General features: G+C 35.7%; 1 protein-coding gene and 2 long non-coding RNA genes across 3 annotated transcripts; all 3 read left to right on the forward strand.

The window, feature by feature from the left end:
• Positions 1–7,876: 7,876 nt before the first annotated feature.
• LOC145686536 (uncharacterized) lies at positions 7,877–15,413 on the forward strand. Its single transcript, XM_081759974.1, has 3 exons — positions 7,877–7,999; positions 12,869–13,498; positions 15,250–15,413. Exons 1-2 carry the CDS (start codon positions 7,991–7,993, stop codon positions 13,481–13,483), a joined length of 624 nt encoding a protein of 207 aa, XP_081616100.1. The 5' UTR covers positions 7,877–7,990; the 3' UTR covers positions 13,484–13,498; positions 15,250–15,413.
• Positions 15,414–31,125: 15,712 nt separating this feature from the next.
• Positions 31,126–58,746, forward strand: LOC145686537 (uncharacterized). Its single transcript, XR_014131617.1, has 2 exons — positions 31,126–31,282; positions 58,378–58,746. It is a non-coding gene; the product is annotated as an uncharacterized LOC145686537 (long non-coding RNA).
• A 31,669-nt stretch (positions 58,747–90,415) lies between these two features.
• On the forward strand, positions 90,416–106,383 carry LOC145686538 (uncharacterized). Its single transcript, XR_014131618.1, has 2 exons — positions 90,416–90,572; positions 105,951–106,383. It is a non-coding gene; the product is annotated as an uncharacterized LOC145686538 (long non-coding RNA).
• The last annotated feature ends 4,631 nt before the right edge of the window (positions 106,384–111,014 follow it).

The following is a 111,014-nucleotide window of genomic DNA, read 5'->3' on the forward strand; positions in this document are numbered from 1 at the left end:
GCCGTTATGGTAGTGACCTTTCTTCATATTACAAATATTTCTAGAAAATGTTAGATAGATGGCAGGTCGAAACAAATGAAGGAAGAAACTGATCTGAAAGGTTAACAAAACAGACTTTAAATGTCTCAGTTATACATTATCTTTGAAGCATAAATCTGCGTCACAGTTGTGACTATGAGGAAGCATAACTGATCTATAGCCCCTTCCCTGTGTTCGGTGTATTACTACGCTCACAGTCTATTTTGACTTAGAGTGTATCTTCCTGAGTGAAACCCTTTCCATAGTGTGTATTTTTTTTTTTTTTAATCAGTTCTGCACATAGCGTACAACATCAGTTTTGTGTATATATATTGCTTGCTCTGCCTTTAAGGATCGCTTAGTATTGTATTTGTTATTACTACATCATCGTGACCATCACAGTCATTATCATCATCCCTATCTCATCATTCCAATGTTGCTTATTTCTTTCGTTTTTATTACTGAATGGAGAACTCTGAGCAGCAACTTGCTTAGGTTAGGTTTGGTTACAGAGTAATATATTTGGTCTTAATTCCAAATATACTTCTTTTTATGGGAATGTATTGAACCCATGACAACCGTCCTCTCCACATCAAACTTCCATAAACAGAGCGTTCTCTTTCCGGTGTATACAGAAATTTGAATTTAGGTATAAGGTCGTCTAATACAGGTTTTATTTTCCACAGTTTTCGATTGGAATCGGTACATGGTTTTAAATTATGAAGAAAATGCAGGCGTTTATTGACCAAAGCAAGTCCGTTGTATAGCATTATATGTCTAAAAGCTGGTGTCTCTAATATCATTCCTTTGCTGTAATACATAGGGAGTTCGGATTTCCACACACGTCTTTGAAGAAATAGAGTTGCTAAGAACAACCACACTTCATCTGTGTACGTATCGCTCCACGCAAAGTCGACTTCTGTTCTTCAGGAGACTTTTTTTTTTTTTTTTTTACATCACTTGATTTGCAAATCTATTACTTTCAAGCCCAATGAACTGCACAAGATCATCTGAGAAATATAACTTCAACAATTCAAGAACATTATCCTTATCATCCATATCTAGTTGCAAACCATTATTGTTACAAAACATTTCTGGTAACATGCACGTATGTAGTCTCGTCCACGAGATACCAGCAACATCTATTTTATTCCCATCGTCTCCATCAGAATCAGAGAAATTAGAAATATCAGATGAAGAAACCTCCGAGTCATTATCACAGGAACTAAGCAAGTGTTCAATGATGTCGTCGTCTTCAATAACACGTATCTTACTTGCCGTTGTATTCTGAAAATTATATACATCAAAACACAGGAATTCTCAATGCTTTAGAAACGAATAGCTACAGAAGCTGATTGATTGATTGGGGTTTAATGGAACGTCAGCAACGAGGCTATTTGTCCCCGTTACGGTCCGCGGCAGAAACAGAATCAAAATAGATGCATAAATACTTTCTATAGGCCACAGTAACAAAATATTGTATTTTCTTTTTCTTTTCGTTTTGGTAGAAATTCATGTAGGAAAAAGCTTCCTACACTTCATAAATACTGATACTAGTGAGATATTCACTAACCACGCATTAATTCGCTCAACACAGGTAAATTCACTACACAATGTACGAGAGCGTATTATTACGCCCAACACAAAATAAGCTACAACGACCAGGAGCCGAATACACTGAACAGAAGACCTCAGTCAGAACATTACACAGGAAATGGGGTAGACAAAAGCTGTGATAAAATGCTTCATAACGCCGTACGTCTGATCCCATGTGCCTACAACACATGCAAAGGATACAAGACACTCTCTGCATTTGTTTTGGATGCAATGTTACGAATCCAAAAACATTCAAGAAAAGGTAACTAGTAATAGTAGTGACAATAAAAGATAGGAACACCACTTTTATCACGAAAATGTCACCTTAAATGAAGAGAAAATAAAAGTGAATTTATGTATTTGTATAAATGGGCTCATGTTTTCTAAACACGTAAAGAAATAAACTTTCACACATGTAAGTACTATAAAATACAATGAAAAAAATTAAATGAAATTTTTGAGTTTTACGTCCCACTGTTATGCCGGTTAGGCTAAAGGAGACGGTGATGATGAGTAATGAATGAAATGGTGGAATGAAGAAAGTGGGAGGAAACTGGAGAAACCCGAGAAAAACCACGCACACGGTGTTTGTCCACCAAAAAGTTCACTTGGCGAGGGCTGGGATCGAACCCGGGACCCCAAGCACCAGAGGTGAACGCTCTACCACTGAAAAATACAATGAATGTTCACGTACTTGTTGCTGGGTACATGCTACGGTAGTGACATTTACGAATCACGAAATAATTATTTAAAAAAAAAAAAGTAAAACTGAATAATTCAAACTTACGCATGGACAGTAAATTGGTGTGACATTAACTACTTATGTATCCTAGAAGCAAATCGTATTTCTATTTAGGAAAGCAAATTCTTATAAGAGAGATAAAGTTTGACCCTAATTGTGAAACGGCCCATATGTAAGGTAGAAATCTACACGCGTCAGAAAACTATAATACATTGTACTGGTTCTTTTCTTCAAAGATATAAAGGAATTTGCTTCGAGAACGTTGATATAAAAGTAAGATTTTATTTCTAACTACTTGATAAAATTTTATTATAATGTTTGTATATTACAAGGACACGGAATCAATTTAAAATCAATTTTTATTTCTTCTAAATATTACTAAACAGTGTACGGGTAACACAATTAAGCGTGTGGGTGACAGGTGTCACCCACTCTTTAAAATGTATCTAGAATAAGTAAGATCATCTTTAAATAACGATTCTTTCACCTATTTGATTAAATGTTAATTACAGGTTATAGTTTTGATTGTACACAATTTTCTACTGAATATAACGGACTTTTGTTCCATGACTGCTAAACTGATTCCAAGCATTTTACACAAATATCTTTGAGATGTTCCCTACACATCCATCTCTTACATTTCAAGCGTCACTTCCTTGTAGTTTTGCCTCTTCCACAAGCATGACAACGTCCTCTGGAGCATGATTGCTTCTCGGGATCAACTATTCGCTCTTCATCAACACCAAGTAATAGTTGGAGTCGGCCACTGTTCCTACTTTCAACTGGAACTTGGGGATTACAGCATAGGCGTTGCATCTGATGTTTAATAATTTCTAAGGCGATATCCTTGAAAAAAACTCCTTCGTGACAATTGAGGTAAATTGGTATTAAATTTCAGGACGCAAAGTGCATTAATTGCACATATCTTTAGAAGATCAAAAAATATTACAATGGGCCATTTTGTTCCGATTCAGTTCTGTGGTCACTTGCACTCACGTGATAAATTCCATAATCACTCTCACCAGAACACACCTCAGACTCCTCCTCTTCCTCCTCAAGCCACTGCAGAACAACATTTTTATTTGTTTGTCGTCTTTGTCTTCGGCGTTTTGACATTTTACTTGTTACGTATATAGGTAATTGTTACCCAAACACGCTTCTACAGAGGTAATTTATTTCTTACAAACTGTAGACGGGAAACAGAAGTGTACCACTGCCACAATTAAGCTTCAGCTACTGAAAGGGGAACTCAGAATACCAACACACAGTGCTGCAAGTTTGAGACTGCACTGGGACACCTGCCACCCACGGGATTCTGTTTAGTAATCTTTAGAAGTATTGATGCTATGCGGATTCATACTACAATTGCATATTAAGAGCTTTCGGCTCAGAGTCCAGAAGTTAACTCTCTAGATTCCTCTTACTAAATTAAACGTTGCAGATGATGTAAATTAGTTAATTATTACATTTTGAGCAATATTTACCTTCTGTTGCTGATATTCACTCACTAATGTCATGTTTAGTATCTTTCAACATAGGAAAATAGGAAAATATATGGAATGTACGGTGGCCATTGATAAGCATACTCTATCATGGGTGTATTTCTCAGTGCAGTTAATGTTTCTAAAGTAACGTATATTAATATTAATTAAGGCAACGATATAAGTAAAATTTAATGAAGTTTCTTGTACAACATACTATTACAGTGGCAGGTCTAGGCCAGGGCGGGAGGGCCTAGCCCCCCCCCTTAGTTTTTTGAGCGAAAAAAATAATTTAAGCTATTATTTATATATTTTTTTGAAAGTTTGTAGTAAACTTATGATATACCTAATATAGTCTGGATTCTGGCTGCGGCCCCCCAGTTTTTACCTTCTAGATCCGCCACTGATAATATATGATGAAAATTAATTCATTTCGATTGAAAAACTATATACGGTATTTTAAAGTAATTCCGCACGCATGCATATTTTTGCATATTGAAACTTAATTGATAAAAATTCACTTGTCGGTATTGGATGTTGCTGAAGATTTTTTAAAGACTTTTGACGTGCCATTGCAGCAGTTATATCAAATGATTAATAAAATATTAGTTTCCCGTCGATGAAACTACTTATTTTATTTCAGAAGCTCTGTTTTTAGGCTTGCCATGCACAGAGAAAAATCCGTTCTCCGGACAGCGGTATATTGTATGTACAAATATACGGTATCCTCTTGCTTACTATAGAAATCAGTACGGAGCATACGTTATCCGAATGCTACATAGGCACTGCCCTTAGATGTTCCATCATGCCGTTGCAGGATGTCTGACATCTAACAGTTTTCCGTATATCACATGCATATACTTATGCTACCTTCGTCAGCTATATGTTATATACGTCCATTTATATGTGAGATCCTGACCGCCTACATTGTTTCATACGGAAAGTATGTATAGATGGAACACTTATACAGAAAGCATCATATAGCATGCGTTTTCAGTTATACGTTTGCTGTACGTTAAGTCCAAAAACTACAGGAATTACGCATGTGACCTATCTTTTTAAGTACGCCACCTACATTTTTTTCTCAGTGTGTCTTTTAGTAACGAAAAGAAAACCCTTAAGTGTTTCCACTGATTCATATCACGAGAGAACTAATAGGAAGATCAACAGAGCATGAATTATTGTTTGGTGCTGAGTTGATTTACTACAAGAAGCAGTGGACTCAAAATAATTGACGCATATGCTTGGGCAAAATATTTAGTCTATCTGCTTCTCCCAAAATCCATTTTTTTAAGAGCTAACCTTAAATGTGTTTGGTTAAAATTGAAAGCAACTTAAATCACCTTATGGCACTCAAAATGTGATTATAATTCCTTTCGTGGAAACTGTTACTGAAAACTTTTAACTACAAAATTGAACACTAGAAGTCAGTTCTCAATGTATTTTTCCAGTCTCAAGACAGCTAAATTGCCCTCTCATATGGGCTATTTAAATTCATCATATCCAAAAAGTGGCCTTATCAAAAATATCCCCTATATTAAAATAAATGCTCAAATTTCATGAATGTGTACCCAGCAATTTCTCATCTGATCTTAGTAGTAAAATTTCTCAAATTTTCATCTTACCTATCACCTAGAGCAGTTCTTTTGAACTGACCAACGGATGACATAGAAGTCTGCCTTTTTTTATAACAAGATAAATAGTAGAGGAACTCTAGAACAAAGGATGGGAGGAACATGAGGAAGAACATACCTAAGCGAGTGTTGGCAGTGTATATACATACAGTTTTGGATTAATCAGTACCAGAAGTTGTTTTCTGCAAATTCATTGGCAACACTTACTATGTTGTTGTTTGCCTTCACCACTGTCTTCTATGAATGTCTGGTTACCTGCAAGTTTCTACTCCTTTCTGTGTGGGAGCTCATCCGTGGCTAAGTGGTTAGCGTACGCGCCTTTGGCGTGGGAGACCCGGGTTCGATTTCCGGCGGGAGCTCATGTGGTTCGGATCCCATAGTAGGTCCACGTCTCATATAGCAACGCTGCTGAAAGGGAGGCTAAAGTAAATTCAACTCAACTCAACTCCTTCTGTGTGGTTTACAGAGCAGCAAAATATGACGTCATAGATCAGCAAACTTGAGTCATAGAATATTCACTTGGAAATGACTGGTAAGGCCGAAAAAGTTAGGAATTCTGATGAAGAGTGACAAAATATTTATCTCCTCCCCTGCTCTCTTTGAACCATTTTGCTTTCTGAGATGACGAATTAAAGAAATATATCCTTATCGGTAGTCTAGATTCTGAAGACTACGTTTCTTAACACTTCAATATCCTAAGTTCAATGATTTCAGAGACCTGGTGGAAGGCGAGGCGTTCAGCGTCCTTCGCGTTTCTCATTATCCACAGCCAAAGGATCATGGAAAATATTTGTACAACATTTCAAGCTTCTTTCCCTAATAGTTTCGAAGAGGTGATAAAGGAAGGAAAATAGTTCAACATCTTTCCCTTAAGAGCCGCACTTCGCAAAACCCTGTCTTATCCAAACCCTGTCATTTGAACGAAATTTTAAGTTTCAAAACTCAAATGCTTCGGAAATCTGCTGATAAGTGAAAAGAATGTTCAAGCCAGGAGCGTCATTTAGGGAGGGCAGGAGGGGCAATTGTCCCTCCAAGAGTTTGAGGAATACATATACTTTAATCGATTGTCTACTAATACACTAGTACAAATCGTGAATGTCTTATGTCTGTGTTGCTCTTGCCCCCCTCAAAGGAAGTCTGAAATGACGCCCCTGGTTCAAGCCTTTCCTTCCCATTCTTTCTTGGATATTGTCGTCTCAATTCACAAAATCCAATTTTGTCATCAGCCTAGGGTTCAAGCAGAAAATTTGTACAAAATTTCAAGTTGTCACTCCTACCAGTTTCGAGATTAGAGGCAACGAAAGTCCAATATTCCTACCATAATGAATCAAATTTCACAAAAGTCTTATCTTACCCACAACCTAAAGCTTAAGGAGACAATTTATTCAAAATTTCAAGTTTCTTCATTGAATAGTTTCGGCAATCAAAGATAGAGGGGAATAGGATTATTTTCTTATAGTTTCTTAATTAGTCTTAAACCCGATCCTTCAGACATGTTGCTTGGATTGATTGCAATATAGAGCTCTTAAAGGCATGATTATGGTATAATTAGTGTTCGAAATAGTCAATGAAAAATTGTCCCCTTTCCAAAAATCTCCTGGACATAAGTCGGGCCATAAAACCCTAAAACCGAAAGACGTATAAATCTCCTACAACTGCCAGTTTCGATATTGATACTCCAAAGATCAAAATCTATACGAAATACTGGAATCAGTTTTCACATTGATCTTCCGTCCTAAGAATTAGTTGTATTTTTTGATCGTATCACTCTATTGTAACAGAAAATGATACACCTTTATATTTCCGGTTTCAATATTGAATATCTGTAGTTTGTAAGTCTGCCACAATTCTTCATTGTAAAACAAAACCGAACCGAATTAATTTATGTTCTGCATGCAAACATTTCATTCCACTATTGATGTTCGACATTCTTAATTCAATTAACGTACAATTGCCTGGGAAGATTAGAATTCCCATGAACTCAAATCCCACGCAAAGTATCTACTTTGAACCAATTTTGTACAATATAATTTATTGGAAATGTGCACTAAGAAAATTATGGAAAGAAAAAAATATTTTAAAACGTTACAGGTTGCCCAGACATGTACAGCAAAGACAGTTTAAGCAATACGATGTATTAAGTACAGTCGTTAAAATTGTAAATATGTTGTGAGTACAGAAACAACTTCATCAAAATTAATTTCGCAAGAAAGTCATTAACGAATATTTCTTTACATTTTAGTACAATAAACGAAATTTTAAAAGTGAAAATAATAAGTACATTTTATTTAAACAACAAGCTATAATAATTCGTTTATGCAACATTAGCTTTAGGTGCGTAATTAAATTTCGTTTTGCATATTCAGTGTCATCAATATAAACAAAATTTTAAACAATGGAAAGCACATATAAATATAGTAATTTCAAACTTGTCTTGAGTATAGAGTAATTAGTTCACTGCTAACGATACATCTGTAGTGCATTGTTTGGTACAAGTATTAACATAGTATAACACAACTATGGCAAAGGTACGTATGTAATTTTAAGTTAAACACCTATGTGATATTTTAAATTTTGATACCAATTCTATTTTCGTAAAGTAAACATTACGCTAATTTTTAAGTAATTTGGTTTACCAACAAGAACTTTTTCATCAAATTTTTTTAATATACAGTGTACTTACTCTTTTATGTACTTTGGGTGGGGCTGCGGTGGCTCAGTGGTAGAGCGTTCACCTCTGCTGCATGGGGTCCTGGGATCAACCCCAGCTCACGCCAAGTGAACTTTGTGGTGGATAACCACCGTGCGCATGGGTTTTCTCGAGATTCTCCTGTTTCCTCGCGCTTTCTTCATACCACCAATTTCATTCATTTCTCATCATCATCGTGTCTTTAGCCTAGCCTGCATAACCGTGGGACGTAAAACTTAAAGATTTCATTTCATTTTTTAAGTACTTTGGTTTACCAACGAGAACTTTTTTTAATGCACTTACCCTTTTAAGTAGTTGAGGGGGCGCGGTGGCTCAGTGGTAGAGCGTTCACCTCCGGTGCTTGGGGTCCCTGGTTTGATCCCAGCTCGCGCCATGTGGACTTTGTGATGGACAAACACTGTGCTCGTGGGTTTTCTCGGGGTTCTCCCATTTCCTCCCACTTTGTTCATTCCACCATTTGACTCATATCTCATCATCACGGTCTACTTTAGCCTAACCGGCATAACCGTAGAAGATTTCATTTCCTTTTAAGTAGTTTGAATTACCAACAAGAACTTTTTTAACACTTACTCTTTTAAGTACTTTGGTTAATCAGTAAGAACTTTTTTATACATTTGTCCTTTTAAGTTTTTTGGTTTACCAAAAGAATTTTTTATACACTTACCCCGTCCGTCCGTCTGGAACACAAAAAATCTGAAGACCTAATGGATTATCCCGAATTTTGGCCACGATGTATAGAGTTGCAAAAATTAGTAATCGAGTTCGTTCATGATGGTATAGTCACTATATATTCCCATAGGGGGGGGGGGGTATTATCCAACCCAACTGTATCTGAAGGCCATGTTGAATGCATACCATTCAGTTACTTTGAATTCCTTAATTATTGTACACGCGACACTGTTACTTCTTGAAAACCTAGATAAACAATCTATTTTCCAGTTTTCCTATACATGTAATTTACATATTGGATTTTGAGTGTAACTGATCACATAACAAATTCTGAAGAGCGACAATTTGTTCGGATCCTTAAAAGTTCTTACTGTGTATCTGTATAAATAGTAGTATTCCTTTTGACTTTTCAATTCTTAATGCATATTGAGATATGCATTGACGTTGCTTTTAACTTCTAATAGTTTTACCTATATTTCGTATTCATCACTTGAATCCGTATCCAATTGAATATCTTCAACATACATATATCTGCTTCAGGCCCATATCCACGGGGGGGGGGGGAAGAGGGGGCCGCCCCCATAAAATTTCACGGTAGGCTTGCAAATGAACTATAATATGGAGATGAAGTGTAATATGATTGGGTCAGGCCCCCCTAACTTCTACCGGCCACCCCCTAAATTTTTGGGCTGAGTACGGGCCTGATCAGCTTTATGTAGTGTTAATTATATATAATGTTGCCAAGCCAACATAAAGCTATCTTTTTTCTTCAAATGGTAATACAAATTATTACTAATTTCAAATTTCCGTGGTAAACAAAATATTTCAGTTTAACGTCGCATCCTTCCTTTACGCCCTTTAGGCTAAAGAAGCCGGATGATTAAGGCAAGTTAATGATGGAAGCATTGGTGGAATGAGAAAGTGGGAGATAATGGTATTACCCCGACAAAAGCCACGGACACGATTATGTCTACCACGAACTCATTTGGCAGGAAATCGAATCGCGGACCCCTCACACCACAAGTAGGAGCTCTACTACTGAGCCACCGTGCCCCCTTACATGTTAAACAAATACTTAAAATAACAAATCTATTACAAAGTGTTACAGACTAAGGATGCTATACTGTCATAAACTTAAAAAAGACGCCAAACTTTGGTAGACTTTTGTAACAGTAATAACGCAAGTGAGACTGACAAGACAATGAACGTCCAAATTACCTTAATGATTAATACTATTATTATGATATAGTGTATTTCGAATAAATAAAAATAAAGTTACAAGGAATTGAAAACTTGATTTTTTTCAAATGACTTCTTTTTCCTTCACTAATCTCCTTGAATTAAGTATCTCATGCAATTACATAAATGGTTTTCAACAGAAATAAAGATCATATTTCCGTTTACAGCAATTTAGTACCTGAAACTGTTCCAGTGATACAAGGAACATTGATATAGGTTGCTATACACTGCTTACTGTGGCTTATTTGCGAAAACATTTTTAAAAGTAATTTCTTTCGCTTCTAGATCATTTTAACAATGGTTTTTGGTAGATGCAATTACAAGTTCACAGAATTACTTAATTGTAACAGTTTTAATATTTTACTAGTGTTTACAATATCTCCGGAACGATTTCAAATTCCAAATTCACGAAAACGTCAATAGTTTTCTTCTACACCTATTGAAAATCACTTACTTGATTAGATGTGTATTTATCTAAGGACGTTTTCCAAATAAAACCTTTTGTGATAATCAAATTTTCAATTGCTTGTAGCTTTCTTTCTATCTATTATATATACGCTTTATCATTATCGTAGTGTTTGACACTAAGGTACTCTGAAAATGTGCTGTTCTTTCCATCTTACTCGAGATTGATGGTTTTTCGATGTTTGTGATAATCTATTGTAGCGTCCTTGGTTTGTAACACTGAATAATGACTATGTTATTCTAAGATTCTTTTAACATGTAGATTTCAAATTAGTAACATTTGAAAAATAAACTTTATGTTGGGTTGGAAGCACTGCTAAACTTGCGGCATTCCTGGATGTGTCGAACAATACCCGTCTTTCAATACGTGGTACAATAACTCAGTGTGTTTTATCTATTAGATTAAATGTTACAAGAGCGTATCAAGATATATAGTCCACCCTATATATATTTCTGAAAATAAGAGTTGTTCCGACTGTTATACAGTAAAATATATGAAGTAGGGAGTGGCAAGAAGTTTCTTGGAGGCAACATACCATTGACTCAAAAATCGAATCCAGAATGATATGAGGAGCCTAGAACAATGAATCTCAAGTAGCATACAGCTTCTAGTACTTAGGAATTAGCATACATTATGTTTAAATATATTAGAAATGAGACTAAACTTAGAAATTTACTAATGCGCTCAAAATGACGAGAAGCATACCGTATTAACTGACAGTTTGATCATGTGTCATATTACTCGTTTCACTAATCTGTGTACTGTTTACTTTACTTTGTCCATATTTTTCTCTTCTTTCATCTTTGTGTCGGTCCAATACTTTGAGATAGGTCACATCATTCCGCAGTGTAGTGATTCCCAAACGACTTGTTAGAATTAATTTTAAGTCAAACTGTACCAGCCAAAGCTCCTAAAGGCAGAAATAATGTCATCATTTTATAGAAACTTATAGTCTTACACTACGCATTATTAGTATCATACGTAAAGGAAGTTTTTTTTAACAAGGCATTATGGAAGATACATATCAAATACACACACACACACATATATATATATATATATATATATATATATATATATATATATATATATATATATATATATATATATATATATACCAGAAACATGCATATCCCAAAAAAGATGAGAAAGATGAGATTGAATGTTTTTCCCCCTTGATGAAACTGTGCGTACGTCATTGACTGTTATAATTTACACTATTTTTTTATTTAAAAGAAAATCAAATCATGTGTCCTGATGTTTTGAATATACTGTAAAGCGTGTCATCAGTCCAAAAAGGTTGTGAACGCCTGCCATAAGGAAATGAGGAAACTTTTTTTTTTTTTTTTTTACCTTTAAAAATATTTTTATTGTATTAACTCACAGTTTCCAATATAATATTTTCTAAGAGCGAGGGAAACCAGTTGGGTAGCCATGAGGCATTGTAGAATCTTATAATTACATCAAGTTTCACGTAAAACTATTATTAATGTGAATCTAATCTGGGATCGCACAATAAGCGATAGTTTCATGAATCCGTGTGCGTGGGTTTTCTCGGGGTTCTCCCGTTTCCTCCCACTTTCTTCATTCCACCATTTCATTCATTACTCATCATCACCGTCTCCTTTAGCCTAACCGGCATAACCGTAGGACGTAAAACTTAAAGATTTCATTTCATTTTTCAGTTTCATGAATATAGTATTACTATGAGAAATCTTCAATGAAGTTTCAAACAGGAAAATGCGCTCGCGGTTATTTCATGAAGTATCCAGGGAACGACTGCACAGAACATATATATCTATTATTTGAAGAATGTGCACTGTGAAAATAAGAAACCCTACAATATATATGATATATAGCGCGTTTAATGCGTAAAGGAACCAAGTTCATTTGGGTCATTTCCTAGATATGTCACGTTTAAGATCTCAATATAAAGCTCCTTTCAGAGCCTAAAAAATTCATGTTTAGATCATGTAAATAACTATTATAATGAAAGAAATACCGTTAACTTTTCTATGTACTTAAGTGTATTGTAAGTACGAACTTTATGTCTTTTTCGCACTATTTCAGTCATTGCGCTTGATCCCTTTGTGCTCTGAGCACCCCATATTTGATGCATATGTAAAACGCATGCAGACGAACATATATATATTTAGGATATAAGAGAAAGATTTATGAATTTTAACAATGCCTGTATTCTGCCTAACACTATCAACACGTTTATACGTGTTGTACGCAATATACAATAAGATACTATCTTACATTTGGATAAACTAAGAATTATTTTAATAAACAATTATTTTTTCATTTCAGGTAACTTTGATTTTGGTGGTGGCAGCAACCCTTGCTAAATCATACTGCAAGCCATCGTCGCACTCTGCAGCAGAAATAACTACACCGGAAAACATTAAATTTAATAAGATGTCAACTGAAAATTCTGAGTCTGCAACTGGGAAAGCAAATAGTCCTTTAATCCTAAATTTGGGATTAAAAACCACATCAGATTCTTCTGTAACTCAAAATAGTGAGATATCAAATTTGGAGAAAACATCACAGATGCCGACACTTTTTGCTCCGCTGATGTCAACAACTATTGCCACTCATAGTCTTCCAGTTATACTACCAACAGAGAGAGACATTTCAACTGAATCCATAGATCAAACTACTTCTACAACGGAGGAAAATGTTCACCTTACACTGGGAGAAGAAAAGTCTGATACTGTCGTCAATCATTCCAAATCTACAAGTGTATTCCCAGTCGCAAAAGGGAAATCCCCAGTCATTTCTGCACCAGTTCAACGTGCTTCTACGAGACGTCCATCTTATTTGAGACTACCTTCTCAAAACAAGGCAATTAGAGTTCGTTATATTACGCTCACCGACAGCAGGCTGAATACTTTAGTGAGAACAGAAACGAAGGCCAGATAAGGATGATGATGTAAGGTAAGCAAGGCTTTCTATACAACATACGTAAAAAACAATGCACTTTAGACAAGAGTGACTAGAGTTATAAAAATAAAATAAATAAAAATAAAGGGACTCTCGACAAACTGGTATATATTAACAAGCTATCTAGATATAGTCCTTGTTATGTCGAAGGATACAAGTGAGGAGAAAGTAGCCTTCGATTATTATCTGCCCACGGAAAGCAGTCGAATATCGAAACACGGAGTTTACTACGGGGTAATTTGTTCAAAAAATATGAAACAATTTTACAAAACTTCAAAATTTGTCCAAATAAAACATAATTTTGAGGTTGAAGAACACATAAAAAAAAAAAAAATGGTCTCTACGTACTTAGGAGCTAGAACCGGGATGCCTTTTTCCTGTTTAAAATATGACAATTTTTGTTCCATTTGCATTTTCTCCGGAACACCGGACGATTTTCTGAACAAGAGGGAGAATCCAGTTTAAAATGAGACTGCACGCCTGGTTACTCTACTTTAGACCAAATGAAAGAACAAGAATTTTAGTAATGACCGAAAAAACTGGACCAAAAGATTGCGATCTTGGCCAATAATTAGTTTTTGGATCAGGGACCAGAAAAGTTTTGAACGGGCTCTAAATCGAGTTTTCGTGTTTTCTACGGAATAAGCACATCATACTGAGTTAAGTGATATTATTATTATTATTATTATTTCTACAAAATCATATTCCTATTTCGGTTCGGTACTACGGTTCTATTTTTCTAGGTGGTGAAGTTTTCTGTTTCTTAAGGTAGATCACCACCTGAAAGCCAGTACATATTTTAGCTCATTACCTTTACTACTGCGCAATGAAACGTTATGTATTATAAATGTTGTATTATAAGATAGAGTAATGAAATGAAATCTTTGAGTTTTACGTCCCACGGTTATGCCGGTTAGGCTAAAGGAGACGGTGATGATGAGAGATGAGTGAAATGGTGGAATGAAGAAAGTGGGAGGAAACGGGAGAACCCCGAGATAGAGCTCTACCACTGAGCCACCGCGCCCCCCAAGATAGAGTAATGTTTCAGCTGCAGCACAAGATACTAATTCATTTGGTTGTGTCTCCTGATATGGAAAAATGTAATAAATAAAAGAAAATATTTGATTCGTTTTACAATGAGCACACAAGATGGCACTTGCTGTTAGATCTTACTAGAAGTGCTCCGTTTTATGAAATGTTTATTTGTGTGTGTAAAGTATTTTAAAGTAACGATCTTATCACGAAGTAGATATATTGTTTGACTGTTTTTCATGTTATGTTTCATATTTTATTTAAATAATAATTTACATTTAAAGAAATAGATTTTGAGACGATACTTGCGCAGAACGCCATAATGCGTTGTTGCCAAATTTGTACGTTTACTGTAGTAGTCACAGTAAGAAAATTTCTGGATTCTAGCGTTGCAGTTCGAGAAACGGAATTGCGGTAAGGATCGAAAATTAATTCATCTAGTAAGTATCCAAGCAGAATTCCATGATTACTCCCTTTATTATCTGACATCAGTAAACAGTCGACACTATCTGGCAACGTCACACTATTCAAGCGCCGTTTTGCATGGCACTGGGAGCACCTAATGGTACACCTTAAAACAATACATTTGTTTAATTCGATAGATAAACATGTAATAATAACATATTGAGGAACATCATTTTTGTATTTGAAACTGTAATCTTTGTAACTTTAATCTAGTATGCAATCTTTATAATGTTTTTTTTTTCTTTCAGATTCTGAAACAATATTGAAGCTACGTTGGAAATGCTGTATTTACAAATACATAAAAAAAAACAACATAAAAACGATAAAATATGTAATACTGCTCCAGAAATCAAATGCACTCATAAGTCATAACGAAATGTTAAATATCAGCTTAAATAAATTTTTAATTATATATTATGGAATAATTTTATTTTCAACGGATTTGTTTCCCGTCTAAATACAATTGAGTCGCTAATTTGAGAAACGTCATAAGTCAATAATGTGAATAATGACATAAGCCAATGATTTGTAACATTTCTCAACTCAGGGACTGTTGTTGCAGCTCGATATTGCACGAACTATTAGCGTAACTTCTGATATATCTATAATAATCCAAAAGTGTAGCCGTCCTTCAAGAATCAACGCTGCATGTGAACTTATTTTCGGCATATGGTTAACTTATGACGTTTCTCAAATCAGCGATTAAACTTAACACCAAGGTAGCGATTAAAGTAAGCATATTAGACTTACATGTGTATTTATCTAACCACTTAACCCTTTTACCTATATGGATATACCCCTAAATCCAATTTGTTGGAATGCACTATTTTCGAGACCTTTATCTTTGCTCAATTAATTTAAATCAATTTCAGCATACAGATTCAATGACTTTCACATAAATTTACCTTAATATGTTCTGGTTGGTTAGACAATTTGACGTTTAGTCTAAACCATATGAGCTTCAACCAGGAATCAAAGCCGAATCTTCCGTTGTTTCACTGACTATAATCTAAACCTGTAAAAAAAAAAAAAAAAAAAAAAAAAAAAAAAAAAACTCCATACAGCAAATCGCACTGTGGAACACTGTGGAATGTCATTTTTGATTTCCAAACTATGATTAGCAAAAGAGTCGGAAGTCTTAGAAAACACCTTTGTCCGTCCTTCTGTCGACAGGTATAAGAGAAAAAATGGTACGAGATATCGAGATGTGTTCTTTAATCGATTCAAGGACCCAAGAATAGGTTCCATCCAGAGTTGGCGTGGGTCAATGAAAACTTGACCCACCACCCACTGACCCGCCACCCACCGTGACCCACTCTGACCCACCGTAACCCACCACCCACAATGAACCACTTTCATCCACTGTGACCTATTCTGACTCACCAAAATCCATCATCATCAACTCTGAACACGATCCACGGCCTCTTCTGTACTGACCAAAGAGTTTACACTTGTAATAAAACAAGACTGTGAAATTGTCACTAATCGGAGTTTGAACTTCTAGTCAATCGCTCAAGCACCACTCTGTTAGAATAACGGTGGATCTGACCTTTACGATATAAAATGGTAAAGTGTTTGTCAGTGAGGGAATTGAAATAGTTCGAGGTGGGGGGAAATTAGTGTGTGCCTAAAATATACTTGTACTAAGAAAGTATTCTTGTAAGTGTTACTTTCTGAACGCATTCTAAAAGAAACTTCTGCTCGGGTCCCTATGTGAGAGCATCTCCATAAAGTATGCTCATAATTGTAGTTTGTGTAATCACTAAAACACCACGTTAAATTTAAGTTACAAATATGCATAATTGCAATTATTATGCATATTTATTCAAAGTAGTTTATCTAAAGCAAAGAAGAAACTTACTAAAAAAAATAGGTACAAAGTTGAATAACACAAATAAGCCATTAGTAATACAAGTATACATTTTCTATACCTCGTAATTTTCCACCTTAAAACAAACCTGAAATCGGGTTTATTTTCTGTTGGTAACTTTTACGTGGTAAACCATCCTTAGCGGAATGATGTCCATCCTTCAGCCAAGAAATAAATAGCTCGTCTACTTTGAGCTTGTCTAGCGGTGGGCCATTAACATTGATGAACAACAAGTTAGACAATGTTTGAGCACTTAGTCTATTTCTAATATCAGTCATCTGTAAATTCATAAGGGGAAATCCCCGTTCGCACTCTGTCATGGAAATTGATAATATTTCTACCCGATTTATGCAACTTCTCATCGACAATCTGCTTGTTAGACTTAAGTCTGTTAACTATTTTTCTCGGTCAGTTTTGAAATACTCAGCAAGAAGTATCATCTCTCTATCACCATACATCTTTTCCATATCACCATGTCAGTTGGTAATGTCGAATCACGGAGAACAGAAACTTCATCTACCACGCCTTCGATAGGGAATTTTGTGATAAATTATCAATTAAAGCCTGATAAACTGATGATTTCTTATTTGTTTATAAATTTAATTTTCGTAATTACACATGAAGGTTTGATGCCATTACCAAGTTCCCTCCCCCGTCTAGAAAGCGAAAGGGAACGAGGTTCCTGGAAAGTGTTCAGAGGTGAATGGGAATTTCCCTCCTTCTTCCTCTTCAATTACCACACTGCTGTTTGCCATGTGCCAAATTACGATGAATTTCAATTAAATTATCATAGTATAATTATTTCCTTGTTGAATTATCAATACTTTTCAGTTGAAAAAAATGAAATTTGAAAGTTCCAAACCAAGGTAAGTAGACCAACGTAAACGGAAAAAAGTGTAAAATTTTCCATATAATTATGCGTACAATCCAAACTTAAAATTTCCATGTAATTAAGCTTACAGTACAAATTTTATGCCTATTTTAGTCACAAGTTTTTGGGTTGATTGCCCTGTGCTGTAAGCGCTCCATATAATAAACATAAGCTTCAGCAATTATTATAGTAGAAAGCAATGAATATATGAAGCCAAGCACTGTATTTTTTGTTTCTGATTTTTTCTTAAATAACATCTACCGTTTTCGATCATTTTTACAAACCAACTCACTACCAATTTTCCATATATAGAAAGTGCCCACCCCCAACATAAACGAGAATTTAAAAAAATGCTAGGACACATTCTGTTTATTTTCAATAAAGAGTTAATACACTGAATTTCCGCTCCGTAAGTTTAACGGCTTGCTAGATACTCATTTTTTTCGCAAGAATTCGGATCCTCACTACCTCCTTAGGATATTATGTATTATAATGAAAGCAATATAACATTCCAGTTTGGATTAAGGCCTAACTATATACTAAAAGTAATTTCATTTGACTTTGCAATTTGACCATGATGATCAGGCACACACAGTTACATTCAATTTTTTATATAATAATTTATGTATTACAGTGATTCAAAAATGTATTTTTTCCAGTAGTTAGCTTTTCTAAAAACTCACAGATCTTGAAAGCCAAGTAGTAGTATAAGTCCTATTGCTATTATTACAATTAAAAATATCAATATCCGAAAGTGCCTGAACTTCTTTTTTCACTTGGTTAGATATACTCACCTTAGGTAAGTAGAGAGAAACAAGTGGAAAAGGAAGGGGAATGGTCTTGAAAGTAAAATGAAGACAAATTTCCCAGTCTTCAGAAGATACTGTCTACCATGCAGTGAGCAAAGAGGGTCGGTAGATCATACTGAGTCGGTAGGTCGCAGTGGATCATGGTGGGTGGTGGGTCGCAGTGGATTACATGCTGTTGACCCACAACCCACTGACCCACTCAGAAAACTTGACCCACTTGACCCGCTTGACCCACTGACCCACTCCATCTCTGGTTCCATCTCCTTGATTAACTCTCTACTCAAACCGGAAATGCTTCAAATTAGTAATTTCCGGTTTCAACGTATATAGCTATAGAACGAAAACGGTAATAAATAGTGGAAGGCGGTTTCTAGCAAACAATTCAGTGTATCAAGACAACATGTTCCACAACACTCTATACACAGAAAAATCCGTTCTCCGAACAGCGGTATATTATACAAATATACGGCATCCTCTTGCTTACTACAGAAATCAGTACGGAGCATATATTATCCGTATGCTACATAGGCACTGCCCTTAGATGTTACATCATGCCGTTGCAGGATGTCTGGCATCTAACAGTTTTCCGTATATCACATGCATATACTTATGTTGCATTAGTCAGCTATAATTATGTTATATACGCCCATTTGTATGTGAGATCCTGACCGCCTACATTGTTTCATACACAAAGTACGTATAGATGGAACACTTATACAGAAAGTATTATAAAACATGCGTTTTCAGTTATACGTCTGCTGCACGTTAAGTCCAAAAACTACGGGAATTACGCATGTAACCTATCTTTTCAAGTACGCCACCTACAATTTTTTTCTCAGTGTACGAAAGCCAGAAATGGTTCAAATTTACTATTATTATTTTCTGTTTAAATACCGGTTGAAACCTTTATCGTCATAGAACGAAAATTGTACGAGAGAGGGTCTAACTAGAAGCTTTATTATTATTATTATTATTATTATTATTATTATTATTATTATTATTATTATTATTATTATTATTATTTATTTTATTTTTTTTAATAAACGATACAGTGTCTCAAGACAACATATCATGACTATCTACAACACTCTACCAAACTGTAAATGGTTCATATTTACTTTTTATTCCTGTTTCAATAATAATTTCCGTAGATCAGAAAGGTAAATGCTATCAACATGAAGTTTCTTGCAGACTATTCAATACCTCAAGGCACCATAATCACGAGTATCCACAACACTCTTTTTAAACCGAAAGTGGTTCAAATTCAATAATAATTCCTGTTTCAATGTTTATCGCTATAGAACTTAAATGGTAAGAAATAGCGAGAAGATTATCTTTTGTAAACAATTCAGCGTCTGAAGATAACATATGACTATCTACAAGACTCTACCAAGACCTGAAGAGGTTTAAGCTTACTTTTACTTTCGGTTTCAATACAAGTTTCAACGTTTATCGCCATGAGCAAAAACGGTAATAGATAGCGAAAATCTGTTTACTGTAAACGATTCCGCGTCACATAAGTATCCACAATACTCAACCGAAACCAAAATTGGTTCAAATTTACTTCCGGTTAAAATACTGATTTCCGTAGAGAAAGAAAAAAAAACGATAAATGCCATCAATATGTTTTTTTTATAATCTATTCGGTTTATCAACAAATAGTTTTCATCCCTTTCTTTAGTCCTCTATTCAAATCGAAAGTGGTTGAAATAAATAATCTTTGGTTTTATTCTTTATCGCCATTGAACAAAAACAGTAGGGGGATAGCGAGTAATGGCTTATTGATATGGATTCATTGTCCAAGAAACAAGTTCTATCTTTAATCTTATTACTCTATTGCAACCAGTACTTATAAATCCACTATTTCAAGTTTGAGTGTTGAATTTGGATAGTTGGAAGTCTTAGTTTCATACTATGAAACGATACTCACTTGTTTCTGTATAGATGTATTTTTAGATAAAACGAGTAACTGTTAACTTAACATAATAAGGTGATAAAGGATATTTGTATTGGTTATGAATAAGCCTACATTGAAATGAAAACTTGGGTTTCGAGTAGAGCACCATTTATATTTATTGTTACTTGTATATAAAGCTCCAAAAGTTGTTCTTAAATGAGTTTTCCTCAAAACTGGTGTCTAAAATAATACTTTCTCGTTTGCGTAAACACTAGAAAATATCGTTCCTAGGTGAAATTCAAGATATAATAGTATTGTCTCTTAGTAGAACCTACTAAATAAAACATATAAATCCTCTTGAAACATGATGAAACTAGCAATTCACAATAGGCCTACATATAAGAAGTGGGCAAAAACTTGAATATGCACATATGCTTCTAAAGTATACTCAGTCGGGTCAATATAACGTCAGACCTAAAACAAATTCCAAGAAAAAGTCTGTGAATGTTTTTTTTCTTTTTTTTCTTTTTTTTTGTTTCAACAAAGTATACTGATCAATAGAAAAAAAGTTTACCAAAATTTGAAAACCAGAAGTGGGTTTTACCATGATGGCCATCGCTAACCTAAAACATAAGCGAAATTCCTATGACTTCCTTTATTTATAATCTTAGAAAAATATTTTTCCATTAAACTTGATGTTTTTATCTGTACCAGGTGTCCTGATTGACAGAAGAAAAGTCTATACCATAATCTGGAAACCAGAAGTGGCATTTTTCAAGATGGCCTCCCTTAACTCGAAAACCAGTGAAATTCCTGCAGTTCCTTATCTTTAATTTTAGAACAATTACTTCTCTATTAAAATTATGGTTCTTATCTCTACCAGATGTACTGATCGGCTGAAAAAATAATGTCTATCGTAATCTGGAAACCGAAAGTGGCTTTTGCAAGATGGCACCGCTAGCCTCGAAAATCAGCGAAATTCCTACTTGTTTATTTTTAATCGAAGAGCAATTGATTTTTAAACAAACTTAGTGTTTTAATATTAAAGAAATTCTACCTATAAATGATATCTATAGAATAAAAAATGGATATCAGTAATGATCAGTGTATGTAAATACCAGTTAATAGGTCCCGTAGATTCGTCTCATAATTATTTCTGTCTACAGCGCTAAAATTATCTATTGGGGTATGGATATATCGTAGCCTTCCTTTAATGATGGATTGACAAGATGTGTATTATACTGTACCACAACAGTTGCTGTATCATAGTGTTTAATTGTAAATTCTGCATATACTGTGGCTATTTGATAATAGGCCCTTTTCCCAAGCTTGTTGATCAAGTAGCCTCCGTCAATAACATATTTATCTACACATAAATCAGAATCAATTGATGCTCGATTCTTACAATGCTCATCAATAGCATGGATTAATTGTGGTTTATCGGCCTTTCTCAGAATGTGGATGTCCTCAAAAAAGTGATGTGAGGTATCAGTAAGTTCATACCTCATCACCTCCTCTAAATCTAATTGTCCTGTCTTCGAGTCTACAAGAAATTGCTGGACGAGAAAGTCAGGATCAATGTTTTGGTCCTGTGCAACTGTGACTCCAGATGGAATACTCAGGGTTTTTACTTTGTCTGTCCTTTTAAAAGCAAAGGAAAATACATTTTGTCCAATCATACTGTGTGCACAATGCTCCTCCCCACTGACTCGTACTCATGCACATAGATGCCTTCCTTTGCCAAAATACTGTTGATATTTCTCAACGGGGAGTCAATAGAGAGAGATGAACATGACATCTTTTCGTATATGTTTGAAAGATCTGAAGCATCTTTTTCAATTCTTGAAGCATTGGGCTCTTTGTGTTGCTCACTATTGGTGTAAGAGAGATGATTAAAGTCCTACATGATTTTAATCAGATACTATGGGGACTGACATAGTCCAGAATGCTCGCTGATCCTTTGTCATCTTATTTATATGAGTTAAACAGCCCGAGGTTTTAAGTGATCTTATAAGTGTTTATTCAATGACGAGATCGCAACCTAGACCAGCGCAAAACTGATTTGTTCGAAGGATGACAAACAACCCATTTTGAAAAATCCTGTAGACCTCGGGGTTATTGTTCTCTGTTTCACTCATTTCCTGAAGGTACAAAGATGCTGATTTCAGATAGTTGTAGTATCTTGCTGCTGCAAACATCGGCAATGCATTGTAAATCGCATGCAGATGATCGATCCAAGAGTCAGCGTGATCTGCTCTTATCAGCGCTCGTACAGTATCTATTTGTTGATATGCTATTCACAACTTGCTCGTTTTAGATTGAGCAATAACTTCGGTTTTCTTCTTTTGAAGTGCCTCATTTATTCTTATTACTGAACTAGATGTTACTAAAGTTTCAAAAGCTGTTTCATCCATTAAGATACACAAATATGTAAGTTTCATCTATTAGAGAAGTGAATTCAGGATTGTCGTCCAGAATAGATTGCACAAGTAGTTGATGAAGATACCTATCTACTAGAAGATGGACTCTGAAAGCTCTTGGAACTGCTTTACCGTTTAACAGTTGCACTACAGCATTTTCACCATACACCAATTCTAAAAAATGTTTCAGACCTGTACCTATAGTTCCAAGTAAATTCGTGAAAGTGTGAAAACTGCCAAGCATAAGTACGATAAGTTGAAGTCCTGTGGTGCACCTTTGATTATTTCACTATCTTTCCGGTAGAGGGATTGATCAAAAATTATTATAGGAGGGACGTAGTGTTTGTTGGCTAATTTGTTCATAAATTCTAATGTTGATAGAGTGCACGTTTTGTCACCGGAAAAAATATCGATCACGGCCAAATATAAAATTGAGGACTTGCCAGAATGAGAATTTTTCTGGTGAACTACATGCAACATTCCCTGTCAATTTGGTACAGGCTGCTTGAAACGAAACGAAAGCTCCACAAAATATAAATATCAGCTACATCTTACAATATTGATAACGTGCAAAATCTTTAAATTATTTCTCGTAATCTATTTTTGGCAAAATTGTACTCCACTAACTGACGTCTCTGATATGAATTTTCGACAATTTTTTCCTATTTACAAGATATGTTCGCTCTACTCTGGTGTCAACTCAACGATCGTTTCCTTTCCATTAAGTTTTCCTTTACCGTCTACTGTCGTAGCAGTGTGACCTACATTCTCACAAACAAGCAACTAGGAAGAGTCAAATAACTCGTAGTCTTCAAAAAGAGAGTTTAGATTAACGGCGGCCATTTGAAAAATCTACTTCCTTTTTCCAGATCATGATAGATGTTTTCTATCAATCAGTACACCTGGTAGAGCCGAAAAACGTAAGTTTAATCAAAAAATTAATTATTCTACAATTAAAAATAAAATCATAGGAGTTTTTGTTGCAATTTTTGAGGTTGTTGGCGACCATCTTGATAAAAGCCACTGCCGGTTTCTAGATCATGATAGACATTTTTCCTATCAATCAGTGCACCTCCTAGAGACAACAAACGTAAGTTTGATAGAAAAATAATTGTTCTATGATTAAAAATAAAATTTTAAGAGTTTTTCTGTAATTTTTAAGGTTATTGGCGGCCATCTTGAAAAAAGTCACTTCCTTTTACAGATTTTGGTAAACTTATTTCTGTCAATTAGTGCAGCTGATAGACAAAAACTGTTCACAGACTTTTCGTTGGAATTTGTTTTAGGTTAACGTTTCTTTTTCGCTAAATTGACCCGACTAACTGTCTTATAGAACAGCTAAGTCTGTTCGTCTATCAACGGGTCTATATCACAAGTGCACATGACAAGCACTAGATCTCAGAAACCGGACATGAAACCACTAGATACATCCACCATCCATCACCACGCCACTGGTCAATGCACACATATTCATTTTTAAAAAAATGGTCATACAAGCCACATATGAGTTCGGTCATAGCCAGATATACCATAGCAGTCACATCAGACAAAATGTTTGATCATAGCAGCCACTGGTCATACACACCACTGGGCAGATTAGCCACGTTTGCGCGGTAGAGTCAGGCAGCTTTTCATGTGTATCATAATTAGTAGGTTATTCCTTCTAATGGTTAGGTAATACATTTTGATTGTAGATTTATTATTATTATTATAAAATGTCATAGATATTAGGCTTTGAAACAATTATTATACAACGAGTTTCAAGAGAAGAAAATAATGTTAATTAACTATTATAGACAATAAAAAGGGAAAAAAGGGACACACAATAGAATTAAAGATCTCGTCCGACAAATGTTAACCGCTATTGCCATTAACGGGAGATTGTGTAACTTCTACCACCTTTATTTCAATAATAGAAAATGGAATATGGATTGCTAACTTAACCACTACCTATGAAGATGAAGAAGATTGACTTCATTAACAAAATCGTCCCAAATAAATCGCTCTAGCTGTATATTGCAAAAAGCTCAAACATTCGCTTTCATTTAAGAGTTATCGTGTAGAGCAGTGCTATTCAACCGGGGGGACGTAGTGCTGCTTCTGGGGGTCTGCTGTTGACAGTTCACTGCAAATTAAATTCGATAACTTGTCAATTTGTGACTTTTGTATTTATGCTCGAAAAGAGTACAATGAAATTAGTGACAGTACTATTTCACTTCTTCCATTTTTTTCAACATATTTGTGTGAACACGGTTTCTCAGCATTAACATCAATAAAACGGAAACACAGAAACTACTTGAATCTAGAATCAGCTCTGATTCTCGCACTCTTGAAGATTCGACCAAGAATCGAGGAGTTGACGTTCTGGAAACAAGGTCAGTCATCTCAGTAACAGATTAGTTCTAAAGTTACTTTTAGTTTTTTGAATTTTTAACATCGTGCTCAGCGTACGAACTATCAGGGAGGATGAGGGGAAAATCCTCCTCAGTAGAACTGGATGTCTCCCATATGTTTTGAAATTTCCAATGTTAATTTTTTTTTTCGGATGTGCACTTTATCCTCCTGTAAATAGTCTTTTGATTGGCACACCGTCTGTTCTTTTATTGGGTCTCTATTTCTCCCAATTTTTAATAAACAGAACATATGTATTAAGTTTAATAAGTTCATTTCTTGCACGCGAGACGAGACAAGAAATGGAAAAGTCGTCTCGCGTCTCGTCTCGTCTTGCAAATGTGAAGTCTCGTCTCGCATGGTTTAGTCTCGTTTCGTGTCTCGCATAAAATTTTCACTCTCGTATCGTGTCTCGTCTAGCAAATGCGAGACGAGACGAGACTTCTCGTGTCTCGCGTGCATCCCTATTCATTTCGATTTAATTTCTTTGAAACAGCTTCAGAGGTACAGAATTGGATGGCGAACTGTGTCTAGGGTACATGAGAAAAAAAAAGGTTGAATAGCATTGGAGTAGATTACCGAACAAACATAAGACTCCGTTACCCGTTACGGTTTTAAGGATCGACTCTATTAATGAACTCGGTATAGATAATCGCTGTTGCAAAAACAAATCGAAAATTCGATTTCTTTAAGAGTTATCGGTAAACAGCCTGATTTAAGTCCCGTTAAGACACTTATAAACGGATTGACGCCATTAACGATCTTAGCCGACATAATCACTCTAGCTACGTATTGAAAAAAAAAAAAAACTACCACTTGGATGCCAAGTGATGTAAGTCCATAATGATTTTTTTTTTCAGGAGAAAACTGAAGTTCAATATCTAATGAGAAGTTTTTATTTATTTTATGATTGCAATCAAAAACATAATATATGAAGTTTATTTTCTAATGCTAATAGTGAATAACATTCTTTTGATGTGTGACTTACATGAGATGTTGAAGTTCAAAGTTCTCTCCTGGAAAATTTCAATTTTGGAGTTACACCGTTTAGCATCCAAGCGGCGCAATTAAAAGGATATTCACTTCCGTTTAAGAGTTATGGGTAAACTACGTAATGGCCGGATTTAACGTTAAGGTATCAACGGATAGGCACTTCCGCACGATAACTCTTGAACAGAAGCATTTTTTTTTTAAATTGCACCGTTTGGTTGCCGAGTGATGTAACTCGAAAATGAAAAATATTCAGGAGAGAACTTTAAGTTTCAATATCTTATGAAATTTTTTTTATTTATTCTATGATTGCAACCAAAAAATATAATATAGGAAGTTTATTTTTTAATGCTAATAGTAAACACCATTCTTTTGATGCGATTTAAATGAAATATCTAAGTTCAAAGTTCTCTCCTGGAAAATTTCAATTTTGGGGTTAAACCATTTGTCATCCAAGTGGTGCAATTAAAAACTTCGCTTCTGTTCAAGAGTTATCATACGGAGTAACTTACGTATGTATGGACATACTAACATCCCAAGTCCCACTTACGTTATCACAATTACAGGTATTGTAACGTTGTTAAGCGCAGGAAACGTGTAAATGTCTGTAGACCTACTTTAACAAAATAGACCTACTTTAATAAGAAATAGAAACAAATTATACTTTTAATTTATGTAAAATAGTAACAAATACAAAGATAGTAAAACATTTATTTCAGAAATGAATTACTTTCGAGAGAACTTGTAATGCATGCTATATAGCAGCTGGCGTTAACACGTCAGTACACGCCCCCCAATTGTAACATGAGGACACGCCATGACGGCAAATTGCTCACGCAAGTTTTGATAGTTAATTTCAGTATTTGTACATTTTTATTGAGAGTGAGAAATTTATTCTATAAAATTTTTGCTTCTTAGCTTATTATAGACACTCTCAGTACCTAACAAAGATTAACCTAAAGATTTTGAGAAAATTTTTGTTATGTTTTCACAGTTTTTGAATTTTCTATTACTACTCGAGAACACGCTACGTTAGCATATTGCTGCACTCTCTGATTTACAAAGTAACGCCAGAACACGCGCTGTGAGCAAATTGCCGCATTAGCTATTTGGGCTATAGGAAATTTTCTCCGTCATATTGACACATGTTTTATTATTACAAATACAAAAAAATGTACAAAAACATCATTGATGTACTAGAGCAGTGATGTTATGAAACTAGTCCAGTGAAATTTAGAACATATATTTACATGTCACCTTCTTCGTCCTTATCGTTTGCAGCTAGTCCTTGGCCACCCTCGGTGCAGTTTGTACATGATTGTCTTATGTCCCTTGCATTTCGGAGTGTTGCAGTTGATGCATAAGACAGTAATTTTCCTGTTCTTTCTACGAGGGCAGATACCGCAAACTCTATTGTGATCTCGCTGATCAGGTGCTGCTTGAGGTTCTTGTCTAGTTGGCTGAAGTTGGAATATTTCAACTAGCCGGTCCTTTATTGACCTTGCAATTGGATAGTTTGCAGCTATTCTTCTTTGCGCATGATCCAAAATAAGCTGTCGGCCAAGTGATTTCAAGAAGTCTTTTCTTGCAGGCTTGTTGAATTCATTATCTCCCATGTTGTTGGCTTTCCAAATAACAAACGAATTTATCCCACCAACATTCAATTCAAAGAAAAACATTGTTAGTGGCCAGCGATTTGATACACTCGATACGCTATACTCTTTTTTGCATGGCGTCACTGACATCTACACCACATTTGTTTTTGTTGTAGAAGGTAATTGATGGTTTGCATGCACCACCTGTACTTTCACCAAACTCATCGTCCTGGTGCCATGTGGAAAGTAATACAATATACTTGTTCTTTGCAGCTTTGTACGACACTAGTGCCACCTGTTGTTCTACTCTTCAAACAATACGTTTAAAGAATGAGCAAACGGCCCTTAAAATACAACACGTAACACTAGAACACGCCCGTTAGCAGCCTGCTCACAACAATCTTTACGTGGTCACACGCGCCGTTAGCAATTTGCTCACGGTGACCAATACACACCCTTCAACTCCCGAACCATGCGCGTGACTGGCAAAACCGGTCAGGGTCAGGTGGAGGTGGGGTGGATAGGGGATAACTCGGCCCCTCCGCCCCTATTGTCTTAGAATAAGGAAAGTGCAGGTGTTTTTGCAAAACTGCGGCAATTTGCCGCGGGTGCGTGTAACGACGTGTTAATACGCCCTCCCCCGTCAGGAGCGGTCTCGTCTTCAAATGGGGTACTGGAACAAAAAGAAGTTATTCGGGGGCAACAGACTATTTAGTATAGGAGGTGTTTGATGGAAGCTAGCGCGTACCCCAAAATTTTTTATGGAAGGGGTCCAAGCTTTGGGAGGAGATAGAATCCAATAGTACAAGCCACTACGTCTAAATATATAGTATTGAACAACGGATTTTATTCTGCACCCAAAAAGACAGTAAATAACTGTAAAATACTTCCACCTACATTTCACAAAAAATGATAGAACTAGTATGGTTTTATAAGAAAAATAATACAGATGAAGTGTAAGATTAAATTTTCATGTTACATCAATCACTTCACTGTTAAACAAATATAGTTTTATTGAGAATGAGTACAAATATATATTTTGAGTTAGGAAGTTTTTGTGGGAGGATCCGGACCCGATGGACCCCCTCCCTGTGGGTATGCTTCTGGATGGAAGGAAAAGTGAAATGAAATCTTTGAGTTTTACGTCCCACGGTTATGCCAGTTAGGCTAAAGGAGACGGTGATGATGAGTAATGCATGAAATGGTGGAATGAAGAAAGTGGGAGGAAACGGGAGAACCCCGAGAAAACCCACTAGCACGGTGTTTGTCCACCACAAAGTTCACTTGGCGAGGGCTGGGATCGAACCCGGGACCCCCAGCACCAGAGGTGAACGCTCTACCACTGAGCCACCGCGGCCCCTCCTGGATGGAAGGGAAAAGATGGCTAATGTAAAACAAATATTTAAAAAAAATCATTTCAAATAATATTATATTATCATAATTAACCTTATAATGATAATATAAAGACTAATTTAAGGAATTATAGCCTCTTTCTGCTTAAACTGCTTCACCCAAGTCTTACATTCAGCCTTAGCCATGGATGGATTGGTAAAGATGATGGGAAGTGGAAGGCAAAATTGCATTCGACCAGGGCGCTAGACTCGAAAAGTTTAAGAACCATTGCTTTATACTATGGAATTCTTTTGGTGTCTTCATATTACCACCATGAAAAACATTACAGAATTGCATATTCCTAGACATCTTGAATACAAAATATTTCCTCGTCATATTGATGATCGTTAAGGTTACATTTATAGAAATAATAGCTCAAGTTTTAAAATTCCTTCACTAATAATATCTTGACGCTATTGCAAAAGATTGACATTAAATGTTGTAATATTGCCTATTTGGTACAGTTGAGGTCGAGATCGAACGAGCAATCACTAGTATGACTATGGAGCTCCTTTTCTTAGTGAATTTTGTGTGGTGGACAAACACCATGTGCGTAGGTTTTCACAGGATTCTCCCGTTTCTTCTCACTTCCTTCATTCCACCATAGTCATCCACCACGTCACTAGTCTTCCTTAGTCTCGGTGCATAATCATGGGAGAAAAACTAAAAAAAAGAAAGGAAGAAAGAAAGAAAGAAAAAAGAAAGATAGAAAGAAAAAGAAAGTGCATTCAGCCCTCTAGTAGTTAGATAGCGAGTTTTTTTTGTACAGTGTTTGAGTTCGATCTCCGTTGAACGAGCCTTCCTATTTCATCGTATTGCGGTGGTTCGGACTCCCTTTAACCCTTATGTACTACCTTGGAGTCCTTTTGGGACCCCAAAATTCTGTTCTTGTACTTTCTCCCCAGTGTATGTTTAATATATTGAACATAAAATATCGTTTGCTGTTATTTTACTGTTATGTAAAAAGTGATGGTTTACCTCTGCGGTCGTAAAGGGACCCCAAGGTAATACTCATTAAGTAATCAATTGTCTTTTCTTGTTTCTTATCAAACTAGCAAAATTAATAGGTTCCATAATGTTCAGTAGATGGAAAAAAATACTAATATCTTGTTCCGAAAATTACTCTCCTTATCAACATAATAAAATTGAGAGTATTGTAAGATCAAAGTGTTCTTGCGTTACACTACACGCTTTGTGACCATGTTTCTTTCTTCCTTAAGTTGCAGTTTGAAGTAATATGTATCTTGGAACCTGCTTATATTTATGAATAGTTTGTGAATAACAACGTGGCTAGTTTCAAAGAGCTAAAGCCAATTACTATCGGCAATAATTACTAGAACCCCACGGTATATCATTTGCTATATTTTTCACGGTAAGTACACAAGGGTTAAACTGTATCGTGTCTCTCATATACGCATCAGTGAAGAAAATAGACCTTAAACTCAATGCAGCCAGACAAGGAAGGTACACTCGTCCATTCCACACACACTGTTATGGCATTGAAACATTTCCTTCATTTCTAGCTTCTTCACATCCTCAGTTCCATTGGTACGTTATCTATAAACATTACTTTCCCATTCTTCGTTTTACTAAGAGCTTTTCTAAAACCAATTATTGATAAAAATTCAAAAACATCAACAGAAGCCCAAAGCACACTAAAAGAGCGTCCAATAAGAAGAATCCACAGAGGAATTTCCTTGTTATTAAAATCTTTAGTAAGCAGTCTATAATGTATTCTATATTGAAACACTTACCAGAAAATTACATCATGTATCCTTTATAAAGTCCAGTTTCATTTTGGAATGACAAGAATGTGTTGTAAAGAATGCTTCATAATTGTCTACTGATTTGTCGAGACACAAACATTTCGAAGTACATTATGTTAGATATTACTAATATTATACATTTGATTAGAGATGAATGATGAAATTTGTATATTTTATACTTCCTTTTAAGTAGTTATATAAAGTCGATATTTGTTTAAATTTTTCAGTCACAGGTTGAAACTCGACGAATCACGAAAGTACTGTCGCCACAATGAGTAAGGTAAGGTGCAGAAGTAATATTATTTTCTAATATAACGTCTATGCAGTCTATATTTCTACTCAGAATGTTTAACATTTAAAAGTAGTTATATTTCATATATATCACAATGTAGAAGTACACTATATGTACTGATAGAAATGTATGTAGGGTCAAGGTGACTCAGAAGAGGAGTGATTACATCTGCAACGATGGCAGACTTTTACTGTGGAGTTCAGGAGTTTGCTGTGGACAACATTATGTTTGTGGATTTTCACGCATCAATTCTTTCATTAGCATGCAGTTTAACAGATGCGAACCAGGCCCGTAGCCAGCCTGAAAATGTAGAGGGGACCCGGTAGAAGTTAGGGGGGGCCCGATCCAAAAATATTAGTTCATCCCATATTATAGTTCATTTTCAAGCCTACCGTGAAAATTTTAGAGGGGGCCGGTAAAAATTTAGGGGAGGGCCCGGCCCCCCTACACCCCCTCTGGATACGGACCTGAAGCGAACCCAGAAATTTTTGTTTGGGCGATACCATAAATTGTGGACGATTCATTACTACAAGCCACTACGTCTATGTAGCATTGAGCAGTTGTTATTCTACGCCCAAATAAAAGATAAGTAATTTTTATCTACCGTTATCTACGTTCTTAGGAGAAAATGAAAAACGACATTTTTTTTTTACACTAAAAAGCATAAATGAAGTGTAAAATTAAATCTTTGTTAAAGGAGTACATTTTATTAGGACGGTGAACAAATGTCTGTCGAGGTTTGGGGATACTGTAATTCTAGACCTGGTAGAACACTTGCCCGTGCGTGTCTTCCTGGTTTCATAAGTTACCGTACCTGTCCTCTTTAGCCTAGTGATGAGTAAACGTGGGCTGTTAAAGATTTCATTTAGTTTCATTTAAGTACGCCTACTAGGAATTCATCGATCTCGTACATGTTGATACTCAATAAAAAGGATATTGTAGGTTGTAGATTCTCCAACATGGCGCCTGCGGAACATCCTGAACAAGTTACACAGACATAACAGAACTGACATTAATAGGGCTTGTTACCACTTCTTGTGGCCACCACTTCGGATAGACAACCGATCATATCAATGCTATATATCAATCTGGTGCACGCTTTCTCCCGTCCGCTGTAGATCTTGGCGCAGTTGAGAGATGGTCGTTGCATCAATGCTAAATGTCTGCCTGCGGTATGGTTTCCCTTGTTCTGTGTACGTCTTGTCATAACTGAACAATGGTCGTTGCCTGGAGCTGACTGACACTTAGATACTGCCCTATAACCCTTTCCAAAGATAAGAAAGAACTTTTTGAAAAACTCTCGTAGTTTTTCATCCGAAGATGGCCAAGATTGCTCATTATAATCCTATTAACTTAGTGATGTCTGATTAGTACATTGCTTCTTAACCTTATAACGCAATATTCACTCTTATAGATCCAGTAGCACTGTCTTTTAGGTACAGTAACTAGCAAGAAGGCCTCATCAATCTGAGTCAAAGCACTGAAAGTTATGTGTCTTGCAAAGAATTAAACTTACACGTTCAAGATCTGTAGGCACGCACGTTAACATCTTAACCAAAAAGGTCACCATATCAAACTTCCTTTCTTCCATTCCTCAACCCTATTCATGTCATCTTGCAGTTGTCATTAAATACCCCTTCTGGTCATTTTCAAAGAAAACGACTTATACAACATTATAAGTTTTTAGAGAAAATATTGATTTTTTTAAGTATATAAAGAAAGCTTTCTTTGCATTATTTTTATTTTGACTCTTTAGTAAAGTACTACATTTTTAGGTAGAGGAAGACAGTTCGAAATGTGGAGAATCTTATAAAAACCTTTTAAAATTGAGTTCGAATACGTTTAACCGTACGATCTCTAGGTGAGTGTTCTGTACACACATCGGGACGAATGAAAACAAAAAGTCATGTTGAGGCTATGAAACGCGTAAATCCGTTGAAATCAAGAACTTAATTATCTCCTTCACGATGACTATAATTTCCTTTTTCTTGTCATTATACGAAATTTATATTGCATTAATTTAATCCATATACTTATTAATTTTATCACTAAAAGTATACCTATCTCGTCCTCACTAACGGCTGTAAATTATGGACTTAATAATAAGAGAAGTATTATAATAATCCTGTTTGAGTGAATATCTTTAGTATCTATAATATATACATAGGGGTAAAAGTGGATCTGAAAAGGTAGAGGGACGCATGACGTCACGAAGCCCCCCGTGCCTATCTTTGCCCATTGTAATTTTTAAGAAAGGGGGGACGCCATGGATATTTTCTGAAAACAGGGGGACGGCGTCCCCCCGCGTTACCCCTCACTTTTACTCATATATATATATATATATATCGAAAGCGAGACCGGCAGTATGGAAAACCTACCTGCGAACATCAACTTTGCGTCTTAGGCCATAAACGTATACCAATCATCAAATTATGAGAATACACAAAAACACAAGTAGTCCCATATTTTGAACAACGTTTTGTTATTCAAACGATTGAATAAGTATCAGTCTCAGAACCTTACCAAATATGGTTACAGTAAATTATGTGTATACGAGGGGGACCATATACTTAGTGGTATAGCACTTACCTCTGGTGCGTAGGGTCCCTCGTTCAATCCCCAACCAAATACCGGTATATTTGTCGTGGACAACATAGTGTTCTTACATTTTCTCGAGGTACTCCCGTTTCCTTCCACATTATTATTGCACTGACTCTTCGATCATCATTTACTTGTCTTCATCATCCGTCTCCATTAACCAAGAGGGCAAATCTTGGACATTAAACTGAAAGACATACATGAGCTTATAGATGAAACAGCTATACTGAGCTATACCGTATACGTACAGTCACGAAAGAAAGTATTCTTTAATTGACAAATTTTATTTTCCTAATAACTCAACAATAAATTAACCTATTAGAGTACCGACTTTAGCAAGTTGTCAAGTTATAACTATTCTAAGGATAACAACAAAAAAGATTCAAATTAATTCATTTGTTCCTGAGTTATTGGATAAAGAAAATTTGTTAACTGTCAAATACTTTCTTTTCCGTGTGTACTTATAATAAGAGACGGTATGTAGTGTACACAAGCACTTACGTATCGTCATCCGCAAAAAAAAAAGTTCGCATATACTGTAACTTCCACATTTTCATTAATAACTCAGTTTTCTTAATATAATATCGCTTCTTTGTGCTTTCCTTAACAAAGCAGTGTAGTAATGAATAATTATTTATGATTTTTGTGAAAAAATAAAGCAAAATAAGAAAATTATAAGCAAAAAACTGTGATTGTTATGAAACTTTAGTCTGTCAGATAATTACGCGAAGAATATCCCGAGGGAAATTCACTCCATACAGTGCACAGGTATTACGAGCACTCACAAATACGTAAAATTGAAGGAACAGAAAATAATGTATTTTTGAGATGAACATACAATTCACACTTCACGTGAAGTTCCAATATGGGAAATCAATCAATATCTTCAGTTGAAATTACTGAAAAAAAAAAAAAAAAAAAACAGAAAATGGCTATTTAAAACTCCAAGTGTAAACCTGCGCTTGGAGCGAGTCTATTTCCAATATCAGAACTCGTTATTTCGTAACATGCCTGCGTGGCCAAGCGGGTTTAGCAATGCTGTTGAAATTCTAGAACCGAAGGGTGGCAGTTCGAGCCTGAGTGCGGAACGCTTTTTTTTTTCAATATAGTGAAATATTTTTTAAAATATAAATGTCTAGTTTGAAGTGCTTAAAAACACAAGACCAGATGAACAATCACTTTTCAAAGCTCAGTCACATTTATTCACTATGTTCATCAATTAGGCTATATACGAAGACACTAAAATGTGGAACGTTAACGATCCTTATTAACGTTAATACCACATCCGTTATAATGAGAACAGATTTGTGATCTGAATACCAACCTTAAACCATACGTCCAAAATGAAAATTATTCATGTTCTTGATACCTATTGCAACACTCAGTTGTAATATAGAGAGTGAGAGTACGAAAGAAAGAGATAAAATACTGTATACAGGGTGCGGAAAAATTCCCGGAACGGTCCAATATCTCGCGAAGTATAAATATCACCAAAACAAAAATAACACATGTTAAATAGTTTTAAAGAAGCTATCCAATGATAGAAAACACAATCACCTATCCCTACCTCCTTGGGAACTACGGGGGATAACTTTAAAATTTTAAATGGGAACCCCTATTTCTTATTTCATATGTGGATTCTCCAGAAAAAGTGATAGTGATTTGATCAAAAATTGAAAACAGTGTGTGCGAAGATGAAGTTACATGGAATACAATATCGATAATTGTTTTGCAAAGAAGCTTTATGAAGTAGTTCTTAGTAGTAGGGTTATTTACAACAAAAATAAGCCATTTTTGTCACCATTTGTATTTTCTTGCAAATTAATGAATATGGACAAATGCATTATTTTATGGAAGTTAAAATGTATGAATTCGTTATGTGGGTAAAAAAATCACATGAAAATTTTACTCTGCGTGGAAATCGAACTCATGACCTTTCATGCCGCAGTCCCGTACGCTAACCGCATGGCCCAGAGCTCGACACTGAGAGGCCACATTTTCATAAAGATTTGCCGCCTCCATTTTTTATGTGTCGATTCAAGTGCTATCCGTGAAGGCACTGTTTTCAATTTTGGGTCAAATCACTGTTACTTATTCTGAAGAATCCAAATGTGCAACAAAATATGGGGATTTCCATGTAAAATTTTAAAGTTACCCCCCGTGTGGGAATGGAGGGTTGCGTTTGGTATCATTGGATAGATTTTTCAAAACTGTTTAACACGTGTTATTTTTATTTTGCTGATCTGTATATTTCGCGAGATATTGGACTGTTCCGGGACTTTCCCCGCACCCTGTATAGGCTTGTATTTTTAATTAAAATAGTTAGTGTAAATCATAATCTGAATTTTTATAAAGTAAATGAAACAATCATATAGAAAATGTATACAGTTTAAAATTGAATTAAATTGCAATTCCAGAATCTGTAACATTATACATTTCTTATTTATTTACATCGAATGTTAACTTATTGTATAGTTTATAGCACGAGTATCAGCTGATATGTAACACAAAATTATCTATAAATTGAATTTAAATAGGAAATGATATAGTTGCTATAAGAACAAGTTTATGAAAATGAACTCTATAATAATGGTTGTATTTGAAACAGAGTTTGCGTAATGGAGTAAATATTTACACCGCCAGATTTGCAATACTGTGCTGTTTAAATTGTCAATCTCATCAATTTTACTTATTTCGCTTGAATGTTTATGGAATTTAGTATAGCATTATGAAACATTCAACAACTGATCTAGTAGTGAAACATATTTAATAAGATTACCGCACATTACGGTAGATTCCGAGATCGCTCCCAGCTTTGCGAGCACTTGATAATATCTTATTATTATTTCAGATAAAATATTATGTGGAAGAGCTAAATTAAATTAGAAAATGAAATGAAATATTTAACATCCCACTATTACGCCCTTTAGGCGGTAAGGTTCTAGATTGCTGGTCCTCACATAGAGGAGAATTTGGATTAGTAACCAGTTTGGTTCTTTTCTTTATCAAATCTCAATACACAATTCATATAGTAATGTCGAGCAAGCGATAGCGAGTGAAGGCAGGTTAACCAGGTTGATTGCTTTCTTCATCACCACTCATGTGGTATATGGACCAGTGTTCTAGAATCCTGCTATTTTAGGCTAAGGGAGAAGATAATTAAAGTAAGAAAATGATTTAAGAATTGGTGGAATGAGAAAGTGGAAGGAAAAGGAAATACTTTGAGAAAAGTCACGGACATAATGTTGTCCACCACAAGCTTACTTGAACGGAATAAAACCAGAGACCGCATGCACCAAAGGTAAGCGCTCTACCAGTGAACCATCGCGGCCCATAAATTAAATAAGAAAGATAAGTAGTAGGCATTTTATAATTGAATATTGTATGTAAGAAACTTATTGTCCATAAAGATTATTTCTCTTCAAGCTTTTTTAATTGATGTTGCAAATTGTCCGATGCTTTGCAATGCGGGTCAAAGGAATAAATGCAATTTTTCGGGATAGTATCGTCTGCCCCTTGCTGCTATTGATGGTATAAAAGTAGTGTTGAGTTGATTTTTAGTTTCTTGTTCCTTTTGTTATGTGAATATAGACTAGACCAAAATTTTTTACTGGTGTTCATTTCAGGATCACTCGGTAGCATGTTTTTAGTGGAGGAATGTTACGTGAATATATATTACACCAAGCCACAAATATTTTGGCAAAGATATACATTTTTATTACACAAATAGTTTCTGCTTTTCCTTTTACTGCAAATGTTTGTTTCTAATAGTGATTTTTATTCTTATTGTATCCGTTAATACACATTCAAGACTTTTTTAAAAAAATAAGTTGTTTAATAAGGCACTGAAAAGTGTTGGATTTTGTAACACTCTAACACTTAAAAACATAATACTGAGTGATCCTGAAATGGACACCAATAATTAATTTTGGTCTAGTCTATATTCACGTAACACTTTCAACAGCGAGGCTATATGAAACGTGGGCTTACTAATTAACGTGGAATAAAAATAAAAAAGTCTAGTGGCTAGCGCGAGTGTTTTTGGTTCTTGTAGTCTCGGGTTCGATTCCCGGTAAGGGTCGATTCAGGTTAAATTTTCAGGGGAGTTTATGGGAAAAACGTTAAAAATATAATTGCAAAAGTCTGATGCCAGTGTTTTGTAAGCTATTGACAAAATAATAGAAAGACAGGAAAGAAATTCTCTTGAGAACTGAAAGTGAACAATGTTTTCGTATTTATGCTTAATTTGCTACTAGCGTGACACAGTAAATTGAATATAATATAAATATTAGACACAAAATTCGCTACTTCACGGTTGATAACATGGTAAATGCTAGGTTTTGTTAAACATTAAACGTAACACCTCAATTTTATATCAATAAATAACTTAAATAAATAAATAACAAGACAGAACAATACTATTAACCTATATTTGCATAGTATATAAATTAAAAACACGTTGTTTATCATAACGAAAAATGGCTGAACCGTTTGAAATGAATTTTATTAACATAGTTAACACCTACCTCGGACTGGGTTGTTGTCACGCCATTTTTATTGAAATGCGTATCCAAACAGAAGAGAGGGGGTTAAAATGTATGCCAAAAATAGAATCTCTCACGTTTGTGAGATGAAATATGATACATAAATTCCTTATTTAAAACGAGTGTGCACGTGTCCGACCGTGTTTAGAAATTTCGGCACTAAATGGAGAAGAGGGGCAATTTGTATCGTTTTTGCTCAATATTTAAGAATGATGACATCGAGATTGTGTCTTGTCTTCACAGCAAAACGGATGAAGCACTTGAAATTATCTTTTAAATATACGGTATTTAGCATTTGGTCCAGTCGGATTCATTAACACATATGTCGTAAGAGGAACAGATGGATATAAACACCATATTTTAAAATATGTGAGCCCATCTTCCGTTGTCCTTAAAAATCCACTTTTGAGGGGGAAATGGGGCAAGTTCCAAATAAGGCGGTCAATATGTAAAAGTGACGTCGTGTTTGTCTGTCCGATCATCACGGGAAATCAAATCAGCCGTTTGAAATAAATATTTGAATACATTTAGTACGTGGAAGAAAATGGTTAGCTGACGTTCACTAGAAACTTGACAAAACTTCGATACAAATTAGAGGATAGTCAGCTATAACTAAATCTAATATTGTAGGTGGAAGTGAAAACGACGAACGAAGTAACAGCGGATTAAAATTTAGCATTAGAAGTCATTGAAAAACAGAATGTGATGCGCGAAAACGAGAAAAAAAGAAAAGGAAAAACGTAACGTTGCCGACGACAACACACTGGATGGTGCTTATTGAAGGACCCATAAACGCTATTCATTAGCTCATTCTTCACGGTTTGGATTGCAAGAAATAAAACTATTTCTTCGTGCTAATACGCCTCTCAAAACGAAATGTTATATTTCTGCAAAATTTGTTTTTCTCACATGACTGGATATTTTTTTAAAACATTCTATTGTGCTGAAGAAAACAAAACCATATGACAAGCTGTATTTGATCTGAAGACCCCATGATCTTTACTACATGTTGTTATTCATTACATCAGCGAGACGTTGTTTGCAATGACACTGATACATTGAGTGGTTTGTTCGAGAAAGTCGCTTGTCTCGATTTTGTTTACTCTTTAGGTTTTTCGTAGAATACATGAAAAAGAAATACATTTTTCGCTTAGATATCCAGGAATCCTGTTTTAAGTGATCAGAAAACAGCAATCTACTGGTGAAATGATATGGGGTAATGTGTAGCATTTTGTTTTCACGCCATCGATAGCAGCAAGGGGCACATGAATTACATAAAAAGGGAGTGTGTTGTTATGAACTACTAATATCTTTTTCAAAAAAATCTACGTGTTACTTCGTAGCTCAGGGGATAAGTGAGAGATTACAATACACAAGTTCGCACAAGATCGAGTCTTGTCCACTGCTATTATGTTTTTTTTTATTTTCATTGTTTAACGGTGAAAGTGACGTAGATATATTTTCATTGGCATTCAAAAAATAAAAGAATGGAAGGGAATACGTAGCCCTGAAAAGGGCTGTTTATATATAAGTGTCTAATAGGAGGTCCAATGACCTTCTACATCGATGACTGCCTGGAGCCTTCTGGGCATGCTTTCGGAAAGTCTGCAGAGAAAGCGTTCACTACGGGAGACTTCCTCCCAGCTGTTTTCAACGATTTCCCATAGTTGATTTTTTGTGGATGGAGGCGGGTTAGGCCAGTTCTCCTTCATCACCCTTTTGACCTCTGCCCATACTGTCTCAATTATATTCATATCGGCTCCACGCGGTGGCCAATCTAGGACCTCTAAATCAGCCTGCTGCGAGAGCCAATTCTGAACTAATTGACACATATGAACCGGAGACCTGTCGTGCTGAAACTGGATTACTCCATCGGGGTAGATAAAACGCACAGATGGAAACATAACATCCCGAAGGATATGTAAATATTGCTCACCTGTAAGACGCCCCTCTACCCTATGGACTGTGATGTCATGAAACCCCAAGCAGATACAGATACGCGTCCACAGTGACGTTTGTGGAAAACGTATCTGGGATCATGCCTGGAGCCTCTCGGACGATACACGACTACTTGGCCATTATTTGAGGAAGAAAATGTGCATTCGTCTGTGAAGACAACATGTCTCCAATCACGGTTCACATTTTCTTCCGCAAACTGAAGCCGTCGTCTTATATGCTCTTCCGAGAGGAATTCTTTCACCGCAGCACGACGGGCGTGAAGATTAGCTTCCCTAAGACGCCGTACAGCAGTATCTCGAGAGCCTGGAAAACTGATGCGTGCCGAAGTTGTCTGGCGGTCATGTTGGGATTAAGTCGCGCAGCAGCAACAAGCTGGGTATCCTGGTCAGGTGTTGTCACACGACGCCTACCACTACCTCGGCGCCGCATAGTTTCTCCAGTCTCTCGAAAACGCTTTATCCACTTCTGTGCTGTTCTTGGTAAAACTCCACACCTTTCAGCGGCTTGTGCAGCGCAATAGCCTTCTTGCACTAAAGCAAGAACACGCTCTTTTCTATTCTCAGCCATTTCTGACTTCTACCCTTTTCACGAGTTGCACATTGAATGAGCACCCCTTTTAGTTGAAGCTATTAAACGACATGCGCAGTTGGTTACTCCAAGAGCTAGTAAGATCGTAGTTTTTATTTACTAAGAGGCAGAAAACACGTTATTTCGATATACGTTGTTTGACTACAAGGGAGCACTTCACAACTGATTACTGAGTGATAAGATCTGTGGTATTCTGTTCAACTTTCCTTTAGGCAATTTTAAACGTAATAGGCAATATTTGTCTGACCTTGTCAGTGCCTGAGGCAGAAGACAAAATCAATGAAAATGTTTTCAACATAACATTTTCGATTTATGTTTATCTCCTATCCGTTTTTGTTACGATTGCCTCCTTTAGAAATATCAGCTCTCTTTTTTTGGCCCCTGTAAGGAAATGCTATTGCGGTTTTCCAACGTTCAATATTTTTGGCAAAATTAACACTTTCAAATAAAGCTAAACAAGCATATGTTTCACAGACAAAACAATATGTAAAGTTCTACTTTCCAGTTAGGCAATATTCCTTCAAAAAATTGCAACTATAGTTTGCATCTCAAGTAATAGGGTAAATGTGCCAGTAGTCGACCATTTAAGGAGATTTTCAACTTTTTTAAAGTATAAAAAAAATTATTTTTTACTAATAACTTTTACTGCATATGTAATTAGAAAGAACAGTGTTTAAATTTTACGTTTGTGTAGCTCACATAGGAAATCTTTTATACATAATTACACAGGAAAAAGAAAATACCAGAAACCCTGAAAAAAACAGTAGTCGGCCTATGAAAACCAAAGGTCAGCCATTACTTTAACCAGTACTCAGCCACACTATAGAATTGACTTTTTTAATGGAATTTTAGAGATCAATTCCTCAGTAGCAAATTAAGGGACAAATATATTGCACTCAGAGTTCCTACAAAGAAAAACTACGTGGAAAACAGGCCCGCAACTAGAGGGAGCTAGGGGGCCTGGCCCTCCTAAACTTTTCGTGGCCCCTCCAGACCTCAACACAAAAAACACAATTTAGATATGTGTAAGAGATTTTTAATGACTTGCCCCCCCTAACATATCTATGTCCCCCCAAACCTCTGTGGCTAGAAGCAGGCCTGGTGGAAAATATATTGCGATACAGGAAAAAAGACTTCTTGTATGATATTTACCATAAACTAAGAAAAATGTGCCTCGGCCTAGACTAGCCTATTTAAAACTAATATATAGGCCTATTTATATTTACATTTATATTTACATTGATATTTATATTTAGCTATGACATTAACCCTTTAATATGAAGTTCATTAAGCACATTCAGGACACATAAGCACTTGTTTAGCAGGTTCCTCGTACGATAATACACTGAGGCACGTGCATTTTAAGTGGTACCAGTGATCACAAAAGTGACACCCAATATATTTAAGTGTATCGTTCTCAATATCACTTATGAATTCTTCTTCAGGCCTTAGACGGCATTTCAACAACTTCTTGCGTCTCGTCTTTTTAACTACTAGTGCTACTTGGCTTGACAGTCCTTTTCTTTTTGTTTGACTTAAAATTTTTCCTTTCTTTTGTATTCTCTCCCTTTTTCATTTTAGACATTTCTCTTCTAGTTTTCTTTTCTTTTCATTCTTTACCATCTGATAATTTCTCCATGCTTGGGAGGATACTGCACTTTGAACTTTTTCTCTGGGCACATGTTTGGTAGTTTTGTTTTTGATTGGAGCTAGCCAGAAAAGATGCTAATCAAAGCCAGATGATATGGAAGTATTTTACGAAGGTTTTCTTTGAATTTCTCCTGAGATCATATGGAGTTATTTCTGGCTCTACTGACTGTAGAAACAGAAGCAGACCTTTCACCTTGCGTCGCTTCAGTACAAGATGCCATAACGGATATGTTGTTTTCCTGGTTTGAGTCAGATGTAACGTCTATTTCTGATATCGAAGATATATTTGTAGGCTCTAGACGGCCAATTGCTAAAATTTGGTATGTTCCAGGACTAAGATATCGAGCATTTCACTAGCAAGTATCTACTGATAGCAGATCGATCCTCTTCGGACAGAACAATAGCCTTATATGTGTTCATTAGTGTAGAATAAGAAGACTCTTTGGATAGAGTATCCTCAACGCACCTGATTGCAAAAACATCTGACACTGAGTCTATTCCAGTAGATGTCTTTGGACTGGTTGAAAGAAACGCTAAATCACGCGTTCTTAAACTGTTAGACATATTTTCCTCACGCTCATAGTGAGTTAGAATGTAAATATTTATGATTATTCTGTATTGTTTCGGCAATCAGGCAACTCTAGGAACAGAGCAGATAAGAACAGATAATAATAATAATAATAATAATAATAATAATAATAATAATAATAATAATAATAATAATAATAATAATAATAATAATAATAATAGTTGAAGAGGAATTGCAGCCTTGGAATTAAAAACGTGCAGAAACGCGACATTGTGCGGAGTAAATCAATTAGATATGGATAACCATTACTTCCTCATAGCTACCTTAGATTAAAAGACTAAGCTATGATCAGGGTCAAGGGCGTCGATCCTGCTAGGGCCGGGGGGCCCGGGCCCCCAAAGCTTATGTAGGGCGTATGCTTAGGGTAAAATAAATACTCATTACCTGTCCTTTTTAAATTTTAGAGAAATAATTCAGACCAGCCATAAATCCTTAACCTTTTTTCCCTCAGTTCTAGAAAAATACAAGAATTGAAATGGTTACAATACCAGACTGATATTAAAGTACGGGACAAAAATAAACGACCAACATCGTCATAAGTTTTAATGGCATTTTCGATCGTTTAATTTTGTCCCGTACTTTATAACTGTATTATACTTGTATGATGCAATTAGTGACATCATAACAGTTACTTTTTCATTAAATCGTTAGAAAAGTCTTCTACGTATTAGTTAAGTGTCTTAGTTGTATGTCATGTGTCATTTAAATTGAATGAATGATAAGTGGATGACTACTGGAGTATATGTGGGATGACTACTGGATTATGGTCCGCTGAAAGTAATGGGGGGCTGGCCATTGGAAATTGAAGTGAAGAGTCATTTCCAGTAGTCAGCCCCTAATGGCTGACTACCGGAAAACGTTATCAAAAATGCAACTTGTAGTCAGTCCCCCTTATTTCTACGCAACATCTTGTTTTGTATCATAAACCACGAATTTTTGATAAGCTACGATACATTCATGCATAGAAGAAAGCAATAACTCGTACTATTTTACAATAATATAATTTTAACTTAACTTTGAAGTAAAGCTTCTTCCTTATTTTTTTATTAACAAAATGCGCACTTTGCTCACTTGCATCAGCAGACCTCAAATGATAATTTTTCTTTCCTGCCACGAGGAGTCACACCAGGCCAGAACAAATGAGGTTGAATACTGGAGCTCTGATTTAAGTTGTAGTTGATTATTTGTTTGATAACAAGCTACTGTATGTTTATTTAATATGCTTTTTACTGAAAAATTGCTGACTACTGGAGACGGCTGACTTTAGGCACACTTACCCTCCTAACTAACTAACTAATTCTATGGCCTATGGAACCCGGAGGTTCAATGCCGCATTCACAAAAGCTCTCCACTGACTTCTATCCTTAGCTAACTGGATCCAGTTTCTACTTTGTATTCCTATTTCTGCGAGATCCATCTTAATATTGTCCTCCCATCTGCGCCTAGGTCTTCCTAATTATAAGCTCAAGTAATATGTAACATAATAATAACAATAATAATAATAATAATATCTTAGTATCAAACTTTAAGCGATTTTTATATGATGCATATATTCATGAAAATAGTCACTACTTGTTATGTACTCATTTGGTGTTCCCCTAGGGTTACTAGGAATTGAAATCAGGATCTCTGACTGTGCAGTCCAGTATGCTAACTGTATGACCACAGAGCACGGATCTGACAAAAAACATTTTCATAACGTTTTGCTACCCCTCCTTTTCCGGTATCGATTAAAGTGCCATCCGTGAAGGAATTGTTTTCAATTCTGGGTGAAATCAGTCACTTTTTTCTGGAGAATCGAAATGTCCAATAAGAAATGGGGGTCCCACTTTAAAATTTTAAAGTTATCCCTACCGCCAAAGGGAATGGGGATAGCGGATTTTGTTTGGTATAATTGAACTATACATATAAAGCAGAAACATATATTCTCATTTTGGGCGTGTGTTTTCAATTTGATATTAACTTAGAAATCTATTTGAACTTTGGTAGTGCTAGCATTTCCATAGCGTCATCTTCGTATACAAACAGATGATGAATAAAAGTGACAGAGGTTTGAAAGCTGACAGTTTATCTGATTTTGTTTTTATAACCAATTCAAAGGTTAAAAATGTAACGTTGTATTTAGAAAAAATAAAATATCCTTATATTGAAAGAAAACCGGACTGGGAACCGAACCGTCAATCATGACTGTAATTTCAAGCGCCTCGCTAAACCCACTTATTTTCTTCTTAATTTACGTCGCGAAAGGCGGCCCCGAAGTTCACTTACCAAAGTCTACTTTCCCCTTATCAGTACTTTCTATATATTTCCTACTCGGTTATACACGTTTTACAGTAACCTTGAATGATAGGGACACAAACACAGACACGTCGAGAACATTAAAAATTCCAAAATTCTCCCACCGGGCATCAAACCCGGTACCCCGTACACCACAGACACACATGCTAGCCACTAGACCACACAGCCAAGTTATAAAGCCAGCGCGTTTTAATAATTCTACTGGAAATGCACGAGATATGCACTTGTAATACATTGAGTGATTTATTCGAGAGAGGCAAAGCACTTTACTTTGAATTCATTTCTTGGTTTCCTTTCTACTGTGTTTATTCTTTGTATTTTCGTACACTACTTTGAAAAGCAAATACATTTTTCGCTACGGTGTCCAGAAATACTATTTTAACTGATCATAAAACAGAAATCTTTCGGTGAAATAATATGGGGTAATGTGTGCTATTTTAGTTTCATACCGAGTTCCTTCGTAGCTAAGCGGTTAGCATACGCACCTTTGACGTAAGAGACCCGGTTCGATTCCCGGTGTGAGCTCATGTGGTTCGGATTTCACGCTAATCAGTAGGTAAACGTCTCATATAGCCTCGATGCTGAAAGGGATGTTAAAATCAACTCAACATTATTTTATACCATCAATTGAAGCAAAAGGTAGACGATAGTATCCTGTTAAAAACATGCATTTATTTCTTTGGCACATATTACAAAGCATCGGACTATTTGCGACACTTCAAGAAAAAGATGCTTTATGAATATTAAGTCGCTTCAAGCGTTCAAATCGCTTTGTAAAAATCCAGATTATGAATTGCAATAACTTTTTACGTTGTAATTAAAATTACAGCATATATTGTTTTCTATTTCTCTCACATACTTTCTCTCTCTCTCTTTCTTTCTCTATATATACACACCTGTATATTACAATAGGTATCAGAACATGAATAATTTTCATTTTGGACGTGTGATTTAAGGTTGGTATTCAAATCAGAAAGTTGTTCCCATTATAACAATGTTAACGTTCCTCATTTTAGCGTCTTCGTATATAAATGATGACAGGGTGAACAAATGTAACAGGCTTTGAAACGTGATAGTTCATCTGATTTTTTTTTCAAGCACTTCAAAGCAGAACTTTATATTTAAAGAAATGTTTCCATATGTTGAAAAAAACCAAAACCGCCGGAAGGCAGATTCGAACTGCCGCCCTCTGATGCTAGACTTTCAAGAACACTACTAAACACGCTTGACCACCGAGACAATTCATGAAAGAATATGCTGTAATAATGCTCATATATCGCTCCAAGCGCACGTTCACACCTGAAGTTTTAAATAGTCATTTTCTCCCTATATCAGTAATTTCAACTGAAGATATTGACTGATTTTGCATATTGGAACTGTGCATGAAGTGTGAATTGCATATTAAACGCAGAAATACGTAGTTGACTCTTCAGCTCATGTTTCTGTTCAATAGCTTCACATGTTAGTGAGTGTTTCCTAATACCTGTGTCATTTTCCCTCTTTTTTCCAAAGGGATATTCTTCGTGTAATTATTTGACACACTAATGTTTCATAAGATTAAAGGTTTTTTGCTTATAATTTTCTTATTTTGCTTTATTTTTTCTCTAAAATAATAAATAATTATGCATTATTACACTGCTTTGTTAAGGAAAGCACAAAGAAGCGATAATATAGTCAGAAAAGCAAGTTATTAATGAAAATGTGGAAGTTACAGTATATGCGAACTTTTTTTTGCGGATGAGGATACCTAACCATGAGCTCCGTCGTGGCAAAGCGCTTAACGTACGCGTCCCAGGCATGGGAGACACGCTGAAGCTCATATGGTTCAGATCCCAAGTTAAGCTGTAACTTCACGTCTCATATAGCCTCGTTGCTGAAAGGGACGCTAAACTCAAGACCAAACCAAACCACAATTACCTAACCCTGAGGTATTACATTCTATGCTGAAATTAAAACAATCATTTAGCGGATTCAGAAGGTCGTTTGCGAAGGGCGGATAACCTCGTGAGTTTTGAACGTAAGCTCGAGATGTGGAATACAAGTATTACATCAAAACAGAGTAAAAAAAGTGCAATAAATTATTAACAAAAATACGCATAAATAAAGAACAATATTAATTTCCCACTAATAATGACGTAATTGAACACTTAATTGAAATATAAAGGTCAATAGCACGACATTTAGTATTCGAATTGAACTCAGAAAGCCCTTAACCGGTTTTCGTTCATTTCTGTTTATATTAGGATATGATTCTGAACAATAGAAAGAAATAATACGCAAATTTAGCTTTTAAAGAAGTAGGGAAATAACATTACGCGCGTTCTCCTCATTTCGGTAATGTAGCACATGAATGTTTTATCGACTACCAACTAGGGGCAAAAGTGAGGGAGAACGCGAGATGACGTCGTCCCCGCACTTCCAAAAATATCTATGGGCGGAGATAGACATAGGTGCGTCAAGCGTCCCCTATATTTTCAGATCCACTTTTATCCCTGCTACCAACTACTGTATACAGCAGGAGGTCGGAATAAGTGGGAAATGGTAGTGAGAAGAACAAATGAAGACGAGAACTGGGGTGAAAAATGTAAGTGGATTTAGGATGTACCCTATATATATACCATGAAAGGGTGCTGATAAAGATTGAAAAAAATTGAGGTAGGAAGCTGAAACTCGCATACTATTCCACATATTCTCCTAGTACGTCATTGCTTTTGCGATATCTGTCCTGCAACTTTTTAAGTCCCTGTAAATAGAAGTCTTTTATCTGCTGCTGTAACCACCCATCTGTAGCATTAGTTGAAGCTTGAAAACAGTGACCTTTGAGATGTTTTTTGAGATTCGGGAACAGATGATAACCAGATGGAGCTAAGTCAGACGAATAAGGAGGATGAACACTTGAAATCCTAGGGTGACTAACGCGTCCTGTGTTTCAGATGCCGTGTGTGAGGAGGCATTGTCGTGCAAAAGCAGAACACCTTTGGAGATCTTACCTTCATATTTTCATATTTGTCCTTCATATTTTCGCGCAACTTCCTCAAGAGACCACAGTAATATGCTGCATTAATCGTTGCACCTACTGGAAGATAGTCCACCAGCAGAACCCCTTCCTTATCCGAAAAGTTTGTTGCCATTTGTCTCTGTGCAGACCTCTGCACACGGCACTTCATTGGCCAGAGAGAAAAACTGTGCCTCCATATCTTAGAGTGATTTTAGTCTCGGGATCATAATAATAGAGCCGTGTCTCATCAGCAGTTACGTGTTTCCCCCCAAGAAACAACCTCACTTCTTGCAAAATGTTCCAAAACTGTCCGCGAAAGTTCTCACTGTTTCCTGCTTTTGTTCCTTCGTCAAAAGTTTGGGGATCAACTTTGCTGCAACCTTTCTTATATCCAGATCATTTAGAATAATGGTATCAACTCTTTCACGTGATATGACCAAACACGAAGCAATCCTTTTGGCTGATATTCGATTATCTTCCATTATCATGTCCTGGATGGGTTGCACATTTTTGGAAACAGACACAGTAGCAGACCTGCCACTGGGTCTCGCATTTTCAACATCAAAATGGCACCCACACTGCGTTTGACAGTTGCATATGATGGCCCACGGCTCTCCAAAGTGTTTCATTTCATCGTAGATCTACGTCGCACCTTAACCTTGGAGGAAGAGAAACTTCATGACGGTCCTAAACTCCTCTGGACTGAAGCTTGCTGGAGGTGCTGTCGTGTTCACTTCTGAAATGAAAAAGAAAAGGATGTTACTATCATAGAACATTGCATTTTGCAACATAGTCTATACAGATCCTGCCCTATATGCCCTGCTGATTTCAGCTTCCTAGCTCAATTTTATCTTGGTAAGCCTCAAGCTTTATCAATACCCCTCGTATATATATGTTTTTGATTTTCTTTATTTTGTTCAGCATATTTGTATGTCAATACTTTTACGCCAAGTGGGCTTTATAGTGGACAAAAATCGTGCGTGAAATTCTTTGAGCCGGATTCTTTCCACTTTCTTCATTTCAACATTTTCATTTATCACCATCATTATCATTTCTTCCCTTTTAGCCTCGGTGGATAGTCCTGGGACGTAAACTAAAAAAAAAACGGCTTATTGTCAGATACATGAAAGAATATTGAACAAATTTAAAAAAAATATTAAAGAAACAACTGAAATAACGGAGGTTTAGAGGTATGTAATGCAGAAAAAATTGTTCGATTGTTACAGTGTAAAATGGACTTGGATATATATCTGAAACATTTATTAATAAATAAATAAATAACTACATATTAGAAACGAATTTCAAAATAAAGCCTACATACATATAGAAGTGTAAGTGATAAGCACCAATGCTCAAAAAGCTTATGACAAACTGGAAATTACCAATTAGAATCGCTGCCAAGAGGATGTGCCAAGGGGCATCGTAATATATAATACGTTGATAAATCCTGGTTGGTAAAAAATAGTTACAACGGAAAACTTTTACATGGAACACAAAACTTGAACTCTCCTTTACGAAATGTGAACTCAACTTTTATATACCTCTGTCCTTGGAGGAACTATAATTCGTAAAATGAAATCATTCAAATTCGTACTCTTGCCCCTATATGTGGGGCAAGAGTACGAAATCAAAGGGGCAAGAGTACGCACCCAAAAAAGTATTAACAATTATCACAGATGAAGGTGCCTACTCCTTCATATGATGTGCATTGTTCATGCCATCATTCATGGCATCTTGCGCACTTGATCCAGTCTTCTATTGGTAAATCACTGTAGATGATATTGCATAATGAACACTCGTATACTACTTCCTCACTGACCTGAGGAGTTACCTTCGGTTGTAGCTTTCTTGGTGCAAGTTGATGTTTGCCTTTGCTCTTTGGAGAGCGCCGTTTCAGAAGTAAGTTCTGCTTGAAAGGAGAGGATGTCAGAATCTCTGATTGACCTCGAGAAGATCAAGATTTTTGGTTGTGGGCTTGGGACAGTCGGAGGAGGACTGACAACCACCAAAGGAGTGCAAGATGTGGACGGTCTACATAGGCCCCTGCTTACCTCCAGTGAAGATCCAGTTTTATTGGTTGGAGGTTTGGTAACAGATGAACGAGCAGCCGGCAGAGGAGTGTTTGATGTGGATAATCTGCATGAGCTCCTGCTTGCTTCTAGTGATTATCCAGCGTTACTGGTTGAAGGTTTGGTAACATATGAATGAGAACGAGCAACCGGCTGAAGAGTGTTCGAAGTGGACAGTGCGCATGAGCTCTTGCTTGTTTCTAGTGAGGATCTAGCGTTAGTGTTTGAAGGTTTGGTAACAGATGGAGGAGGACGAGCAACCGGCTGAAGAGTGTTCGAAGTGGACAGTCCGCATGAGCTCTTGTTTGTTTCTAGTGAGGATCTAGCGTTACTATTTGAAGGTTTGGTAAAAGATGGAGGAGGACGAGCGACTGGCAAAGGAGTGCTTGATCTGGATGCGCCGCATGGGCCCCTTTTTACTTCCAGTGAATCATCCGATGAACGATTTTGGGCTCTATTCAGGTCTGATGCTGGATTTGTTTCTTCAGGAATGCTTCCATCTTCAGAGCTGGCTTCTGCATTTAAGTCTACCACATCCACAATAGAGGGAAGAAAATCTTCTTCAGTGAACACATCTGGATTCAGTAGGACAACTCCAGATTCTTGAAGGCTGGATACCAAAGGTTGCAGCTTTTGTAGTAAGCCTCAGTAAGCAAACTCGCAACTTGGAATTAGGCGGGATGGATGATTCCTCATCCATTTATCACACACTGTTGAATACCAGGATTTCAGCGCGTGATAACAGGAGCGATCTAATGGTTTCAAATTATGGCTGGTATGGGGTGATAAACTCAACATCATTATCCCATTTTGCCTGCAGAAATCAATCGCCTCGATTGAAATGTGAGAGGTCTGATTGTCAACAAGTAACAATACCGTTTTCGTAACCGAATTTGATCGCATATATCGGGATAAATAATATAACCATTCTACGAAAAGTTGAGTTTTTGAACCAGAATCAGAGATCATTCCCACAGAACCCGGCGGCGAGCCATCGAATAATTCTTGTTTCATTCATTTTCTGGGAAATATCTGGGGAATAAAGGAACCAAATGCACTCACCAGGAAACAGCTGTTATGTTAACTCCAAAATCACAGTTTTATTCACAACTGATTTTTATAAGGAACCGTATTTATGCCAGTTTCGTACATGTTGTAGATATCCCGTAGAGAAAAACCGTTTTCTCTTGCAAGATCTTTTAGACAATTAAAAAGGCGATCAACTTGTGGCTTGCTAAAACCACGAGCTCTCCCCAGACCAGTCTTTGAAGGCTGTCGCAAAACAATAGTCATATGTCTACGACAGAAAGACTGTCCAATCTCTTCCTGCCATTCGATTCGCATGGCTAAAGGATATGGGGCAACTAGTTACGTTCAGCAAAATTGTATGCCATTCTTCTTAGATCTTTTAAAGTTAAGTCATACAAGAATTGATCCAGTAATGTGATATGTTCCACTAATTCGTTCTCCATTTCTTCGGTAAATAGGCCTACTGGCTTTATTGTACCTAAAGACGTTGCAGATTCTCATTTAAAAAAAAATCCTTAATTCTCCTTAAATCAGTAATGGGAATGCATAGGATACAAAAAAAATCAGATATTATTTACACCCTTTATAAAATATATTTCCAAATTTGGCTTATTCCATCAGTTACAGAATGCTTGTCATCTACGAGGGTAACTTGAAAACTTCTCGATTATCTTTGATGAAGCTACATATTGTCAAATGTTAGGTTAGGTTAGCTTCATATATCTTTATAGGATCCCATACCAATCATTGGACTGATACCGTCTTATGCAGAGTCATTTTTACGTATGATTACTAAAGGACTGACTACTACAGAAAACATATGGTAGTCGAACTTTTTAGTATGGCACTAATCACGCGTCAGAATGACTGCATAAGGCCCACTGAAATTTATTACTGAAAACTACTGACATTTAAGATAAAAGAGGACAAAGCGTAGCATTTCTGAAACCTGAATAAAATAAGCAAGCGTAATGTTATTCAATAACTGCAGATTTAACTATCTCACACGTTTATCTGTTTCGAAAACTCAAACACCACCTTAGATATTTTATGTAAGGAGTGGTATTTAGAATAACAATTTATCCCTCAGACATCAGAAAATATCAGGATTCTTCAGAATTCTTAACGTTAGAGGCTACATATGGGAACCAGTATTCGTAAAGTTTGCCGTCACTCTCTATTACAACGGAATTTACATTCTTTTTTGATTGTTAGATCTAAATCAAATTGGATTCTTTTTCATAGGACAGAAGGGGCAAGAGTACGCACGCGTACCCTTGCCCCGTAGGTATCTGCGTACCCTTGCCCCCTCACTACACAATTGACTTTCTCGTGATGTTGTACAGCCAACTGTTGGAAGAAAGGCAATTTACTCCATCCTGTCAAACAATGGATATGTTAGAAACTAACGCTTTATATTACTTTGAAATCGTTAAAAAATTGTGTAAGTTATTCATTAATTACTTATGTCCCAATATTATATCAAACTATTAGAAAAACATAAATAATTACCTAGATAGCTTGTAGTTTGCCGCAGCTCACTCATACTTGTTTAGGTTTTAGACGCCATTAACATCAAACTCCGCGTGAAGCATTATTGCCATACGCGAATATATTCACTTGTTTTTAGGGAATCGTATCCTTACCCCCACGTACTCTTGCCCCCCCTCTACTCTACATGGTTGCTTAAAACTCTAGAAATTCAAAGACTGAATTATGTGCTATGATATTTATTAAATTATTATTGTTTGTAAGCAGGGCATGTGTCTGTATGTATTGGAAACCAACTATAAAAAGGTAAAAGCAATATTTGGGGGAGGGCAGTTGTCCCCTTCACCCTTTCCGTGGATCCGCCACTGTAAAAGACATGTTATATTGTTTGAAATATATCAAGAGCATTCTGTTTAATTTATTTACACTTTTCGTTATTTTTCAAGGCCTGCCTACGAAGGAAGAAACTTTAACAAAAATCGGAGATAAAAAATGAAATGAAATCTTTGAGTTTTACGTCCCACGATTATGCCGGCTAGGCTAAAGGAGACGGTGATGATGAGAAATGAATGAAATAATGGAATGAATAAAGTGAGAGGAAACGGGAGAATCCCGATGAAACCAACGCACACGGTGTTTGTCCACCAGGAAGTTCGCTTGGCGCAGAGTAAAAAATTATTGTGTTTAATTCAACTCAAATTTAACACAGAGATGGTTCCAGCGTGACTACCACTATGCGGTGTTAATTCAACACAGACCTCGCGGTGTTAGTGTTTAACATAGGCGGTGTGTTACGTTTTTAACACACATCCGGTGTTGAGTGGTGTTAGATTCGGATCTGTGTTAGTATTTTCGGTGTTGATTAGACACCATGTCAGGGTCGGTAGTGTGGGGAAAAGTGTTGAATGTTACTTGTGGTGGTGTTGCACCAACACGAAGAAAGTAACAGTGTGTAGTGTGTTAATCATTTTGTGTTAATATTACACAATGTCAAGTATTAATATAACACAGTCCCTGTGTTATTTTAACATCATATTCTTATTATTTCAACACACAATCTGTGTGATAATTCAAGGTCAAAGATGTATAAGTAACATCGTTTTGGTGTTAATTCAAGACTCCCGTGTGTTAAAATTCAAGGTCAGACCACCAGATTAACACCGTTTTTGGTTTTAGTTCGACTCCAGTTCTGTGTTACTACGACACCTATTTCGGTGTTGAAATAACTCCATGTGAGGTGTTGATGGAACCATTTTTCTGTGTTAGAAAAGCTTGTGGTGTGCATGCTTACGAGTACCGAAGATTCTACTTTTAAAATAAGAACAGTAAACTACAGAACACTTCATTTAGAAAATCTTATAGGCTTTTTTGTCGTCTTCCCCAACACTTATTGTGAATTATTTCTTTATGGTTTGAAACACAATCTTCACCAACAACTTGTTTAAGAATGATAGGAAACTCTTACCTATATTCTTATAGTATGTTTGCCTCTTTATTGAGTTTCTACTGGTTCTCCGCCATTTTTTAAAACACAGTCCCCGATATTGACTGGTGAGCTCTAGTGCAGTGCAGAACTGGCACAGTAATATGGGTGTTGTTTCTCGCTGTTGACATATTTCTTCAGAAACATTATGTAAAACAATTGAGAACACATCACGTGATTCGGACGTTGAAATTTTGCGAATACCTGGATTTGTTTAAGTATTTCTTTCTTCTGTATTTGACTGCAGTTCCAGTACATAAGCCTTTATAATTAGATGCCCATCATATTTGGCAATCATGCAGAAAACAACACCGAAGATTCTACACTTGTGTTAATTCAGCACACAGCTTGTGTGTCATTTCAACTACCGGCATTTGACACACAACTCCAAATGGAGAGTGAGTTGTTCTAAGCACTTGCTTTATTATATTTTAACACGTGTTAACACATAGGCAAGTCGTTGAAATAACACAACGATTTTTTACAGTGCGGGAACAGGGATAGAACCCATAAGATCGGAGATAATATATTTCAAAAATTATGAATAATACTTAGGCTTTTGTAAACTGAAATATTAATTGAATTATAGCTGATGCTATAGCAACTGTATTGACAAAACGTAACCTATATTTTTTTTTAAAAAAAAATAAGATTTCTTATTTTTTGGTTTGGGGAGATGATGGCAATATCCTAAACTGTTGAGCCATTCCAGATAAATTAATTTAGTAATTCGTGTTCTTCAATAATTATGTGTAAAATACCAATAAACAATAGGAGAGATATGTACCTTTTGACTTCCCATTATATGTCTGTGAAAAATAAAAAGTAATTAACACATTGACCTCTCTCGACAAAAACGTACATTGATCCCCACGAAGCATAAGTGCTTAAGATGTATATTTATGTGGCTAATTTTAAAATTCTAAATAGAATTCCATGTGACTACTATTAGTGTTCCATGACTTTAGCAATTGATTTTTCAATTTTTTTTCTTTTTACTTTTCAAATAAAACACATTTGAAATACAAAAGGGGCATCTAACTCAGTGTTCTCTGAAATGTTTATGCATTAGTTTTTTTTTTTTTTTTAATTTTAGCTCATCTAAGTATCTCAATGGATACCTCCCAACAGTATACATAAACATTTGAATCTTCCATTACTTACATTCTTATTTAGGAATGCGCACGAGACTAGATTTGAGACTGTCTCATCTCGAATATGTGCTGTAAAAATTATGTCTCGACTCGAAAAAGGTAGGGTACAGCGGGGTAATTTGAATAATTTCAGACATTTTTTCATATATCTCAGAAACTGTGAGTGGTATTCAGATACAAAATTATGAACATAAACTTTGAACATTACTATTACTTAACAATTTTTCTTAAGGTAGTAACTTCGATACATGATTGTGAAATTTGGGTATTCAATTTCCCCTTCGAAATTTCGAAAAACGTAAATGGAAGGGGCAATTTGGATAACGAGTGGGGTAATATGAATAACCAACAAAATAAGCAAGTCCTAAATAAGGAAAATATATGTACCTAGAGATAATGTACAAACTATTTAATAGCTAGATCGAAAACTCTACGGTAGTTGAAATATGCTAATTTTAAATGAAAAAAAATACAATAATTCCAAATATGCATCACCTGTAGCTATCTTTTTGAATGTACACTAAAACTATTTCTTAGGAACACTGTCTAAGGCAAAGAGCCGTAGGTTAATTCATCTTCCATCGTTCGTATTTAACGACAGCGACCACAAATAAACTGTTTTCGATCTTCTGCACCGACACAGACCTCATGGAACCATGCCTTATACGCTGGCAACGAATCCAGTCTCCCATTCTAGCAGAACATTCTGAATAGTAATTAAGAAGGCGAAAACGGCAAGTCTATGTTTGATCTTCATTGACAGACATCTTTAGACTTAGGCCTATTTCTTCGTCACTGGAAGAGGTGAAGGTTATCAGTTTCTTTCGAGCATTCATTTGTTTTTTCTTGGCAGGTTCTGCATTAGCACCTCTTCTTTCTTGTAATGTTCTTGGATTTTGTTGCACCTGATGATTTCGTGTTTCCTTGGCGCTGTTCTACTTTCATTGCCTGAATACTTTCAGGGGAAGTCGAGTGGCTGTGACACATGCTGTGACTATGATGTGATTATGCTGTGACACAACGTCTCTTCTGCACACAATTTTTTTCTGGGCTGGGAAGCACTTGTTGTATGGGTTCATCTATAGGCTTCGTTGAGACGTTTTGAGAGCCATGATCGGAAGAAGGCGCGTTAAGATCTCATATTCATATTGTAAATACGGCTAGGATGGTTATGGAGGTCATATTTGTACCAAGGCATAAACAAATATAAAAAATAGTAGACTTATAGTTCTAATTAAACTAGTATTCAAATTGCCCCGTTTTGAATTATCCAAATTGCCCCGCAGTCGACGATTATTCCATTCAGAACGTAGTATGAAAACTGCTTACTACTTGGCTTCAGCGTACAGTATATCAACGTACCATATTCCACTGATACAATTATTATCCACAGCGGTTTCATTTTATCCAGTTAATAATAAGGAAAGCTTGATGAGACAACGTTGAAAATTATAACGACATAAAAATAGACATATTCGTAGTTACCTTGCAGCAAGCAAAAAATCGTGTATTCCTTCAGAACCGCAGGAATGGTTTGTATTTCTGAAAGCGACTTCTGCAAACCACCACCTACAAATGTACCTCAGGTTCACTAAGATGGCGAGCCGCGTTTTCACTCCAGGTAGTACAATGCTTAATATTATTCAATTTTCCCGCCTATTTGAATTACCCCGCTCTACCCTATATTTTTTTAGTGGAAGAGCTGTGTCTCGACTCGAATTTTGTCAGGAAAATTCTGTCTCGACTCGTCTCGTGCGCATCCATATTTTTATTTATTTTTTAAAGCTTTTGGGCTTGTAAGTAAGTAACAAAATATAAGGCAGAAGCTCTTTTTTTTTTTTTTTTAACATAATCGTATACTAACTAACTCTATCGCCTATGAAACCCGAAGGTTCAATGCCACGTTCACAAAAGATCTCCACTGACATCTATCCTTAGCCAATTGGATCTAGTTTCTGTTTTCTGCTATTACCATTTCTGCTAGATCCATCCTAATATTATCCTCCCATTTGACCCTAGGTTTTCCTAATAGTCGTTTTCAGATTGGACTTCCAGTTAAAACTTTGAAAGCTTTCCTACTTTGTTCCATTCTGGCTACATGACCTACCCACGTAAGCCTTCTAGACATGATGATCCTAACAATGTTTGGTAAACGAAATAAATTATGCAGTTCTTCGTTATGAAGTTTCTGCGATTCCCTATTCCCGTTCGTCTTGGGTCCAAATATTCATCTTCAGGATTTTGTTCTCAAATACTTTCAGTCTACGTTCTTCTCTCAGAGTAAGCGACCATGTTTCGCAACCATATAGAACAACAGGCATGATTATGATTATCATTTTATATACTTTAAGCTTCAAATTCCTCGACATAATTCGCGACGACAAAAGATTTTTAACTGAATAATAACACGAATTCCCTGCTTTTATTTGACATTTAATTTCTTTGTGAATATTGCTTTGGTATGTTAATATTGATCGTAGGTATTTGAAAATGTCTTCTTTATTGAAAGTATTGCTTACAGCAATTTCACCGTATACTACAGCAATATAAGTGATTAAGAACAATTTAAGCTTTCAGTGTAATAAAAACAAGCATTGACTGTTTACATAATTACATTTCTTTCTTTCTTTCAGATAACTTTATACTTCATGGTACTGGCCTTCGTGGGAATAACATCAGCAAAGCATCTGAAACGAGATATACCTTATTTAGATACAATGGTTATGGAGCAACCGTATGATGTATTGATGCCCGTGCAACAAGCTGAAGTGGTACTCCCGGAACCAGAGCCCGAATTGGTGGTACCCGTGAACACTGAAGTTGAAATATCAGCAGGACAAATTGACGTGCTGAATCCCGGGGTTGATGATGTAGTCATTTATTAAAAGCATGCAGACAAACTACGCCTAAATTTATCACTTCACTTCAGTAATGTGAATGATTAAATTTAGAGCTAACATTCTGTATCCGCTGAATAAATGAATGAACAAATACTAATTAAATTTTCTCGAACAATTCTATTTTCCTTTTAGATTTATTTTTTCATATAACTTTAAAACAAATAGCAATATAATAAAGTAAGGAAACAACATATGTTCAAACAAACATATTTTAAACTCCAATCATCTCTTATTTTATGAATATAAATCAAACAATATTCGATGATTTTCTTTTTAAAGTCACGGATTTCATTTGGGTCTAGAATTTCTAATTGAAGTCCGATTTTCATGCGGTTTGTGGCAAAGGATCAAGGAAGGCTGGGACATTTATGGAACTATTTTACTGATTTAAATTCATCCTGGATAATAGCAACCACGCCTCAAGAAGAACAGTAAATATTCGCCAGTAGACCTTACAATACGAAATGCAGTGCGGTGTGGAGATTTTGGTTTTCTTCATTAGATGGCAACCTCACCAAATTCAATAAGAAACAGGAAAGTAGGCCGTTGTTTTGCGGATTATGCTGTACAGTTCAGTGCTACTGTGTGGGTATGATCAGGACATAATGAGAATAGTGTACTCTTTGGAGCAACATAAGTTAATCGTTAAAAATGTTTGGAGAATGGAATCTGTTGTTACTACGCAAAGGATATTTAGAATCGGCGAATAAATTGGAAGAAACAGGATCGCTTCTGAGTGAGACAGGAAAGGATCGGACCCCGCAGGCGGGTGTTGTGAAACATTATAGTTAAGGAGTTCTTAGGTCGCCGAAGAAATATTTCGTCGTTTGTCGCAAGAAACCGGCTATAGTCATTCAACATGTGATTTGTGGGTGTTACCAGTAACACTTAATTTGTATTCTCACTGATACTTAATTTGTATTCTGCAATTTCGCTTCAAAAATCCAAAACCTCATTCCAATTGCAAGGTACATTGACGAATATTTACTGTTTTTCTTGAGGCGTGCTCGATATTACACCGGGTGAATTTAAATCAGTAAACATGTTCCATAAATCTCCCATTCTTCCTTGATCATTTGCCACAAACCGCATGAAGATCGGACTTCAGTTAGAAATTCTAGACCTAAATGAAATCCATGAGCTCTTTTTAAAAAAATCACCCTGTATATTGAAAGGTCACATCATATAACTATATTAATGTATTTAATTTAACAGAAATGACGTTTAAAACAATGTCAAATGACTAGGGTTACGAGTTTTTCTTTTTTCGGGCCTTAAAAATAGTCCGGGTGGATTCTTAGGAAAATGGTGAAATGCTTCTCATGTGGGGTGGGGGATTACAGACTACTCTCTCTCCTTATATGCCAGTTAAGCTTAGATGAACATGGTTGCCAGATTTCGTTTAGTGTTTTTGTTTGGATAGTGTGACTTGCTTACATAATAATAATATTGAACTTGGACACCTTTATTTACAAATCTAGTTTAAGAATTGGAGTAACGAGAATTATAATAATACAAAACAAAAAATTCTGTATGTGTAAAGGAAAGGTGTAGAAGTTTTACTGGCAAGAATTCTAATTCAAAAATATACAATACATATTGATTTATAACAACAATAAAATTTCCTTAATTGCTATGGTAGAAGTTTAATTACTGGTATGTTTTTATATATATTTTTTCCTATGTATATACAAAGTATAAGAGGTTTCTCGAGTAATACACACTCTCTCTCTCTCTCACACACACACACACACACACACACACACACATATATATATATATATATATATATATATATATATATATATATATATATATATATATATAGAGAGAGAGAGAGAGAGAGAGTATATATATATATATATATATATATATATATATATATATATATATATATACGCGTGTGTGTGTGAAATATAAGTGTCTTCTTTCTTAAAGAATTCATGCTCCTTCTGCTTAAAGTTCTTCAGCATTTTGTAGAATACATGTTTTTCAATGATCTTATTTTTAGGCAGAATAGGAATTTCGCTCTGCTTAATCTTTCGAAATAGAATTTTATACAGGGAGGAATTTTCACAGAGCATCGCAGCTCCAAATTGCACGCTTCCTAGCGTGTTTTTATGCAGATCGGAACCTATATTATTTTAATGACTGTAGTCGTAGTGAGTTGTTTACTAATTCTAACAGGTTCTGAAAGAACAGAGATTTCACCCCACAAATTGAAAAACGCATTTTACTGTATTTGATAAACTTATTTCAAATAAATAAATAAATAAAACAGATAGTAAAATTAGTGTTGAAAATAAGGTAACTACTATATTGTACTTACTTCGTGAACTTGGCGTTTACAATGTCTAGTCATGTTTCCATTAAATAGAAATTAAACTTTTCTGCATTTGATACTTCTGGGGCATTTTCTTAAAGATACTGGAACATATCACTCGCACTTGCTTCATTGACAGAAGTGGTGTTGCAGCAGGTCGTTGTGTGATAAAAGTAGGCAATTCCAACGACTGAACTCTTTTCCACAGACATTGTATATAGTGAAAAAAAAATTACAAACGGCTGCTTCGGAAAAAGACGCTAAAACAACAGCATTGATAGCCGCTCTTTTGAAGTCTACAATTACTATAATACGATTAAAGTTGAAACCATTTGCATTATTCGTTTCTTTAATCAGAAGCTATATCCTACAATAGTCCTCCCCTTTATTGCTGCGTGTATCATGTAAACAAAATGTGAACGGAAAGATGTGACCCAAATAACTTACAGGTAAAGTGTAAAGCTACTGAAATACACGGGGAGCTGCTTTGAAATTACAATCCATCCAAATTGTGTTTTTGATTCCAAACGTTTCTAAGTTTCCAAGTGTCCCAAGAACCTCCAGAACATAAAAGTAGTATTTATTTCTCTATATATTTAAAATTTATTTAATTTAAACAAAAAGCATTCAACCTTGAAATATTAAAGATGTTGCAAGCTTGACATGTTGTAGCTAGTACATACGGTTCTAGTTGGATTTAAGTTTACAGACTTGAATTATCTATAAAGCTTGCTTCAAGCTAAAACGCATGAAACTTCAATCTAGTTTCGCAGTTTATTGAAGTTAACCTTACTTTCTGGTTAAATGCATCTCCGCATACAGGACAATTAAAATCCTCAATTTGGTTACGGTAATTTTATAACTACATCTCTGGCTATCAAAATAAACTTTGGGGATCTTTCTTATAGTAAGAAATTTCAAATTAGTTGATATTATTAACTAATTCTGAAAAGTTAACGTTGCTAAAATTAAGTATTGCTATGAAAGTCATTCCAGATAGAATTGAAATTCTTAATAATAATAATAATAATAATAATAATAATAATAATAATAATAATAATAATAATAAATAGACACTTACTTACCAATAATCGATCAGAATCAACGATTACGTGTTGTTTGTCACGATATTGTTCTTGCTGATTTGTCTTATATCATAATCGTGAAAATTTTCACGAAATCGACTCATAAGTTAAAGGTTGCCAGATCACTATATTATGAAAATTAACTCAATTATATGTTTTTATAAACAGACTACATACAAGTGGTTCCAAGCACGTTATTGGATTAATGTGCTATCGGTTGTTAACGTCACAGTTAAATTTATCCAAATTGAGTTCAAGCACTTAAGGTAATCATTTATGTTCACAGAAACCTGTCAAATGCGTTTCAAAATTTATATTACCTACAAATTGTGTGTATTTGAATGTATAGCCAACGTTGAGACTAGAGGTACCACGTATAAGTATGGGTAGTAATCCCGACAAATGTCGGGGACTCAATGTTCGGAAAGGGGTGTAATAAAAATTATATTTTCTTTTAATTTTTCATAACATTCTTAGAGATTGAATCAAATAAAATTAGATTTAAATATATAAACTTAATAATCTTGTAAACACATTTGTTAACAAGAATGAAATTTAGTCCATTGATAATAGAAGAATTCACAGGTAGTGACTTTTGTGTTGTTACTTGACAATTTTAAAGCCCACAGAGATTATTTATTTATTTGTGAACAACAACACAACAGGCAAAGCCCAGTTATAGTGTTGGTGCATTACAAAATAAACTTACAATAATTTTCTTGAACATATTATAGTTCATATTACAGATATCAATTTCGTTGTGTTCGATACATAATTTGTTATAAGAAGAGCATATTCTCTAGATTGGTGGCTTCAATAATACGTTAGCCCTTGCCTTTTTGCAATAGAACAGGCCAGAGTTTTCAACACGAGTTTTAAGTGTCGGGACATAAAAATTTAGTGTCGATATCAGATCTGTACAATTAAACTCATTTTGTACTATTTTACAAATTGTTCTAGTGTAGGGATACAAAAGTTGTCTATTAATGTAAGATAGTTTTCGTAAGATGGATAGATTCCAGTACTCTTGTATACTAAGTATTTGATAAATTTTGATTGGACTTTTTCGAGTTGGTTTCGGTATTGTTGTTGCGATGGGTTCCAGATCACAGCAGCATATTCCAGTTTTGGTCGGACATAAGAGTAATACATTTTCGTTAGTGTGGTGATATTGTTAAACTCCTTTCCAGTTCTAATTATGACTCCTAACATTTTAAAGGATTCATTAACTATGTTCACTATATGATCATTAAATGTTAGTTTCGTATCAAAAGTAACCCCGAGATCTTTCACTGAATATAATCTGTTCAATACGATCTGATTAAATGAATAATTAAACTCTACTTGATTTTTGTTTCTAGTAAACGATAAAATGCTACATTTATTTATGTTTACACTATGTTTATTAAGAGAACACCAGTTTGCAATAGTTTCTAAGTCATGTTCTATGTTGAGATAGTCATGGATACTCTCTATTCTGGCGTATATTTTGAGCTCATCAGCAAAGAGCAATTTGTTACTTAATGATATGTGATCAGGGAGATCGTTAATAACTAAAATAAACAAAACAATAACGGACCTAGGTTGGAGCCCTGTGGAATTCCAGAGTACGCAGTATAATCGGTTGATTTAAACTCTTTGTAGATAACGTTTTGTTTACGATTGCTTAAATATGACGGGAATAACTTGATCAAGGGAGGAGAGAAATTATAGTTTTTAGTTCATGTAAAAATACTTTGTGATTGACTCTGTCAAACGCCTTTTCAAAATCTAGATATATATATATATATATATTATATCCACCTGACATCCAACATCTAACAAGTTCGCTATGAAGTCTATGATAATTGCAAGATTAGTTTACAACGATAATTCTCTTTTCTTGTAATTTTTTCTATTGTAATTTTGGGCAATATTAGATTTCTAAATATGCACAAACCAGACAATTATAGTAGAAGAAGAAGAAGACGCAAATAATATAATCATCTTTGAAATAATATTGTATATCTTTAAGGTATATAATTAATGTTTTTGTGTAACTAAGGACGACGGGTTGATCGTCGTCGTAGCAACAAAAAATAAACAAACTAAGTGGTACTGAAAGCCATTTTATAATAATGTAAGTTTGAATGTTCGAAGTGTCTCACCTTTAAAGATCTAAATAGTGGAATATAAATAATATTTGTGTAGTCTTATGTGGCTCAATTATAGTTATAAGAACCACGACTTAGTGTATAACGTAAAATGGTAACTGAAAGCTCGGGAACTTTGTGTAAACGTTTGTTTGTTGTTATATTATAAATGGCACCGAAACGCCAGGAACTGTGATATTGATTAGAAGTATAGTAAATCAATTTCATAATTGAGCCCGACGTAAATTATACTTTATTACGAAGTGGAACTAAAATATATCGGAACATTAAAATGAGTGCTCCAATGAATGACGTTATTGGAAACGAAGATAGGGAAACTATGACGAACACTCCTGAGAATATAGCTGATGTTTTAAAGGAAATGCAACAGCAATTGGAGCTAATGAACCAGAGTAATCAGGAAAAATCCAACCAATTTCAGAACAATTAGAGCTCATGAACCAGAGTAACCAGGAAATGTCACAGCGAATCGACAGCAAATTGGAACAATTGAACCAGCAAAACGACAACAAGTTGGAGCAATTATTGCGACAAATTGACAATAAATGTGAGCTAATGAAACAATAGTTATCTCAGCAAATTGTCAGTAAGTTGGAATCAATGAACCAGCAAAACAGCGCGAAATTTGAACTGAGTGATCGGAAAGTAGAACAGATATTGCATAGATTCACAGAAGTGCAGGATTCAGTGGAAGCCATGGAAACTGTTGTTAATGAACATTCCAACCAAATTAGGGCGTTACAGGAGGAAGTTAACACCCTTAAAGAAAAGTGTTTCCCCATTATTGCAGAACGTAACACCGATCACAGGAATGGTCTTCCTTCTAATAGTGCGGAACAGTTGCAGTTTACGGCAAGAACGGCAGTGGAAGATACCGAATTCTCAGGGTACAGCGAAGCCAGCTCCGATAAGGAAGGAAGAGCTCACAGTACATCTCGGCATCGAAAGGCTGTTTGTATGGGATCCCGGAATTTGAAATCTACTGGCACAGGTAAACCTCTGCGGTTTAGTGAAATCACCTGCAAGTACATTTTTAGAAAATTCGAAAGCGAGTGTGGGTTAATGGGGGTCGATGAATCACAGTTTTTAAAAATCCTGCCGCATGTATTACTGCCTCCTTGTCTAACCTGGTTCAAAGACATTCGAGGTAATTTACGTAAATATTCTGATTTTAAGAATGCACTGTTATCTAATTATGAGAATGATTTCATGTTAACTAATAGAGACGCTTTAATCCGTACTAGGTATTACAGTCCTAAAGTTCATAAAAGTATCACTGATTTTGTAGTATCTACCTACAATGAACTGAAATCAATTAATCCGTTTCATTCTGAGGCTCAAATAATAGCTTCAATTCGTATACACTTGCCTTTCAAGTTACAGCAAATGTTGATGTCAGCTCAGTATATTAATTTCAATAATCTTGTAATGATAGTTCAGAACTTTGAAAGTCAGTCCTTAATGCAAAACAATAACAGAGGGCAGAGTAATTGTACTCGTAATCATGTCAATTATGCTTCTATTCGTAACTTAAATATCCAACATGAAGATATATCAAATCCACGAGGAAATAGTAACCATTGTTTTAATAGTAGAACGAATGGACAAAATGCTACCGGTAACCAACCGACTCTAATGGCAGAAATAATTACAGGAGCACCAGATATAACAACAGAAATTATAATAGAAATAACACTGGTCGGCAAAATGGAACTTTTTTTTTCGCTCCCATGAACAAAAATAGGTGATTCCTATAGGTTTCGAGCTCCTCAGTTCGAATCCGTAATCCGCTTTTCTCCAGGACGTACCAGTTTCCAGGGAGGAGAGGGGTGTTTCAATATCCACCCAAAGATGCTATTCTCCACCCATAATAATTTGCACGTTAAAATTTAAATATCAATATAAATTATGCAGATAAAATTGCATAACAAGTTAAAGTTTAACACTTACGTGTCACTTGGTTTTCCTACTCCTCTTGTAATTACTACAGGGTGTCTCGCGTGTCACATTCAAACAGAAGTCTGCCAACATATTCACACTCCATTTACCACTGTAGCGCCTCTCCATGGTAGCTATTTGCTGGTGAATCCTTTCCCCGTGTTCGTCAGAGACCTCCCCCACTTGTACATTTCAGGGAAGAAGTCCAGGTGGCAATGCAGGAAATGTAACTTTAGGGACATATTACATCCCATGTTACGAAATGAAGTAATTAACCTGCCCACAGTGTCTTTGTAATCAGGTGACTTATGATTCCCTAGAAAGTTACTGCACACTTCTCGGAAGGCCACCCAAGCCTCACTTTCCACTTCATTAAGCTTAGAAGAAAATGTAGTATTCTTAAAAACGTCTCTGATTTGAGGTCCCGTAGAAACACCGTCTTTCACCTTGGCCTCGCTGAGTCTTGGGAATAGTTTTCTCAGATGATTAAATGTTTCACCATCCCGGTTCAGGGCCTTGATGAAGACCTTCATGAGCCCTAATTTGATATGAAGGGGTGGTAAGAATATTTTCTCCGGATCCACAAGACGTTCATTAGCCACGTTCATCTCCCCTGGGACCAGTTGCTTCCTTGGCGGCCATTTTGTTGTAGTGTACTGATCTTTGGCTCGACTACCCCAATGACACAAGAAGTAACAGTGCTTTGTGTAACCTCCTTGTAAACCGGCGAGGAGGGCAATAACCTTAAGGTCAGGGCATCCGGACCACTGGAACTGTTCGTACTTTATTTTCTGCAATAGGTTTCGCGTGTTCTCGTATGTTATTTGTACAGCATGACCAATAGGGATGGCTGGCTTTTCATTGCCATTGTGTAGCAACACTGCATTGAGACTTATCCTAGAGGAATCTACGAATAGCCTCCAATCTTCAGTGTTGTAGTTCAACTTCAGTTGTCCCATAAGCGATGGAATGTCACTGCAATACACCAAATCACCATCCTTTGTAAAATTAGGAAGTAAAATTAGGAATCTCTCTTTTCCTATACATCGATATGTTCACATCTTGGTTTAGTAGATTCCATTGTTGAAGTCGTGATGCAAGCAACAGGGCCTTAGACTTGGGAAGGTTTAAGTCTCTGATCATATCATTTAGCTCTTCCTGACTTATCACATGTGGTTCATTAGTGTCAGGCACTGGAGCGTAATTGGGATCTGACTGTGTACTCGAAGATTGTGCAACGTCCTCACAAGCAGCACGTTCTTCATCGGATGAGACATTGCACTGGGTGTATGAGTCTGGTGGTACGGGTACAGGCAGACAAACATCATGTTTCACAGGTCTCCTCGCGGAATCCAAGTTAGGATACTATATTTTATGCTTCATGTTTTTTGAGAAACCTTCTATATTAGTCAGGCAGAAATAACAGTCCGAAACATTATCACGGGGCTCGCGCCACATCATAGGTTCGGCGAACGGCATCGATTTATGTATAACTCTCAACCATCCTGTGAGAGTACGTGAACACGAGTTACAACTTTGTTTCGGAGCCGAAACGCGATCCTGGTCGCCGATTTTACACCCGAAGTACAGATGATAGGCTATCTTCAGGAACGGTGACAATGGCCTACTTTGTCCCTTGAAAATCATTCCCCACATATGTAGCAGAATGAATCTGTCGAATTGTTGCAAGTTCTCGGCATGTTCGTTTAACACAAACGTCAATATTTCACGCAGAAATATTTTTCACCTACGGTATACACAGACACAGCGTAACACCATCTTCTAACACGAAGATCAAATCGAAACTGAAATATTTGTTTCATGCTACAACGTGGTGTATGTCTTGGCGCCTTTTTTCAACAATCTGTCTGTCGTCTAGACAAAAGGGAGCCGACGAATGATCGCAAGTTGATTACGAAACCTTTCCCCGTCAATAACGCATAGGTTTTAGTGTATGCAGTGTGGAACGACAATAAATCTTTGGAACCCAAGGGGAGAGGGAACGTTTCCGGGGAGTCGTGAGCAAGAGAAAAGAAGGTTCCTGGGATATAGCCTAGTAACAGTTCTTGGATTAAAATAAAAATTCAGAATTATGCACTCCAAACACGGAAAACACATATTAAATACGAAAAATAGATTTTTCTGTCAATTATGGAAACAGCACCCCGCCAAAAAAAAACTTACGTGCTGGAACTTTCTCGATGAGGTATTCGTAATCAGCGTCTCAAAATCTATCCGGTACACCCTTTCACCCTCGTGGGAGGGTTTTCATGCCGACCAGTATAATAATCGTGGGGCTTTTGCACGAAATTGATTCATAGATGGCAGGAATTTTATAAACAGAAATCAAAATGTGGTAACATCATACAGTAGACAAGAAAGAACACAAGATTGCGGAATACAGTGTGATATAATAGAATGCGTGGACCATCGTAATTTAAACTAGATCCGGCTAACGTGGAGGGGGTCAAAACCACGTCAGCGATGAATGTACTAGAATCTTCTTTTGATTATGAAACTAATCTTAAAACTCTACATACGAATGTTATTTATCAATATATTCATATTGCTACTACTATTTTTGGATGTTTGACGATGAAGTGGGGGGGGGGTATTTATTTCTAAAGAGGATTTTGTTATTCTGAAAAAATTTAGTACTACGCGCAGTGATGTCAATTGAAGGGAAATTTCCCTTGGCGCAGGGAAATTTTGAGTAAATTTTGGAGAAAAGAGAAAAAGGGAAATTGCTTGTAATCTCTCAGTATTGCAGGGAAATTTGAACCTCTATAATCATTTATAGATTGAATGTATTTACGTATCTGATTAATCTAATTAAAATTCAGTATATATTCAACGTCGTATTTATTCCAAACATAATCCGTTGCACATATTTCATATCAATTCTCACAAGTTATCTTGCTTTGCATTCGTTAATATTCATCAACATTACACATCGATCAACATATTCAGTTAAATTCGAAACATTACAACAATGCTTATTTAAAATCTTTATCAAAATTAATCTTCCTCTTGTTGAATTCAATGCAATGCAATAAGATGAAATATTTCTCAATTAAATTATCACTCAAACTATTATAACAGTTTGTTTTTTCCAATCAGAAGATATTTTTCCCAACCAAAAAATTGATTGTGAAGAGGATTAATCGATGTAAGAGAAGAAAATCTGCGTGTTGTGAATGTAAATATGTATATGTGGGCGAATACTGGGTCATTAGTGTGTGTGTGTTTGTGTAAGTTTACAAATTTTCTGGTAACTGTGCGCACAGAATTATAAATTCTTAAGAATTCCGCATCTCTAAACTCTGTATTGTGCTTACGAACATTCCTCGTGTACAGCCAAAGACAGTAGCAGCTAGAGTTTTCTTTGTAACTGTTCGTATTCGTTTCAGTAAATATGGGAGTGCTGTTCTTAAGTAAGTACATACCAAATATATACTTAATATTTTCTTTGTAACTTAGGTTACATTAATATTAAAATCTATCATGATATCTAGGATAAAAATTCAATTTACATAATATTTATTTTATATTCTTTATGATTTATTTAGGCTGTCCGTCCTGACCGAGGTATTTATAGGGTTTTTCCGCAGTCACACCAGGCAAATGCAGATATTGCACCTTTAACATAGGTCCTACCCTACACCTTTCCATATTCTTCCCCCTCCTCTATCGCGACGCCTTAGATACCTAAACAACAAATCAAGTTCAAATTCTGCGTAAGCTTAAAGGAAGGCTGTCAGGTATCTGCTTGTATGTGGTTATAAGATTGGGGTGAGGGGGGTGGAAGCGAAAACGATTAAAAATACGTTTACTAAATACAGTACTTGAACGGTTTGGATGAAGGGAAATTTTGTCCAGAAAAGGGAAATTCTAAAGCTTGTGAAGGGAAAACGGCTCTGAAGGAATTGGCATCACTGACTACGCGAATACTTATTAAACTTAATGGAGTTCCTCTTCAAGGTTTAATTGATACAGGGGCTACTAGTTTGGTGGCAGAGCAAGAGAACCTTGCATTTTGGGGTGACCAAGGTTTTTTGATGTTTTCTTATACATTTTGATGTGCTGAATCCAAAACTGCCGGGTGCAACGCTGGCACCTTTGAGCATTTCCCACAAAAATCACTAACGATTTCCCCTCCCCCTTTTTATTAAAAAATCGTTGACTTCGGAGAAATTATCTGTAACTTCTACACTAGTTAACGTAGAATGTAAATTCAAACCTTGTTCTGCTTCTAATGAAACAGTCTTTCCAACTATGTTAATCACTTGGGGCTGCGACGAACCGGAAAGGGAAATAAAAGGGGAATTCTGGAAAATTCCCTCCCAAAGCATCTTTCAGCTCTTAATATTCAAAAGCCGTACCTCGAATTTCCATCCGCAAAGAAAATATTTTTATATTTTCATGAACTTTCGACACTAGCAAACAATATTAGGAAGGGTACCGCCGTGGCACTCTTGAACATTTCCCACAAAACTCACAATTTCCCATCATTTGTATTTTACAAAAAAATTATTGACTTCTGGGAAATTATCTCTAACTTCTACAGTAATTAACGTAGAATAACGGTTCAGACCTTGTTATGCTTCTTTGGAAACAGTCTTTTCAACAATGTTAATTACTTGGGGCTACAATCAACAGGATACTAAAATAAAATGGGAAATTCCGGAAAATTCCCTCCCAAAGCATCTTTCAGCTCTTAAAGTACAAAAGGGATGGGGTGTGTATCTCCCTCCAAAAGAAATATTTTTATATTTTCATGAACTTTCTACACTAGTAAACAATATTAGAAAGGTTGCGACCTTGACCATTTCCCATTAAACTCATGATTTCCCATCATCTATATTAAAAATAGTTCATTGCGTGAAATGTACCTTGAACTTCTATACAAATTAACAAAGAATAATGTTTCATCCCTTTCTGCTTCTGTTCGAACAATCTTTCCAACGATATCAGCCCTTTGTGCAACATGTGCAATTGCGAGACATTTTTATTAAGCATGAATGTAATGTATTTTGATTGTTCCAAAATTTTCTATTATCAATAAAATGTATTAATAAATCGTGTGTTAAAAAATAAATATTCTTATAACTTTCTTCGATTTTTATGATTTTGATTAAAATGTAGTACCTGTAATTGGAGAGGTTTCGCACACTAAGAAAATGAATGTTCTACTGGTATTCTAAAAGCCACACTTATCTGAAAAAATGGTTGTTTAAGATAAACTCACATAATGACTTAAGTATGTCATATTTATTTGTAATAATATTTCTCACCACTTTCTTCACTCTCGTCAGCGTCGTTATGTGAGTACGTGTTTAGTTTGTTGTAGCATCTACCATCAAGCATTTACAGAACATTGTACCTAGGTAGTTTACCTACACAACTACATCTTGTTGAACAAGTTTTTTCTGACGAACAGGAACATTTGATGAGGTGAAGTACATCGGCAGGAGCTGGCTCAACTTTGGAGGAAGCATAACTGGTCTTAACGATTTGGTTGTTTCATCACGTGTCCATCCATAACAAGTTGGGTCAACATTTGGTGGGTCTGCCCTGTCTGCACTCAGTCAAATTAGAATTTGTAGATGTGCGGGCTTTATATTTAGTTTAAAAGCTTCCGACGTGGGTGGAAGAGAGCAAAGTAGTGGGGCTCTTGTGTGAGCAGATGCAGTTTTTTTCTTCCAAACGTTAATTCGAACTTCTATCATAGACTTCACACTTGCTACACCATAGCACGCAGCTACAAAGTCAGTTGCTTCTTGTTCTATATCACTGGTTATCTCTTCCTGAGACCCCAATTTTTTCAAGCTAACTCCTTTTAACACTTGTTTAATGGCTGTTGATTTTCTTGTATTCAGGAGTGACTTCGGGACTTCTAATGATCGACTTTAAAAACTCGAAATCTATTCTCTATGCTCTGTACACTGAATAAACTTAAGATGCAAGTAATGCTAGAGTTGGCACTTCTTTTACTGAGAAATGTTGGAGCATTAGTGTCTTTTTTGGCCTTGTATACCGGTGTACAGGCACTCCACTAGTCACACGTTCCTTCATTTCTTCCTTTGTAATGCGATAAATTTTGTTACAGTTGCGACTCCATGACTTCCGACTTGAGTTATCAGCAGAGCCATACTGTGGGTTTGACGTAGACCATTTTGAGATGAAATAGACGTTTCGAAGTTGTCACAAACAGCTTGCACAAATCCGTCTGTTGAGAGGTTAAGTCGTTGCAAAGATCGTACTTTGCTGGCTTCTGCTGCAGCTGACGCTTTAAATCTTAGGCTCTCACTGTAATTACAAGTGATTCCAAACATATAGAATTCGTCAATGAGACGTTTGCTGTTCAGAAGCATAGCAAGAGCAATCTGGGAAGTAGTTGGCTGCTTTGTCAATGCTGCAGTTACGATATTTTCAATGAGTATTGCAAGTAGCTCAGTAATTCCAAGCATCTCTAATAGGGAAAGTAAAGTTTCACTAACATTATTTTTAATATTGTCTTCAGAGAGGGTAGTTTCGTAACTTTTCAATCTATCATCAGGCTTCTTCACCTCATTCATTATCTTTGTATTTAGTTCGTTTATTGTTTCTCCATAATCGTAATCATCTTCGGTAATATTCATGGCAAGAGCAGCTTGATTTTTAAAGGCAAGAATGCTGGATGCACCAGGAGAAAACCATATCAAAAGGTCTTTACCTATTCTTTCCTGAACATCTCTTATAGTTGCAAGACGATCAGTTGATAAAGATGGTAAACTTCGATGGAGTTCCTAATACGAGAGGTGTCCTCTTTTAACGCTGTCGTGACTGCGTTGATTCCATCTCCGTCACTTCCTTTATTTATGCTGCGTTTCAATGAACAAATTTTAGTTGACTTACTGTGCAAGAATTGATTGAAACAGTCTTTGTGGTAACGAGCGTCTGCCGCATGTAGATCTCCAACAGCTCCATTTACAAGCACTCGAACAGCTTCGGATAATTCGTCATTTCTAACATCACATATTTCGAGGATAGCTTCTCGAATAGTCGGTTGCCCTAGACGATCGACCGTTCTAAGAAGGTGATATCTGCGCCTTCGACTTGGATTTTTTGGATCAGGATCGTAATAGATCTCTCCACAGAATAGACAGTCAGTACGAAAACTGAAAGGTTTTGCGTTTGATCTTCTAATCCGCTTCACCTGTGGTTTAGAGGAGGTTGAAGTTGACTGCTCTTTGGCTCTCGTGATATGCCACTGCGAAATATATGTTGATACGCAATCCTTATGAAAGTATACTGGCACATTTTCCTCAAGAGAAATAAACCGTCCGTTACGTCTAAGACTACTTGCCAACATAATTGTTCGAATTCGAGCTGGTCCTCCAGTTATAAGCCGCTCTTGTGTTTTCTGACAGGTGAAAATGCACTTTTCTTCCGCCATGTTTTTAAAAAGTGCACTATGAAACACTGCTTTGAAACGTGTTAACACACATAAAACAGTCACAGTTTATTCACTTGGCACTACTTCCTAATATTGTTTGCTAGTGTCGAAAGTTCATGAAAATATAAAAATATTTTCTTTGCGGATGGAGATTGGAGGTACGGCTCTTGGATATTAAGAGCTGAAAGATACTTTGGGAGGGAATTTTCCAGAATTTCCCCTTTTATTTCCCTTTCCGGTTCGTCGCAGCCCCAAGTGATTAACATAGTTGGAAAGACTGTTTCATTAGAAGCAGAACAAGGTTTGAATTTTTATTCTACGTTAACTAGTGTAGAAGTTACAGATAATTTCCCCGAAGTCAACGATTTTTTAATAAAAAGGGGGAGGGGAAATCGTTAGTGATTTTTGTGGGAAATGCTCAAAGGTGCCAGCGTTGCACCCGGCAGTTTTGGATTCAGCACATCAAAATGTATAAGAAAACATCAAAAAACCTTGGTCACCCCAAAATGCAAGGTAGGGTATACTCTGCAAATCTTATAGACTGGTTGCCAGACTATACAGTGTCCCTGCTGTCTTATTCATTTTGGCGTGAACTTACGAAAGATTATTCGAACCCTCGATTGCAAAAAGTGGATAATTTGATAGTAGTTTTCACAGGAAAAGAGTGATGGGTAAAACACAGATTATAGTTACTATACAGGATTGTGAAATTACCCTTCCTATTTTAGTTATTAATGAACTAAATGAAAAGGTGCTAATCGGATTGGATTTTCTAACGCAATTACGTGCTGTCCTAGATTTTGAGAACAAAACGTTTGCTATTCGTACGCTAGATAACACAGTAATTCAAAAGTTAATTCCTGCTAGTGATAACATTGCCTGTCAATGCCAGCCCTTTGTAAATGCTGTTTTAGGTATTAACGTGGATAATTTGAAGAAAAATTATGTTAATTAAATTGAAAGGGAATCGTTTATGATTATTCGTTCTGTAAAGGTGTAGATAATATTATAAATTCTTTAAATTTAACTGATAAGGACTTGGTGTCTCAATTTAAAGACATACTTTATAAACATAAAAAGGCTTTTTCATTAAGACCGGGATGTTGTAAAGATTTTGTGTACAATATTGAAGTTGATACCAAGGACCCTATAGTAACGAAACCCTACATTATACCATGTCGTTTCAGAGAAAATGTACGTATACAAATATCCGATATGTTGGCAGATGTTATAATACGAGAGCTTTATTGATATATATATATAGCTTGTCATGTTGAATTTTAATTTGTAACAATTTAATCTATAAGTTCGTATTTAATGTGATAATTTCTCTATTCGTGTAAATGTATGTTTTAGTGTTGTATTTTGTTCTTAATATTATCAATGTTTACACTTTCCTTTTGTATTTCTTTCATATATTTATGTTATGATTATTTCTCGTTTAAAACAATGAGATTTTGTGCATAATATTGAAGCTGTAGCAAATGAACAGCACATTGGAAGTTAAAAGAATAAATAATGTGATGTCTTATAAGTTATTCCAGTCTCATAACATACATCTTTGTCAACCTTCTTCTCAATTTTGCTCAAATAATTTTGAATTTGTTAATAAACACCTTTATGGCTAAAACGGACTTACAGTAAGATATACAGGGTTTTCATAAAGTCTGGACGGATTTAATTCGCTTATAATTTACATAAAAATGCTCATATTGAAATCAAATAAAGTGCAAACAGTAGCGGAAGGATTAAATTTTTACCTGTAATCTGCACCAGCTCAGTTCATTCACCGCCACACCTCCAACTGGCCGCCATTTACGTCCACACATTCGCGTAGGCGGCGCTGGAATCCACTCACAGCGTTCCGCCGTGTTTGATCCGAAATGCACAGACGCCCTGATTTTGTCCTTTAAGTTCTCCAAACCACTTGGCTTCTTTGCATAAACTTCCGTTTTCAAACGACCCCAAAGCCAGAAGTCGCAGGGGGTAAGGTCGGGTGATCTTGGCGGCCAAGCGGTCGGGCCACGGCGGCCAATCCATCGGTTAGGGAATTTCTCGTCAAGGAACTGTCTCACCTTGATTGCACTTAGCATGCCACTTTCGGATTGCACTCTCAGTCGGTGCCGGCTTTTTGAACTCTTTGGTGAACTTTCGACACACCAGAATTGGTGATTTTAGCTCTGCGTACCACAGAACACATTGCGCTTTCTCTTTCACCGACGCCATCTTTGATACGGTAAATAAAATAGTCTTCTCAGAGGAGTTTTTCATTTATTTATTTCTTTAAAAGACACACACACCAATACACTTACAACTTACTTTTAACAGTCAACATTGAAACAACAATGAAAACAACAATGGATGGAATTTGATAAGAAACTGACCCTTGCCCTCTCTCTCCCTCTCTCAACGTGTTCAGAGTTGCCGCTTATCTAACAGTGTTGCCAAGTAAAAATTTAATCCTTCCGCTGCCGTTTGCACTTTATTTGATTTCATTATGAGCATTTTTATGAAAATTATAAGCAAATTAAATCCGTCCAGACTTTATGAAAACCCTGTAGAGACCGTACTTATAACGTGCCCTATAATCGACGATATAATATACAAGAATATAGTTAATTATGAAATTGATATAAATATAATATTAGTATTGATGTAAAAATAAATATAATGTATATGAATTGTGATATGAAATGTAATTTGTATATATGAAAGGCATCTAAAAATTGCAAATAATTAATATGAAAAAAAAAAGACTAACGGTCCAGAATTCTTTTTCTTTTAATTATTAATCAAATAAAAGAAAAGTCCGTCAATTCGTGCGCCATAATATACAACGATAATTCTCTTTTCTTGTAATTTTTTCTATTGTAATTTTGGGCAATATTAGATTTCTAAATACGTACAAGCCAGACAATTTTAGTAGTAGAAGAAGAAGACGCAAATAATATAATCATCTTTGAAATATATTATATATCTTTAATGTATAATTGAATGTGTTTGTGTAACTAAGAACGACGGCTTGATCGTCGTCGTAGCAACAAAAAAGTCACTGGAAGTAAGTGGTAAGTGGTACTGGAAGCCATTTTATAATAATATAAGATTGAATGTTCGAAGTGTCTCACCTTTAAAGATCCAAATAGTGGAATAAAAATAATATTTGTGTAATCTTATGTGACTCAATCATAGTTGTAAGAACCAGTGACTTAGTGTATAACGTAAAATGGTAACTGAAAGCGCGGGAACTTTGTGTAAACGTTTGTTTGTTGTTATAAGTTGTTGTTGATTTGTGTGGAATAAAGCCATGTTGATATGATGATATTACTGGTTGTATGTGGTGAATTATCCGTCTCTATAAAATTTGTTCAAATACCTTTGCAAAAGTAGATAAAATTGATATGGGCCGGCAGTTGTTTATTTCATTTTTATTATTGGTCTTTGGTATTGGACAAACTATAGATGATTTCCATTTATCTGGAAAAAAACATGTTTTCAGAGAGAGGTTGAATGCGATCCATAGTGGATACGTAAACGCATCTATACACCCCTTTAATAATATTATGACAAATATTATTAAAATACACTGATGGACAATCTATTTCTGGGTCAATAGATCCACTATCTTTCAGTTTAAAAAATTTCTTGTAGACCTTATATCTGGAAAACTACATATAGTGTAGCCAAACCAAAACTATCACTTAACTCAGTATGATGTGCTTATTCCGTAGAAAATAAGAAAACTTGATTTAGGGGCCGTTCAAAAATTTTGTGGCCCCTGATCCAAAAACTAATTATTGGCCCAGATCGCAATATTTTGATGCATATTTTAATAATTCCTAAAATTATTTGCCAAGATCACAATCTCTTAATGCATTTTTTTGATCATTCCAAAAATTCTTGACCAAGATCGAGTGTGCACTAATTGAGACAATAAAACTTATAAAAGAAAAACTTCTAAAGTTTTCATTTGAATCACCCTCCTAGTATTGTAAGTTGAATACTTTTGAGCAACAGCAGATAGTAAAACGAAATATATATATAAACACTTCGCTTTAGCCCTGATTCGTTTTACGTATCTTTTAAATTATCATGTTATTATAATAAACATATCAGCTACTAATTACTGACCATAAACATGAATTGCGTCCAGATATCGTCGATTTATTCTTCTGTTTTATACGTACATTAAATATCAACAGCAACCATAGCTTTTGTACATATCTTCCAATTTCGTGCGTTTCCCTGCGTAATGAGCTTTTCCATAGCAACTAATAATCTTGTCAATAACAACATGTCCTATCAATAATAAACTAATAATCTTACTCATGACAACATGTCCTGTCAATAACAGCGTTCTTTCTTTTAATTATATCTAAGCTATATGCTTAATTATTGCGCCTCTGATCAATGTTGATAATATAGGTACAGATTAATTATAATAGGGATATATCGCTGTAAATGTCGCCCAGAACGGGAATTCCGTAACAGTATTACAGTGAAGGAAAGAACCCTGGATATTTTCAAAACATTCACCTTTTGAATAGCCCTCGTACTAATTATTATTACATCAATCCTCGTATTAATTATTATTATTACATCAATATAAATATTTTTCTTTTCTCTTCTTTCTCCATATATATATATATATATCAATTCATTTATAACAACATTTTTCTTTTATTACTAATCACATATCATAAAACGTCGATTCACTACAAATATCATTTATGGGTCTATTCAAAATTATAAGTAACTGATGACTTACACAGAGTTACTAGTTAATTGTTCCTCTTTTACATTGAGCGATAACATTCATATACAAACAACATTATTTACAATTAAGATTGCCATCATATCACACGTCAACAACAAGATCAGAAGGTAATAATTACATTTAAAAGCTTCAATTTAAGTTCACTGTCATGGATTTCAAGTTAACACAATCAAATCTCTTTTGAACATGTAAAGTAAAATAAAGGTAAACATAACATTCAAAGTTAATACAAAGATAAGATAAATTAATCACATCATAACATGTTGCTCAAATATAAAGTCCAAATGAAGTATTCATAACACAACTCGTAACATCTGAGAGAATAAATTAAGAATTGTTATCCAAATTTAATTTAGTTAACATATCAGGGTTGAAATTTTAACCAGCTTTAGCCGTTTACCTGCTCCAGCTTTTCATATCTAAATTATATTTATCATCAATATTATTCACAAATAAATTAATAGACGAATTTTGCGTCGAATAACCGTGGGAACCTTCGGCTGGTATGGGATTAACCCCAACCATATCAGCGGGTTTTAGTTTAAATTATGATTAACAAATGGGTCAATCAAAGTACATTGAACACCACAATCTTGGTTATTTTCACTTGATCCATTTCCTGTTTCATTTATTACTTCGGTCCTATTCCGACAGTTCCTGCCATCTCGAGATCTCCAATTGCATCTGTTTTGAGTTACACCGGTATGTATGACATTGTTACTGTAATTGCGTCTTCCACGAAAGTTTCTTCCGTTCGTCCAACTGTTCCTCGGATTATTATAATTCGTTCCATTTCTACCGCTAGAATTGAATCTTCCATTAGCTCCAGTTCCAGTACGTATAACAGATCTTTCACTAATTCCAATGCCAGTATTGTCACGTGACCTCTCATCGCTGCGAAGATTTTCGGTATTTTCATTAGTTATATTCAAGTTTCTGACGGCAATCGGATTCGATGGATTACGATTACTCCCATTAGGATTCGGGAATTGATTCTCAAAGTTTTGAACTAAAAGTATGAGATGATTGAAGTTTACGCATTGAGCTGACAACAGAATTTGTTGTAATTTATACGGCAATAAAATGCGTACGGAAGCGATTATTCTGGATTCGGGCTGAAACGGATTGACGAGTTTAAGTTCATTATATGCATTGATTGTAAAATCCGTAAGAGATTTATCGACCCGAGGTGAATAGTGTCGAGTTCGCACCATCGCATCACGGTTAGCTAACAAGAAATCATTTTCGTAATTAGCCAACAAGGCCCGTTTAAATTCTTCGTAGGATTTTATATGGTCGCGAATAGCCTTAAACCACAAAGAACAAGGAGGAAGTAACAGATGTGGTAACAACTTCATAAATTTAGATTGATCTACACCCATAATTTCACACTCTGCTTCAAATTTTTCTAAAAACGAGCTTGCGGTTTCGTCACACTTACCGCTGAATTTAGTCATGGCCTTAATTTCACTGACCTTAACATTTATTTTGCTATAGTTATGTTTTTGTTGGCGTTGATAATGGTCTGGAACCCTTTCGCACTTATTTATCTCCTTTCTCCTTTTGCGATCTGGACTTTGGAATCGCCTTCTGTGGTTTTCCACAACTAAACCATCATCAGTAGAACTCTTAGAAGAAGATATCCCGTCAGTTTCTATTAATGGAGTTCTCGGGCAGTGATGCAATGCTTCCTGTTGAAGATGCAATGTTTCCTGTTGATGATGCAATGTTTCCTGTTGATTGGGAGTACCCAAAGCCTCCTTATACATAGGATTATTGTAGTCACATTCCCTCTCTTGTAACGATCTGATTTCCTCTTGTATGTTGGATATCAGTATGCTATGTGAATTGACCTGGGCTGTAATATTCGCTATCCGACTTTTTTGTTGGGCTGTCGTCGATTCCATGGTTTCAACGACTTTCTTTATCGACTCGGTTTCTAGAGTTAGTTGATCCTGTCTATCTTGCCATTTGTTACTAAATTGTTGAAACCTGGTATCAACTTCTCGTGTCATATCATTTGTAATTTTGATGGTAACTTCATCAGCTAATACTTGCAAATTTTCTTTCAAATTGTGTTGCAAGCGGTCAAAATTCTCTTGCACACCTTGTACTTTATCTGCAAGTGATTTATGCTGCACTAGTATCTGTTCTAGCTTTTCATCGTTCAGTTTTTGTTGTTGATCAAATTTCTGTTCTAACTTTTTATCTAGCTTTTCATCTAGCTTTTCATCGTACAATTTTTGTTGTTGATCAAATTTCTGTTCTAGCTTTTCATCATTCAGTTTTTGTTGTTGATCAAATTTCTGTTCTAACTTTTTATCTAGTAGTTGACTAAACATATCAATAAGATTAGAATAGGAATGTTCAGACAGAGTTACGGCATTTCCAGATATGGTTTCATTTGAAATACTGGGTACTTCTTCAATCTCGGAATCCTGCATATTAGCAATTCTTTGTATTCTCTTCCCACTTCTCAAAATAGTGAAACTCATAAAAAGGTATATATACGTATGCACATAAACTCAGTTCTTACTATTCTTCGGAACTAAATAGTATAGTATAGTCCCGTGTCTTCGGCACCAGATAAAACGAAATATATATATAAACACTTCGCTTTAGCCCTGATTCGTTTTACGTATCTTTTAAATTATCATGTTATTATAATAAACATATCAGCTACTAATTACTGACCATAAACATGAATTGCGTCCAGATATCGTCGATTTATTCTTCTGTTTTATACGTACATTAAATATCAACAGCAACCATAGCTTTTGTACATATCTTCCAATTTCGTGCGTTTCCCTGCGTAATGAGCTTTTCCATAGCAACTAATAATCTTGTCAATAACAACATGTCCTATCAATAATAAACTAATAATCTTACTCATGACAACATGTCCTGTCAATAACAGCGTTCTTTCTTTTAATTATATCTAAGCTATATGCTTAATTATTGCGCCTCTGATCAATGTTGATAATATAGGTACAGATTAATTATAATAGGGATATATCGCTGTAATAGCAAACTGAATATTCTATTCTTGAAGCTGATGAAGTTATTAATCACCTGAATTAAGTTCAGTTTAGAGGCACGTTCATGCTCTATTGATTCAAATAATCTTAAAAGTGCTATAAAATGCCGAAAAATTGTATGAAGGAATTGGTATTTGGCAGTATGTTTCTTGAGTTTCACGAAATGACTAACTGGTGTCAGAGTGATCTACAACACAGGAGACGGAAACAGCATTAGTACGAAAATGGCTGTGGCACTAGCAACATGCACCGCTTTAGAATAGCGATCTGTGATACGTTTTCTGAGTAGTGAGGGTGTCAAACCTTTTGAAATTCATCGCAAGGATGACAGCACAGTACAGTGATTCCTGTTTGTACAGGATGATTCCTGTCTGTGGAGGATGTCTCACGACCGGGCAGGCTCACCACGCAGTGAGGGACGAAAACAACGCTTTAATGGGAGAGCTTATAAAGGTTAATAGACGTAGACGTATTACTCTGAAGGAAATATCTACCATTTTGAATATAAGTGTTGGTTGAGCGCACAATATTGTGTATAACTTGCTGCAGTTCAATAAAGTATCTGGAAGATGTCACTTGAAAGTTGAATTGAAAGAGCGTCGCGTCGATGCCTGTAAAGAACTGTTGTGTCATTTCCACCTCGAAGATGATAGGTTTCTGGAAGGAATCGTTACAAGTGATGAGACCTATGTTCACTACCACCAACCAGAAAGAATAAGATCGAACAAAGAATGGCGCCTTATCTCATCACCGAAAAGCAGAAAATTCCGCACTCAATCATCAGCGAGAAAAGTCATGCTCACTCTTTTCTGGGACGCAAAAGGAGTCATCTTGGAACATTACATGGAGAGGGGGGCAACAATACTTTTTATTCATACCTGCTCACAAACCAACGTCGCCCAGTAATTTGGAGCAAACGACAAGGACTTCTAACTTGAGGTGTATTGGTAGAGCATGACAACGCTCGACCTCATACTGCCAGTTTGACAGTTGAGACTATCCAGGATTTGAAATTTTAATGTCTCCCACACCCACCTTATTCACCAGAAATCGCGCCTAGTGATTTTCATGTGTTTGGACAGCTCAAAGATGCGTTGTGAGGCAAGCATTTCAGAAGTGATGAAGAAGTGAAAACCGCGGAGCACGAGTAGCTACAGTCACGACCAAAAGACTTTTTTAAAAAAAGTTGTATTCATACAGTTTCGAAGCGTTGGAATACTTGCATTTAACGCCAGGGAGAATACGTTAAAGAATGATAGGTATGTATTTTCTTAATTGTTATAACATAATATTTGCAGTACTCTTAAAGTTTTCATTTGAATCACCCTATAGTATTAACTAAATAAAGATGCTATATTTAATTTTCATGTTTTCATAAGAAGGAAATGCAGAACATTATTCAGAAGAAAAGAAAAGTATTGTATATAACTTGACTATAGAATACAGTCAATACTTCATCATCTGAAAGGGCATGACCTGAGAAGATAACTCAGAAGCTTGAGCTTTGTACATAAATTTCAATAGTTTATAACAGCATTTTATTTCGGATTAACGTTTCCCCATCAGGATCCTGCCGCCTACAGTCGGACAATTTGCCCATGCCGACCAGATGCCATTCGACAGCGACGAATAATTGCATTGCTGAGCAGTCGGCAAACAGTCGGAAATGAGCATTAAATGCGTCGGCGCCGCCGTCGTAAAGAGGCCGGTATAACGAGTCGGCAGAGGCTCGGAAAGAAACCTTTCCGACTGTTTTGCCGACTCTGACAGTCGGCAACATTCGGCAAAGAGTCGGCAATGGGCATTTTATTTTATGATTTTAAACCGCTTGCCGCCTCCGCAAAAGGTCGGCAACTTTGAACAAATAAATCGTCGTGCCGCCGCGGATGGGTGGTGGCTGCCTCCGGTGGCCTGCCACCGTGGACGGCTGCAATCCCTGTTTCCGACCGTGATTTCCTGATGGGGTTTTCTTAATAGAGGACGTGCGGTTTGTACAGAATGCTGAGGACAAGGTTCTAATAGCAACCTAGGACATTGCCTAGAGACATTAACCAAATGTAATGTGATGTTATCGTCATTATCCTATATCATGCTCCTGGGTGCATAAAATCTACTTCTTGTATGTTACCTCTAGAGAAAGGGAACTGCGGATGTTAGAAACGAGTTAAAATTAACAGAAAGGTTGTGTGATAGCAGCTATGAAATTTGGAAGGTCATATGTGTACTTGTGTTGCAATTGACATTTTATAACTTTTTCATATTCTTGCGACTTCCCGAACTATTATGTATACAATTCTTAACTATATAGGGGTCACGATGGCTCAATGATGGAGTAAAGTAGTCCTGAACAGAAAAAAACAAGAGTGAGGAAGTTTTTATTTATTTATTTATTTATTACAAAACAAATGTTGTAGATGCGCGTGGGTCCTTTGGTTCGATCGTAGCTCGCGCCAAGTGGGCTTTGTTGGTAGGCAAACACTATATGCATGGGTTTTCTTCTGGTTTTCTCATTTTCTTCATTCCACCATTTTTCGTTCATTCTTATCACCACAGTCTGCTTTAACCTACATGGCATAACCGTGGCACGTAAAACTGAAATATTTCATTTCATTTTTCTTAAGTGTATAAAACCCTTTTATTTAGTCGCATAGCTTAACTGAAAAAATATTACATTATGTAAAAGGAAGATAAAACTGCTATGAAAGAGAAAATGCAGTTACAGTATATCAATTTATGACGCTCTTATGATATTAGTGATGTTTTGTGATCGTTTGATTGGAGCTTATTATTATTATTATTATTATTATTATTATTATTATTATTATTATTATTATTATTATTATTATTATTATTATTATTATTATTATCATTATTATTATTTTCAAAATAATATTTCTCTCCCTCCAAAGGCGTTTACTTACTTAAAGGGGATCAAAAATACCAGTACCTGGCAACCATTACCTTTTTCATCAGATGTGTGTGCGTCTGTGAGCTTCTTCAAGATAATAAGATCTGATAAAATAGGAATACAAATATTGTGGCAAACAACAAGAAAATTAAGCCGTGGCAAATTAAGCCACGGTGGAAAACAGCATGCCACCGAATCAACACAATCATGAATTAAATTCTCCCGTTAATAACACATCGTGACGAAATACAACGATTGTAGATTTGGGCTTACGTTTACATTTCCAATATGCCTTCTCTTTAAGATACTTATTAATACGGTGTAGTTAAACTTCGTATGCGAGCATGCTCCCATTCTTTCCCTATTTCGAACTAACAAATTTTGCCATTTTGTGTTGCTTACACTATTGGCACCAAGGTTCAATATTTGAATTGTTTTTTATACAAAATTACTATCTCGGTCCCAGAACTTTCGCTTTTCGAAGTCTTCAGTGGGTTCTGAACACAGATTGGCTAGTAAATGAACCCAGTAGTCAATCACCTTCAAAAGTACCAGACTGAAACAAAATTATATAAATCATATAAAGAGAGAGAATCACTTTTCTCTCGCCATTCTGACCTTTTGATTTAATTAAAACTACAAAAAAAAATCAAATTTTTATAAATAGAAATCCGATTTTGAAAAAAGTAAACTGATTAAAAATTTACTTTGGCATTACTGCTCTATCGCCGGACCAATTTGAAAATCGAAAAAGTACCAAAATGTACTGCATACGGTTATATTTGGTTGGATTACATTACGTTACGTTAGATTAATGTAGTAGTAGTAGTAGTAGTAGTAGTAGGAACTGGTTAGAAGCCCCGCAGGGGTTAGTTGGGTTCTGTTCTTGATATGAAATGGGCAAATTAAAGACTTGCCCAAATTTTTCTTGTCCCTTTTACAATCTATGGATGCGTATAGTAAAACAAGTGAACCTCTCCGCGAAATAGTCCATCCGCCTCCACATACAGTGCCGCTTATAACATCAAAAACAACCAAAAAATACAACCATTTTCTTAACTTTTACTATTCCCCTGACTTTCATTCATTCTTCCTCACAAACTTAAATAAATTCTCGAAATTTCCTAAAATTCGCCCAGCGATACAGCAGTTAACCATTCTTATTGATCCATCTTCATGGTAGATGGGGTTACATTGACGATATGTGCTATTTTGTTACACTGTTATTTACATTGACAATTTACGAGTATATATGATACTACTACATATAGTACAAAATCATGTATAGAAGACAAATCACCTGCAAAATGATGCCAACCGAGGAGATGTGATGTAGAAGGAAAAGTGTTTTTATATGTATGTTTCAAGGGTCATTTTATGCATCCTCCTACATTGTTTGCTTCATATAAGACAAAACTTATCTTGAGGATGTGAACTGTGGCACCTTTTAAGCACTACAAGCTTTAGAGTGCTGAATATAAACATTTGGAATTCCGAATGAAATTTTGTTGTAAAGTTACTTGATATTAGACCTAGGTTAGGTAAGTTGATTTTGCATTTGTTTCAGTTGCATTGTCAAACAGCAACTGTTAACTCAATTTTCTATTTCCCTGCAAGCAGGGCCGCAACTAGGGGGGGAGAGGGGGCACATGCCCCGGGCGCGTGGTTGGAGGGGGCGCCAGAAAAAAGATAGTATACCAATTTTTTTAAAAATCGCACCCTTTCCCTTGAGGAACTTGTTCTAGAGGTTAAAAGAAATCAAAAGTTTACTTGGCCTTTTCCATGGGACCTCTTTTAGAGAGAGAGAGAGAGAGAGTCTCACCTAAATAGGTGTAATGTCATACATTAAAAACCTAATATTGCATGCATTTGTTCCCTTGGGCGACCACAGAGAATCCGCCCCCCTTTCCTATTCCTACCACAAGGAGCTGTTTGTCTGTATAATTCCATTGAGTTGAGTTGATTTTGAGTTTAACGCCCCTTTCAGCAGCAAGGCTATATGAGACGTTGACCTACTGATTAACGTGGAATCCGAACCACATGAGCTCCCGCCAGGAATCGAACCCGGGTCTCCCACGCCAAAGGCGCGTACGCTAACCGCTTAGCCACGAAGAAGCTCTATAATTCCATTGAGAACAGCTCTGAAGTTTAAAACGCTGTTATCAATAGGGGCGGGGGCGAAAAGTTACCGATTTTTGTTGCTTGCTGGGGGTTGAAGAGTTTAGCTCAGACGCGCCCCCTGTAATGTTACGCAATTGCTGTAATGTTTTTAAACTAGAGGGCAGTTTTGTGGCGGAAAAGATAAGTTACACGCCTCGGTGTATTTAATTGTTTCTTGTACGCCTACCAAGGGATTTTGCGAGTGAAGGCTGTATGAAGTTTTATCTATTAGTTTTGCTTGAGAGCTTTTCGAGGCATTTTGAATTGTTATCTATCAGTCCAACTTATGCTTTATTGTTAATTTCAATCATTGTTTTACATTAATCGTGTATAATGTATAATATTCACTATGCATTAAATAATCTAAATATCTTGATCTATTTATTAATATTTTATGAAGCAATTTCTTTCATATTTAATGAACTTTCTAGTTAATGCACTGTAAAGAGATATGCTTTGCTCGAATCAATTTTTTCTATCACTTGTGTGCACCTTAGAGGTGCATATATACAGAAAGAGAAATTATACAGAAAGGTGCACAAAAAGTACAGAAAGTGCTCAAGTTCGAGAGGTACACATAACAATATAGTGTGGAGGTCTTGTGTGCTTCATTGTTGATGGAAAGTTTTCTTCTTTTCTTTTCTTCTTTTCTCCACATCAAAGGATTACACCGAAAAATTTACAGAAATAGAAATAAGCTTTTCATTGTTGCATTGTTATGTTCTCAATGATTTTGCATTGTAAATATTTTTTAAAAAATATTAATATAGTATATGTTAAACTTGCAGTTAAATAGAATTTCCAAAAATTATGCTATATATTTTAAATTATGCTTTATTTTCTAAAATTATGCTTTATTATTCTTTAAAATTAGTTCCTTACCCATGTTCAAGGTACCAACCATATGTCTAAATTGCTATTATGCTTTTTATGCTTTTGGATTGCTCTATTTATAATATACCAGATATTTTCAAGTTTATTTTGTATTGTTTTTATATTTTTAAATGAAAACTTATGTACAAAATTATTTTTGGGTTTATTAGAACTAAATGTTATTTCAATTGTAACTTTATGATGTACTAGATATTTTCTAGTTTATTTTGTATTAGTTTCTTATTTTAATATGAAAGCGTATGTTCATAATTATTCTTCGGGTTATTAAAACTAAATGTGTTATTTCAATTTACAACTGTATAATGTGGCAGATATTTTCTAGTTCATTTTGTTTTGATTTCTTCATACAACATTAAAACAAAATGTATGTACAAAATTATTCTTAAAACTTGTGAACACATAACGAATGTAATATATTTTTGTGGTTAAAGTAAGTTTGATTAAAGTACTTAAAAATCGATATAACTGGTTTCATTAAGAATGTTATTTACAGTTGCAATCCATAAGTAAGTGATACTTCTCGACTAAACCTGGGGGGGGGGGGGAGAATTGTGTGTTTGCCCCGGGTGACAGAAACCCTAGTTGCGGGCCTGCCTGCAAGTATTAAAAAATCGATTTATCTTTACAAAAGTAGATGTGAATAACACTACTAATAACAGAACTGTATCCTAATCATTTTACCTGGAAGATCAAGTAGACCTCTCCCAAGAAAAATGCATTATAAAAATTGAGGAAGTAGTTATTCTTCTCGCTGAATTTGTTAGAACTACTAAACAGCTTGTATTACGACCATTAAAAATAATATATGGGTTTCAATTTGCATAAAACCAGCTATTAAGGTGTGCAATTCGACGAACTGCATTTCCGTCAAAAATCTTCCCCTAAATAAAATTTTCTATCTACAAAGATAGAATTTCCCGTTCAACCTTAAGATAAGATCAATGAAAATATTTCGTACCAAGTGGTGGAGGGTCTTTAGGCAGAATAGGAATATACCTTTTAAACATCTGTCAAATGGTATGACAAATGACATCTTTTGTTACAATTTTGTTAGTACATAATAATACAGGCAATGAAAATATGAATCAGCTCGTACTCCCTTTCATTTATTGATCTTCGAAAGATATACGAATTAAGTGCATTGTTTACTCAGTTTATCCAAATCAACGATCATTAGTACCAATGGTGCATTTTACGACTCACTTTCGCCTTGACTTTTCCAGACCCAGGAGCATGGCCATCATTTAGGTGCCAGGAAGGAGAATGCTCTGAGTTTGAAATATATCTTAATTAATAACATAGTAATATTAGGACTGGTCCACTGAATTGAGGAGAGACAATATTATACTTTACAGTTTGGATAATATTACCTACCCTCATAAAAAAAATCCATAAAAAATAAATATATATGGTAATTTCGTTCCTATTTCACAAACAAAAAATCAATAATAGTCCTCAAATACGTATAATTCATTAATACCTCTATACTATTAGAAAATTTCAGATAGAATGGTTGCCTAGCTTTACTTTCAAAACTGACTCGCGTGAGATTGTTCATATTTCACTAATAACTGAATATCATAGTAAAATTAATATTTGTCATAAAGAAAGAGCGGTTTATTAGTGACGTGAGTTTTTGTTTTTTTAATTTCAGCTTCCTGGAAAAAGACTTTAACGATTTAAGTTATATCTAATAAATCATACTTGATTTTGTTTCCATTAACAAGCCACAATACAGCAAATTTATTTTTCACACACACACAAAGTAATAAAAAATCTATAAAGAAAAGGATTCCGGAAAGGATAATATGTTGAACGAGTTTGGTTCAGATAATACTCTTAGAGACATCATCAATTATTTTGTATATACATATCGTTTTCCCTTAAATAATCTTTTACGTAAAACCAATTTGTCTTGAAAAAAATGAGAAACGAGTGTTAAACAATGGAAAACAGCTCTATTGACTATAGATGTTAAATGTATGTCAACTTGTCATTAAAAACCTTATAATATGCAAATTTATTTGCCTAGTTTTAGATCATCGTTTGTAAAGTAAATTTTCGTTCTGAGGCGTTTTCTTCGGTTGATTTTCCACAAAAATGACTCCAAGATTCTGAAGATTTACCGATATCTCATATGTAAACTTCCCGTGCTTAAGGTACCTAGTTCGATTCCAGCACACGCTTAGTGAACTTGGTGTGGTGGACAAACATCATGGGTTTTCAAAGGGTTTACCCGATTCCTCCCACTTTCTTTATTAGAGCGTAATAATTCATCTCGTCACCAGACTCTCAGCCTTGGTGCATAATCATCGGACGTAAGCTAGAAAAAGAAAAAAAAGATGCTTTTAGCCCTCTCCGATGGTCTAGTATCTAGCTCAAACGTCCATTGTGTACGGTGTCCCGGGTTCGATATTCCGGTAAGAGATCCTTACAATCTCAAAGTATTACGGTGGTTCGGATTCTCTTTATACTGTAGTCTGCCTCTCATATACGCTTCAGTGAAGACAATGGACATTAAACTCAATGTGACTAGGCAACGAAGTTACCACTCGTCCGTTCCACTCTTAATGTTAGGGAATTGGAATATTTCCTTCATTTCTAGTTTCCTCATATTATCAATTCAATTGGAACATTATCTATAAACGTTACTTTCTCATTCTTCCTTTTTCATTCTTTTTCATTCTTTCTTTTTCTGTTTTTTTCTCTTTTCTTTTTTACTAAGAGCTTTTCTAAAACCAATTATTGATAAAACTTTAAAAGCATCAACAAAACCTTCAACACAGTACAAGAGAGTTCAATAACAAGAACTCAGACAAGAATTTTATTGATATAATAATCTTCTTTAGTAAGCAGTCTATAGAGTATTCTATACTGAAACACTAACCGGAAAATTATATCACGCATCCTTCAACAAGTCCACTTTCATCTTGGAATAACACGAATGTGTTGTAGAGTATGCTTTATAACCCTTTCGGGACCTAATGACCAAAGTGACACATTGTTTACTGATTTGTCAAGACACAAATATTTCGAAGTACATTATGTTAGATATTACTAACATGTTTTTGTGTCCAGATAAATTTGATTAGAGCTAGGCGCATGATGATATTTGTTTACTTTATCCTTGCTTTTAAGTATATAAAGTCAATATTTGTTAAGGATTTTCAGTCAAAACTCAACGAATCACGAAAGCATTGTCTCCACAATGAGTAAGGTAAGGTTCAGTAGTAACATTATTTTCTAATATAAAGTCTAGTCTGTTTATATTTTCTACTCGGAATGTTTAGCATTTAAAATTAGTTGAATTTCATATACATCACGAAGTGTATTCACTGGTAGAAAACATATAAAGAACACTGTGACTCAGAGGGGAGTGCTGATATCTGCAACGATGGATCTCTGGTTCGATCACAGACCATTAGATTTTGCTGTGAGCAACATTGTGCCCGTGGATTTTCTCCCATCAATTCTTTCATTAGCATTCACTTTAGCAGGCGCGAACCCCGAAATTTTTGTTCGGGGGATCCTGAAGAAGTTACACATACATAACAGAACTGCATTAATATGACGGGTTACCACTTCCTGTGGCCAGACAAGTACGAGTTCGGAGAAACAACCGATCATATCAATGCTAAATGTCTGTCTGGTGCATGCTTTCTCCCGTGGATCTGCAGTGGATCTTCGCGTAGCTGAACAATAGTCGTTGCATAAATACTAAGTACTAGCTTGGGGGATAGTTTCCCTTGTTCTCTGTACATCTTAGCATATCTGGGCGATGGCTGTTGTCCACATGCTAAATACATGTATATATATCTGGAAATATGATATACCCCGTTCGCTGCAGAACTTGACGTAGCTGGATAATAATCGTTGTGCAGAACCGACTGACAGGCTGATACTGTCCTATGACCCTTTTGAAACAAAAGGTAGAACTGTTAGAAAAGCTTCCTTAGTTTTACGTCCGAAGATTGGCTTAAGATTGCTCAATATAGCCCTATTAGCTGAACGATGTTTGACTAGTAGAGCAACCCACATTATGCTTTTTTGTGTGTGTAATTATGCTTTATTTTTTCCAAATTATGCTTTATTATGCTTTGTTGCTAATTTCAATCATTGTTTTATATTAATCGTGTATAATGTATAATATTTATTATACATTAAATATTCTAAATATCTTGACCTATTTATTAATATTTTATGCAACCAGTTTCCTTCATATTTAATGAAATTTCTACTTAATGCATTGTAAAAAGATATGCTTCACTCGAGTCGGTTTTTTATCACTTGTGTGCGCCTTAGAGGTGCATATATACAGAAAAGGAAAGTAAAAGATGCCACCAAAGAATACAGAAAGTGCTCAACTTCAAGAGGTACACATTACAATACAGTGTAGAGTTCTTGTGTACTATTCATTGTTGGCGGAAAGTTTTCTTCTTTTCCTTTCTTCCTTTCTCCACATCAAAGGATTACACCGGAAAGTTTACAGAAATAAAGATTAGGTTTTCATTCTTGCATTGTTATGTTCTCAATGATTTTCTTTTGTAAATATTGGTTTTAAAAAATATTAATACAGTATGTTAAACTTGTAGTTAAACAGAATTTTCCAAGAATTGTGCTATATATTTTAAATTATTCTTTATGCTTTATTTTTTTTTAAATTATGCTTTATTATGCTTTTAAAATAAGTTTCTTCTGGACCCTCAAACAAACACAACCATATTCAAGGTACCAACCACATGTCTAAATTGCTATTATGCTTTTTATGCTTTTGGGTTGCTCCATTGATTAGTATGTTGGTTCTCAATACCATTATATCTAACTTTACAATGCAATATTAACTATCTTTTAGATACGGGAGTACTACCTTTTAGGTACAGTAACTTGCAAGAAAACCTCACCGTTTCGAGTTAAAACACTGAAACTTATGAGTCTTACAAGGAATTAAAATTACATGTTCAGGTACGGGCAACGTCACTAAACATACTTCCTTCCATTTCTGAAGCCTATTCATGTCATATTGCAGTTATCATTGAAGTATTTATTGTGAAAAAATCACCCAAGTTTTTTTTTTTTTTTTTTTTTTAATTTAGCAAATCGTCTGTAAAAACTTACCTTCAGGGGAAACTACCCCTTCTAGACATTTTCCAAGAAAACAACTTATACTACATTTTATTTCTTAAAAACTGCATTGAGTTTTAAAATACAGTATAGTGCTAAATTCGTTAAACAAAGGCAGAGAGGTGATTCCTGAGAGCAAAACAAACAAAAAGTTCCAACAAACGTAAGGCGAAAAGGTCAATACGTGGCAGGTCAATACTCATACACGCCTAGATAAAAGATAGTGGATGAGGTAATAATCACTGTGTCTGCTTGCATACCTCCCCAAAAAGTACCAGTAAAGTACTAATATTAGAATTCACTGGAAATGTCATGTCGGTACAATGTAAAAATAAGTACAACATAAGCCAGAAGATAACAGAAAATAAAGAAATTCCGTTTGCTGAGTTTTTCATATTAATGACATTACAAGGCTTTTAGTGACGATCTGTTACTACTGCTACTGTCGTTTTCTTTATTTTTATTTCGTAATGTACATACTCATCTGTTATTCTCTTCAGTATCTTTGCCAGAAAGAGCGTAACTACGGTAACTTGATATTTGTTTGGTCCTTTTGCTTGTTTGTTGCACTGTGCGTGCTCTGGAGTCATTGCATATGAGTGAATGAGTTGGTTTGATCGTCGCGTGAGGAAGAACGGAGATCGGCACTGTGGACAGTTAAATGAATCCTTCTTTGAGGGCTAGTTCTCCTCGTGTGTTTCTTATTAACCTTTTCATAAAAGAAAAACTACATATACCATTTTCTGTTAAAGGTTATGTTCGTTTATTTGGGTTCATTAGAGTGCAATGCACTTTTAATTTGAATATGTTGTGTTGTACGTGTTTCTTTAATGACCGGAACCTCGTTTGTGACATTGAGGTTCCTTAGAGGAAGGCGATATGATATTTGGGAATGTGTTCGATAAGGTATTAAGGTACTACGTCTGTCCTACTAGTGGTGTTTTCACTTTTCTGTCTTGTGTTATATTTTCTCCGTCGCGGTGTAGTTCTTGTACAATTGGCAATCGGAATACACAAATATCATTCTCTGACCGAATATTTGCACCAAGTTACAATCTCGCTATTTTTGATTCTGGACAGTGACTACAACGGCGGAGGGAACATCTACCATTTCCGACTTTAATTTCGCTTCATTCATGCCATACGGTGTGCATGCTCATCGCCTGTGATTACAGAGGTGATAGAGAAGTACACGAGTGAGGAATTAGCAGACATTCATCTAGCATACGTGAAAGCGAATAGTAATGACCGTCTAGCACAACGACTGTACAGACAACAGTTTTTAATAGTTGAATTCCATACCACGCAACTTCCTTCAGTGTAGATAGAAGATTACGAGAAACAGGATTGCTGGAATCACACAAGCTCAATATTGAACGAACCAGAACAGTACGGACTACGGCTTTTAAGGAGACGTCGTAATTCCTTTATTTTCTGTTACATGTCGGGTTGAATTGTACTTATTTTTACACTGTAGCGATGTGACGTTTCTAGTGAATTCTTGTGCTACGTCTTTGATACTATTTTTTTTCTTTAGAGGTATGCAACCACGCACAGTGATTATAATATATTAGCTAACTCATCACCATCTTTTGTCTGAGTGTATTAGTATTAAATTTACAATATAGTAATATTTCCAGGCAGTGGAATGTCCTTTACATGTTCTTGTCCACTCAATTTACGTCAAAAAATGTCCGGGAATCCCTAACATCTTTTGGGGAATCCCTTGTTCCGCCATTGCACAAATCTGAAAACTGCAAATTTGAATAGAGCAGGCTAAGATACTGTGACGATATCATGCCAGATCACGTCTACGCTCGGTAGAGTGTGCAATATTTAACTCTAAGGTTTGCTTTCTCACGCTTTCGGCAGCTTTTAACACGTAAACGGCGCGGCGTGCTCTTCGCCCTTTATTTATTGGGACTTTCGTTTTTTGTTTCGCTCTCAGGAATCACCCCTCTACTTTTGTACAACGAATTTAGCGAAATGCTGTATAAACAGTCATTTTCGAGAACTTTGCATTAAAAAAAAAAAAATTGAAACTGTAGTAAACTACTCATATTTTCAGGGGAAGATGCAAGTTTGAAACCTAGATAATCTTATGAAACTTTAAGTTTAAAATTTTGTTCGTATATGTTCAAACGTACGATCTTCAGTTGAGTGTACATCCATTGGGACGGACCAACGGACGGGAACAAACAAGCAATAATAACAAATGCCATGTTGAGGCTATGAGTATCACTGGCGCAAATCCCGGGGGATGAGGGGGACATGTCCCATCCAATCTTGGAACTGAGGCTGACTGTCCCTCCCAATAATCCGATTTGAAATGGGTTTTTGGGGAAAAATTTGATGATTTTTGTCCGATTGCCACAAAGGAATGTGAGATGAAATTGGTGTTCCCCAGAATAAACCTCAAATCTGCCCGCCTGCTAACATTAAAGACAACTCTGCTCCTCTGATCCTCCACAACATTGGTTTTCAACTTCATAAATATTTTGAACATATATATATGGGAACGGTCTTACCCGTCCCCCCCAATGTTGAAAAGAGATTTGCGCTGCTGATCAGTATATAGATGTTAATTTTTAACAATAGTCTTTCTGTCTTTTCTCCATTACTGTGATACTTCATATTGTTTTATCATTACTCAGTTCAATGTTGTATAATTTAAGATTTTTATAAAATAAAATTGGTATATTTATTCTCAAACTTCAGTTGAAAATGTACACTTGGCAATGCTGTACCAAGCATAGATGACTGAGTGTCGTTCTTTCTACAAGCTTTAAGAAAAAATCTCCGCTTTACCAGAATCTTTCTCTATATGATATCTAATGTTAGCTAGCTTCCTGAGGTAAAGTTGTAAAGTTGGATATTATAAATGATCAATATTAAATAAGATAAAAATATAATCCTATGCTAATCAGTAGTATAAATTAATATATAAGTAAAAATTTTAAAAACAAAAAAAAAATAGGTATGAATTTACATTAAGATATGCTAATTACTGACATTACAAATGCAATATGCTATTATTAATATAGCTATTAATGACTGTATATCAGTCTTTGGCTTACATGTCATATATATATGTATGTATACATGGATTCCCGTGATGCTTAAGTGCTTCACGATGTATATTTACATAGCTAATTTTAAAATTCTAAATACAATTCCATATGGCCACTATTAGTGTTTTATCACTTTAGCCACTTATTTTCAGTCTTTCCTTGATTTTTTTTTTTAAAAAAGCACATTTTAAATTAAAAAAAGGAATATTGCAGAAATTATTTTCTGAAATGTTTATGTGTAGGTAGTTTTTGTATTCTAATTTCTTGTTGCATTCTTGTTTCTTTTTCTTTTTTCCTTTTCTTAACAATTTCATCTCATCTCAATATCTCAATGGACGTCTTATAATAATACATACAGGGTGTCTCAAAAGTCCCCTGACATAGAGTAACTCTGTTATTATCAGAGTTACAACAAAATGTAAGAGGGGAAACCGTCTCCAGATATGATATTTTCAATCTAAAGTGAAGGATTTTTTTTTAAATCGAACGAGCCGTTTGGACTGCCCACTCTTTATGCGACTAATGCTAATTGAAAATGCAACATTACCATTTATTGGAACCCACACTATAAGTGAAAGAAATTACCGTCTTTTATGCTAACGTGTCGACTTCCAACCCCTACTTCAAACGGTAACTTCATTCACTTATGTTGTGAGTCTAGGTAAATAGCAACATTGCATTTTCATTTAACCTTCATTTTACCAACTGGGGTGAAAACACACCCCAGTGCTAATTATTTTGTTGCTACTGTTGTAAAAATACTGCTACAAGGATGAGATTCAACGACTTTAAATATAAATATTTATTTGTATGAATTGTTTTTATATCGAATGCAATTGTACTGATTCTAAATATTTACAAATTATTAAAGTGGTGTGCAAGTACACTCCACTTGGTAAATCATGTTACTTTTTAAATATGCATTGTTTCCCTCAGCGGCCACTAAGTGGTAGCTCATTTTAGTTTGCTTTTCATAGTTAATTGTTCCTATCGTACAATTATCATGCATAAATATGGAACTGTACTGGTAAGTGATTGTATAACACTTGCACGTTTCTTCTGTCTTGTGCTCTATTTAGAAGGCGAGATTTGGGTATTACACGAATGTTGCTTCTCTCGAATGTTAGCGATAATGACTTTTTAGTATATTCGGATGCATAGCGGTGGTTCGTATTAGTTTGAAGATCTTTAATTTAATATTTCGTGATATTATTATTTTGTTCGGCTAGGGCATGGTAGGACCATATATTAAGTTTCCTGGCGCCAGAGAATAAAAGGATCGAACAAGATGTGACGTTTGTGGCAGTTCTATTATAAACATCACCCAACGAAAAAGATTGTATGCGAAGACTGTTAGGGTTGGGGGTAATGCCGAAGATACCTCGCGATCGAGGTCGAGGTTTAAGTCGCTGTCGCACCCTCGATACTGGCACAAGCCCACGGATTCAAATGAGTAAGCTCATGCCGAAGATGTACGCTACATCGCGACCTAGAGGTCGACCGCGAGGGTGAATTAGTGGTCGCAATGATGAACAACTGAGTTCGTTTTTACATCGATGTTCAGCGGAAGCATCGCTGTGGCTCGTGCTCTCATTGGTTCTCCCTGAAGTGCTGCATGGAATAAAGACTTCATTTGTTTAGAATTTCGTCTGCAGAGGATTGTGTGTATCTATGCTCGAGAGCTTTTGCTGCACTATTAAATTTTATTATGAAAGACATATTGATAGAACTAATGAGGAATGTTCCAGCAATATGGAATAAGAAACACAAACATCATAATAGGCACGTTTTAAATAGATAATGGAAGAAAATAGCAACTGAAATGGGAATGTCAGAAAACTTATTTATTTGAGAATTATACTGTAGCTTATTATTATATAAGGCAGTGGCGGCCACAGAGAGGGTCTTTCGGGCTGAAGTTCGTAAATTGTAGAGTTTTTAAAGAAAAAAAGAAGCTACTGTTAATCATATATATGCTTAAAAACTCCACGCCCTCCCAACCCGCAATTTCAAGATTAATAAAATGGGTTTCTTCTAAATTCGATATTGATATAAGATAAAGAAATACCTGTAAAGACAGGCACTATCCATAGGTAGGAAACATCGAATAAAGGAATTACAGTGCCGAAACTTCATTTGGTGCAGTTAATACCCCCTCCACCTCGAAACCTGAAGACATACCTGATTTATTTATTTATTAAATTTTACTGGGAAACGATTTCTCGCCTGAGTGCGAGAGGCCATTTCTTCACAGAAAATTAAATAAAAGGTAAAAGTCTTTGATTTAGAATCAGTGTTTCTTCCAGACAAGTTTTTTGAAGTGCACAGCCCCTCCCCCGGAGCTCTGAGAGTGCCTCCCCGGACGAGACCAAACTAATACCTCTATATTATAATAATAAATAAAATAGTACCAGCAGTGACTCCCGGAATACTACGTGTGCCCCCTCTCAACATTTTTTCTGAAAGAACGACTGTTTAGAATAATGATAGAGATGAACAAGAGATGAGACTCAAATATTTTTGCGAAACAAGAGACGAGACTTTGGTATTTCTCATATCTCGTCTCGCGTCCATCCCTATTTATAAACTGTTTGGTTCTTTCAATTTCAAAATGTAGTTTCGCAGTGATTTTTATGCACTGACGGAATAATTTCACATTAATCACAGCAATGTTTCTCCTTAAACTGAGAACTTAACAGCGAGGGGGCTCTTCATCCATCGCGACCTAGACATCGAGGTAGCGACCGCGACTTAAACCTCGACGTCGATCGCGAGGTATCATCGGCATGTCCCTACAATTAGTGTTTGAATGATAGAAATATTCTTACATGTTTCTGTATTTGAATATATAGTAGGCAAGTAATTTGTATGGAATCATTTTTGTTTGCAGAATTTTTTTTAAAAAACTGTATTTTACACAAAACTCAAACTATACTGTATTTATGAGTAAATATACAAATAATTACATTATTCTATATGTCAAAACATTAATTATGCAATAAAGGTCCCATTTCAACATTTATGAATTATAATAATTATATATATATAAATATATATATATATATATATATATATATATATATATATATATATATATATATCAATATATACCGGGTGAGGCATTTAAAACTGTTTTTTTGAATATCTGGAAAACTACAAATCGGATTTTGAAAAAGTTGTGATAAAAGTTGTTCGTCTCGAAGGGGGACATCCAATGATACCACACTCGACCCCCTGCCCCCACCCCCCGGGGGCGGGAGGGGGGCAACTTTGAAATCTTAAATAGGAACCCCCACTTTTTATTCCATATTCTGATTCCCCGTGAAAACATACGTAACTATTGTATTGAACATTTTTTTCGTTGCGTGATAGATGGCGCTGTAATCGACAAAAATCAAAATGGCTCACAAACATTTGAAAAATGAGGCATTTAAAACTGTTTTTTTGAATATCTGGAGAACTACAAATCGGATTTTGAAAAAGTTGTGATAAAAGTTGTTCGTCTCGAAGGGGGACATCCAATGATACCACACTCGACCCCCTGCCCCCACCCCCCGGGGGCGGGAGGGGGGCAACTTTGAAATCTTAAATAGGAACCCCCACTTTTTATTCCATATTCTGATTCCCCGTGAAAACATACGTAACTTTTGTATTGAACATTTTTTTCGTTGCGTGATAGATGGCGCTGTAATCGACAAAAATCAAAATGGCTCACAAACATTTGAAAAATGAGGCATTTAAAACTGTTTTTTTGAATATCTGGAGAACTACAAATCGGATTTTGAAAAAGTTGTAATAAAAGTTGTTCGTCTCGAAGGGGGACATCCAATGAAACCACACTCGACCCCCTGCCCCCCCCCCGGGGCGGGAGGGGGGCAACTTTGAAATATTAAATAGGAACCCCCATTTTTTATTCCATATTCTGATTCTCCGTGAAAAAATACGTAACTTTTGTATTGAACATTTTTTTGTTGCGTGATAGATGGCGCTGTAATCGACAAAAATCAAAATGGCTCACAAACATTTGAAAAATAAGGCATTTAAAACTGTTTTTTTTTTTAATATCTGGAAAACTACAAATCGGATTTTGAAAAAGTTGTAATAAAAGTTGTTCGTCTCGAAGGGGGACATCCAATGATACCACACTCAACCCCCTGCCCCCACCCCTTGGGGTGGGAGGGGGGTAGCTTTGAAATCTTGAATAGAAACCCCTATTTTTTATTCCATATTCTGATTCTCTCCGTGAAAAAATACGTAACTTTTGTATTGAACATTTTTTTCGTTGCGTGATAGATGGCGCTGTAATCGACAAAAATCAAAATGGCTCACAAACATTTGAAAAATGAGGCATTTAATACTGTTTTTTTTTTTTTTTTTTTTTGAATATCTGGAAAACTACAAATCGGATTTTGAAAAAGTTGTAATAAAAGTTGTTCGTCTCGAAGGGGGACATCCAATGATACCACACTCGACCCCCTGCCCCCACCCCTTGGGGTGGGAGGGGGGTAGCTTTGAAATCTTGAATAGAAACCCCTATTTTTTATTCCATATTCTGATTCTCTCCGTGAAAAAATACGTAACTTTTGTATTGAACATTTTTTTCGTTGCGTGATAGATGGCGCTGTAATCGAGAAAAATCAAAATGGCTCACAAACATTTGAAAAATGAGGCATTTAATACTGTTTTTTTTTTTTTTTTTTTTTTTGAATATCTGGAAAACTACAAATCGGATTTAAAAAAACGTATAAAAATTCACTCATCTCGAAGGGGAACATTCAACAATATCACACTCGACCCCTGCCCAACCTCCCGGGGGTGGTAGGGGGTCAATTTTGAAATATTATACGAGAACCTCCATTTCTTAATAAAGGTTTGGATTCTTCGGGAACAAATACGTAACTTTTGTATTGAACAGTTTTTTCGTTTCGTGATAGGTGGCGTTGTAATCGACGACATCACTGCACGGATTGGGCTTCTTCTGGGGCTCAAAAAGTCGACCGTGCAGATCTAAGCCTAGACGGTAAGAACTACAGTATATACTTATATTGGTGCTCACGAAATTTGAAGCTGCCTCGTTATAAAAATCTATTGTTGTCTCGTTTTCGAGACGAGATGACATATACTAAACGTACCCCCACCAGATGTACCTCTGTCGTGAGAAATATTAAAAGTATTCGACATTACTGCTTACATTTCTCATGGCTTTCGCTTTCCAGTCTAAACAGGCCATAATTTAAAAACGAGTTAAAAAGAGCTGAATGTGCGAGCCATTTATCAAACTCGACTCGACTCGAAACTCGAGCTCAAAACAGTGACTCGGCTTGGAACTCGACTCGAGAAAATTATCTTTGACTCGACTCGAATTCAACTCGAGTCGAGTTTAAGCTCGACTCGCGCCTATCCCTACTTGCAATGTGTAGTCTATTGCAGAAAAGGGGGACCATTTCGAACGTTTGTTCGTTTGTTCAGTAAACAATGAAGATGTGTGAGAGGCAAAGAGACAACACCAAGACAAACACCCGAATGGTAGGATGCAAGAGACTCAACTAAAACAAACACCTCGATGATGAGACTCAAGGGGACTTACCTGAAACAAGCACCTCCTTAGTGAGAGGCAAGGGGACTCACATTGAATCAGCAAACCAAAGGCAACAAACACCAAAAATTTGGGCAAAGTAATGAATTATGTTCTGGAGAATCAAGTGTTTTGCTTAAAACATTACAGTTTCTCATTAAAGATTTTAGAATAACCACCTTTCAGAATAACTGATATAGCGTTACGGTAGTCAACTATGGTGTCATTTGATAGCATTTACAAAGATATCACAACTATCTACTTTAATTTTCTTAATCTGATGCGTATTTCTTGGATATTTTTCAATTGTTCGTAACAAATTTGTTCGTATTATTACACCAAGTCCACCTGGAAACGGCAGGAAGAAAATGCGTAATCCTGACAAGTGGAGACGCAAAACGTAAAAATTAAAAGAGTCAACCTATTCACCCAAATGTTTGCACGAAACACTTTAACTGTAACCATATAGGAGGAAAGACTTAGATGTACAGAAATGTGTATGCAAGATATTTGCAAATTGCATCAATGCTTCTATTTGGTTAAAAATAAAATAATCCAAGACAATTTCATATTAAAGCATACGAAACCTTCAACACCACAACGAAAAAGACCAAAGAACAACAGGAAAGAAGCAACACAGCTTTGGATTCGATATTACGATCCGAAATTTGATTGTGACATCAAAACACTGCTGATAGTGTGTAAGAATTTTTTTGTTGTATGTTAGGAGTATCTGAGAAACGGTTTAAGCTAATATGTAAACGGAATTTTGAAAGTGGATAGCTGGCATCAGAAAACAGAGGAGGAGACCATAAGTCCCATATGTTTGAAGCCAAGAAGGAAACTGTTAAAACATTCATTGAAAGACCAGGCCCGTATTTAGGTAAGTGCTATTCTATGCTCGAGCACAGGGCGGCAGAATTTATTGGGCAGCAAAATTTTGGAATTTCTCTAAGATTCACAATAAAGTAATATTTAAAACTAGCAATCTGCAGAGTCTCGCGCAAGGGCGAGAAAATATGTTAAAAAAGTCATCCTTTCCCACCCCATTCCAAGCGGTGAGGATGAACTTAAAACATCATGAAAAATGATACCGTTAAACTTAGCGACCTCGAAAACTATGAATTCAACACTAATATCTGTCGTTTTCGATTACTTTTAAAATCTCGCCCCCTTCCTGGGGAGTGGAATATGACCTTGAAGTTGAAATGTATTAAAGCTGTCGTTATACATCTCAGTGATCCCCCACCCAAATAGCTGAATTCAACTATAATAATATTGGTCGTTTTTGAGGGGGCGGCAAAATTGTGCGGGGAGGCACCAAAAGGGCACATAGGCGCACAATATTATAAAAACGGGCCTGTGAAAGACTAATTCCTGTACGGAAACATTATTGCAGACGAGAAAATGGAAAGAAGCATTAGCTGCCAAGTTATTTGTCTGTAGCAAAACTTCACCAACTGTACAATAACGATGTGGAAAACGATCTTCGGCTTCCATACACTTATTTGTAACTGAATACAATATAAGTTTTGGAAGTCCTGCTGTAAATAAATGTTCGAAATGTATGCAGTTTGAGTTGAGACTTCAATCAGGGAATACCTCTTGTGAAACTGAATTTTTGATACATAAGAGAAAGGTGAAGCCTTTCATTCCTTATTGAAAAGTAGAAACAATGATGCAATCACTTTATTATTCGACTCGCAAAAGAATCATGTTCTTCCTCGAGTTACAGATCAAACCGTCTATTACAGCAGCACAATTTTAGTTGTTTAATTTTTCGATTTACGAAGGAACGTCAACCGATAGGCAAACAAAGAACAAATTTTTTACACAGTATATTATTGGACAGAAGCACACGTAGCCAAAGGATCATCGGAAATTGCATCAGTAGTGTTTCATCGTCTGCAAAACACGTCATGTGAAGGCGTATCAGAAATTCGACACTTTGTAGATGGATATGCAAGGCAGAATAAGAACTCTGCTAAGATTTGCATCTTGTTCCATTGGCTGAATGAATGCACTATATCTAACTTCTCCAGGACACTCCTATCTCACTTCTCATCGTGTTTTATAATAGGATTGAGCTTGAGCTTAAGGGTCGTGATACAATGATATAGCCTAAAGGATATGCTAAAGTGTTCCGTAATCATAAATAGTAATCGAGATGTTTGACGAAACTGCCTTGTACAACTGGAAGTAAGTATCGTAAGAAAATATGAAGAATCCAAATGAATGGCACTTCCAACTCCACAACTGTTAAAATAAAAGTTGTTCTTGCAACAGTACCAACTTCACCCATTGCAGTAAGGGGTTCGTATTTAAAATTTCAAAGTTGCCCTCCTCCCACACCCGGGGTTGGGGGCAGGGGCTCGAGTGTGGTATCATTGGATGTCCCCCTTTGAGGCGAACAACTTTTATTACAACTTTTTTAAAATCCGATTTGTAGTTTTCCAGATATTCAAAAAAAAAAAAGTTTTAAATGCCTCATTTTTCAAACGTTTGTGAGCCATTTTGATTTTTGTCGATTACAGCGCCATCTATCACGCAACGAAAAAAAATGTTCAATACAAAAGTTACGTATTTTTTCACGGGGAATCAGAATATGGAATAAAAAATGGGGGTTCATATTTAAGATTTCAAAGTTGTTCCCCCTCCCGCCCCCGGGGGATGGGGGCAGGGGTCGAGTGTGGTATCGTTGGATGTCCCCCTTCGAGACGAACAACTTTTATTACAACTTTTTCAAAATCCGATTTGTAGTTTTCCAGATATTCAAAAAAACAGTTTTAAATGCTCTTTTCAAATGTTTGTGAGTCATTTTGATTTTTGTCGATTACAGCGCCATCTATCACGCAACGAAAAAAATGTTCAATACAAAAGTTACGTATTTTTTCACGGAGAATCAGAATATGGAATAAAAAATGGGGGTTCCTATTTAATATTTCAAAGTTGCCCCCCTCCCGCCCCCGGAGGGTGGGGGCAGGGGGTCGAGTGTGGTATCATTGGATGTCCTCCTTCGAGACGAACAACTTTTATTACAACTTTTTCAAAATCCGATTTGTAGTTTTCCAGATATTCAAGAAAACAGTTTTAAATGCCTCATTTTTCAAATGTTTGTGAGCCATTTTGATTTTTGTCGATTACAGCGCCATCTATCACGCAACGAAAAAAATGTTCAATACAAAAGTTACGTATTTTTTCACGGAGAATCAGAATATGGAATAACAAATGGGGGTTCCTGTTTAATATTTCAAAGTTGCCCCCCTCCCGCCCCCGGGGGTGGGGGCAGGGGGTCGAGTGTGGTATCATTGGATGTCCTCCTTCGAGACGAACAACTTTTATTACAACTTTTTCAAAATCCGATTTGTAGTTTTCCAGATATTCAAGAAAACAGTTTTAAATGCCTCATTTTTCAAATGTTTGTGAGCCATTTTGATTTTTGTCGATTACAGCGCCATCTATCACGCAACGAAAAAAATGTTCAATACAAAAGTTACGTATTTTTTCACGGAGAATCAGAATATGGAATAAAAAATGGGGGTTCCTATTTAAGATTTCAAAGTTGCCCCCCTCCCGCCCCCGGGGGGTGGGGGCAGGGGGTCGAGTGTGGTATCATTGGATGTCCTCCTTCGAGACGAACAACTTTTATTACAACTTTTTCAAAATCCGATTTGTAGTTTTCCAGATATTCAAGAAAACAGTTTTAAATGCCTCATTTTTCAAATGTTTGTGAGCCATTTTGATTTTTGTCGATTACAGCGCCATCTATCACGCAACGAAAAAAATGTTCAATACAAAAGTTACGTATTTTTTCACGGAGAATCAGAATATGGAATAACAAATGGGGGTTCCTGTTTAATATTTCAAAGTTGCCCCCCTCCCGCCCCCGGGGGTGGGGGCAGGGGGTCGAGTGTGGTATCATTGGATGTCCTCCTTCGAGACGAACAACTTTTATTACAACTTTTTCAAAATCCGATTTGTAGTTTTCCAGATATTCAAGAAAACAGTTTTAAATGCCTCATTTTTCAAATGTTTGTGAGCCATTTTGATTTTTGTCGATTACAGCGCCATCTATCACGCAACGAAAAAAATGTTCAATACAAAAGTTACGTATTTTTTCACGGAGAATCAGAATATGGAATAAAAAATGGGGGTTCCTATTTAAGATTTCAAAGTTGCCCCCCTCCCGCCCCCGGGGGGTGGGGGCAGGGGGTCGAGTGTGGTATCATTGGATGTCCCCCTTCGAGGCGAACAACTTTTATTACAACTTTTTCAAAATCCGATTTGTAGTTTTCCAGATATTCAAAAAAACAGTTTTAAATGCCTCACCCGGTATATATATATATATATATATATATATATATATATATATATATATATATATATAAACATGATTTATGTGTAGATTGTATTTGTACCCCACTCAGTAAATAACGAAATAACGTGAAACATTTAAGTTGGTAAAAAGAATGTTAACATTGAGCGCAGTGTACAGCCTATACGGTTCTTCCAATTTAAAAAATCCCTTCACTCTAGATTGAAAATATCATATTTGGGGACAGTTTCCCCTCTTACATTTTGTTGTATCTCTGATAATAACAGTTACTTAATGTCAGGGGACTTTAGAGACAGTCTGTATAGACACGTGAACCTTCTATTACTTATATAAATAATATATAAGATTAAGAGTTTCTTTCTTTTCTTTTTTCTTCTTTTATTACAGCGCTGTACATTACAACAAAAACAGTGACTAAAACCAATTTAAGCTCGCAATGTAAATAAACAAGCATTGATTATTTACTCAAAAACATTTTTCTTTTTGTTTCAGATAACTTTATACTTCATGGTGCTGGCTTTCGTAGGAATAACATCAGCAATGTTTCTACCCACGGGGCCAGTTATTGGCCCGCGACCGTATGGTCCATTAATGCCCATGGTACAGCCCGGATTCACTGAAGTGATTGTCCCCCGGCCACAGACTGAAATAATAGTACAAGGGGGCTCAACTTATCCTCGAGTTGAGGATATAATCATTTATTAAAAGAATGCAGGAAAATTATGCCTAAATTTATCACTCCAGTTCGGCAATCAAAAGACTACTTCTGATTGTACGATGTAGATTTACAGTTTTGTTTTTTAAAAAAAGAAGAAGGCGAAACAATTGGTGTGAAGAAATTGTATAAAATAAGTATGTCCCCTTGGGGATGGAAATGTAAGTGATTAAAGTTACAGCTGCTGAATAAATGAATAAGTAAATACTATGTACGAGTAATTAAATTTTCTCCAAAAAATCTATTTCCCATTAAATCGATCTGTTTATATAACTTTAAAACAAACATCAATAGAATCAAGTAAGGAAACACACGCACTTGAAACAGACGGATATTAAACTCCAGCGATGTTATTTTATGTATATGAATCAAATTATATATTAAAAGGTCACTATTTTACTTAACAGAAGTGACATTTAAAACAATGTCAAATGACTAGGGTTACAAGAAATTCTCTTTAACAAGGCCATGTCCTCTTTTTCCGTGCCTTAAAAATAGTTCGTTTGGGTTTTTCGTAAAATGGGATAATTATTCTCTTTTTGGGTATTACAGACAACTGTTTCATCTTCAATGCCATCTGAAGTTAATAATGCAAATGAACATGATCAGTAGATTTCATTTGTGGGTTTTACTTTAGATCGTGGTACTTGCTCCCATAATGATAATATTGAACTTTGCCAGATACAGGCGATCGCCTCTCCCCCCAGAAGAGAGAAGTTTCTTATTTTATATATAAATAAAACCCATCCCAGAGTTTGGAGCTATTAAAAGTAGCTCTAAGTAGCAGTATTACAACCCACTGCACCTCCCAGAAGTCCGTCCTATATCCGTACTTGATTTCAGAGTTAGAATTGTAAGAATAATAATATTACAAAACACAAAAATTCGGTATATTTAACGGAAATGTGTTGAAATATTACATTTATGAATTCCAATTGAAAAATATACAAATTGACTTGTAACATTACATTAGTATTACCGTAATCGGTATTATAAAGATTTCATTGTATAAATTCTTACCACGTATTAAGAATTGTCTCGAATAATGCACACACACACTGTCTCTAAAACAAATACAACCCTAAAACTCAAACTTTGATCGAGTATGTTTTTTGAAGTAAGAATGATAGAGACATAATTTTTGTAACATAAATTATCGTTGTGTATGGAGATATATTAAGAATGAACGAATGAGATAAATTTTCACATTGAATTTTAGTAATTGTTTAAATGACCAGAAGTGTATTTTTTTTTTTAAAAAAAATGCAAATTGTTTATAATCAATTGCGAGGAACACTAAAACAATTAATCGCAGAAATTCTTAATGTAAACATTTAGTATTGCATTAATATTTATCGGATGGGACAAAAACTGCATGTTGTTTTGCAGCGTTGACAGTTGTAAAGGCTTTTTTTTTTTACGTATTCAGAGAAAACACATTTTTAAATGAAATAGCGTATTCTCTCAACAATATTCCAGTAAAAAATATTACCACAGGTGTAACTCATCCCCACACATGTTGGGAAATGTTATTTATCAATAAACTAATAAATTAATTTTTTGGAGAAAAATACGATGAAAATAATTACCGTACTTAGTTAAAGCTGGCAACCCGTATTGGCAGGGAAAAGATGCGCAACTATCCACGGTGGAATTTTGCTTCGAGTTTCCTTTAGTGTTGTGTTGGCATTGGGGGTCAGAAGGCAGAACCAGTGAAGATTTCAGAACAGTTCCTTTGGGGTGAGTTTCAATACATTAAGAGTGAAAAGTGCTAATTCACAAATGCTGGTATCACATCGGGAACTATCAGGGATATGACTTCTAGGGAATTGTCGTCGCTCCACGAAGGCCCCCTGAGCACTCCCTAAAATCGTAACCGTTTTGTAGGGGCGTAGGCAGGAATTTATTTCAGGGATCGAAAGGTTTTTGAGGGGTTCACATTCAACATGAGGACATACTGTACTAAAATGTCTAACATCACCTCAAAAATTAAATAAACTTTACAGAAATGTAGTGATTTCGGGGCGGGGCTCTGGACCGCAACAGCCCACATGCTGTGTATGTCCCTGTTGCTCTGAATCGTCATAAGCTTCTCATCAAATGTATAAGACATAAAATGTAAATAATAAATTAATAACGTGTAAATAGAAAATATATGTAATTATAACTAGCAAGTAGAAAATTAAAATATAAATTTGAAGGACAAGCTTTAAATAAACACACTCACACTTGAAAGGGGAAAAAAACTGAAATCTATGTTCCATTTATGCATGGCTAAGAAAAAAGAGTAACGCACATCTGCAGTGCCACTATTCGAACCCGAATACTATGAATTCGACACCAATATCTATATTATTCTATTACTTTTACATGTCATCGAGTGGATCGAGACGTGTGTTTCTGAATGTATAAGAACACGGCGCAAGAGTTTGTTAGTAATTTGGACTTAAACTTTTTGTAGCACTTTCATTGCTTTGATCTGTACTTCTGGGTCATTTTGTTGAAAATACTGAAACATTCACTCACTTGCCCCATTGACACAAGTAATAGAGCACCAGGTCGTGGAATCCACTTTCTGACCTTTCTATCTTTCTGATAAAAGTAGGCCACTCAGGGACAGAACTTTTCTCCACAGACTGTAAGCTTCCAATTATCTCTAGGACCTGCAGAACATAAACGTATTATTTGTTTCTCTCTATATTTACACTTTATTAAATTTCAACAAAATACACATTAAACATAAATTATTAAAAATGTTGCAAGCTTGACGTGTTGAACACATGGTTCTAACCGGGTTCAAGCTTACAGATTTGAATTATAAATTTTGTTTCAAGTTTACAGATTTGAAATTTCAATGTTGTTTCGCACTTTGTTCAAGTTAACTTTACTTTCTGGTTAAATACATCCCCGCATACAATACAATTAAAATCGTTAATTTGATTAAGGTAATTTTACTACTACTTCTTTAGATAACAAACTAAACTTTAGGAATCCTTCTTAGTAATTTCAAACTACTAAGATATTATCAATTAATTCTGAAAAGTTAACGCTGCTAAAATTAAGTACTGCTACGAAAGTATTTTAACCAGAATTGAAATAGTAATAATAATAATAATAATAATAATAATAATAATAATAATAATAATAATAATAATAATAATAATAATAATAATAATAATAATAATAATAGATAGATAGATAGATAGATAGTCACTTACCAATAATCTATCAGAATCAACACCATCATGAATTTAAAAAAAATCTTTTCCCGTTAACGCCTTTCTGCCCTTTTACGTGGGAGACCCGGATTCGATTCCCGGCGGGGACTCATGTGGTTCGGATTCCACGTTAATCACTAAGTCCTTGTCTCATATAGCATCGCTGCTGAACGGGACGTTAAACTCAAAATCAATCAATCAATCAAGTTTGATGTGTTCCTGAGCCTGCCCTCTAAAATCAATGACTCTCGTGCCGTATGAAAACCAATTGTTTCTGCGGTTTCAAGAATTGTACAATGTATGTTTAATTAATTCAAATGTTGACAAAACACTGCAACCTCTTTTCGTATCCCTTCCTTTGCAATCACTTCTTTCAAAAGAATCAAAGAAAGATATCTTCAGTTGCGTACCTTCTGTTCCAATGGAGTGCCCACTGTTGTTTGATAAAACATAATGAACGAAAACAATTATAGCTTTTCACTCACGTTTACATGTCTTTTTAACACGTTTATTAATACAGTATAGGCGCACTTCGTATGCAACCATCCCTTCTCCTCCCTGTATTTTAAACTAATAAATGTTGCCATTCTGTGTCGCTTAGATTGTTGGTACTGAAGTTCAACATTTTAACTCCATTTTGTATAAATTACTATCTCTATGGCAGATGTGTTACATTGACATTATGTGATACTTTGTATTATTTCTATTTACATTGACAATTTAAGTATATATATGATACTATTGCATGCAATCATGTATACAAGACAAATCCCCTGAAAAATGATGCCGACACAGATGTGATGTAAAAGGAAAGTTTTTTTTCCCTTTTTAGAATTCAACTTATGCATCCTCCTTCCCGATAAACACCATCTTTACGAAGATACTTATGTGTCGGTTGGTGAAGGATTGCGTGCTATGGTGATATTTAGAGCTATGTCTGTCGGTAGTTCACTACCAGAAGGGCCATCCTTGCCGAATTGTTCTAAATGGAGTAGTCAGACGAAGAGTGTTCTGGGAGAATCTGGGAGAATATAGTTCTGGGTTTTTGAAAAACTAACCTCATTTGGATCTCCCGGAGGAGAATGGCTCGGGAAGAGCTTTTGGGCGAGAAAGTAACGATGTGGAGAAGATAGAATTGCAATAGCGGAGAAAAAATATGCAAGAATTAAAGATTTAGGATAGACTTGAAACGTAGGTACAGTTTTACAAAAAGGGAAATTAGAAAATCTTGGAGAGGAAATGAAACAAAATAATCCAGATTTGAAAGAAGTTTGTGAAGTAAAATGGGAAGTTAATGGGGTATTAAACAGCGAAGGATATAGAATGTTATATTTACATAACGAAAAGGGAAATCACAATGGAAAGGGAATAATTCTTTATAAACATTTAAAAGGGACTGTAGGAAAGTCAAAAATGTTCGTAATAGAAAAAGAAATCTTTTAGATTATCGTCCCACGTTTATGCTTTCAAGCTAAGAGAGACAGGTGAATAAGGGGAGTGAATGATAGTGGAATGAGAATGTGAAAGGAAACGGGAGTACCCCGAGAAAACCCACGGGCACGATGTTGTGAATCTTACTTGGCCGGGAATCGAACCAAAAACCCCATTCACTAGAGGTAAGAG

The sequence above is a fragment of the Thermobia domestica genome, chromosome 5 (genome assembly GCF_964235325.1).
Source record: "Thermobia domestica chromosome 5, izTheDome1.hap1.1, whole genome shotgun sequence".
NCBI classification, from domain to species: Eukaryota; Metazoa; Arthropoda; class Insecta; order Zygentoma; family Lepismatidae; genus Thermobia; species Thermobia domestica.